The 143,167-nt window shown below is 43.1% G+C and overlaps 8 protein-coding genes and 1 long non-coding RNA gene across 22 annotated transcripts in view; 5 read left to right on the top strand and 4 right to left on the bottom strand.

The window, feature by feature from the left end:
• The window catches only part of map3k1 (mitogen-activated protein kinase kinase kinase 1, E3 ubiquitin protein ligase), a 38,224-nt gene extending 20,993 nt beyond the window's left edge, over positions 1-17,231 (bottom strand). For 2 of the 3 annotated variants that reach the window (XM_013137254.4, XM_013137255.4), the window contains exon 1: positions 16,712-17,231. In XM_013137254.4, the coding sequence (XP_012992708.3) occupies positions 16,712-17,205 (494 nt within the window). In that variant the 5' untranslated portion in view covers positions 17,206-17,231. Of the gene's footprint in view, positions 1-15,669; positions 15,819-16,711 lie in introns of those variants that run through there. The other variant, XM_013137257.4, reaches the window with a different exon arrangement.
• A 29,944-nt stretch (positions 17,232-47,175) lies between these two features.
• ankrd55 (ankyrin repeat domain 55) lies at positions 47,176-58,265 on the top strand. Its single transcript, XM_010889579.4, has 11 exons — positions 47,176-47,267; positions 48,831-48,950; positions 49,713-49,843; positions 50,422-50,531; positions 52,063-52,123; positions 52,581-52,709; positions 55,350-55,534; positions 55,893-56,060; positions 56,257-56,936; positions 57,406-57,507; positions 57,612-58,265. The coding sequence occupies exons 1-11, from the start codon at positions 47,228-47,230 to the stop codon at positions 57,896-57,898; spliced, it is 2,013 nt and encodes a 670-aa protein (XP_010887881.2). The 5' UTR covers positions 47,176-47,227; the 3' UTR covers positions 57,899-58,265.
• Positions 58,266-59,026: 761 nt separating this feature from the next.
• LOC105021723 (interleukin-6 receptor subunit beta) lies at positions 59,027-71,975 on the top strand. Of its 2 annotated transcripts, none has more exons than XM_010889582.5 (16): positions 59,027-59,291; positions 60,421-60,495; positions 60,843-61,133; positions 61,504-61,639; positions 63,621-63,784; positions 63,871-64,025; positions 64,752-64,911; positions 65,066-65,148; positions 66,115-66,340; positions 66,657-66,848; positions 67,057-67,158; positions 67,725-67,868; positions 68,104-68,244; positions 68,523-68,619; positions 69,316-69,397; positions 69,803-71,975. In XM_010889582.5, the coding sequence occupies exons 2-16, from the start codon at positions 60,426-60,428 to the stop codon at positions 70,457-70,459; spliced, it is 2,700 nt and encodes an 899-aa protein (XP_010887884.2). In that variant the 5' UTR covers positions 59,027-59,291; positions 60,421-60,425; the 3' UTR covers positions 70,460-71,975. The 2 variants fall into 2 exon arrangements, with proteins under 2 accessions (XP_010887884.2, XP_010887883.2); XM_010889581.5 differs by having other exon boundaries at positions 59,028-59,291; positions 63,618-63,784.
• A 2,459-nt stretch (positions 71,976-74,434) lies between these two features.
• Positions 74,435-84,907, bottom strand: LOC105021725 (interleukin-6 receptor subunit beta-like). 3 transcript variants are annotated; one of them, XM_020053514.3, is made up of 15 exons: positions 84,702-84,907; positions 83,293-83,574; positions 83,073-83,187; positions 82,456-82,613; positions 82,018-82,145; positions 81,749-81,911; positions 80,660-80,742; positions 79,941-80,133; positions 79,577-79,744; positions 77,192-77,290; positions 76,900-77,043; positions 76,666-76,806; positions 76,138-76,222; positions 75,679-75,760; positions 74,435-75,482 (listed from the first exon to the last, which is right to left on the bottom strand). In XM_020053514.3, the coding sequence occupies exons 1-15, from the start codon at positions 84,751-84,753 to the stop codon at positions 74,964-74,966; spliced, it is 2,412 nt and encodes an 803-aa protein (XP_019909073.2). In that variant the 5' UTR covers positions 84,754-84,907; the 3' UTR covers positions 74,435-74,963. The 3 variants fall into 3 exon arrangements, with proteins under 3 accessions (XP_019909073.2, XP_010887887.2, XP_019909072.2); XM_010889585.4 differs by lacking the exon at positions 84,702-84,907 and adding an exon at positions 84,597-84,691; XM_020053513.3 differs by lacking the exon at positions 84,702-84,907 and adding an exon at positions 84,597-84,675 and having other exon boundaries at positions 83,293-83,640.
• Positions 84,908-85,007: 100 nt separating this feature from the next.
• Positions 85,008-94,228, bottom strand: ddx4 (DEAD (Asp-Glu-Ala-Asp) box polypeptide 4). Of its 8 annotated transcripts, none has more exons than XM_034297019.1 (23): positions 93,889-94,228; positions 92,714-92,752; positions 92,456-92,483; positions 91,825-91,878; positions 91,618-91,662; positions 91,450-91,476; positions 91,157-91,216; positions 91,009-91,047; positions 90,894-90,926; positions 90,639-90,689; positions 90,441-90,476; positions 90,299-90,334; positions 90,177-90,215; positions 89,845-89,987; positions 89,299-89,451; positions 89,020-89,174; positions 88,750-88,879; positions 88,262-88,428; positions 87,926-88,071; positions 87,738-87,837; positions 86,286-86,556; positions 85,875-85,982; positions 85,008-85,739 (listed from the first exon to the last, which is right to left on the bottom strand). In XM_034297019.1, exons 2-23 carry the CDS (start codon positions 92,729-92,731, stop codon positions 85,656-85,658), a joined length of 1,923 nt encoding a protein of 640 aa, XP_034152910.1. In that variant the 5' UTR covers positions 92,732-92,752; positions 93,889-94,228; the 3' UTR covers positions 85,008-85,655. The 8 variants fall into 8 exon arrangements, with proteins under 8 accessions (XP_034152910.1, XP_019909076.1, XP_019909084.1 ...); XM_020053517.2 differs by lacking the exon at positions 93,889-94,228 and adding an exon at positions 93,814-93,837; XM_020053525.2 differs by lacking the exon at positions 93,889-94,228 and adding an exon at positions 93,814-93,837 and having other exon boundaries at positions 91,450-91,473.
• Positions 94,229-94,544: 316 nt separating this feature from the next.
• On the top strand, positions 94,545-112,533 carry slc38a9 (solute carrier family 38 member 9). 2 transcript variants are annotated; one of them, XM_034297121.1, is made up of 15 exons: positions 94,545-94,563; positions 99,290-99,423; positions 101,109-101,238; positions 102,093-102,211; positions 102,391-102,454; positions 103,180-103,273; positions 104,520-104,690; positions 106,012-106,071; positions 106,370-106,603; positions 106,800-106,907; positions 108,536-108,642; positions 109,905-110,018; positions 110,312-110,460; positions 110,572-110,661; positions 110,829-112,533. In XM_034297121.1, exons 2-15 carry the CDS (start codon positions 99,329-99,331, stop codon positions 110,992-110,994), a joined length of 1,701 nt encoding a protein of 566 aa, XP_034153012.1. In that variant the 5' UTR covers positions 94,545-94,563; positions 99,290-99,328; the 3' UTR covers positions 110,995-112,533. The 2 variants fall into 2 exon arrangements, with proteins under 2 accessions (XP_034153012.1, XP_028981006.2); XM_029125173.2 differs by lacking the exon at positions 94,545-94,563 and adding an exon at positions 96,624-96,717.
• A 1,269-nt stretch (positions 112,534-113,802) lies between these two features.
• On the bottom strand, positions 113,803-123,941 carry sh2d4a (SH2 domain containing 4A). The gene is made up of 9 exons (XM_010889586.3): positions 123,478-123,941; positions 122,371-122,685; positions 121,718-121,877; positions 119,450-119,624; positions 118,031-118,163; positions 116,790-116,985; positions 115,676-115,806; positions 114,740-114,957; positions 113,803-114,426 (listed from the first exon to the last, which is right to left on the bottom strand). Exons 2-9 carry the CDS (start codon positions 122,543-122,545, stop codon positions 114,334-114,336), a joined length of 1,281 nt encoding a protein of 426 aa, XP_010887888.2. The 5' UTR covers positions 122,546-122,685; positions 123,478-123,941; the 3' UTR covers positions 113,803-114,333.
• LOC117595530 lies at positions 122,615-123,358 on the top strand. Its single transcript, XR_004576758.1, has 2 exons — positions 122,615-122,715; positions 122,870-123,358. It is a non-coding gene; the product is annotated as an uncharacterized LOC117595530 (long non-coding RNA).
• Positions 123,942-142,220: 18,279 nt separating the features above from the next.
• Positions 142,221-143,167, top strand: part of psd3l (pleckstrin and Sec7 domain containing 3, like) — a 107,585-nt gene continuing 106,638 nt past the window's right edge. The window contains exon 1 of the mRNA XM_029125023.2: positions 142,221-142,500. The gene's annotated coding sequence lies outside the window, so the exon portion shown is untranslated. The remainder of the gene's footprint in view (positions 142,501-143,167) is intronic.

Below are 143,167 nucleotides of genomic sequence, written 5' to 3'. Positions count from 1 at the left end.
CCAGTGAGTGGGGACAATGAGACCAGTCAGTTCACCAGTCCCAGTGAGTGGGGACAATGAGACCAGTCAGTTCACCAGTCCCAGTGAGTGGGGACAATGAGACCAGTCAGTTCACCAGTCCCAGTGAGTGGGGACAATGAGACCAGTCAGTTCACCAGTCCCAGTGAGTGGGGACAATGAGACCAGATAGCAGTAGTTCACCATCCTTCCTCTGAATGAAGAGTCAGTGGTGTAGCCATCCCCTCGCCTCTCAAATAACAGCTATCCCACAGTGCCATGGGCCTGGAACAAAAGGGGCATTGTGGGTCTGTGCAGGTGGGACGTGGAAGGGCCGGCGGGCTGGGAGTCTATTTCAAACCTCCAAGTAAGCAGAGACTGTGTCACACACACACACACACACACACACACACACACACACCTTTCCTCATGCCCCCCCCCCCCCCATCCTAAACTCAGGTTACCGATTCACACAATCAATTCCTCTGCTGGAGGGGACAGAAGAGGCATGGCTGCTCTGAGGATAATGGCAGACAAGCTTGTTTTTCTGCTCTAAAAACAAGACTGAGGAGGCTCAACAACAACGTTGCCAGTAAACAACAACAGTAAACAACTTCAGACGTGCAGCATACCTTCAAGGCAAAACTAAAGAAAACAAGCGAAAACAGGGAGAGACCACAAGACCAACCGACGCAGCAAAAAGTCAACTGCTCTGACTAATGCAAAAAGAAAAATGGCCTGACAAATATATGCATTTGCATAACTGTAAATGTATCAATGACATGAGATTCCCAGCATTCACGCACATTGAGTTATTGGCATTAACGCTGTGAAGATCACAGCGGCAGTGTAACTCCAGCCTCACCATAAGGCGGCCCTGCACCACGACCGTGAGACAGGCGATTCAATGACTGTGCACCCAGTGGTCACCTTACAGGGCCCAGAAGATCTGCTTGACACCGTGATGAACATTGACCCGGGGGAAGGTTTCTGCAGTCGTGAAATGGGAACCAACAGAAGAAGTGAAACGGTTGCACACCAGAAAAAGGAACTGAAAACTGGCAATGCAAACCATACAGCATCCATGCCAAGTCACGAGTCCAAGCAACCTGACAAAAGTAGATTTTTTTAAGCCTCCAAAATTAAATCGGTGTGACTTGAGCCATTTGACTGACTAACTCAGCAGCTATTTATTAGTTATTCACACTGACTGACAGCACATCCACATTGTTGGATTGTGGATAGTCTGGGAAACCTAATCCAACTCTAGCAGAGCATCTAGAGAACCACGCCAAGTTCTTTGCCGTTCCCAGCAGAACGAGCATGGGCCTGAGAGTGCAGACCAAGCAGGGATACAGGGAATAGACTCCTGCACTAAACGTCATCTTCTGCATTGGTAGCAAGCACACACTCTTCTCATCTAAGAGTGCGGGGGAAGGGAAACTGGACACATCACAATCCGCTCTGTATCTACGGACAAAAGTCTGGGGAACAACCTCAGTGACATATTTATTGAAAAGAAAATGTAGGGAAAAAGGAGGCCCCATCAGTCTTATTCATTCCAACCGAAGCAAAGCCTGTCTGACCGAAGACCGGAGAGGGGAAATTAGTCAAGGCCAAGCGTATCCAACAAACCAGATCTGGTCAACCTGAACCACGAGGAGCAGACACCCGCATGGACAGGAGGGGAAAGACAACTGCAAGACGCATTTGGCAGGTTGGCGGTTTGAAACTATACACCACCCGACCCCAGGCAGTTTGGATAAAGGGTTGGTAAGGTAATTAGAGGACAGATGATGGAGGATCTCAATAGCAGCCTGATTGAAAGAAAGGAAATCAGGTTTTCCCAGCCTTAGAGGGTTTTTTTGTGGTGGTGGGTTACCTCAAACAGTAATGGTGTCATTGGGCGGAAATACAGCTGGTAGTCAGGGGTGTTGATTTAATTTCTAACAAAAACACAGCCACAACAAAGACCATACGGTATGATCTCCAACAGAAATCCCAAACCGCACTTGCCACGGCAACGTTAGCCATTAAGGCTCATGGAGTGTAACCCACCATGACACTGGGCAGCGGCAAACACAAGGGGGCGGGGTTAAACACAGGGGTCTTTCAAGTATGACTTGCAAACATCCCCTGTAGTCTTTGATGTTGCCCCACTGGGTTTAAAACCTCACTTATTATTTAGACTTTTACCATTAGGAACCTATGTGGTAGAATATACGCACACTCTCGTTTCGTCCCTCACAACTTAAGCTGCCATGTCGCTGGCGTGACTGAGGAGTTTTAGGTCAAGACGCCACTCCTGATGTGAGAGTTAAACTGGGTCAACCATGTCAGAGGAGTTTGTGTCAAATCTTATGCGACACAGAAAACAGGATTATGGTGTAGCCATCAGGGTGGACTTCTGGGTTTTGCCGAATCAAAACCAGAGACCTCTGGAACCATTTACAGTCTGCTCACATTACCAGAAGAGTATCTTGACAACAATATCTTTATCTTTTACCGCTTTGAAATCCTCTGAAAATAATACCTAATCCAATTTGCCCTTAAGTTATATATCAGTACGTTTCTCCTTGATCCCATAAAACACACAGTACAGAAGTTATATAATATTTACACATTTCTCACAAAACCCCCAAATCCTTTATAGGTGAATGATGTAAATTCTGTATCATATTACTCATGGTGTAGGGAGGTGTGCCTTTTTCTATCCATTCATGTCATTTATAGCCAGGGCTGTGACGTACTGTAAGTTTTTACTCCTTTTGTGCTACTGCTGCTCCTAATCTAGCGATTAGCCTTGCAACACAAATAACATTTTTGAAAATGAAATAATGGTTTCCATTTTATGGTTGTTGCTGCTAAAAAGCGAGGGAACTCAAATATAATGCAGGCATAGATGTTGTAGCTATTACAATAGGCTGTATGAGTCAGTAAACACAGTTGCAAAAACATGCTGATACGTACCAACACTGGTAGCAACCTGCAAAATTGTTAACCATGTCCTACCTAGCGCAAGCTAAAGGACCGTTAATCTGCCAGCGAGTTAGTTAACTATTAGCAATCAGCGTTATTTTAGTTATACATGTACAAACTTCCTTTGAGTGGTCCCATCCTGAATCGACCCGAAGCCTGTCGCCCTACACACGCAAGGGCAGCTGAGAAGGTTGGACACGCGTCAAGCACTACAATGTCATTTACACCAATCCAACCCCTATAGAGGTGCCTTGGGGGCATTTAGAAAACGGGCCGGTAAGTTTTGATTGGACACACCAACATTCTATTTCACATTTAGAGTGTGTATGTCTGGGTGGGGGGGTGGGGGGGGGGGGGGTAACCTGAGGTAATATTTTGCATTATCTAGGTTACCGGATGGAACACAAATAGTAGAACTTGGGAGTTGGATAAAGGTTCAGGATGCCCTGACAACTGTTTTTGTTGAATGATAATCGAATATAGCCCCCAAACAGACTTAACATTTATTCTCACACACACACACACACACACACACACACACACACACACACACACACACACACACACACACACACACACACACACACACACACACACACACACACACACACACACACACACAACAGGAAAGCTCTTGACCTCTGGCGGCACGCTTCTTGTGTCTTGGTTGAACAGATACTGTCCAGAACAGGACATGCAGTGTGAATATACATTGTATTTTCGGAGGTATAGCAGACGGGCGGGCTACATTAGTCTGAAAAACATCACATAAACATTTCAAAGGTAATTACACAATCAGCTCGTCTGTACAGCTCCATAACAGCAGATTCAGATGGCGAGTGGGAGCTCGGAGTGCATGCGCAAATGCACGTCCCTTCGCTCTGTGCCCACCGCTTTGCTCTGGAATGTGGCTGGAATGCAGAGAAATTCCTCCCACCCGGAGCTGTTCACAGCGATTGGCCCCCACTTCGGAGAGAGAGGGGGTGGGGGGGGGGTCAGGAGTGTCAGGACCCCCCCCCCCCCCCCCCCCCCCTCAGTAGGGGAAGCCCTACTAACCTCTCATGGTAACACTTGTAAGTTGAAGAGAGGCCCAAGTCCAACAGGCCTGCTTCTTTCATAGGCAACTCTATCTAGTGGCTATAGAATAGAAGAAAAAAAAGAAAAACTTTATTTCCCTGAGGGGGGAAAAAAACAAACCAAAAAAGAAAAACACCTGACTTCTGCGTTACGAAGAGGCACTGAGCTGATGGGCTCGGTCAGTTGGCGAGAGTTGACGTCGATGACGTGTTCAACCTAGCATACATCCCCACCTCCTCCTCCTCCTCCTCCTCCTCCTCCTCCTCCTCCTCCTCCCCGAGGACCTGTCCCCACCAGCGTGTCAGGGCGATTGCGAGCGGTGCCCTGACGAGCAGACACTCCATTAACGCCCAACTAGTCAGTACGCTGGAAGTGGAGCACGGCCTCCGGAGTGGAGGGAGGGCAACGGGGCGCACCAGGCAGTACCAATCCTGGTCCTAGAGGGAGGGGTGCTCACCCTTACCCAGACCCCACACCCCCCTCTGCTGCCGCTGCCGCACATTTTCAAATGGGGCTCGGGCAATGCCGACGCACGTTACAAAGGCATGCAGAAGATAGCATTAGATGACAGAACATACACCAACCAGACAACTGTGGGATAGAGGAACAGCAGTGCTCTCAACCAATGTTATTTCTAGAATTCCACACTTTCAAGAATGCTAAAAGGCTTCTATCACAAGGTCTTTAGAACATTCTAGAATATAAATGAGGATAAAGCATAGACAACCACCAAACTAACCTTGGGTGTGTGTATAAGGAAAAATAAATTCTAGTAAGACTTCCTGGTTTCTTTGTTCAGTGAGGCAGTGTACTCAAAAGTTTCACATTAATTCCCTGGCCTTCAAATACATCTTGGTTTCAGGAGGAGTTCTGTGTTTGTGTTAAGTCATACCACAGCCTAGGTAGACAGGTGACCTTATCAATCTGTCCTGACAACAAAGCAGAGGTTACATATTCACTATATGCAGTGTTTGACATAGTTCAGAACATCAGGCCATAAAAGGGCAAACTGCTAGAGCCATTTCTCAGTTAATAAATACTTTCAGGAGATGCCTAAGTGGTAAAACATTCAGAGCACCCCACACAGTGGTGTGAATATCAAAGGCTTTTGATTTATTGCAGTTTTGTGGACTTGTTGTAACTCTTCAGACTGGACAGACAGGAAACGGTCTTCTGCAAACAAACCACAATAAAAATACATTCTTTGTACCGTATAGCCCGTCCATTAGGACATCACACGATCCATGGGGGGGGGGGGGGGGGGCTTCAAAATATAGCAGCTCAACTGCGATTCTTTGCTCAAAACAGTTGGCAGAACAGTTGGAGGCAAAGGGAGATGCAGAATGGTTGTTTTTTGGAACTATGTTTTGACTGTTATTTGACCTAACAAAACAGCATACAGTCTGTTAGTGAGTGTAAAACCTATAGAATGTGTTCAGTGACATGGAAGCAGCCTTGGTATGTATGGGAAGCAGCTGCAAGAGAAAAAAAAAAGAAAAAGTTTAAACTCATGTGACACGGCGGAGAGATTGGAAAATGCTATGTGTTGTGGTGATGTGAATAAAGCACCCTTCAATACTGCCATTTTCATTGGGGTTTTCGAACACCGTGTCGCTCTCAGCCTGCGTCCCTCATTTAAAATGTTGACCGCCATGCGTGGTTCTCCTAACACACCTTCCCGAAACAGTTGAGAAACAACCAAGCAGTTGCCATCTGCAGTGCTGGCACTGTTCCCCGAGGACACGGTTGAAACACTCAGGCTGGGGGTGGAATAACTCCGTACAGCAGGGTAGCTAGCACCGGATCTTTGACGGTCATGAAACTGTCAATTGCAGTGGCAGCTCAAACGTGCGCGCGCAAAATGCAGCTTCTCCGAACGTCAAGATGAACCTCGTCGGTAAAGCTAAGCGAACACAAGGAAGACATATTGGAGTACACACGGCATGTGCATTTCCCCTCCAACCACGTGAATACAGCCTCCAAACATAAACCTACAAGAGTGCCTCACAGGGCAGGGGAGGCTTGTGTGTGGGGCAATAGATCAAACCTCCCCTCTAACCACCCCTCCTTCACTTCACGGCGCCACCGCTCGTCTCCTCCACCGCCGTAGAGAACACAGAGGCAACAGGGCCAGGGCGTTTTTTACATGGTATCAGCAGGCCCTCCACTTTCACATTGTCAGAGAGAGCGAGTCGATTCATGAGAGAATCTGGGCCAGATCTGCCCAGAAAGATCACATGCACTACCTCTCCTGCAGCACGGCTGACAGGGAGGAAGAGACAGAGACAGACAGAGAGATAGAGAAGGAAAGAGATCAACGTGTAAACTTGGCACTTGTGTAGATCGGCCGAGCTGTCTTTCCCCATTCCAGGACTCAAATGCTTCTGGCTATTCCTGCCTCAGATGTTTTCATCCAATCACATTTAGCCCACGCTTTTATAGATGCATATCCCTGCACTGTAGTATTTCTGTTCAGTGGTCAAACAGCTCTTACCAAACTGAGAACATCGTTCCAAAATATCAGTGGGATGTAGCTTTTGGAGTCTGTATTTTCACAGCTGGGCAATTCCACAGAAACATCCTTTAATATCTATGCCACATAGAAATATACACTAGGATGACGAAAAACGACCGCCATGGAATACACTTCAGCATTCCCTACAAGACTTTCCTCAAGTGCAAGCGTTTGTGTAAAATATGCAGTAGAAATTCCATAAAAGGCTTTGTTATGGTGAGAACAATAATCTGAAACATTGGACAGCCACACAGAACAAAAAAACTCAACAAATAAGTGAGGTAAAAGAAGCATTTCAAGTGCTAGTTTGTGGGAATATCGTAAGCATTCACACTGTTACAAAGCAGGAGCCACCCCTTTCTCTGTTCCCCATACATACAATATCTGTAAGGCCCCTTAGTTAAGCATAGCATTTCTAGAAGATCCGACTACAAAGACAAGCCAGTTTCGCGAAAACCTCAGAGGCAGTGATTGATGACTAACAGAAACCAATCAGACCACACACACATTGATCTGGGGCTTGATAGGGCTCAAACTGAAGAAGTATGAACATAAAATTCATATCCATGGTAGTGATAACAAGCAAACTGCGAGCACACCACATTCAATTAGAGCAGAGGAACAGTTCAACGTGAACAAAAACCAGGAGAGTTCTACGAGATCCACTTTGACCAACCATCTTTGAGATGCTGCTGAAACCTGTTCCGGTCTGCTCACAGGTTAGCAGGACAGGAATTCACATTTCAGCAGCACGACAACCGACAAAACAAGGCCAGACCTACTGGAGTTCACCATGAGGACAGTGGGATGTTGCCATGTGGCTAAGTGAACCAGTGACCTCAAGTAATTTGTTTTCAAATCTATGGCAGGGCTTGATGTTTTTATGTGATCCCGAACACCTTGACCTTTTTTGAAGAATCACCTGACAATAACATTTGAAGGATTTCCAGTCACTGTATGGGAGGCTAACTAGCTAGGTCTATCAGAGGCTGTATTTGGCTTGTCCCATGGGAACAACAGGCAGTGCCTTAAAAACAGCCTTAAACAACAAGCACAACCTCTTCCAAGACTCATTCAAAACTGCTCGCAGATAATAAAAAAAAAAAGAATGGTTTTATATAAGTGATTACTTTAACTGTTTAAAAATAAAACTAAAAAAGGCAGGGATACTTCAGTGTGGGCAAAAAAAACACTTGAGGAAACATGGCTTGAAATGAAACAGCCTGACCTGAAAAACAGAAAGTAAGACAAAGGGGAAAACCACTGCGGATCCCTGGGAGAGCGTGTTGAGGTCAAGGCAGCCCAGATCTACGAACTGTGGAAGGAGGGCGTGGTTAAGTAAACATTTCCAAGCCCTTCCGAAAACAGCTCGGACTGTAGCTAGTGGGAGGGCTGCCCAGGCCGGACTGACATTGAGAGCCCGGTATCCCACGAGTAAGATCGCCCCGCCCCGCTCCAGGGGTGAACTGCAGTAGGGGGGGGACAAGGCAGCGATAATGTGACAGCGACCAGAGGCCACTCGAGTCCCAAGCAAGGGGGCTCAGCATCAGAAGAGCGGGTCCCACAGCACGGTGCTTGGTCCATCATTGATCAGCATACGCGGAGCATGTGTCCCGGGGGAAACCCTGTGCTTCGAAATCTTATTTACTCGTATAAATAAACCCCACAAATTGAAACCACGTCAGCCCTAGCTGAGCGACCCGAGACTCCATCGGAAGGAGCAGAGTTGGCACAACCTGCTTGTTTTCTATTCCCACCATACATTAGGAAGGTTCCAGGAAAAGGAGTGGCGCAACACATTAACAAAACGCCGTTAAGGGTCTTGGCAGTTAGAGGCACCTGTCAATATTTACATGTCCTTGACTCCGTCTTGTGAGGAAAATATTTAACAGAAACTACAAGTCTTTCGTCACCGTTCAAGACAGGTTCTCTCACTTCCCCTGCGTTTCCTTAAACTGTTCCTCACTGACCGCTTTCGGCGTCAGCACTGCGACAGTCATTCACCCATGATATTATAAGGCCAGTTTGCGAAACACATCCCATGTGAAAGCATGTGTGTGTGTGTGTGTTTGAGCGCGTCTGAGGGCCTGCAGGAGACCTCGTTGTTTTAAGTAGTAATCTGGCCCTGATTAAGCAGGGACCGATGTGTTTGCTTTTCACATGTAATCTCCAGCTTGGCCCCGTCCTGCTGCTAACTCAACAGCATCGGGGGGTGGGGGGGGGGGGGACCCCTTGGTCCGCCGACACGCCCTAATGGGGACGGAAATATCCGGGCCTTTTGTTGGTGGCCTCCAGCTTTGAGCGTTAAACTAACCCCCGGCTTTAAACAGCCGGTTCTGGTGGCCGTGGGGAGGCCCAGGCAGGCTGGGTAGACAAAACAGTGAAACCCCACCTCCTACCCCCAAGAGTCCAGAGCTACCACAGCTCACCGGGACGGGGCCACGGAAACAGGTCCTATAACCAGGCTTCGTGCTCTCCCATTCCCTCTCTCATCGACACATGACCAAAGGATCCCCAAAGGCTGTTAGATAAGGTCTTGGTTAAAGATAAACCATTAACACTAAGATATGTGTTGCGACCCGAACACAAAATATGATTCAAAAAAAGATTTCTGTGGATTATCACATACTCATGGAGTTCTGCGAACACGGATTCTTCTACAAACCACGGAAACCATCGGGCAATCGTCCTTCACGCTGATGACGTGAAGGACGTCATCAAAAAACATATTTTTTTTTTATGTGTTTCAATTATTTACCCTGAGAAGGTATTATATCAAAACGCGAACTGACTCTCCTCACAAGTGCATCGCCACACACAGAACAGACAATTCCGGCACGCATGCATTTTCTGTGGACACAACGATATGGGCTTCACCTCTTCAATCATATACCAATTACCAGAAATAGCATCAGGCTTTTTCAGAACAAGTTGGAGAGTGGTGAAGGACAAAAGGGTGGCTTCTGACCCCCATGTAAAGAATTCAATTTGAGAGCATTCCAACCTCCATCTGCCTAGCAACTGTGCATTTCAGAATCCTTCACGGCTTCAAGCAACCTAAGCAACCGCTCGTTATACACATTGCCGGGTTTCCTCTATAAAAGCTTTACATTTACCCAGGCAAGTCTCAGACATAGGCCAGGAGAATTTATGGTATGGGGGGGGGCATGACTGAGGACCACTTTACAACAAAACCGTCTGAAGCAATGTTTGCTTGGTAGAATGTCATCTCTGTCACTATAAATGTAAAGGTTAGTCCGACACCTGAAAATCGAGGACGTTCCATTATGAGGACACAAACCATGTACGCTGTCAATAAAACATAAAAACTTGTTTCAAAAACTCTAAGAGATATAACAACGTGTCATACTCAAGACTGGAAAATCCCATTCGCCGGATTCAATGTATGAGTGACTGAAGACAAAATGTTGAAAGACACGCTGAGTCATTGAAAACCACATCAGTCTGCAGCCATCTTTGCCACGCAACACAAAACCTTTAAACATACCAGTAAGTTACACGTGGGGCAGTGGAAACGGGCACAGCGGACAACAGCATCAACGGATCAAAGCGCTCTCCAGCTCCACCCGCAACCACAAGGCACTCCCCCAGGGAAGGTGACGATCACATGACTCGGTGGGTGGGGGGGGGGGGGCTCCACAGCTCACCTTGACTACAGAAAAGGGAGCCGTGTGTCACGTTTCACACTCAAACACCACGTTTTTGAGCCCGCGCTGCACACTTAACAGCAAGCGTATGCAGATGAGATCCTCTGGACGGGTTCACAAAAGGCCTCTCTTCCACAAAACGGGGCCTGAAGTGAAAAACATGGCATTACAAGCAAATGGAGCCGGTCACCCTTTATAAAAGGGTCACTGTTTTAGACGTAACTGTATCTAATGTTTGGCAGAAATGACATGTAGGTCTACCCTCTAGAATAGGGGTGTTCAGATCAGGCCTGAAGCCAGAGCCACTCCATTTTTTCATTGCAATCCCTTAATCAGGGTCTTATTTAAACCAGGGACACCAGATGGGTGCAATAAATGAGGTAGAAGAGAAAACCAGCGGGCAGCAGCCCTCGTAGGGCTAGAGTTGGATACCCCTGGTCTAGAACATATCAACTTTGGTGGATGATCATTGGTCCATCTCCATTTTGCAAAAGTTAACATTCGGAGGTAACCTCTGGTGCCACTTTAAATCAAACTAAATTCAGTGAACAACTCTCCCATCATTAACAATCAGCTATTCTTTAAAGACAAATGTCACTACAGTCCTATTAAGCGATGTATGTCCATTAATATGGTATTAACATATGACATGCCACTAAAACTTGGAATTTCCTCACCCGACACATAAGTGTTTCTGGATTTCAAGGGTTGAAAGGGGCCATCAACTTTTCTTGGTAGTAATCCAACCACATCACCCAGAATTCATAGCAATGTCCAGCTCTTCTAGCAATGACAAATCATCAAAAGCAGCAATTGTTTTGAAATCCCAAAAAGACTAGCTTTAGTAATGCCCCTGTTTTGAGAAGTCTAGCTTTGAGGGTAGGAACAGGGCTCATGTCGGGCTACAGTCTTTACAAAGCCAGAGAAAATCTGTCCACCTGGCTATCCTGCAATGTCATGGATTACAGAAGCATTGCTGAGACCGGTCCAGTGGCACTACTGGACATGGACAGTCCTATCTACCCGCCACTAGTGTGATCAAGCAATGGTCAAAACACAAAGGCCACAATAATTGCTTGAAAACATGACTCTACTCGTGTTTAAGTCAGACAGAAGGCTCAACCAAACAATGACGTCCGTGGATTTTCAAGAATACTGGTGCACAATTATGTCTGAATCACCTCCAGTCAGTCATTATTGAGCATGGAGACAAAAAAACAAAAAATTAAATACTTCCAATAGTGATATACACTGGATTTTCCCTTTAAGAGTTGCGATGTGAAGTAATATTCTTTGAAGGGCAATGGGGTTTGCTGTGCACCAGCTTTTCTCTTTGTCTTCGGGCATCCAGATGTTAGCCAGCTACTAATTTGAAGCTGACTCCAAAACAGCCGCTCCCCCCAGCTGTCCGCGATGACTCATTCACCATGATGACAGGATAACACAAGAAGTGAAATAAATAATGCTGCCCCCCCCCCCCCCGACTGAAACGATCCAAGCGCAAACACTGCTTCCAATCTTCAACATCTCCATCTCGAGAGGAGTAAAGCGGTTTCAAGCCTACGCCCGGAGGACCATCATAAAACGTAATGCGAGATTACATTTCTTCAGGAAACTCTCAATTATGAATCCTAACCGATGTGCACATGCAGGGAATTTTACAGCTCTCCTCCTGAAACCACAAATGTAAAGTTTGCGATTGCTGGGAGGGGCACAGCCCAAAGGAAGTCTGCTTCACAAATTACCGCTGATGTGATGAGACTGTAGATAATAGCAAAGCTTACGTAAAATGGCATGACAACCTCAGGAGCTATATGCGGCTGGAGGGGGAAGAGCATGACAATTCATCCGAAGAATCCCACCTTGCAAACAAACAAATCATTGGTTTTATAGAAAACAAGCGTGAGAACCTACTCCAGCCTATAGAAAAACTTTAACAAATGTGACCTTCCTCAGCCAATGAGGAAACCATGAAAATATTTCCACGGCTGTAGGTATTGGTTCGAACAGCTTAGTCCACCGACCAATCATTACTCATCCCTCATTCCTTTGTTCACCCAAGCACCAATTGCTGCATTGTAACATTGCTGTGGGAAAGCTAAACTGTGTCGTGGCATAACTGGAGTTCTTGCTTCATTGAAACATGTCATTTAAGATTAATTTTTTTAAAGGATCAAATGTGCTGTGTGTAAAAGCATGAGGTGAATAAATACTACACAGCTGCCAAAAAACAAGGATTTTATGATAGGGCTGCATATCGGCACAGATCGCTCGATTCAATTTCGATTCACAAAGTCCCATTTTGATTCAGATTCTATTTTAATTTGGTTCGTATTAACTTGTGGTGTATCCCCCCACCCCCAGAGAAAAATAAAAATGATGCACTTAACTTTGATTTCTCTTGCTAACTATTGGCTTCAATGAAGGAAAGTGAACTTCTTATGATTGTCAGATGTGGGTTGTAACATTTGAGGAATGCCTTTATTGTAAATCGCTCTGGAAAAGAGCGTCTGCTGAATTACTAAAACGTGAACGTAAAGTGGATATAATGTCAATTACAATACAAACATGGCTTCTGAGATTCACTGAGAATGAAGGCTATGAACTGCACAGGGAACCCTCCAGCTTGTATAACATCATGGACCACTAAAGATTTATGTAAAAAAATTTATTGATGACCAGGATGAAAATATTACATTGAATTGCTTTTTATTCAACAAATATAAATACTAATATTTATCATTTAACAAAATGTCAATAATAATAAAAGACAAAAGTATCTTATTTATAAACTACCATGAAATAATAGCAAATTAGCTAAATATCAAACCTTTCTTGCAAAATAGATCATATGGACATCAGTGTTTCCCCTACTTCCCCCCCCCCCCCAACTGTGTTGGGGAGGGGATGTGGGACAACATGCCGGCATCAACGACACGAAAGGCTTGATGCTAATGAGCAACGTCATATTATAATTCAGAATACGTTAATCACCAAAAAGAAGAGCCCTAAAAGATGGCTGACAGTCTACACATTTCCACACAGAATATCTTATCGTGCATCGTGCTCCCGGTCAACTGTACACTAGAACATCAGAACTCCTGCCACATCCGGTGCAATCACAAAACACAAATTAACTGTGACCCTGTGAGTGGGGAACACCCATTGATTGGCCACGTCCCAGCGTCGTCTTTTCCAAAGGAAGCCTATGTCCTTCAAAAGCAAAAAAGCACAATAGTCAGGTTCCACTACTATCAGCCGTTTAAGTGCCAAATGGTCGGTCGAGGTTAAGGTCCCAGTGAATTGTGTCCACTTTCAATGTGAACACACCACAGAGCCAAGCAAGTAAAAATGGCTGAACGGAGGAAAATATGGATGAAAAGCCAATGGAGGTGCAGCTTCTCGTCGGAGTGCTCGTCTGATCGCGTCTTTTCTGGAATGTAATGGCTCATGGAAAAGCGACTTTCAGCTTGACCACTCTGGTAACCCTCAAAATGGAAGAGGGCATGTTGGATGAAACCAGGAACAATAATGTAACATACACAAAACTCAGACCCATCCATCATACTGGCACCACACTAATGTGTAGCTTAATATTATCGTACCTTCAGTTGACCAGTTACGTCTGGCGAAGTAAAGGGGCTTACTTTCAGCTCTGACCTCAGAACTGCCATGATCATGGAGAGAACTACAGTTTTGGGATTCGACCTGGCAACCTTTTGGTCACTGGTCAGAGATGAACCACTAGGCACTCAAGTTACGGCTCGGTAAAAATGTAATAAAGACCTAGTGAGAAGTGTCACATTCAGTGTGCCCCAGTCCTCCGGCTGGTCGGTGCGAAGCATACAAACCGAGTCTGACAGAATGTCTGACCTTAACATGCAGCCACCACCAAGGATGGTGAGGAGATGTCTTCAGAAAGGAAGTAAGGGAAATTCAGGCCGTTGAATAATTGAACCCTTAAGATGCCAGACAGAGGAGATGGAGCGGAGTGCTTTTAAAGGCATTTTTCTGATCCTTCATCATTTTTAGTAGATATGGTTCAACAGCGTAAAACAGCCCTTACGCTGAGTAACAGACCTTTTTTGAAACACTGTCAACACCTGCTGTGAGTGCTCATGACAACACCTACCTGCAAGCTTTGTTTAGGGAGAGAAAAAAAAACAGCTATGAATAACTCCACAAAAACGAGAGACGGTCTTTGATATTCCGGAGACAACCTGACAGCGAGTGATTCATGTACTGACGCAAAGCCAATGCCTTTTTCTTTGTCAGACCAGATGCTTTTTCTACAAACCGGGGGAAATTGTATCAACAACACACCAGCCTCCCTTTAAAAGCACGCAACATGTCCAATGTCAGAGCATTTCAAAGGGACACAGGAGCCTGAAGGCATTAGCCTGAAGGCCAAAGACAACAAGGTAAGCCAACGTGACACCTGAGCAACTACCTACTTGCTACTAACCAGAGGCGCTGCAATGATCAAAATACATTCGAGGCTAAGGGCCCCCCCCCCCATGCTTTTTTGTAGCCTACACGCTGGAGGAACATTTCGATGTACATGCTAGCGGTCTACATTGTCATAAAGTGCGATCAGAATTATAAACGAATAGATCAGGAGCTGTTTTTATTATTGGTCAATTTGAGATCCGGGGCTTTTCATAAATGCTCCGGGGCTATAGCCCGGACGCCCAGGCCTAACGACGCCACTGCTAATAAAATCAAAACTACTCACGTAAACTCGGACGAACCCACAGCCAGGAGACCAGACACAACCTCCGCAGCGTTCCTCACAGCTGTTAATGCTTCTGTAAACTTACCAGAGATTAACTGCAATCGTTTATCACAAACAATCGCATGTTGTGTACAGTTTATGTACTGCAAGTCACTGCAAGCCATTGACATGGCAATGACGCCTGCCTCAATAAAAACATACCAGTTTTGGGATAGGCTTTCAATGTTTTGCTCCAGTAACTGTGAAAGGACGTAATATCCTTGAGACATTTTAACCAGCTAAATAAATCACTGTGACCATTGATAGTAGTGCGGTTCTTCACCTGACTCGTCACATGCACTCTCGGCGCAAATTTAGCTTCAAACGTGAAGGGAGTCATTTCATCTTAACAGTTATTTCAAGCGAAAAACGTCTAAAAGAGGCATCACAGAACAATCCCAATGGGGAGAAAAATACTACGCATGACATGAGTAACAGTTCTGTTTGTCGTTCAGAACTACGAATGATGTTCCGAACATTATAAAACCAAAACAAAATCATAATTTTCTTTGTATGTGTTATTGATGGCCTAAAGGCGGAGAGAGAGAGTGGACTGAAGTTAATCCAGGAATCTATTGTTTGCAGGAAAGGGCTTGGGCCTCTGAGGTCCAACACTGGGTATTTGGTGAATGGGGTTCAGTTGTTAGTTGGAATTCTACCTTTGTGCGGTGTGGGGACTCTGCTGGTTTGCCTTAGCCCATTATGCTGGACAAGAAACGCCACAATGCACTCCAGCTCTCTTTCCATCCATTGCTTTGGCTTTCAACATCCTATTCATCTTTCGTTATCTGTACAGTCCCAAAAGCCAACGTCTCATGTTGCAACAAATTCTCCTCTCTCTTCATCATTCTTTTCTACAAACAAAAAACGAAAAAACCTGTCACTCATCTCAGGTGACTTTCCACTTTCTCACATGATTATGTTAACTGATCTTTGCACTGTTTGTCACTCATTAACCGGGGCACTTTGTTTAACAGCAAAAAAGGTACACAGAATCAATGTTCTGAAGGAGGTAAAGACTAAGCACCTGCGTGCCTTGAATGATGCGAAATGATAGATAACGGACATTGATACCGATTGTTAAAACATATAATAGTTTAATGTTTATTCATTTAAAATCACAACAGTTATAAAGTGTGTGTCTGTGTGTGCGGTGTATACCAAAAACAAAGCATACAGTCGAATCGTAGAAAACTGCATAGCAAAGGATGCAAAAACAGCAGAATTTGGCATTCCTGCTTGAAGAACTTGACCTACAGTAAATCTTAGTGTAAAGTGATGACATTCAAATCCCTTACTCACGGGAAACCCATTCCTAGATAAACTCAGTGTTGCGGACTGTGAAGCACGTCAGTATCACTTGAGCTTCTACTTCCAAATTTCACATAGCCTGACACAAATGGCAATACGAATGAAGATAAGAGTTTTAACGGATCAGACCTTGACTTCTGTGGCGTCCGTAAAGAGAAATGTTTTTCGAATAACGATCATTCATAATTCCACAATAATCATATTTACCAGGATTTATTAACTAATAAAATAGTTTACGAGAACTGATTGAAACGTATGTCAATATTACTAATCCTACGAAGTTCAGCAACAAAATAAGAATGTCAGTTGGAGACAATCTAAGCAAAAACATACAAAGTATCCATGATCATTCAAAATACATGCACTTGGAGACAATCTTTTATATCTTACCTATTTTGTGTAGCGCTCAGTTCTATGGAAGTTCCGGTAGCACCATTATCCGGACTGAGATGGTCGCTGCTGTTTTTTAAAGAAATGTTCAACAATTCCTGAGCGGCTGGAGAAAAATTATTACTCGCTTTATCTGAGAGAGGGTGGTCAGTTAGTGAGTTACTCTGCTGAATGTGGTGAGTTTGCTGTAATAAAGTTGCCTGGACTGCACCCGGCGAGGAAATAGACAAGAAGTGCAGCTGCGCTGATATCGGAGCCGTTCCAGTCTCTGGAGACAGGAGCAGCGACTCAGGTTTATCCAGATCCACGCTTCGGACTTTCCGTAGCTCTTTACGTCTCCATTGTGCGTTTTCCCCGGTACTACTCTTTGCCTTACCCGGACTGCTAGGGAGACTAGGGGTGCTTGAGTTTCCCTGAGGACCACTTCCAATATTTGTGCCGTTATTCGACTCATATATTCCCGACGACGAGGTCCGGCTCCCCGCCGTCGCCATTTTCTGTCCGGGAGTTTATCGCTTAATAGGTTCTATGGAAGAGAGGGAGTGGAGGGAATTGGGGGAGGGTCAGGAGGGCGGAGCGAGGGAACCGGGATGTTTACATACGACCTTAAAATGCGCATAAGTTGGTGTATTTTGCTTAACTTTATGCAGTGTCCGGATGTCTATAGAACTTTCAAAGAAAACTGACTATAAATTGGATGTGAATCCTTTCAGTCTGCTTTTGCGCAAATAACCCAATTCGGATATAATGTTCTACATGTTGTTAACCAATCTGATAAAGTCTGATAAAGCTCGAAATAAAATCTAATGAGATTGGTCAATTCGTTTGAAAAAATCTTACTCAGCTGTTTAAATGCTGCCATATAATGCGTTTGTGACCAAGTGCATCTTGGAATTTGGCACAAAAATCAAGAAATTGAAAAATCCACTAGGAGACTTGTTTCCCTCATCCCATTAGCGTTTCTCAACAAATTCACCTCGTATTTATGCCTACACAACAAACAGGACTTATCACCATATAGTTACAGAACTCTAGATGGATTGAACTGGTATGTACGACTTATTGGTTAGGAGTGCAGCGGTGTTATAAGGAGTGGGTCAGTTTTTGTAATGCTACATTCATAACGAAATGAGATGTGAGCATTTACCAGTTAATACCAGCTGGATGCATTTGTGTGCAATGAACCTTCGGAGTCAACACCGAATTGTCTTATGGCCAATTAACTTTTTCAAACTAAAAGCACGACTATAAGACATTTAATGAATTTTAGGGTTAAGAAATGTTTGAGGTGGCAGAGGTGGAACAGGTGATCTAGGCCACTGCGTGTCCAGTACACATATACTGCTTCAGCAAGAGCTTTCCTACTGCAATTCAACAGTCTCTCCTCTGTCTTGCTCAGATGTGTTTATATATATATATATATATATATATATATATATATATATATATATATACATATATAAGAGAGAGACATTAATGTAATAATTGTTTTATCAGGAAGAACAATCTGACCAGTAACCAAAAGGATGCTAAATCCAAACCCTGAGCCAGCCAATAAAAAAAAAAAGAAGCTTTTCATCCCTATGTAAGGCAGAATAATCACATCAACCCTAACCAGTAAGAGGCTGTTCACACTACACAAGCGTACTCTCTCTGCTCTCTTTTATCGTCCTGGATCTCACTGTTGCCTTGGACATTATCATTTCCTCCATGTTTCTCCATCCTTCTCAAGGACAGGTGTCTAAGGATCTGTACGCCGTTGGATTGCGTTCTACCTGGCTGGGTGCTCCTGACACATGTCTGCTCCCTGCCTTATCCTCTCTGGCGTTCCCCAGGGCTCAGCACTAGGCCCCCTCTTCTGTACACCAAGTCCCTTGACTCAGTCATGTCCTCACATGGTATGTGGATGACACTTGACTACTGCTCTTTTTCCACATAGGTGGTGACGCACATTTCTGTCTCATCTCATGGTCAACTTCAACGAAAAAGAGCTGCTCCTCCTTTTGGGATCCTTCTCCTGTCCGATCCATAACCTCTGCATACAGCTGATAACTGCACAGTGTCAACCTCCCAGAGCGGAAATAACCCTGGGAGTCATCCTAGACAAAGCCCTGTCCTTTTCTGCTGACACCAAATGGCGCTGAGCTGCTTCTGCGAGTTCATGAGTACAACTTACCAGCTCACGTCAAATCCCGACACTTGTCATCTCACATTTGGACCGCTGCAACTTAATGTTGGTAAAGCTCCTACGTGTGCCATCAAGCCACTTAAACCTGTACCTAAGGCTGCGGACCGCCAGGGGCTGAATGTTCTTGACTGGCAGAGGCAATCACCTGACCTGAAAACACCTGAGGATACCTTTCACTTGCTGAACACAAGACTGCAGACATACAGCACAGGCCTGACAGAGTGTGACCTGGGAAGATGCCCAATGTTGGTTGATGTTTGTGAGTTGTAGGCTTCAGGCTGTCATATAGAATGCAAAGAATTTGCAACCAAGTAGTAAATATGAGAGCTTTACTTAAGATTAGGTACATTTGTAACTTTTGAGTAAATTCATATAATTTTTTTGTCTTCTTGTGATATTAGCGTATCAGTATTAACTGCAGAGATTGTCCCAAAGTACCAGGAAGGTATGTGGCAAAGACAAGTTGTTCCACTTTTCCTAGGGCAGCCATTAGTCTGGGCGGTGTCAGCTTGGTGAACCTGCAAATGACATGCCCCCCTTGATCCTTTGTCATTCAAGTTGTGTAATGGCTTGTAATTATTGTTCTATAAACAAGGGCAGAACGGCACTCAACACAGGCCCCATCCTGTTGAGTACGTTCATATTTGGATTCAAAGTTCCTTGTCCCTATAAAGTATTAAGTTCATGAACATTTGGAACTGGTGATAAGGTTTGTATGGAATTGCATAACATTATCCCTTTGATCACATTACATGTAAGCTCCTAATGTTATATATATATATATATATATATATATATATATGTGTACATTCATAGATACATACATACATATATACATACATACCAGTGGGAACCACCAGGGCCCTCTCTACGCCCTAACAAAAGGCCTAAGAATAGATACAAACCCCTCTATATTTTTATATATTATAATTTGCATTTTGTTTTCATTTATTTCCTATTTTTTGTCTTAATTGTAATGATCTTCCTATTGAATTTCTTCAGTTTGTGTTGGAAACAGAAGGGTTCATTTCCAGGATAAATAAAATATCCTTAGAGGGTGTAGAGGGCCCTGGTGGTTACCCACTGGTAAAATATTATACATTGTTGAGCACTGGTTGTGTGGTAAAAACAAAGGTAATGACTTTGCTATAGGACGTACTGGGTCCATGACATTTCTCGTGGTGCATTTTGTTTTTATTGTTGCATGCTGGACATCGAATACAGCGCAACTTTTAAGAGAATTAAGAGACCTCTGCACCTTTTTTTTGCCTTTCCAAAAAAGTTGAAAAGGAAGGTTTTGAGTGAGGAACAGAAGGGTTAAAATTATGAGACCACTGCAAACTGAACGCTTCTGTTCATCACTGAAAACCTTCCTTTTCAAATGAAAGAAAAAGGTGCAGTGGTCTCTTAACGTTTTCCGGAGCTGTATATATATATATATATACACATATATACACATTTACAATTGTGTTCATAAGTTTGCATACCCTGGCAGAAATTGTGATATTTTGGCACTGATTTAGAAAATATGACTGATCACGCAAGAAAACTGTCTTTTATTTACATAGTTGTTTGGTTCTTTTTTAAATCATAATGATAACAGAAATCACCCGAATGGCCCTGATCAAAAGTTATCATACCCTTGAATGTTTGGCATGACAATTACCCTAAGCACAAGGCCAAGTTGACCCTCCAGTGGTTACAGCAGAAAAAGGAGAAGGTTTCTGGAGTGGCCATCACAGCCTCCTGACCTTAATATCACTGAGCCACTCTGGGGAGATCTGAAACTTGCGGTTCATGCAAGACGACCAAAGACTTTGCATGACCTGGAGGCATTTTGCCAGGACGAATGTGCAAGATTTCGGGGCCTCACAGACAACTGTTACAAAAGACTGAACGCTGTCGTTGACGCTAAAGGTAACAGTAGACAGTATTAATGTATGCAGACTTTTGAACAGGGGTCAGTTCATTTCTTCCTTTGTTGCCATATTTCATTCTATGATTGTGCCATTCTGTTAGGGCCTATAGTTGAATGTGAATCCAATAAGAAATAAAAGACATGATGTGTTTTGCCTGCTCACTCATGTTTTTTTATATTACCAATTCTCCAAGGGTATGCAAACTTTTAAGCACAACTGTATATAGTTACCTAGTGGAATACAGCATAGAGTCCTGGGCAGCCAGAGAACCCAATTTCCTGTCAATGTAGGTTCAATCCATCACTAAGCACTATTCATAGCCACTCAGACTTCCTGATGCTTCTACGCTTCCTGCTCAGCACAGCCTGAACCCATGCAAAACAGATCTTCACTAACATAATCGTCATCTACACCAGCCATGACTCGCTCGACAAGGCTCAATTGATCATAATTGATCATTTACAGTGTTGGAGCATTTGTGAAGCATAATTTACCCTGATTTTCATTTAACAGGTTTTTTGCCTTGACTGTCAGTATCATAAGAACTTCCTGTTTATAGTGTTAGCAGACAAAAATAACCTGACTGTTTAAATTGTGTTTATGAGAAACCTAACAATGACAATTGAACATCAGCTTTTTTATTTTTAAATCGCCCACAGCCAATTATAACCAGACTACATCCCTCAATGGACAAAAGCTTTTCTTGTCTGAACTGTAAACTCAAGAGTGTGATTACTCACCCAAATACATCCATTACTAGAGGTCATTGTAAGGCATTTCACAGGTTTTACAGTCCAGGAATGCACCCGGATCCTCAACTGCAATTGTCCTTCGTCGGGCGTAGTCAACACAATACTGTGACAGACAAAAAGCGAATTATGCCGTTAGTGGGAATGATAGTTGAGAATTCCCAAAAGTGTGCGTGTTGTCTTATTGGACTCCAAATGGCCTCAGTTTCAGAACGTTTCACAGTACAGAACTACATTTGTTCAGTTAGGGTAAAAACATTTTTTTTAACTCTTATTTGGTGTCCTTCAGTTAGAACAGGAACCCGGCACTTTTCTTTCCTGTGATAAAAATATATTTTCAATCAACCGCTAAGGTCTGAGGACACAGTCACGACTGATCCATTGCACAACAGTCAAACAACATAATATTTTTAATATAACATAGTGTTTGACTGAAGCAATTTTGACCAAAGTTGTCAATCAAGAGCCAATGGAAATATGTTCTCTTTAAAGGGACAGGTAACCCAGTTTACGAAATTACTTGTTTTCTTTGTTTGAAAATAGTTAAAAATGGAGAGGTTGGAGATCCTGCTTTGGTTTAGTGCAACTAGCCAGCCACCATCAGCTATTGGTATTTTCTTGCCCCCTCCCACCCCCAAAGAAGAAATTAAACCCCTGAATGTCTACTAACTGCTTAAAACTAATATTATTACATTGGCAAGTTACTTTGTTTTGGTAATTTCTCTACAAATTGTTTCTGTATGAATTGGAATGCAAGCCAGAGTTTCACATATAAAAGACTAAATAGATATTTCCCCCACCGTTTATTTGGAGACAGGTCTATCGGTTTATTTTTAGGTTCAGAAAGCAATTTCTGGCGCAACAGACGACAACCCGTCGTTGGCGTTCCCTGGGACACACAAAAACTGTGCCAATGTCCCAAGTATGTTGCGCCATTTTCATTGTGTTTAGCAACGGCCTGCCTCCAAAGACATGCCACTCATTCCATGTGATTTGGCATTGATTTCACTCCAGTGCGCTGGTGTGGCAACCACGCAAATGTGTTTAACTCCTGCGTGTCAAATGCCCTCAGTTTTCCATGATGGCCTCTTTAAGACTGCTCCATGGTCATGTTTGACCAAGCAGTGATTCCCCATAACATCCAAATACCAATTCTTCTGTCCCAAGGAACAACTCACGCTGGGCGCATTAAGCCCTTGCATGTGGATGCAGCATCTGTCCGACCGGGTTTGGGACCCCGGCCCAGAATGTGTCAGATTCAGTTGGGGTGGGGGCCGAGTAGCTTTTTGTTCATGGGACCCTTCCCTCAAATCCCTCAACCAAACCCCACCCCTTTCCCCTTCAGTTGCCCTGTAGGCCCATACCTACTTCAACAGTGGCATTCCAATGCCCAAGGTTTCATGTCCTCAAGAATTTGTAATTTCCACCGAAGCACTGAAGTGCTGCAGTGGGATACGAAGCTCAGCAAATGCATTTGGAAACCTCAAGAACTGCTGTCCACGTGGCACAGGTGAACAGTGCGATATGAATGAGATTGAAACAAGGCCCTTAACTCATCTGGCCATATAAGTTGTATTTATTTGAGGGGGAGGACGTGTCATCCAGATCATGACATTGTGGTAGTGTACTTTGTGGTAAGCCTCGTGACAAACCCAAAAAAACCACCAACCACGATGGGCCTTTAATCGCTAAATCTAATCGGTGGTAAAGGTACACTTAGGCTGAAAGAGTTGGTCAGTGACTCGGTCACAAGAGCCTTGGCTTTCTGTCCCCCCCCCCAGGCTATCTGCAGAGTCGTCCTCCACCACTCTCTTCCACTGAATACATGGCCAGCACTATGCCATATGGGGCCAGGTACTGTTGGCATGGCAACGGGATTAGATTCTAATTCATGAGCTATTATGTGTAATTCCTGTATGTAATCCAATGACAAGTCTAGATATTAGGGTATGGTAATCAGCTGCAGTTAATGACTAAAGAAGCGCTCAGGTCTCAGCGAGGGCTTTCCTGGCCAGGAAGTCTTTCCCCAGTGTAATGGAGCCAATGGAATAGCTCCAAAATACCACCAGAATGGCACTTCAGGCAGGCTCAAGCAAACATCTAAACGTTTATAAAATCCAGACCTGGGGAAACCACAGTCTGCCCTGGTATAAGGCTTGTCAGACACCCCCCCCCCCCCCCCCACCTCACAGACACACACACTCAAACAAATTTATGACATCACAAACACCCATGGCGGTGTTTCATTCTGGCGCGTCTTTGTCTGCCTGGGCACACAGAGGCATGCAGTGGCATCGGTCCCCTTCAAGTGCCGATACTCCACAGAGGGTTTGGCAGTCCCAAGCATTTCAACGGAGGTTGTCTTTCATCTGTCAGGCCAATTTCCAAATGTAAACCCTGCCGAGAAGACTCAGATATCAGATCACATTACTCTCGCAGGCAACTTAACTACCAGGAGGGCTTCCCTACAGGTCAATGAGAGAAATGGACCACTTGGTAAATTTTGTATACTCTCAAAGCTCTTTCCTTTTATGTCAAGCCATTAAAATCACACAAAGTGAATATTAAAAAGCCCATTTTTTATTATTTGTATTGTATTGATAGTTGCACAGTAGCATTAGTATTTTTTTACTGTTGACCTACATTTATTTGAAATATCTAGTTGCAATTTCCACCTTACAAATGCATTTCAAAGCTTGTGAAATAATTGTATTTTCATTACGAATACAAATATGCTGCTGGACGCTAGCTTTTATATTTAACTGTAAACACACTGCAAATAATACACACACACACACACACACACTGTCCAATTATGTACAGTTGAAAGATCCAATCTTTCCGACCAAAAGCATTTCAAATTCACCATTGTATCTTGGTATTTGTATTTGACACAGAGGGAAACTGGAACAGGCTAAGAAAGCCTATGAGAGACAAAGAGTATCAAAATGTACAGTGTATGGATTTGCATTCTTAACCCAGAGGTTGATTTACTGTCAACCGATAGAAGTTGGCTATAAAATGTGTTATGTCACCTAACTAAATTGTTCAGAATATGTAATTACAAAAAGCGAAGAGAAGGAAACTTGCCACTGAAGTAAAAAATATTAACTGAAGGGGAAAAACAAAGGGGTTAATGGTGACTCATGTGAGCCACTTTATAGATGAACAACCTGCATTTACCTTTTGGTTAAAAGTTGATAGTTATTGGTTCTTAACCCATAAAACCCTCTGCAATGATAAGACACCCACAGAATGGCGTCCTATGACTAATCAGAGGGAAACGACCAATGAGTGGTGTCATGGTCACTAGGAAAATATTTTAGGATTTTGTAAAAACAGGATGAAAATGTTATACAGTGTCTTGGAAAACGTAGAGCGTGCACGTGTGTGTGTGTGTTTTTTTAATAAATTAGGAAAATGTAGAGCCCAATCCTCCAGAGACAGCTAAATACAACTAGAGATACTGACAAAAATACAGACAAGGACTCAGGTAGATGCATGGACACGCGCGCTCACACACACACACACACACACAACTGATAGATCTATCAGCCTCACAGTCTTCCAAAGATATTTTCCCTCAGTCTTCCCACTTGCAATTGGACACTAAAGGGGAACCCATCGAGGCCGTGAATGTACCTCTCCTGCTGCCCTGCACGAGTACAATACCGTCCATTTAATCCAATGAGAGATTAAATCGCAGTTCTCCTCTTCAGACTTTTCCTTTCATTGAGAGGGAACAATGAAATCTCTCCACCAAGCTGTTTCCTGTCCTTACCTAAACATGGCATTGGGCCTCCTCTCTGTATCAGCATGAAAAAAGCAAAAACATGTATTTAAAAATAAATAAATAATTGTCTCTTCCTCAGGTGTGTTTACCTACCAGTCAGGCACATGTCCTGCAGCAGTGTAGCCTACTTTCCAACACTAGAAAAGAGATGTGTTGGAAAGGAACCTTTTTTCAGAGAAATGGCTAAGTGTTACTTTACGCGATTGGTTAGTTTTTGTTTAAAAAACATAATGAATGTAATTAAACATTTGCCAATTGGTTTGCGATTTGAATTCACACTTTTCTCAGATTGAGCTATACACACAGAATTGATAGCTATTTAGCTGCTTAGATGAGTACATAGCTATTCATATAGCACACAGTACATGGAAACTGAGGGGATGTTCTGATAATAGTGTGTTTTATCAACTGCACAGACAGAGGAAGATAGAACCAAAGAGATGTTGTAATTTGTGTCCACTCCACATTCAATGGCTCCAGCTTCCCTTCTGTTTCTGTGAAGAGCTGCTTGGACAGTTGCTTCCTGTTTTAGCTTTCCCAAGGTCAGAGGTGAGACTGATGGCCTACAGAGCCCTGGAGCTTCTGTCTGTCTCCACACAATATCCTCTTTATCCAGGCCATTCTGCTTTCCCTCACAGAGCAAAAGCCCAAATACAGCTACATCAGCACAACAGCAGAACATGTGAAATTATTTTGGGGGGGTTTTGTACTGTATTTGAGAGTGAGCAACTAGAAACATTTTCTAGTGTAGTAAAATGTTTTCTTCAAGATAGTGGCAAATTGGTTTGTTGTTAGTTAAAAGAAATACTTTTTGGGGACATTTTGGACTTTATATGAGACAACAAAGGTAAAACTGACACATGTGTGAACACCTCATAACTCACATGATTGTGTGATTAGAGATGAACTCAAATACAAAGGTGAGGAGTTGGTTTTTACAGATACGTTGTGAATTGGGAATGTATTCAAATACCATTGATTATTATTATTAGCATTTGTTTTCCAATATAAATAGTATAACTACTTTTACATAGTTTAAAAGTGTTTATCACAAAGAGTAACTTAAGAGAGCAACTGGACTGTAGTACAGACAAAGCTTCTTGTTTAGCTTCACTTTCATGAAGAGATTTTTAAATACAGGAAGGTCACACCCATTTCTCTGGAGAAGAGAGTCTCTCTGTGCAGTTAAAACAATGTTATACAACACATCAGGAGCCAGTGACCTTTCAAAAAGGTTGATAGCCCATATCATCTATCTCATTTGAGTTTCTTTTCATACAGAGTATCTACTCTGACATAAAAACAATCCTACAATACAATGTGGACCTACATAGAATAGAAGGTAAAAACATCCACACAAAGGCTGAAATGTTTTCCAATACCTGGGTATAGCTAAACTTACAACCACTTGGATTTTCACCCCCAATTCATTTCTCCGAGTCACCCATTCAGTTGACGCGACATGTTTTCTTAAATATCCCCAAAAAATGTCAAACGATTTGCGATGAAGTCACTACTAGCGCATGTTGACACTATGGCATATTTTCACTGAAAACCGCTGTCACTTTTGCAAGAGGATTTTGTACATTAAACATAGTTCTCGTCAGGGACGGGCTCTTCTTTTCACATACTGAGGACAGTGAAGTACTAATAATGTACTTGCACACGTTCAGTAAATGGGATACTTTTTTTTGTTCTTCCTGGCTGCTAGTAAAGGCAGGTACAATGCCTCTCATATTAGCCTGTTTACCTTCTTTGTCAAACTGGTGCAAGCTTTGGCTTGTCTGTTGGTTTTCCAACACACCCAAAACGTCAAATGGATGTTCCACTGGCATTTAAAAACATACATGAGTCACTGTGCGAAAAAAGATGGCACACGAGATTAATATTAATCTTTCCTTTTGAGATAGAAGAGCTTCTCACTTAACACAAGCAATTTGTGCCGAAGCTCTGAGCTTCTCGTCAACTGACTGCTGCTCACACCCTCCGTAAGATGAGAGTCGGGGCCCGGTCTGTGAGCTCACCACCTCATGTTGAAGTCGCAGAGGGGTGCGACCGCAAAAATCTTGCATTTAACTCATCGACCGCGGTGCTTGTGTGGTCCACCACCAACCCCATCCAGGACACTGCATTAGCCCTGGTAACCACATAACCAAGAGGGGGGAAACACCTGGACCACCAACACTACACAGCATCATGCCCAAACATAAACACCGGCAGCCCGAACACAGAGCGGGCGATCACCACAGACATGTCCACTGGGAACTGAAACTCTCTAAAGACAAGTCCTGGTGCTTCTCATTTCCCAGCAGAGTAAGTGGACACGAAGTGAATACATTATCGTGGCTCTGTGGGCTTTTGAAACAAGGCCATGATGAGAGATAAGAGAAAAAGGCCCGAAAGAGGGGGTGAGGGTTTAGGCCAGTGGCGGGTGTGTGTGTGTGTGTGTGTGGGGGGGGGGGGGGGGGGGGGGTCAGGAAGATACAGCTGCTCTCCTTCATCAGGATAAGTGGACAGGGTTGCCAACAGATGAAAAACAATCCCCCTCCTTGATTTCAGCCCAAGAAAAATGCTTGGAGGGAAAGACTATTATCGACGCAATCATTAGGTTAATAACCGCGTTAGTGTATCTAGGTTGGATAAAATCGTTGCCAACATATGGCTTATTAACTGGTTATTTAATTACTGTTGGGATTATGGTTCGTGTGTATTAGTGGCTAATTAAAAACAATCTGCTGATCGGAGGTTCACAATGTGAACGTCACCAAGGAAACTTGGATTAATAAAAAAAAAAAAAAATGTTTTACCTTAGAAGCCAATTGAAAATGCTGTTTACCAAGATGAATACAGATTTGACCTCCACATCCATTTCTTCCTATGTAAAACACTATGGGCAGCATGCATGAGATGTACAATGTACACAGCTTACTGTACTTTTTTTTTGTCATGCTTAAAATGTCCAGGTCAAATTCAGTCAGGCATGTTGAACTGTCGAGGCATGCTCTTGACCAAGTACTCCCGGAGCCACAGCGGCAGTGCTAATCGGCGCTAGCTTGATAAGGCAGGAGTGTTACTCCCAGTCAAGGTGGGTGGACATAGGAAAGTGCTGAGTTGCAAGGAGACAGGGGAGGCTAGTGCCAGGGGGACTGGCTTGTGTCTCCTCCCACCTGGAGGTTTTTTGGGGGTGCCGTTCGGTGCCTGGTGCAACATGGTCCCCTTCACTCCTCAAAGCAATGACTAATCCAGCCTAGTGCTCCCCCCCACACCGTACACTCCGCCCCCACACCGTACACTCTGAGGTCTGAACGACCCGGTCGACACTCAACAACCGTGGGCGAAATTGGAGATACCGGCGGAGAAACTATAATTACTGTGAACTGTCACTGTTGACTTAGCTGTTTGGCTGTAACAATGATCAGTGGGTTTGCTCTTCATGACGACCGACTGTTTCTCGCCTGAATACCAGCAGGGTTGTTAAGACAGACTATGCTGCAACAACCAGCTGACCTGGACCTCTGTGCAAGGCCAGTGATATGAAGAACGTTGTTTCGGTATCTACATTTGACTGTCTGACATAGGCTGCATTTCTTGTAATTAATTCATTTTCTGACCAATCGGATAATAACAGTACTGACCCGTATGATTCCATTACGTAAGAGTGTGTGTTGTTAGCATTTAATCGAAGAATACTCACATGAAGGCTAACTGGCCTTAATGCTAACATCTTGAGTTATACCTTAAAGAATATTTTATTATGGCAAAGAGGAATAAGAAGTAAAGCCTAAAAATCACATCTTTCAGGTTTCCAGCGAATTCCGATTCCAATCACAAGTTTTTTTTATATAAAGTGTAACCAAATCATTTTGACACAGTTTGTACTTTGGATTAATTATGGGTTATGAATATAATGTAGTCATGGTTAAAATTAAATATAAATTCTAGTAAATCTCTCTATTGGGGGATAAAGAAATGAACAAAATCCTGTCTGAAAAGTGACTAAACTTGCAACCCCACAGACGGAAACAGGATTAGCAGGACAGCAACAGACTAATTAATGGAGTAGTTGGTCTTGTTCTGCAAAAAAAAAAAAGAAGCTGTTTCTCTACCACATTACTATGTGAGTTTTCTCAGCCGTGGACAAAGCTAATACCCCATTCCCAGCAGAACAATTAATAGGATTTAAACCCAGCAGTCAGGTCCTCTTCCATCCTGAGGTTAAATCCCTAAACGCACACTACCCCCTACATGGTGCCCTGCCTCTGACCAAAGAGTTATGGGACTTGTTCAAAGGGAGTGGACTAAACAGGGAGTAGTGTGCCGTCTGGGAGGAGGAACCAGACTCCTTCACTCAGACAGGCACAGACTCTATATTGTTTTGGCTGCGGGGGCTCTGAACGGCGATTAGTCTGCCAAACTAATCTTCAGCCGAACCAGAATCCTTTGCCTGGATTTTCTCCCGAACAACAGCTTGACGTTGTGCCACAAGTAGCACTAAGCGGTGTACACCACACAGCTTTGAGGAAAAAACGCGTTTAGTGAAGAGGTGCGCTACGGGGGAAACGTGGCGCCGCCTGGGACCGAGAAGCCGTGACATGGTCCTCGTTTTCAGAGATGAGAGGTGACGTCTTCGGTGCGTGACATCACTTCCTGGTCCTGCGGTGGCGTGTCCACCGGGTGCAGCTAATGCCGCAGAGATTTTGGTTTTGACTTTGAGGTCGATGTAATCCACGGCGAGGGCCATAAACTGTGGTGGTAAATATCCCGGTGTGGCCTCAGGCCGTGGCGCAATTAGAGACACAGGTCGTAAAACTATCATTACTGTGGATTGTCAGTGTTGAATCAGCTGCACAGCTATAACAATGATCACCAGGTTTGCTGTTTATGATGACTGACAGTTAGTTGACTGCATACCTAGAGAGCTGACTTGGACCATGTAAGGCCAGTGATGTGAAGAACATTGATTTGGTATCTACATGTTGTTGTCTGTAAACGGGTAATCTTTATTACCCATTTGAGCAATCCAATCATTTAAACAGAAAAAATTTTAGATATAAAAAGATGGGATCCAAATGATTCCCTCCAATAAGAATTGCTCTAAAACATGGTTTACCTCATAGACTGAAGCAGCTATTTCCTGCCCTAAAAGGACTCCCATTAAAATGACCCATCCTGCAATATTTCCTGTGTTTTACCAGATGAAGAAACAAACATTTCAGTCTTTCCATGGACTAAGTAGAAAAATTGGAAAGTTGTGGTTTAAGAATGTTCACAGCTCCGAAGCCCTGGGAATCCAGGAAGTCCGTTGACTCCAAAAAGTGAGATAACAGATATTTGGCACCCTATCAAATGGAAACCTACTCTCCATACGGAGCACTACTTTTGACCACAGGCCCAGGCCCGGACCACAGAATGGAAGGCTGTTTGTATCCAGACCTGCGTGTATTTTCTTGGTAGTTTATCAAACAGTTCCTTCACAGATTTGAACAGTAGGCCATTCTACTTGTTCCATCCTGATTCATTTTAACATTTCAAATGGAAACTGAGGATCCATCGTCCAGCCACAGCAATTTGTTGGAGCTTACATCACTAGTGTGCCTTCATGCAAATGCTTCATATAAGGAAGGAGCTGGTGGCCAGATATCCATGTGTTTTGCCTTGGCTGCCCAGGTGGTGATGAGATATTGTGTTAGTTAACTGTGAGTGTCAGTTAGTTAGTTACTGTCTTTGTCTGTCTGTCTCACTCTGCCTGTCCGTCTCTCTGGGTCTGTCTGTCTCTCTGGGTCTGTCTGTCTCTCTGGGTCTGTCTCTGTCCAGCTGTCTCTCTCTGTCTGTCTTTATGTAGGTCTGTCTCACTCTGTCTGTCTCTCTGTCTTTATGTAGGTCTGTCTGTCTCTTTCTCTCTGTGTCTCTCTCAATATTCAATTCAATAGACTACAAGGACATGGAAAGTTAGGTAACTTACATTGTCAATGTATACCTGAAACAACTGTAGTCAGACCAATGGCAGATAGGCAATGATAATATGAAACCATTTCCTCCACTAACAGCTGCTACAGCAACAATATCATTCAATCCCATTCATTTATAAAGCCCTTTTTACATCAGCATTTGTTACAAAGACAAAGTGCACATCAGTATTGGAACCAGCAGTACAATAAATACAGATTTAACGCAAAAATATCTCTATCAGTCTCTCTCCCTATGGCATCTAACCTTAATCCTAACCCCTAACCTGTGGTATATTATTAGATTAGATTAAACTTTTTCTAACTGAACAGTACCAATATAGTACAACGAAATGCAGTTAGCATGTAACCAGAAGTGAGAATATAGGAGGGCAGAAAATGTACAAGTATTTGCAAGTATTAAGTATATGTATATTACCAGTGGAATGTGTAGATGTGCAATACTAGAAAAAATGGCAATACTAAATGTGCAATAAGACAAATAGAAGAGGGCAGAAAGTGATGGGTCAAGAGTTCTCTGGGTCACAGAGTATAGCAGGGTTACAGTAGATGCGAAGAAACCAGTTCCTGAGCCTGCTGGTGTGAGACCGAAGAGACCTGTAACGCCTCCCTGATGGGAGGACGGCAAACAGTTTGTGGGATGGGTCCCTGATGATCCTGCACGCCCTGTGCAGACACCTCCTCCCCTGGATGTCTACGATGGCAGGAAGCTGGGCACCAGTGATGTGCTGGGCGGTTTTCACCACCCGTTGCAGGGCCTTCTGGTTGGCTATGGAGCAGCTGCTAAACCACACTGTGGCGCAGTCAGTCAGAATGCTCTCGATTGTGCAGCGGTAGAAGTTCACAAGGATCTTGGTGGACAGGCGACCCTTCTTCAGCCTCCTCCAAAAATACAGGCGCTGCTGCACCCTTTTTGCAAGGGCTGAGGTGTTGAGGGTCCAGGGGAGGTCCTTGGAGATGTGGACACCCAGGAATTTGAAACCCTCTCTAACCTTAATCCTAACCCCTAACCCTAGTATATGGTCTCTAACCTTAATCCTGACCCCTAACCCCTGGTATATTGTCTCTAACCTTAATCCTGACCCCTGGTATATTATATAACCCCTGGTCTCTAACCTTATCAAGGAGTTTCTCATAGCCACTGAAATTCAACACTGTTGTTGTTTGCTCCTTGGGGTTTCAGGCTGGGTGTTTTGTAAAAGCACTTTGTAAAAACTGCTGATGTAAAAAGGGCTTTACTGTATAAATACCTTTGATTGATTGATTGAATCCTAACCCCTAACCCGTAGTAAATGGGCTCTAACCTTAATCCTAACACCTAACCCGTGGTATATGGTCTCTAACCCTAATCCTAAAGCCAGAAAGTACAGGCTTTTGTCTTTCAACTGACGAAACTGATTAATATTGAATAAATAATCGTAACTTAGAAAATGTCTGAGGGGAGAATAGTAAGAGACTTGGCTTAACAAATGATCTTGTTAGCTGCCTGGGCATGCATTTGGCAGGGATTTTCAATGTTAACTCAGGCATGATAACTGGTAGCCTATAGCCAAATATGTCGATGCTATCATGTGATCTCCTTATCACACACAACTGTCATGCTGGCACAGATCTAGGTGGGTAACTCATGAGATTATCACAGTTCTGCACAATATTCAGGAAGTAGTTTCCAGATCAAGGACATTACGCATTCCTCACCACTGAATATGTCGACTTAATGCGCGGATCGTAATGCTGCCCACGGCGATCAAGAGAATTTGATCTGCCATAAGAGAGACGTTCAGAGGATAGAGGAAAGATTGTGGGTTCACGCACACTTTAAAAGCAACGAACCTCACTTCTCAGGTAACGTGTGCAGTATACCATCTATGCTTTGATAGGTTTGTTTTGAGAGTACTTATTTCTGAATGTCTCATATTTTGGAAATGCAGCCATAGATTTGGAAATCCAAGCCCCCCCCCCCCCCCCCCCCCGAGCAAAAAGTGCTGACAAAGTGGTTTCGGATGCAAAATGTTGACCAGCGCTGCTTGGCTTAGCTAGCCTAACTTCAAAAGCTCATTAAGTTGTTCCATTCCAAGCAGCAACTATTCCAGTAAACATACATCCGCCCCATACATAAACAGACATTGTTTTGTAACGTGATTAAAGATACATCTCAAGAGACGTCCACGGTCCAAGTGACTTCCCCCCCAAAAAAGATGTTGAGATTAGTGCGATTGTGTCTCACATGTCCTTTTCCGTAGGAAAGGAGAAAGGTCTTCACAAGTGAGGATGTCAGATGCCCCGCGCCGTCTGAACTTGCTATGTGGCCTTCCCAGATGTCCGGCAACAGCCGTCACACTAATGAGACCTCAAGGCTTCGTTCAACAGGGTGTGAAGAGGCGTGAGTGACACGTGCACTTTGACACAGGAAACGGATAGAGGCAGACGCGACAAAGGTTCCTCCTGTATCAGGAATCCTGCAAAGAAATAGTGTCTATCTGTTAGTTTCTTATAAAATCCCGAGGTTACAATGCAAAATGATTTTTTTGACGTGATCATGATAATCCTCTATAGGTGGTTTTTAATGTGAATGGACAATAACCTTAATTGTCTTTCCCTGAAATATAACAATTGTAATATCGTTACACTAACTGGAGATTTGTACTGAAATTCTTTTTGGTGGTGCTGGTTGATTTCAGGAAACGCCTCATGCCTCTCCCTCTTGAGATTGCAGTAGGCAGTTAGTTTGACTAAGTTCTTTATACATTTCTAGAGACAATTATCTCCCACAATCTCAACTAGGATGACAACATACAGGATCACCAGTAAGGATAACCACTGGATGCTGCAAAGAGACATTCTACCAGTCAGTCATAGAGTATATTCTCACCTCCTCCATCATCACCTCATCTGTCCTCTCTTCCTCCGTCCTCACCTCCTCCCCTCATCCATCCTCACCTCCTCCCGTCCATCCTCACCTACTCCGCCCTCACCTCCTCCCATCTTCGCTTCATCCATCCTCACCTCCTCCGTCCTCACCTCCTCCGCCCTAACCTCCTCCCATCCTCCCCACCATCATCATCACCATCCTTCTTAACATGGAGAAAACCAGTTCACAGTTACGATATGCCGTGGCAAACTATGCCCACTGGGATTTATTCAGACAGCGTCAAAAAAAAGATATAGTCTCTGTACACACACGGGGCGTTGCCACAAACCATTAAAGATATTTGTTGGAGCGTTTGAGTATGAATTTATTCTGTTTGTGTCATGACATTGAGTGTAGAAAATGGGAAGATTCATGGCTACAGTGAAAGTGGATTCAGGACTTAATGTTCCATCGTGACCACAGAAACAACCACGTTTTTCATTTTGTGTTTGTGTGTGTGTGTGTGTGTGTGTGTGTGTAAGAGCAGGAACACTGCCTCTTCGTTTCTGTCCCAGCAACAGACTTTAAAACCAGTGTCTGCGTCCTGTTCATTACACACAGTGGATTAAAATGGTCCAGAATAAAGCAAGCAGGTTTACTTATATTGCACAATTCATACATAGAAGAAATTCAATGTGGTTTACAATGAAAAGGAAAATGTAAAAATGCAATAGAATAAAAAACTGTCAGATTCTCTAACCACCCTCCAGGGGGACTCTCCATCCCGGTATCTCAATCCTTGGACTCCAGTGCTTGGATGAACCCGTCAGTCCCTTCGTGAGATCATCTCTGCATCAATGTCTTATCCGACTCTCTCCAGGGGGACGTTTATGCCATGTCTGTTCATGCATTTTATATTCATCCTTGATTAATTAAAGTTCCCACAACTGTTTACTAAACCACCCCGGTATCTCAATCCTCGCTCTCCAGCGCTTGGATAAACTCGTCAGTCCTTTTGCGAGGTAATACCCTACATCGATGTCTAAACAGCAGCACAAGAACTTGTATTATCCATCATCAGCAGATTGTTACATTTACACAGAGGTTATTCCTCTGATAGCACCAGAACTTGCATTACAGAAAGATCATTTATTGGTAAAACATAGAAAAATAGAAATAGAATAAAAATGAAATAAAAACATAACTGAATAAAACATAGAATAAAATGTGCTTCACAAAAAGAGTACTATAAAAATATAATAAAACATAATAATAAAACAACATTGTGGTTAGGTTTAAGCACTCAGTCATAGGCACGTGAAAAGAGAAATGTTTTTAACCTGGATTTAAAAATGTATATGTTTGGGGTACGTCTAAGATCTTCTGGTAGATTATTCCAGGGCCGTCGCAAACAGCAATGAGCTCAACACCACTGAAGGCCACAACGAAGCGTAAAAGCCAACTTTTTAGGGACCAACACTATCCTCCTCCCATGCTATCCTTCGCCTTGAAACTAGCGTCGACGCACGTCCCCTGAGCCAGGCTACTCATTTAGCGTACCACAGAAAATAGAGACCAACCTCCATTTTAATTACTACGATTGGAGTGTTGGTCCGAGTGACTCGTAAAAACCTGTTATCACCTCCTCATTCAGTCTCCATTTACACACGGGCCCATGCCTCACCGTAATGAGTTATGGCGTGGTCCAAATGGCACACTTTCCCTGAAGTGCCCTGTTTTTGACCAGATCCCATGGACCCATGGTCAAGAGCCACACTGCGAATAGGGTGTCATTTGGGATGAAACCACGGTATTGCTTTTGCAAGATTGACATGTTCTCCCCACTCTGCTTCTACAGGAAAAAATGTAAGTTGCCCGTCGGCCTGAAACAAAACACCTGCCCTGGTTTTATGGGATGTTGATGAATAAATGCGTACGCCAGGTTCCCAACGAACACAAAAAGGGCTATTATTTGTCCAGCTGTGAAGCAAGCCATTGCCGCCGAAGCATATCAACAAGAGGAAAACAACAAGATTGTTTTTCTTCATATTTTCTGGCATCTGGTTTCACAGTGAAGTAGGTTGAGAGAAGCCAGAGAGAAAGGTCAGAGCTTCGCAGTGGGTTTTAATTAAGGCCAATCTGCGATGCTAAAAGGCCTTTTTAATCTTAGAGTCTGAGAGCACAAGGCAACAAACAATGACACCAACCACAACGCAGCAAAATAATGTCAAAGTAAAAGCTGGATATACCATAATCCAGTTAACCTAAAATCAGTTTGGGAATCTTCATTGTTTTTTTCAAATGTTTTTTCTATTTTATCATATAATATAAAAAAAAGTATTATTGAAAATGCTAAAATAACACCACTTCCGTTTTTTTTCTTCTTATTTTTATCACTGACTTCATTTTGAAAAATGCACTTACTGGGTGACGTTAATGTAATTTCATACAGTGGTAATATCGTGTTCATACCCTGTTCTTACCATGTTCATACAGTGTTCATACCGTGGTCATACTGGGTTCATGCCGTGTGACAACTGTGTGCATACTGTGTTCATACTGTGTTCATACAGTGTTCATACCATGTGCAGACTGTGTTCATACAGTGTTCATACCGTGTGCAGACTGTGTTCGTACGGTGTTCATACTGTGTTCATACAGTGTTCATACCGTGTGCAGACTGTGTTCGTACCAGGTTCCTACGGTGTTCATACTGTGTTCATACAGTGTTGATACCATGTGCAGACTGTGTTCATACAGTGTTCATACCGTGTGCAGACTGTGTTCGTACCAGGTTCCTACGGTGTTCATACAGTGTTCATACCATGTGCAGCCTGTGTTCATACAGTGTTCATACTCTTACCCATTTTTTTAAATTAACATCTTCATTTTTGTGAAAAGACAATCAGAGGTTAATATTTCAGATTTCTTCTGAAATCAGAGGTTAATATTTTCTGTGTGGTCATCTCCACAATGTCTTGTCCATGTCTACCGGACCACATGATTTGCTTCCAGACCAACACCATAAGACTGAAACTCAGACAAAGGACCGAATTATAATGCATGATAGTTATTTTGGCTAATATATTGTGTTAATATTCATAAAAGATCACAGTGGACCTTGCAGAGTCTGCATTGTGCGTGTAAATAGTCCTTGACATTTTAGAATCAGTGAAATGTTGTCAGTCAGTCAAGCTTTCACTGTGAATACATATTTCTGTGACTCACCTGGTAAAATAATGGTTAATTTAAAATAAAATATAATCAGTCAATCAAAAAAAGATTATTACATGTAATTACATAATTACATAATAAAAGGTTTGCCATCACAAAAATGTTTCTTCAAATAGTGAGGTAATGAATTTACTTGAAACAGGCATTTGCATTACAGGGAGCTTTTCTACGCCACATAGTTGGAGTCAATGTGTGGTAACTGAAGAAGGTAAAGTAGTTCGTCCTATAAGACATTGGACTGGCCACTGAATGTACGCCCTCTAGTGTCAGCCTGGTCTATCTTCCTCTCACACTCTCTGTCTTGCTCTCTTTCTTTTACTCTCAATTTCCCCTCCTCTTCTCAGTGTGTTTCTCTCTGCGTGTCTGGCACTCTTTGTCTGTTTCTGTCTCTCTCTTCCTTGTTCTCATGTATGCAGTCTTAGTTTATTACATTTGTATATTTTTTTGCAGTACTTTTGTATGTGCATGCACAAAGAACCGCTGTCATTTCAAATGTACATTTAATCATAGTGTAAACAGGTGAACGTGTCAATTGAATCCCCCCGGGGTTCACTCCCTGTGGCTGCCGAGGTCTAAAGATGATGTCTCAATGTGCGTCGGAGTGGAGTGAGGTGTGACGTACACATTCTGCATCCGTAGGTCCTCCCAGATCCATAAACGGAATCAGAAAAAAAAATGACGATTTTGTTGGGAAGCAACAAAAACAACAAAAACATTAGAGGGGGAGTGCCGTGGAAGATACCAGGTAAACTACATTGTCAGTGAGTTTGAACTCCTTCCAGGTCCGTGGTCTGGACAAAGCACCGCTTGTGTCTGTGTTAAACCTTATGGCGCAGGGGGAGTTTCACACTACTAAAGGGAATAGACAGTTGTACGTACTTATTATGTACATTTTGTTTGAATTAAATTGTTTTCGCGACAATTGTTATCGTCTAAATAGACTCTTTGTCCAGCCCTCATGCCTGCAAATCATCTCGTGGCTGGCAAAGTTTACTGCATGGGAAGAAAGGGCCCCCGTTCAAAGCCCCCTTTTGTATTTTCTTTCTCCTCCATGCTTCGTCCGTCCTCCCTCCCCCTCTTTTTTTCTCCTGGCTTTTCTCTGGCCTCACAAATCACAAAAAATGGCTACTTTGGGTCAGGTCATGTAAAACAAGCATACATAAGTTTCCTCTTTGTGTTGGTGGGGAGAAAAGGAAAAAGCTGTGTTTGTGGGATGATTGCCCTCAAAATGGCCCTGTTTTCGGCCATGACACCTTGTTCATTAAATCATTGTTGGTGGCATGGTTTGACTAGGTATGGACCTGAACATTATTGGTGAGTATTTTTTATTTTATTTCAGATGTTGAATGACTACATGGCATCAGTGTTACAATTTTTCAATTTCAATATGTGCACTGAAAATATTTTTGAAAAATTAGATAATTGACCTGATGCTTTCTCTCAGAGCCGTTTTACAATTCCAGCATAGATTAAGAAGTAGAGGTAAAAACTCTGACGTCATAAAGGATTTTGCCAAAACGTGAGTTTTGGCAAAATAAAAAGAGACCTCGGAGGACAGTAATCACGTGTCCCCATGTGTCTGGAAGGGCATGTCTCCATCTGAGTGATCTGACACTGACATGTCCTGTTATACAGCTCCTGTGGCATCTGCCCTGAGGTTGGCTGTGTCCCACCCAGCCCAAGACATTTTAAGGGAAAAATACCCACCTTTGGCCAAAGACTGCAGTGGGCGAGAAAACCAAATCAGCACGGGCACCAGTGCTCTCTTTGCATGGCACATTGAAAAGGAACAAGAGCCCAGGTGATAGAAAGAGATAAAAGGGTTCAGGGAGGAGGGGACATTCAGGGGACAAAAGAAAAATAAGAAACTCTCCCCTTGTTCCTTTGCCAAGTGGAGTACTTGGGTTCAGCCAAATCCTCTGTAATTCCATTAACTTGAACCCCAGCTTGTCTGCAACCAAAATTAACAACGTGGAGGAAGAGAAAGGCTGCCAACAGCCCCACAGAGTACAGACACTTGGGGGAGGTCCTGGTGTCGAGGGGAATGGCTTAATGGGAGATGCTGATGGGAAATGGGGGTTGGGTTACGGGTAAGGTCTCCGCCTAGTTCATTTACATTTTTATATTCAATTTGGTGAAATGTAAATATTTAAAAGATTCACACAGCATTGATCAAGAGGCTATTTAAAGTAACATATTTCATAATTTGCAGAAAATAACTTTTTTTAAACGCGAGCTCCTCCTCCCCCTTAGTTCAGTTCATTTGGCTCAGTGTGAAAGCTCATTCTGCACCCATGGGGGCATTAAACAACTTGTTGTGGTTCGCCTACCCAGTCTTCTTCCTCACACACTTCCTGAAAAGCAGCGTGCCATTCCTCTCAACAGGTTCCAGTTGGCCTGTGAAGGCTATCCAAAAACCCCCCACTGATTTTGGAATGCTTCTTGGGGATATTTCTAAAGATTTTTTAAACATTTGCCATATTGTTTTTTTTATGAGGTTATCTGTTCTCAAGGCTGTCTGTGAATCCCAGAACCACCCCTCACCCCTGCCCGCCCTGAGTGCCCGCTATTTTCACAGGTCGCTGACGTTACTCAGCGCGTGACATCCAGAGACTGGTGGATCAATAAACCCAACAAACTTTGGGGCCCACTTGAATGATGCAATTAATGTTTCACTTTAAAACAATGATTTTTTTTTGTGCACATTTCTCCCGTTGTTTTTGAATAAATGAATCTCTGCAACAACTGCACATTTAGTTCTTAAGTCAATGGGGAGGAACTAAAACCGTTACAGAAGCAACACATGGAATAATATTTAAAGTGACCACATGGGGGCACTATAGCAGGCCTATACTTGCAGAACATCAATTCATTGATAATCATTTAAAGGCCAAAACTGAGAATAGTTTGACAAAGCACTTATGCAACACTCACCAGGACACTTGGGGCCTTTTAGGCCATTTCATCCCAGATCTCCAAAGGACCCTGACAAGAGTTATACAGGGGCTGTTTAGTTTACAGAGAATGGTGAGCGGCAGTTCTGTGGGCAAAAAAGCCTTGTTAACAAGAGAGCTCAGAGGTGAATGGCCAGACTCCTTCAAGTTGACAGAAAGGCTGCAAATACTCAAATAACCAGTAAATAAAATGTACATTTAAATATTACTGAAACATCACAAAAGCAATTGTGCGAGCGACACTAGAGGATAATTTAGTCTCCACACACCCGTGACCGCTAACACGCAGCAGCAACGTGCTAGTATACACACACACACACACACAGACACACACATAGACACACACACACCCTGCTTGTCTGGGCCTGGTTGAGGGCAGACGTCTCCCACACTACTGATTCCCTAATTCAAAATTCCAAAGGAACAAAAGAGTCTACCCTAGGGCACAGACAAACAAGCGGGCTACAGTGTCTCGGTGGGCCCAGGGTCCTTTGGCGGAAAGCCACTTACTGTAAAGTAAAAAAAAAATTAAATGAAAAAGAAATTGCTCAGTTTTAGTCCCTTTTTTAAACTCTCAAACAGGCAGCGGGGCCATGGGTCAGTTTTTACCCCCACCTCTTCAGTGGAATGTGTTAATAAATCACTCCATAGAAGATGAAAAGGGCTTTTCATTAAAAAAGAAATCTCATAAATATGTCTCTACATCTCAAATATCTCTGTTCTGACAGCACTGACTCCTTCCTGTTCATCAAGTGGAGGACAAAGACATATATCAAGATGCCTGCAACCACTACTACTACAACGAGCACACTGCACAGAAACGTGGTACAGTTCCCACAAAATTGTCTTCACACTTGCAAAACTCTGGTAGTAGTAGTTGTAATAGTAGTAGTGGTGATAGTAGTAGTGGTGAGAGTATTAGTGGTTATAGTAGTAGTGGTGATATTAGTAGTGGTGATATTAGTAGTGGTGATAGTAGTAGTGGTGATAGTAGTAGTGGTGATAGTAGTAGTGGTGATAGTAGTAGTGGTGATATTAGTAGTGGTGATATTAGTAGTGGTGACATTAGTAGTGGTGATAGTAGTAGTGGTAATAGTAGTAGTGGTGATAGTAGTAGTGATGATATTAGTAGCGGTTATAGTAGTAGTGGTGATAGTATTAGTGGTGATAGTAGTAGTGGTGATAGTAGCAGTGGTAATAGTAGTAGTGGTGATAGTAGTCATAGTAACTGTAGTTGTAGTAGCAGTAGCTGTCTACTACTACTACTACTACTACTACTACTACTACTGCTACTATTTCTACTACTAAGCCTTCTGTGAGATCTTGCCTGAGATTTTGATACAAACCCATAGGAGAGGATCCATAAATCAATACAGAACAAGTAGTACATTATTTTGCATCGCTTTGGAAATGTATGGTATGTATGATGTTGTCAGGGTTCATAAGTATTATTATCATGAAAACATTTGATTTCATTTTATTTCAACAGGGAGTAATTTGAGACCAGAGTGTCTCAAAATTACAAATTAAACACTGCAAAGTTAACATATCACACAGCAAGTCAGAAAAACAATTACATTCCTCCACAAGGACATCCACAAGAATGATCTTGAATTACCTCAGCATTACCAGACCGACGATGAAATATGCTGTATGTTTTTATTTGGTCCAGCAATGTAGTGCTTTAAAACTAGATGCGGATTTACTTAACTCAGAAGCAAATCAAGAAACCCCTATAGCTCCAGTATACAAACAGATTCAATGAAATTGCCTAACACGTTATTTAGTCGCGACACAAGACAGTCTCTTACTGCCCTAATGCCCTGGCTCAAATGTGCCACATATATCAAACACCCAGTGCACCTATTAATCCCATTTACATTTAGTCACTAAGCAGAAGCTCTGGTCCAGTGATGCTCATGTTCCCACCGTGTATTGGAATGGTGGGGCTGATCTAGGATCAGGTATTTCCTGTCTATGACGTTGTCTTTCATTGTGGTCTGAAAGGCACCACTGATCCTAGCTCAGCACTTCATTCACTTATGTGAGTACAGCGCCCTAAGATCCATCCATGAATATCTACCCAGGCCTTAGAACACCAATCATCTTCCGGTTTACATAATACATGCACAGCTGTATTCTGGCCTGAAGTGCTACAGATAGCGATGGTAACGTGACTCCACCTGTGGTAATGTTTTCTGGAGCGAGCCGGCTCGATGTCAATGCAGAGTACAACTGAAAGCAGTGTCCTTTTCCACTGCTTTACTGCTGAATGTTAAGTTCTGACTGTCAATGATCCCAGATGTCCTGGGAGCACTGTCAAGGTTGCGTCAGGTTTTTTACGGCCCTTCGCGATGGCGCTGAGGTAAAACGTTTAATCAAATCAATAAACTGTCAACTTCGCGCAAGCATGTGACCAACAATCACAGAGTAATGATCAGATTTAAGTGAACATCAAGCTCGAGAAAACGCATCGGAGAGGATCTGTAAGATTTACTCCGGTAGAAAGGGCGTGTTATGACAATGTGTTATAACAATGTGTTATGACAATGTGTTATGACAATGTGTTAATGTTGTGATACATCTATGAAGATAGTTTCTCTGCCTTGCCCCACATTTGACCTGTTAAAAGCATGCCCAGACTCTGAAGAAACGTTTACTTTAAAATGAATATTACTGTCTCTTTAAGAACTCGGGCGTTGCAGCTGATAGCTCTGACCACTACAGCTGCTGTTTTTGTCTCCGGTCACTTCAATGCGTTTCCACACTGCACTGTGGGATACCAAGACCTGTCTTCCTTTTCACGGCCTTCATACCACTGTTCTCTACAAAGATACTTTTCTTCTTGATTTTGCTAAACCTCTTTGTAAAAAATCAGACTGGAACTTTAATATGGTCCAACACTCGTGTCTGATCATATTCCAGATAAAACGGCTGAATATTTGCGGTAGATATTTTCACTTTCCCACACTATGAAGCGATTGCTGGAATTACCTTATGTTCCTTCAACAACTAGCATACTCTTCTGTATTGCTAGAGATAAATCTGCAGTCACACATTTTTCAGGGAATTAAAATCTACTAAGAACAAATAATACCATGTTAATTGAGCATGCCGTAAAATTGTCATGGGTGATTTTGGTTTCTGCTTTCAGTCTTAACATTCTTCTTTGCTCTGCCCACAATTGAGGACAGAAAATGGAGCCCAAACTCAGCCCAAGGATGTCCTATGTTTATGGGTACTGTTTCTCTTGTCTTTTTGCCCAGCACTTGTTTATCCCACATCATTATACACAATCCGTCTCTGTCTAGACAATATTAGTCTAGTCAATATTGACTTCTTGACAAGGACTATATTTCTACATTCAAACAAAGAGCAGTTTGTCAACAGTGCTTTTATGTCAAAGATTGTTTCCCATGGTATTTGATTTTAGAGATGTACTCTCAGTGACACATGCAGAATGGCATGTCTACACTGTTCATGGCCTGGTATTTCCCCTGTCAACAGGGTTGAGAGTGCGGTTGTAGATTAAGAAAAGGTGTGTGTGATTCAGGGGTTAACACACATGGTCTCCAGACGTCCTCACAAAGACAGTAAAGTTCTCTTTCTGCTGTCACGCCTTTCTGTTGTCATGTCTCCACCCCCCATCAGGTGGTGCCAGTTCCCCATTAGCCCTGTGTATTTAACCCCTGCTTTCTGTTCTGACAGGTGCCAAATCGTCTTGTCACGTACAGTTGTTTCCAGCGTTTCTTGTTACTAGTGATTTCCCATTACCCATTCCCAATACTATTTCTGATTTAGGGGTTTTAGGTGAAATGTACTATTGGGGTTAGTGTTAAAATTAAGGATACTTTTTGCTGTATGCACTAGGGGTTAGGTGTAGGGTTAGGCATTAGGGTTAGGTTTAGGGTTAGGTTTAGGGTTAGGCATTAGGGTCAGGTTAAGTTTAAGTATAAAGGTTTGGTTTTTAAAGGGTTTAGTTTGATGCTGGTTTTAAAACCTTCAATTGCACTCACCCATCGTCTGCTCCTTTGTAATAGATCTTGAACGTGGAGGTGAATGTGTGTGTTTGTGGATCTGTGTTTAAAGAGTCAGTGGTCAGCAGAATACAGAGGACCATGCAGCAGTTCTTCACCTGGAAGAGCTGAGATCACAGGGGGTCAAACCCATTATATTTCAACAGGATGAAGCCAAACCCATTATATTTCAACAGGATGAAGCCAAACCCATCACGTTTCAACAGGATGAAGCCAAACCCACCACGTTTCAACAGGATGAAGCCAAACCAACCACGTTTTATCAGGATAAACCAAACCCACCACGTTTTAACAGGATAAACCAAACCAACCACGTTTTAACAGGATAAAGGCATGGTAAAAAGGTTAGGTTATTGAGGTTAAGTTTAGGTTTAGGGTTATAAATAGGTTAAGGTTTAGAGTTAGGGTTATACATGTGTGGTTGTGTGTGTGTGTGTTAGTGTGTGTCTGTTTGTGTGTGTGTTTTAGGTCTTACTAAACGTATTGGGACCTTTTACTTATCGGTCCCCGTGAGGCAAAAGTCAATTTCCGGCTCAGGGTTTAGGGTCAAATTTATTTTATAATTAGAATTGGGGTTTCTTTAAGGTCCAGGCATTGTTGGGTGAGTTTAGGGTTAAGGTTAGGCATTACATCTAAGTAAAGTTTAGGCATAAATCTTACTTTATTGAGGTTAAGTTTAGGTTTAGGTTTAGGGTTAGATTAGGGTTAGGTTAAGGTTAGGGTTAAGATTAGGGCAAGGGAGCATGGAATTTCTATTTTCTGGTCCCCATGAGGGTAGCTGTACAAATGTGTGTGTGGGTGTGCGTGTGCGTGTGTGTGTGTGTGTGTGTGTGTGTGTGTGTGTGGGTGTGTGTGGGTGGGTGGGTGTGTGTGTGTGGGTGGGTGTGTGTGTGTGTGGGGAGAGAAAGAAAGAGAGAGTGCGAGAGCAAGACCTCACCTAAGACAATTCTGACATCTGGTGGAAAAACATAAGAACTACTGTCATGTAAATATTACATCAATAAACACACAAAGCAAGTCTTGCCTTGTCATCAAACAAACCTTAAACAAAACACACTAACTGTAAATCTTTGTTGCAAATGTTAGTCAGTGATTAGGTCAAATATAATTACTCAGGTAAATACGTGCTGTATTAACTCAGCATCAAGTTGATGAAAACTGACTGTCTGTCCTGAACCACTGAGTAACTTTTATTTTCCAGTCTATTGATTGTCTATTGATTGACTGGCCAAGGACTGGCCTTCACCTCAAGGGCTGTGTTTGAATCAAAATATTGAGTATGCCAGATTCAGGGGAATTCATTTTTACATTTACCATACTTCTTGTTGGTGTTGAATGGCTTTCCTTTTATTTGTTGCCTTTGAGCTGATGAATGGGCTGTGAACGCTCACCGACACAGCTGTTCAGTATAGCTACAATATTTGTCAGCCTACCACTGACAGTTGCTTGCCATAGGGCATTTCAACAAACGTGAGATGGGCTTATTAGTGATCTTAGTGCAAAATAAACGCTATATAATAAAAAATAGTAAGTGTATTGGACATTCTTGGGAAACAAATGGGTCTCTAGCCTACACATTGTATTTATTAATGCATCAACACATTATATCAATTATGGACATGTTATATTTTCCAAATTGAATATAATTTGCATGGTTAAAAGAGGACACGACAAGGAGAATTCTTTTAAGTATTTTCTTTTCACACGTCAGACTGGAAAGCAGCCACAGCCTGGCAATCTTCCCCCTGCAAAAATGTAACGACAATTTTTTTTATAATCAATTGGCTGTCCTCCCTGGTTACCATGGTGACTGGCAGCGCAAAACTATGAATGGAATGAAAATGGCTCCCGTGAGAGTATTAGGCCTGTTGTTTTTTTTGTTTTTTTTTACCAAGAACAAATTCATTGATTTACAGCCGTGTCTCAACACACGCCTATATAACAATGACTGTACACGTTAAAACATAGTAATCATGTTACAGTAATCATGAATGCTTCCCCAAAAACAATGTTTCAGTCTGTGTATTCACTGAGAAAATCTTTATAAGCGAAATGTTCTCTTGTCTCGTCTCTTTACTTCATACCCTTTTTATTTTGTCAACATGTTTGTTTTATAAATCCAGCCAGTGGCTGTTATCCTCTCAAGCGCACACAACATTATCAAATGACACTTCCTGTTGCCTGGTGTCTGGCAGGCTGCATGAGGGAAAGGCCCCTTACTGACCGCATGTTCTATATCCCTGGATGGATGTCCGGTGCTTAAAATAGCCTCTCAAAGGCCCGGAGTGTTTCTGGTGCATACCAATGTGGCCTGGCCTGTGTGACTGGCCGGTTGCCTGTGTTTCACTTGCCCAGTCGGCCAGCAGCTTCACAATGACTGCATCGTGTGGCCATCTGCCTTCGCACATGCTCAGTGAGGCTCTTCGCTCTCTTCATTCATACATCTCTCTCTCTCCCCTAGACCGGGCAGGCGGTGTGTTTCTTGTCACCACCTCTCCTCGCTCACTCTGCTCTGTGCCGTCTGTGAGAGTAGATGCTCCCCCCCCTCTCCTGCCGCTCCTCCCGCCGTCCTCCGTTTTCGCGGTTCTGTGGGTGTCGCGCTCCCTTGGTCCGCTCGCCCTTCTTCTCTGTGACGGGCGGATGAGGAGCCCTCTTGGTCATGTGACCCTCTTCAAGGCAGAAGAAGAGGTGGACGAAGAGGGGGAGGAGGAGGCGGGTAAACAGATCTGTCTCTTCAGTGTGAGGGAGGGATTCACTCAAGCCTTTCCTGGTCTCAGGTCATCTCTGTGGGGACTTTGGACAGATGAGCATGCGTTAGGTCCACCATGGAGTTCAGCGCGTCATCCTTGTTTGACCAGCAGAAAGGTAAGACAGCAGCCAGTGGTGGATGCAGGCAGGAAGACAGACAGGCAGGCAGACGCACACAGCGATGAGCGGGGGTGCAGGCAGAGAGACAGACAGACAGAGAGACAGATAGAGAGATAGACAGGGAGACAGGGAGAGGGAGACAGGGAGAGAAAAACCCGGAGATTGACAGAGAGAGGGAGACAGGGAGGGATGGAGCTGCTGGTGTTGCCATAGATACGGCGTGTTCTCTCCCTTTGGCATCATGCTGGGTAGATGCTGGATTAACTGCTGCATGTGGGAGGACTAGGTAACAAGATCTAGTGTGTAGGGACATGATGTGTAGGATCTAGTATGTCCAGATTTAGTGTTTAAGGACCTAGTAGGGATGCTGGGCGTAGGATCTAGTTTATAGGGATCTAGTTTATAGGAATCTAGTGTATAGTGATCCAATGTGTTGGGCTATAGTGTATATGGATCTAGTTTAAAGGGACCCAGTGTGTAGGGATCTAGTTTAAAGGGACCCAGTGTGTCTAGTTTAAAGGGACCCAGTGTATAGGGATCTAGTTTAAAGGGACCCAGTGTGTAGGGATCTAGTTTAAAGGGACCCAGTGTGTAGGGATCTAGTTTAAAGGGACCCAGTGTGTAGGGATCTAGTTTAAAGGGACCCAGTGTATAGGGATCTAGTTTAAAGGGACCCAGTGTATAGGGATCTAGTTTAAAGGGACCCAGTGTGTAGGGGGTTAGTGTAAAGGGACCCAGTGTGTAGGGGGTTAGTTTAAAGGGACCCAGTGTTTAGGGGGTAGATGTACACTGTGTAAACCGTTAACCTTTCCAAATTCAGCAGTCTTCAAAAGGGTGTCGAGGGGTTTCATCACAGTAGGGGTGGTAGTGGTAGTACTATTGGTAGTGGTACTACTACCATTTAAAATTTTACAGACAGATAATTTATATGAAACAATGCTGTAACTATCCACAGACTTCTGCATAACGTGATTGGATCATTAGAAAGCCCTCATTTGTGTTTCGAAAACAAAGACCGGATAGTGTTCCAGGGTTCCTCCGAGAACATTGACAAGTTCACCGCGCCAAACCCCGGCCGAAGATGTACAAGGGACGGTGTTCCACAGGTGCCCCCGCTGAGAGCGTCTCAACGGACTGCATCACAGCTTTATCTGGCAACCGCACTGCCCTCGACGCAAAAAAAAAAGCAGTTCATCACCAGAGCCAGAATCCCTGTCGTGGGTCAATTACCTCAGGCACCCAAGCCTTTCCTCTGTGGTGGTGCAGGGCAGGCACAGCCTGGGATACCAGTTGCTTGTCATCAGGACGGTCCTTCCACACTTCTGGCCATAACGATGTCAGAGGATTGTCAAATTGTCAAACACACAGTAGACAACACACAAACACAGTTGTTCATGCGGAACGAAGCCACACACACACACACACACATGCAACTACACAGTCGACACGTTAGCCTCTTCTTGGTGGATATACAGTGAAACATCATCCATAATGACTGAAAATAAGACATCGATGTGTATATTTCTGAACGAACTGTATTTGTATCTGGGGCTCCTTTAGATTCAGCTGAAGAAGTGGATCTCAACGTGGTTTACCAAGCAGCGGCTAATGGGGACGTCAACACTTTAACAACCGCCATACGAGAGGATCCGTCCATTCTGGAGTACTGCGACGGCGAAGGTATTGCTAGCGGGGCAGAGCTCTGGTATATTTCCCAAAGTTCTCTGGTTTTCCTGGAAAACCCGGTTGGATGATTCCTGAGGGTTAGGGTGGAATGAGTCGAAACACCGGTGAATCCTCCAACTGACATTTGTGGGAGGGGTTTCATGTGCCTTTGTTTAGGGTCAAGGGTAAGTTCACTTGGGTGAAGAATAGGGAAGGGTGCCCGTGACACACTTTCAATGGCCTTTGCAAGGTGCTGACAGACAATCTTATCAATCAGGGAATAAATCATTGGCTCCAGGTACAACATTTATCTATCAGTAATAAGAGTCTATAGCTGTCTTATAGAGAGAGCTACATCACGGCTTCCCGGGCTTTGTTCTAGGTCTTGATCGTTCTGTTCATTTTCCTTCGACTCCAGTCTGTAGTTGGCAGTTGGCACTGATGCAAAAAGAACAGCACAGATTGAAGCAGTGTCAGTTCGAAAGAGCGTCACGGTTCTTCTCGGAGTTACAACCCTCCACCCTTTTGAAAGGGGGGTGCCCTTCCAAACTCCTTGTCATCATGTTAAAAAGCAATCTTTTGCTATAGGTTGTGAGATCCAAAGATTATTGGCTGAATTGAAATCCGCCTTGCCTGTGGCTAAATGTGCACCACCCGGAGAGAGGCGTAGACTTGGGACACAGCTCACATCACTGAAGACAGAGGGAAGGAGACAAGGAGAGGAAGTGACATTTGAGACCCCACCCATGTTGATGTTCCCATCTTCCCTGGTGGTAGGCTCCACCCCTTTGATGCATGCAGTGTCGGGAAGGCAGGTGGACACTGTGAAGCTGCTGTTGAAGATGGGCGCCTCCATCAACACCCAGGACGCCTGTGGAAGGACTGCGCTGTCCCTGGCAACGTACCTGGTAACACAGAAATAAAACACATGTTCTGTTTAGTTCTGTATCCAGTAACGACCGACCTGTGATCACAACTGGGGCCCCAAATATTTCAGGCTGTCCTGAACCTGACATTAATGATTAAAACACGGAATACTTTATCACAATGCTATGTCACAAGGACGTAATTCAAAACATTTTCAGCGGAATGACGGTCAATGGTCACACTATTTATATATTCAAATAGCCAGGTTATTTATGAACACAATGTCCTTTAAAAGGAAGTGACAACTTATACCTTGTAATAAACCAATGAAGGTGGAATATCTGCCTCTAATCTAATCCTAATTCAAAACAATGGTGCCAACAATTTTGTATATGTGTGTTTTTAATGCAAATATGCACAATTTCAATTGGGTTATTTTTGTCTTAACACCGGTGACACAAATCAAAGAAAAGCCTGTTCCTTTATTATTATTATATGAATTATTGAAAATAAGTGCAAGTGTGACAATTTTTTGCAGTAGTTGTAGTTAAATAGTGAAGGGAATTTAGTCAGCAACGTATAGGAAATGACCATGCAAACCATGTCTGTTTTTGTCAAGGGATGGCTGGAAGGGTGTGTGTGCCTGCTGAGAAATGGGGCCAAGCAGAACATCCCAGATAAAAATGGCCGCCTGCCGCTTCACGCAGCCACAGCGGAGAACGACGTCAAGTAAGAGCATTAGAGTATAATGAATGAATCGCATGTTCAGTGTACAGCCATTATGATGCATTCAAAACACAGCTGTTGAAACAATATGAGCCACCGACTTGAAGCGTGAAATAGGCTGAAAAACAGGGGCATCTGAAAGCCTCCGCTTCAAGAGAAGTCTGTCCGTTTCTGTGACGCTCTGTATCTGTCAGGCTCTATGGTCTGCGCAGTATGTGTGAAGAAAGAAAGCCACTGGCTCAGTGGAAGGCTGCAAGTTTAGTAGTTTATTTACCCTGACAGGAAATCACGGTTCACTGTGTGTGTTTAGTCCCCATAGCGACCACAGACATTAGCTCAATGTGCCATAAGACAGCAGCTGCTCCAGTGTTTAGACACCCACCTTCTGTAACTTACCTCTATCTAGCTCTATTATCCCTTTCACCCACCTAACTTACCTCTATCTACCTCTATTAACCCATTCACCCACCTTACTTACCTCCATCTACCTCTAATATCCCATTCACCCACCTAACTTATCTCCATCTACCTCTATTAACCCATTCACCCACCTAACTTACCTCTATCTACCTCTATTAACCCATTCACCCACCTAACTTACCTCCATCTACCTCTAATATCCCATTCACCCACCTAACTTATCTCCATCTACCTCTATTAACCCATTCACCCACCTAACTTACCTCCATCTACCTCTAATATCCCATTCACCCACCTAACTTACCTCCATCTACCTCTAATATCCCATTCACCCACCTAACTTATCTCCATCTACCTCTAATATCCCATTCACCCACCTAACTTATCTCCATCTACCTCTAATATCCCATTCACCCACCTAACTTATCTCCATCTACCTCTAATATCCCATTCACCCAACTAACTTACCTCCATCTACCACTATTGTCCCATTCACCCACCTAACTTAACTCTGTCTACCTCTATTAACCCATTCACCCACCTACATTTTCTCAGAAATTGCAGCTCTGTTTGAAGTTTGGCAGTGTGCAGTTCATGTGTGCAAGTCTTGTCTCTACAGGGAGACCATTGTTTCTTTTTTTTTTTATCTTGTTGACAGCCACAATAGAAGCACTTATTCTCTGAGCTATGCTTCCTGTCTCACCCAGGCCATCTGACTAAGCCATCTTCTAGTAGCTGCAACACTTAGTTAGAGTAAAGAGAGTGGTGTTTTGCTGAAATACAGTAGTGTCACTTTGTACCCTAACTGCCATAGCCAAGACTGAATAACAAAACAGCAGTATATGGACACATCGACTGGCAGGGCACCATGTTTCCAAATCCACTAATCTAAGCCAATTCCTAACGCAGGGAATATCATCCTCATTCAGGGACACTGCAAAGGAGAGACACACCATCAATATTCGGAAAATGCATGATGAGTACTAATGTGGGATGTTGTGATGTTGACCCTGTGTAGTCCAACCGCCGCGTAGTCGATCTCTAGCAAGCACTCTGAACGCTGACGCGCCGGTCATGCGGGACAGAACAATGCAACCTCTGGTTTGACCCACAGGCTCATGGCTGTGCTGCTGCAGCAGTCCACTGCGTGTGAAATCAACCACCAAGACAATGAGGTACGACACCCGAACCATGGTAGCGCGCTAGCCTGACAATACACAGGAAGTGCTAGCGCAAGACGCGGGGCGCGATTTGGGAGAAGAAAAAAGACTTACATACCTATTTATTTCTTTTTTGCTCTCAGAGCAGTCTACTAGCTCTGAGAGAGAGAGAGAGAGAGGGGGAGGGATGGAGCATGGTCAATAACCTAAATATTGGAGAATCAATTATTTAAATAGGAGTTTAATTATTAAATAGGGGTTTAAATTGTAAAAATGCATAAGTAAATTTTCCTTAATCTTAATGTGTGGACACACGTCTTGAACTTCGACCCCTTACGCACCTGATCTTGATATGACAGAGTACAAATTGGATATTGCAAAATCGTGAGTTGAGAAAGAAGTGCATTTATTTTTATTACCAAAGACATGCCTCTGGTTTGCGATCTGACTGGTTGTCATTGGTCCTCCGTAGGGCATGACTGCTCTCCACTGGGCGTCTTTCCACAACCGTCCTGAGCACGTGCAAGCTCTTCTGCAGAAAGGGGCAGATCCCACGCTGGTGGACAAGGACTTCAAGACAGCCCTCCATTGGGCGGTACAGGTAACACCTTGGAGCAGGAAAGAGGACACATCCCTGTGTTTTTCCCATTACGAAGTGTCTGAGGACATCGCCATTGAAGGCATTAGCCATTAGAATATAGTGAAGTGGGTGTGGCTTACGAATTTTGACAAATGACCCATGAGTAATTATAATTTCAATTAAAATAAATAAATTGTAATATCTCTTAAAATGTATTCTAAATGTATTGTTATTTAACAGTCAGCTTTTCCAAAAGCCTTAGCATATTGTCCTATACAATAATCTTTACTCTTATTATAATTACTATCCCTTAACTCAACCTGTACTTTTTCTTGAAAAACATTTTGTTGATTGGTGCCGACCCTGCAGTTCTCTCCTAACCACAACTTTGAATATTGATGGTGTGAGCCAGGGGAGAGTCCCTTCAAGGCTTATTCACCAGGTGCTGAGGTTATCTATTTTAACCATGTTCACTTCTTATCTCTCTTAACTATGCTTAACGTCTCACTGACAGACCTGGCACTGCCTTTCAACTTGCTTATTTTTTACTTATTATTATTATGGAGAGATTTTATATAAAGAATCTTTTCATCTTTTGTGTTGCCATTTGAAAATAAAGGCATGGCCTGAAAACCAATTATTTACTGTAATTTTGAAATGATTTCCCACTATGACTAAGGTGATCTCATTTAAATCTCATTTTGTGATCAAAAGATATCATGACATAATTGTTTTCGTAATGAATATTTATTTAAAGGTCAGCAGGAGGCATGTTACTTTAGGAATACATCATTACAGGTAGCCTGAAAGGTTTTCATTGTACATATAAAAATGTATCTTCAAGTGTAAACACAAATAGAAGATGTTCTAATCAAAATAGAAGATGTTAGTAATCAACTTATTTTTTGCATTTCCTCATCGCATTCCAGTGACTCCTCGTGTTGGCTTGGGCATCTGGGAGCTCAGTTTAGGTTGAAGTCCTTCCTTCTGGCAGGAAAGTATTTTGGTCCTCCAGGTTGAGCGAGTGGCGTGATAATACCCACAACGGCATCAGATGCGTTTTGGAAGATATATACCTCAACATCGACAGTCCCAAGTCCGCTGGCACTGGCAGCGGAGAACCATAAGAAAAAAAACATCCGCTTCAGTTAAAATCTAAACAACAACATACCAGAACAAGCACCCAAAACGCACTGATTGCGTTTCTGAAACTACAACTTTGCATATTAGTATCACATCCATCAGTAGTGCCTAGAGATTTAAGATATCCCTTGCAAGGTGAGTGCTGAAGAAAACAGAACAAAGTTACCCTGCCTATTAAATCAGCCTTTACTATATGTCAACGTACAACTTCAGTTTGGTCTTTTCTGATTCCTCAACTTGTCATCACGATTTAGTACCAAGGTGTTCATTTTGAGATGAATCATTACATTAATTGGATGCTCAGGTTGACCTTTGGGTGGAGCCATCCATTACCTTTTTAAATTAAGGTACTGGTCATGAAATGTTGATGTTTGATGCAAATATAGTTTTATTCCAATTCAGCTTCCTATTATTTTGTTTTAGTTCCATTGCCATTTGGAAATTATTGCTGGCTTCATTCAGTTTAACTTACCATAAAACCAGCTACAGATTGTTTCTAAGCAAAATTTTGTAGAGCTAATGCTTCTACATTTGAACATTGAAAAGGTTGCAACTAAATGTACAGTACATAACTGTTTTGTACAGAAATCCACACATTTGCTGTTTTATTTAGGGTACCACCAAGCCCATTGTCTGTCATGTGACATCCCTAAATAGTCTGCATAGAGGAAGTGTTATGGTGTAGCACGGTCTAATGTGTGATCAGAGTTATCGTAGTCAGCTAGTTCACTCAACTACATAATCAGCTTTAAATGGTTTGTCATAGCCAGTGTTCAGTACATACAGTTCCGTGACGAATTAAGAGACCTCTGCACCTTTTTCTTTCCTTTCCAAAAAGGTCAAAAAGGAAGGTTTTGAGTGAGGAACAGAAGGTTTAAAATTAGAAGACCACTGCAAATTGAATGCTTCTGTTCCTCACTCAAAACCTTCCTTTTCAACTTTTTTGGAAATGAAAGAAAAAGGTGCTGTGGTCTCTTAATTTTTTTCTGGAGCTGTGTGTATTAAATGCAATTAAACAAAATGAATAGAACAGACAAATAATTTCCCTAAATTAAGGACTTCCATTCCATTTCTTTTTATGAAAATGTCTTTCCAAGAGGCAAAACAAATTATCTATATGTTTCTGTCTTCTCCATCTCTCTGTCTGTCTCTCTGTTTGTCACTATGTCTGCACCTCTTTATCTCTGTGTTGGTCTGTCTGTGTCTCTCTGTCCATCCCTCTTTTGTCTGTCTCTGCCTCTCTGTCTGTCTCTGCCTCTTTATCTCTGTGTTGGTCTGTCTGTGTCTCTCTGTCCATCCCTCTTTTGTCTGTCTCTGCCTCTCTGTCTGTCTCTGCCTCTCATTCTCCATTGTGGTCTGTCTGTGTCTCTCTGTCTGTCCCTCTTTCGTCTGTATCTGCCTCTCTGTCTGTCTCTGCCCCTCTGTCTCCGTTTTGATCTGTCTGTGTCTCTCTGTCTGTCTCTTTGTCTCTGTTTCGGTGTGTCTATCTCTGTCTCTCTGTTTCGGTCTGTCTTTTAGAGTGGCAGCAGATTAATGTGCTCTCTTATCCTGGAACACCAACTGGGTTCTTCGGTCATCAACTATGACGATGAAAATGGGAAGACCTGCGTGCACATCGCTGCTGCCGCAGGTTACAGTGACATCCTCCACGAATTGTCCCGTTTTGCTGAGACCAACTTGCAGGCCTTGGATGTGGATGAGCGGTAAAAAAAAAAAAAAAAAAAACATTGTTTGATTTAAAACTGCAAATTGGTCACCTACACCAAGGAAGGACATCAGATTTGCCTCAGAATTTTCTGATACATAGCTCACGTGCCATGGGTTTCTCTATAACAGAGCGACGGATAGCGACGAATATTAACAGGACGCAGCATTCCATTTATCTTTATGTGTTAATCATTTCGAATATGGGTTTGAAAATTTATTTTTCGTCGAAGGGGGATCCACTTGTTGTAGTCATTCAACGGACACTTACCTACAGTGAATTATGGGAGTGCAGGATATAACCAGAGATTTCGTATTTTTATCCAGCGTATAGATTAAGATCTGTTCAACCCCCAGGAGCCCTCTACATTGGGCGGCAGCAGCAGGGAAAGACGAATGCGTCCAGGCCTTACTGCAGCTAGGCGTGGAGATGGGGCCAAGGGACATCAACGAGAATACACCTCTCACATATGCAATGTACTGCGGCCACACTGCCTGCATTAAACTCCTCTCCGTCGACAACAGGTTGGATAATTCCTGGATTTACGTGTTTCGTGTCTGTTTGTGTGGCTGAACCCGCGTGTGCGTATGCTTCTCTATTAACTTCAAGTGGAAAAAGCAGTTTAGTTGTTCTGTTTTGCAATTAGACATGTTGATAATTTGTGGACTAATGAAGCCAGAGGATGCATAACACAAAGTCTCATTGATTGCTTCTCCACAGATCCGACTCAGCCAGACAGACGCCTTCCCAGGGAAGCGACCCGGCCCAGAAAAAGGAGGGCAAGTTCCGCATGCTCAACCAGATCTTCTCCTGCAAAAGGAAGAAGGAGCACCACGCCGCCCGCCAGAGAGAGCCAGGCCACGGCGGAAAAATGAGCGAGGAGACCTCCGAGGTGGACGACATCATCACCATGTTCGACTGCCTGGCAGACCCCTCCTCAGCCAAGGAAGCTGGAGACGAGGGCACCAAAGTCGGGAAACGGCCTTTGGACGACACAACACGAAAGCTCAGTCCACTTGACATTCGGACAGCGAAGGATTACAAGAGCCTGCCTCCTATACGGACACAGAGTCTCCCTCCCATCACTCTGAGCACGTCTCTGTTGGCCAGCTGCCAGAGCGCTGTGCAGCAGAGTCACGCGACAGAGCCGATGGTCAGCCACTTCGCCCACCGCTCTCAGAAAAGCAAGAGCGAGCACGACTTGTTTGACAGAAGGCCAAAAGGACAGCCGTCGATCGGTCACGCCTGGAGGACCGAATCCAACAAGTCCATTTTGACCCACAAGTCCTGGATTTCACCTCCAACAGAAAGGCTGCGGGACAAGCTGTGCCGAGAGACTTCCGAACCTATGGATATCCTCTGCCCACACCAAGCCTTGCACACACAGAAGAATGAGCAAGGTAGTGGAGCAATTTTAGATCTGAAAAACAAGAGTTTGTGGGCAGGGCTGGCTCCAGGCATTAGCGACATAAGCGGTCGCTTAGGGCCCCCAGCCACTAGGGGGCCTCCGACCAATAGGGGAGACATTTTGCTTAGGGCCCCCAAGAGCTAGAGCCGCCACTGTGTGTTGGGCATAATCACAAGATATCAACTGAATAAACTTCCAGTCCTTTCACCACAGACAAACACCAGTTAGCCATAAAGCCACATCCTGCTATTATTATAGGATGCAGGTAGATTACAAGTCACACTAAACTTCACAGTTCACGCTATGGCCTTCACGTCTCACAGTTCTCATGGCCTATGTGTGAAATGCAAAAGAGTTTCAATAGTTCTTTGCACTACAAGGGAGCGACAGGTCTAGTGTACCACAACAGAGGAGTGTGAATGCAAGCTAATCATGTCATGTACCATCTCTTTTCAACGCAGGTCCAAATACCCAACTGGTACCGCTGGAAAGGTTAAAAATGAGGGAGACTGTCCTGACCCGAAACTGCTTGGCCCCAATCCGCGACCACTGCACCCAGCGGTGTAAGTACCTCTCCCTGTGTAGCTTAGAAAACGTCAGAGCTCTGCGAGCATGCACGATTCCGGTTCACGATGCAACACCACAACAAGCTTGCTTCCTCTTGCAGTCTCCTTGCCACCGGATCAGGTCTCGAAGGGGGTGAAGAAGTCCAAGTCTCTGCCCCTAAGCACCATGGGACGAGGACAAGGTGTTCTTCCGCCTCCAGTGACCTCCAAGTCCCAAAGGCCAGGGATCCCCCAGAGCCACTCACTGAGCTCTTTTCTGCCCATGCTGAACGGAGACCCTCTGCGGAGTGTACAGGTGCTCCCCGCCATCCCGTCCCAGAGGAAACACAGTCCCACCTTGGGCAAACCCAAAACAGACGCCCATAGCAATCTGGAAAACAGAACGTGATGCAATGTATGTGTTGGAGTAAAATTTACTGAGACCTAGTCTTTAGCTAGCAGCAAGCTAAGCGACAGGTGGCTCTTATTGTAAAATGAAATATTGGAGTGATATTACTGTATAAAATGTCATGGTACTGGAAACAAATGTTTAACGGTAATACAATGACTAAGTACATCTGAAGGAAATGTATGCTACAGTAAATTGCTCCAAACTTGGCCAACATTTGTTAATAAACAACATCTTATTTTTACACGTTTATACTGTACCTTGAAGGCATGCACTGTGTACCTATTGGTTTTCTTGCACATTGAAATCAAGAATTTATGTTGTCATGTGAATGTTTTGCAAAAATAATAAAATATTACGTACGTATTGTTTGTCTGTACTAAGATATTTTTCCGGCGAGTCAGTAAAGCGTAGACGCATTTGCCGGTACATGAATAGTTAATTTATTCTGCTAATAATATTTTTTCACATTCACATTTTAATAATTCATCTGAAACTCTCATTCAGTGCAGGATCACTGCTTTAGCTTCAAATATAAGCCAGCAGTGCGTTTCAGTGTGGAATTCATGTCTATGATTCAGCGTTATTACTATTCTGACTGAACCTCCTAATGTGTTTCCATTTATTTCCACTTTAATTTGTCTTACTTCCAAGTCGTCCTGGCAGAGATCTACAGAACATGACTATAATTAACCGCCAAGAGAATCTATATGAGAAGTAAAAGTGAAAGAGGCTATTTGTGAGTGGGCAAACGGAGAAGTGGTACTTCAATAATGACCATAAGCATTCACTCCCTGGGCAGTGGGCAGCTATAATTTCTGCAGTAGCAGTTCATGTTTCAAAGGCACATAGGTTTCTTTAAACAATCAAAGCGACTTTCAAAGGAAATTATTTGTATAAATGCCACATGTTTCAGCTGCCGCAGAACAGCGAGTCAAGCCATGTTCCACTACGCCTGGGACACAGAGGTCTTGAAACGTTTCGGGCAAGTGGGTGGAGACTACCCGGAAAACAGTAACGCAAACCTTCCAAATTGCGTTTGGATTGGTTAGTAGTTGAGTGACAAACAAAGCTCCTGGCGAATTACAAGAGCAACAGTTCAGCGCAGTTGCTCCTTAGCAGATCTCTGAACATGTCGTTGACAGGCTGGGTGTACTGGTCACGTAGATAGATCAATCATTATGTTTGCTTATCTGTCGGAATATTCGATATTCTGCTTGAAGTGTAGAAACACGTGATTGTGAGGAGTACTGGAAGTGTAATGATCGAGGTGGGATGCTAGTGACTAGATTAGTTTAAGCCAAAAAAAGACAACACCTAACAGGAACCTGTGGTTTAAGAAGAGGCTCCATGTGATTAAAAAACGAGGAACTCATCAAGTGAAAGCTTAACGGTGAGTCTTTATATGATCCCTATCGCGTTATGTTCACCTGCGAATCTATGTTGTTTGGTCAATTTTTTTCTAGCTCTCTAGCTATGCTAGCTAAGGTCCTGTAGCTAACTTGCGATGCCAGATAGCTTTTTGGCAGTGGCGCGGCACTAGTACGGACAGACAGCTACTGTGTTCACACGGCTGGTTAGCCGTTACCCATGTACTGTAACTTAATCGTTTTCTATGTTATTACCTGATTCTTTGTAATGCCAGGCCCCTAAATAATTTACTTTTAGCTTGCTTACTGGTACTGTAGTTAGCTGCAGTCTGGCGTTAACTGGCTTGATGAAGTGACCAGCCAGCCAGGTATAAAAAAAAATAGAAACCATGTTAATCGAGATGTTTATTTATAGTGAACAGTAATTTCAATATTATAATCAACATTTGGGCCGTTCTAGTTCAGCTAATGTTAAATTAGCTTAACGTTATCTAAATTATCAAGTTCATATAACTTAATTTGCCACTCTATTGCTAGTAGCTAATGGACTTAATCTAGCTACGTGTAAGTGATCTTTCTCGGAAAGTGCAATATTATTTTACTGTACTCCCGAAACCCAAGTGCTAGCATCAAAATACGTTTGCTTTTCTTTACTACTTGGTTATCATTCTTTTGTTTCTTTAAAAAAAAAAAATAGCTCTCATCTTTTTATTACGAGAAAACGTCACCTCTATAGCTACCGTGAGCTGGGATAATTGTAATTATCATTCCGAATTCAGGACAGTACAGTACAAAGTAAGATATGAATCAAAACAATTTCTACTTTATTAGTAAAGTAGTTGAATACAAAGGAACATTTGCTGATCTCAACATTGACACTTGGATGCACATATCACCAATCGAATACACAACTCGAGGTCAGGTGTTGGTTATGTTTTTCTGTAGCTTGATTGGTGTGACTTTATTTTTCTGTGCTTCAAGAGAAACTAAGATCCATAATGTGTTGTGGTAATATAACAAGGTTACCTGACACCTTGTTAATAGAAAATCTTAAACCTTGTGAAAAAAAGAACGAAGCTGTCAAAAGCTGGAAGGGTAGATGCCTTGTGGTAAAATTCAGTTGCAATGTTGTTAATTTGAATTTTCCTTTAGGCATCATGGGCATTTCAACCTACTGCATGCATCAGCTTCTGTTCTTGGCGTGTCTGGTCTGTTGTCTCACATCTGGTAGGTTGATTTCTATGCATTAAACTAAAGTTAGTGAAAATGTAAATTGGTTTTTATTTGACTTATAACTTGTTAAATAACAGTAAAATAAAATGCATACATTTTAGTTAGTAAGCACTGCTTAACAGAGTGAAAGTGCCTGCTTGAGCCTAGCCAGTCTTGTTCCTTTTAAAGTGCAATGCTTGACTGATAGTGAGCTCTACTGAACATGGTATGTTTTTATTTAATAAAATGTTTTAAATACGATTAAAACAAAATAGGAAATATGTCATTTTCGCTCTCAGTGAAATCCACCATACATTTCGTGGGTGTGTTGTCATTTGTGCGGTTTTCTTCCTCCCTTCTAGGTTTATTCACCACCTATGGAACAATAACCCCACAATCCCCACAAGTGGAAATTGGGAAGAATTTCACTGCCACCTGTGTGCTCTACGAAACTGCTGAAAGCACCGCAGACGATATCTTCTGGACGTGTAATGGCAAAGTGCCTGAAGAGCTGTACACCAAGATAAACGACTCCGCTGTTAGCGTGACCATAAAAATCACACCAGATACATGCAAATGGTTAATTTGTAATAAACAACCCCGCTACGTGAACCAAACTCCAGCAATCCATGGGATTATGTTGACCAAGGGATGTAAGTTTTCCAAATTCAATTGAGTATGTAGGGTTATTTTTGACGTAATTGATCAGACGTACCAATGTAGGGTATTTTGCTGTATTCTCTGCTTGGATCTAGGTTTCAATTGAATCAATTTCTCCTTCATTTTAATTTTGGAGAAACTCGAGTCTTTAGCGCAGAACATACTTTCATGTGTAGTTTTCTTTCACATTTGTTCTGAATGATCCTGAAGCTTTCTCTTAATGTCGGTGTTGGGGTCGTGTTAGCTTTCAACTCCGGAGGTCCGTTTAAATTGACCCCCACCCCGCTCAGCGTAGTAGGTTGGTGGCTGTCCGTTGGTTTTTCTGACATGAAATGATGGCGTCTGTTTTGTTTTCTTGGTCAGATCCCCCTGAGAAGCCTAACAATCTGTCCTGCATGGCTGTTCAGTCTGGCCAGAAGATCTCCCCCATTTTGAACTGCTCGTGGGAACCTGGAACCAGAGACGAGTTGCTGAAAACCAATTACACCCTTCATACCAGGTCTGTAGAAGTACTTTACATTATAACCTGTTTGACAGGTCTGTAGAAGTACTTTTTTTTACAGCCTGTTTGACAGGTCTGGTCTTAGATATAGAAGCAATGCTTATAAAGTTCCTTGATGTTTAAAAAACTCAAATGATGTACGCGCTGCCAATAAATACATGGGCACATTTACATAGGCTGAGACAGGAGACTCTTCCAGCCAACAGCGTTCAGATTCCCTTTGTGGTAGATTACAAAGCTTTGTGTAGCTAGTTTGCGGTCTGTGTCCATGCGATCATTTCTTTTTATGTTTTCAAAAGGATTTTGCTTTTAGTGTTCATTAAGTACCGTGTCTAAAAAGCCAATACCTGTGATTGGCCCTGTTTGAGAGTTGACAAGTGTTCCTCTACTGGTGAGACTGAGACCAAACTTGAAAATAAAAACTTTAGATTAGATTCAACTTGATTGTAATTGATAAGGACAAGTACAGTACAATGAAATTCAGTTAGCATCTAACCAGAAGTGCAAATAGAAGGGGGAAGAAAGTATTAAGTATAATGTACGTACAAGTGGGATGTGTAGATGTGCAATGAAGGTAAATGCAAGTGCAAATGGCAGTTCTGAACCCCAATTTGCTGCACTCGTTTGGTACTTTAGAAAGTTGGACCGGTTTGTCACGTCTGCTGTGCCATCAGTACAACATTTATTTATTTATTCATTCATGTTGTACCAGTCCAATATGACTGTCCAGTTAAATTAACTCTTGTGTTGTAAGAACTTGTTTTCATATGTTATTAATCTCTTTTTGATGGGTTTTCCCATAACATTTGTGTTTTTACACAAATGAATATCGATATTGCAGTATTCATGATCAATATCACATTGTGTCAATATCTTACAACCCTGTTTGACAGGTATGTGTCCCTAGACCCTTTTTGTAGTATTAAATACCAGAGTACTTTTTTGTATTTATTTTACAAGGTCAGTCTCTTTATTAAAGTACATTTTCAATTGGCTACAGATTTTTATGCCCATATTGTTAAAGTGCATACTAACTTCACAAACTAATTTGTAGCTGATAATAGTATGTTATAGCTGTGTGTATTTGAAATGCATTGTTTGCATCGCATTTTCAGCTGTAATCACTAGTTTGGTTATGAAACTGTTATGCTAAATAGGAAATGTGCCAACTATGGTCTTGGCACCTGTGCTCCTGCCAACATTTATGATGGACCAGTGAGATTATAATGGATATTTTTGTCAACAGAATTAGACCTCACTGTTTTTCTTGGACAGGACCATTGAGCTTGTAACCACGCACTCATTACCTTGTGGAGATCCTAGACACATTAATTCCTTACCTTCCAAAGTTGTTGTAGGAGGATCACAGAATGTCAGACGTCATGACTCTCGACAAGCTTTTTTTTAGTTTTACTGGTGTAGGCGGGCTGGGGCAGCACCTTATGAAATAAAGAATGGATTTCACAAGACACCGCAGTTTGACTCTGAATTGGAGACAGCAGTTTGTTTGTTCAAATTCCTGAACTGAAAATAAAAACCTAGATTAAGACTCTTAAGTCATAAAACTGTATTACTGAAATGAATGCGCACTTTGTATAGATGTGTCCACTTGAAGACACCAGTTATTCCTCTCACTAAAACCCTTTAATACAAATTGTCAGGAAATACTCTTGTTATTGAATGCATCCAGAGTATTTTTCTGATTTTGTTATTAACAAATGCTGCAAAAAGTACAGTAAGTGTAAAATGTACATAGAACCAAACAGTGAAACAGTTAAATTGTGTGTTGTCCTCACAGTTTTTGTCCAATTACCACTGCATAATAATCTTTGTGCATTTTGGATGCATATCCTTTTTTAAATTTCTTTCTTCAAAAGCAAAAACATTTAAATTCCCATCCCTATACACCAAATCCCATGTGTGTGTGGGGTAAACATTGTTAATCAAAATGGTGTTGTTGTTTTTTTTTTATTAGCAGTGACTGTTTCAAGACACTTAGCAACAGTTCTCAGAAAAGCATTGGATACATCAACATGGAAACCTTTCCAAGCTATTGTGAGCTGAAAATCTGGGTGGAGGTAGCTAACAGTTTGGGGAAGGTTCAGTCAGAAACTCTGACAGTTGGTGATGCTAATTATTTGGGTAAGTGGAATCAGTTCAATCTTCTAAATGCCCTTTGAGTTACATTATCATCCCACCTGAGTTTAATACAGTTTCCTATTTTGCAGTGAAAACAAATCCGCCATTGAACGTCCATATCTATTCAGAAAATAACTTCCCGAGGAGTCTCTTAGTGAAATGGAGGCGCCCTATCGAAAAACATTTTTTCAGACTGAAATACAACATCCGTTTCTGCGCAGTGGGTTCTGAAGACTGGTCTGAGGTAAATGGACAATATCACCACCGGCTAAAGAGTTATTCCTCTCCAAAAAAAGTTTTTCAGTCCTTTTAGGTTGACTCATATAGAGAACACCTTGAATTATATTTTACAGCCTTGATTGAAAATGAATTGATAGGCCCTGTTGACTTGTGGTTTGGTACTTACCATTTTGACTGATTTGATGAAAATAGTTATAGTACAATCTACTCAACTGGCACTCCGGTCTTCGTAAGGTCCAACACTTCACAAATTGCTAAAACACTGTCAGTTACCAGGAACACTACCGTTAAGATCCGGAAACGAAAAAGGTGCAATTGCTAGGTTGCTGAAAGTCTCTCTCTGGTTTTCCTACATTTAGCTTATGACAAAACCACCAGTGTATCAATTGTGATATAATTAACACCGCTGAGTTTTACACAGGTGCCCCAAATTAAAATGACACAAATGCTGAACTTGAGGACAGAAAGGATAATCATTTGGTGATCTACAATGGACCTGTCGACTTTTGGTTAGAATGACAGATCCAGTGACGCGTAAAGTCAGTCTGGTCAGGTCGCCTGCAAAACTGCTGCCCTGAACGTTAGGCGAAATGTATGTTTTGTAGTATTATTGTATGCAGGGGTTATCAGCCATGAATCAAACATGCCACAGCCCTGTACCGGACCGCAAACATTTTGTTGCCCTCTACTGTCCCCCAGACATATCCCCTTTGTATGTGCTGTCTTGTAGGTACCCCCAAACGACACGGAAAGCGACGTGGACTCATTTCGTCTCCAGCACCTCAAGCCGTATACAGAGTATGTAGTGCAGGTGCGATGCATGCATTCCATTGGCCTAGGCTATTGGAGTGACTGGAGTGCCAACGCCACGTGGTGGACACCCGAGGACAGTGAGTTGACGTTTATCCTTTTCCCCATTGTGGGCGACCGGGGGAACTGATGTAGCGTGCGCCGGACAGGTGTCGCTTTTGAAGGCGGCCCAGGCTGTCCGTTAGGTGTCGGGTGTCTCCTGAATGTTGCATTCCTGCTCTTTTCTTCAACCAGAACCTTCAAGTCAGCCAGATCTGTGGAGAGTTGTCATTCCCAGCCAAGGCAAAAGTGAGCGCAGAGTGCAAGTGATGTGCAAGGTAATGACAGCCGTACGCTTCACTGCTGATTTGAAATGTTTTTAGATTTTTAACTTTACATTGACCAGTTCTCACCAGTACCAGATGTGTTCAACACATTTGTAGGTTACTGCAATTTGGTATCCACTCTACTTATGTCATTTTTTTTGTCAGTTAGATTTTTACTTTTCGAGTAATGTTACTGCGTCTGGCTTTAAACTGTTCAAACAAACAGAATTCTTCTGTCTTTACAAATTAACATACATATGAGTAAAATATGTTTGGAGCAAAACCAAATGCTGCCTTTGAACAGAAGAACCAACAGTAAAACATGGAGGCGGTGGCAATATGGTTTGGGGCTTCTTTGCTGCCTCAGGGCCTAGCCAACTTGCCATCATTGAATTAACCATGATTTCCATGCATCTGAGAATTGTTGAGGGGATTGTGAGGCAATCTGTCAAAAAAGCTGAAGCATAAATGAACATTGACCTTGCAACAGGACAAAGGTCCGAAAGGCACAAGCAGAGCTAGGGTCATAGCCCTATCAAAATGCTGTTAGGGACATTGACAAGCCGTGCATGCAAGAAAGCCCTCTAACGTGACCGTTCAAGCAGTACTAAAAAGAGAAGTGCGTGCAAAGTTTCTTGTTAACATAAGAGACTGATCTGCAATTTCAAGAAAGGCTACATGAAGTTATTTCAGCCAAAAGTGGCTGTAGTTATTTTAGCCGTGGTATTAAATTGCCAAGTATAATCTTTTTGTGTAAGCTTTTTTTAATTAAGTTACCTTTATTATTATTAATATTATTTTACATAGGAGGACATAATGTCCAAGGTGTGTACTTAATTTTTCATGACTATATACATTATTCTCATGCCTTAGTCTAAGTGTGAAAATAGTAAACGGGTTTGGCTTGGTAGAAAATGAAGTCTATGTATATAAGTTGAAGTAAAGCACTTTGACCGTTGTTGGTTCTTCCCACACCAGGATCCCGTGGAGTCTAATGGGAGGATAAGGAACTACAGCATAAAGATCCAGGATGGAGGCCGGAAAACCGTGCTGGTCAACCGCTCCGAGACAGAATCTCGGAAAATAATCCCCCTGTACCAGTTTGTCCTGCCTGACGATGGAGAGGCCCTCATTGAGCTGGATGCCTGTAACTCTCGTGGCATGTCTCCCCGAGCTTCTTTGACCATTCCAAAATTCACTCATGGTACGTTCACATGGTCAAACCCTTATACTCGCTTCTGAAATGGTTACACACTATTAAAAACAAAAACAGTGTTGATACATTTTCTTGTGTTCTATGGTATGATAAAACGTCATTTCTGTAATGATATCGTCATGGTGATAACCAAATCTGGTCCTGGCTAGCGTGTTACGGCTTGGGAATGGCGGTCAGGAGGGGCTCCGGATGCTCCTGATGTGCTGACGCCGCGTGTCCTGCAGGCTTAAGGGACTGGCGCTGTGGGGTGCTTCTGAAGTGCTGACGTCATGGAGCTTGTGTTTGTGCGCCCCGTGTCTTTCAGAGCCCCCTTCGGTGAAGTCCCTCAGCTGGTTTACCAAGGAGGGGAGGTTGTGGGTGGAGTGGGTGCCCCACAGAGGGAAGGCCAGGGACGTGACGGAGTACATCCTGGAGTGGGTGTCGGTCAGTGACGGCGCGCTGGACTGGCAGAGGGAGCGCAAGAACGGCACAAACAAAAGCCTGGCATACATTCGAGGTAGCTGAGAATTTGGCTGCCGCCGGGATTTATTCCCGTGTTTTCAAAGTCTGTGCAGTTGAGTAGTGATGAGTAATGCAAATGTTGAAACGTTTACTAATGGCCGTTGTGCCTTGAGGTGCTTCCCGGACAGGCCTTGCAAACGGCCACCATGTGACACAACACTGAACACGCGTTGTACTGTTTCGTGTCTGACTTCCTGATCCAGGTAACCTTGAGAAGTTCAAGCGCTACAGTATTTCCGTGTATCCCATGTACTCTGGAAAGACTGGGAAACCGTGGACCGAGCCGGCCTTTTTGGACCAAAAAGGTGAGACAAGTGGAGCGGGTCTCTAGGTTACTGAACTTGGAAACGGTGTTTCATCTGTTGTGTGCTGATTGGCAGTGGGTCGTCACCGGTATTACAATAATGTTCCCGTGGCAACTAAGGAAACCAGAAAACAGCTCTATGGTCCTTTAAGAAATACATGCTGCATGTTAGCTCTTGTACTCCACACAGCTTAATTGTGACTCGTAATTTGTTTCCAGCATTAGGGCTGTTTTAGCTAATGAATTTAAGTTGGCTTCCTTCCCACATCACTAAGAGGTACTATTATCCCGGCCTTAGTGCTTGTTGGGCTGCTTTCCAGGACACAGACCAAGCCTAATCCTGGATCAAACACAATTCTCTGAGGATCTCCTCCGAAACATCTCTTCAGTCCATCATAAATGTTGGTCAAATGTCCCCATACGGTTCTGACGGTCCTGACATTGACCTGCCTGGGTTGTGATTTTTGGCCCAGTAGTTGCCGGCTAAATCGAATCGTCTCAACGTAGAAGCTGTGACGCGTCTAAACATGAAGCTACTAACAAATGTTCTCACTGTGCTTGGTGCAGCTCCAATGGTGGGTCCCGTCGTGAATGTGAGTCGCTGTGGGAAGAATGACGCTGAACTGCGGTGGATGGAGATTCCCCTGGACAAACAGCAAGGATTCATCACCAACTACACCATCTTCTACACCATGGGGAAACAGGAACAATGTGAGCAACCACTGCTCAACCCATTACAACGTAACAGCACCTCTTCAGCGAGGCCTGGCTCTGGGGACTCGTGGATGTCCTTTAATGTCATATGAAATACCTGTGTGAATATGGAAGTGCTGGTATTTCTTAGCGTGGTGTTTTGAAGTTTCGGCAAGCGCCCAGCGTTTGTACGAAAATGTAAAGCGGCCTCGGGGGAAATGCAACGTGAATGTGTTTGTTCTTTTTTTCCCAGCAATCACCGTCTCCGCCGATACGTACTCCTACACCCTGAAGCACTTGACCAGCGGAAGCAAGTACGTGGTGAGGGTCATGGCGTCTACGGTGGCAGGCGATACGTTTGGCCCCGAGTACACCTTCAACACTCTGGAGTACGGTGAGCGGGGCATTGTGGGCACGTTCCATCTCAGGGCCTTTCAACACGTCTGTATTTAGTTCTTCAGTGACACACTATGGTCCATTTCCTGTACTCTGAGGGCCGACTGGGCGCGATGGTTAGTGTTTGACTGTTCCGCGTGCCCTCGTTTAGTTTCTCTCACGTTGCGTCTGTTGTCCTGTAGTGTTTTCATGTGTCTCTGATCTGGGCTTGGCCACGGTTTCTTGTTGCCGACCTTGACGGGGGCTTGCTGACTGGTCTTTGTGTTTCCCCCTCAGCTCCTGGAGAGATAGAAGGCATTGTGGTGTTGGTGTGCCTGGCCTTCCTGTTCCTCGTCGTGTCTCTGGTGGTCACCTGCATATTAAAAATGGAGAGGTAGGCCACGCCCCCACACCCTGTTGAATGCTGGGAAACGGCACACGTGACACAGCCGGTTATAAGAGCATTGACTTAGGTTGCGTGAGCCCACAGATCTTAACCTTTTGTCCTTATTTTTCCCTGTTTCCACCGAGTAAACATGATGTTTTTTACACCAAAACGCTTTAAACTTTTTTTGTTGTTGATTGGAAGTGCAGATATGCAATACGGTCTGTTGCTGATTTGCCACTGCTTGGCAGAAGGCTGATTAATGTCTGAATAAAGGGAGATGAGAGAGGGCAGGAAATGAAACGGAATGTGTGTGAAAAAACCATATCCATTGGATAAGAGCCTTAATAGGCATGAAAACAAACGAAACTTTTGTGTGTGTGACTCGAAACTGTCCCAAAGGCTACCCTGTTCACTGCATGGAGCACTGCTTTTGAACAGGGCCAATATGTAATATTGTGCTGATTGGAACTTATCCCATATACGATCTGTTTGTCTGTTTTATTTATTTACATACAGTTATTGTATTCTTTTAGTCCTGTTCTATGCTTCATTGGACATGAAAGTGGAGGATGGAGCAGGTTTTTGCTGAATGCACAGTGGGCCATGCGGCTACAGGACGTGTTTGTCCGAGGCAGAGACCGTTGGAGCACCCTGGACCTCCATGTATGACACATTAATGAAGCGCTGTTCTTTTCTTTGCAGGATAAAGAAGAAGATCTGGCCTCCCGTTCCAGACCCTTCCAACAGCACCATCGCCAACTGGTCTCCAGACTTCCCATCGAAAGTCAGTTTACCGGTCACCTCAGACGGGGCTGGGTTTTACCGGTCACCTCAGACGGGGCTGGGTTTTACCGGTCACCTCAGACGGGGCTGGGTTTTACCGGTCACCTCAGACGGGGCTGGGTTTTACCGGTCACCTCAGACGGGGCTGGGTTTTACCGGTCACCTCAGACGGGGCTGGGTTTTACCGGTCACCTAAAGTCAGTTTACCCAAAACTATTTTCAGTTTTTGCCCTGTGCCCACACATTGTGAAAAGTGAATGCATGCTTGAGGTCCCCTGGTAGTAGAAGTGCCTTTTATACAGGAAACTGAAACCAGTCCGAGTCAATGGGACTGTTGTATTGACAGCCGCCGTCTGAACACCACACGGGTTTGACTGAGCCCGGACATGCTTTTTTCCCCCTTCAGGCTGACCCGGTCTCCAAGGAGAATGCGCTTGGCGACGTGAGCGTGGTAGAGGTGGACGTGTTCGACGGTAGGTCACTGTGCGAGGAGGACAAGGCGGGCCTGCCGCTGAAGAAGGACAAGTACCTGTCGGAGGAGCACAGCAGCGGCATCGGCGGCTCGTCCTGCATGTCGTCGCCGCGCCAGAGCGTCTCGGACAGCGATGAGGGCGGAGACTCCGGCCAGACGACGGCCAGCACCGTCCAGTACTCCTCGGTGGTGGCGTCCAGCGGCTACAAGGGCCAGACTCCCCAGCCCTGCTCCTCCCAGGCCCAGACGCCCAGCTTCGCCCGCTCCGAGTCCACCCAGCCCCTCCTGGAGAGCGAGGAGCAACCAGAGGGTCAGGAGGGCAGTGGGCAGCCCCACCTGCGACACCCGCGGAATGCTTACTTCAGACGCTTGCCTGGCGGGAGCAGCGACGACGATGACAACAACAGCGGAGACCCGGGGGACTTGAACCAGCTTGAGATGGAGGACCAAGGGTTGACCCTGCTCCAGTTCTCCCCACTGGAGGAGGGGTCTCAGCAGACCACGCCCACGGAGGAGGGCCAGACACCTGATGGACAGCTAGACCCGATCCCCAGTTACCTGCCTCAGCTGAGAGGCTACAGGCCTCAGTGAGAGGGGGGGGGGGGTGTATGGTGGCCTGAGTTTCAGGTTTCACGCTTTGTTTGCCGTGATTCCTCCTTTTGTGCCTTTGTTCATATGAAACGTTCATTGTAAGCTTTCAGACAATGAATTCAGTCTTGCGTATAATTTTTGCACTTAACCGAATGGCAGTGATATTTTTACTACCTGAGATGTCCTTACATCTCTTCAGGTTGGTGACATTGGTTTGGCTCAAAGCTCTACCTTGTACGTCAGAGTTTTACTGATTTAATATCTTAAAAAGCAAACAGTTGCCAGTATGGTTTTCCATTCATGTAGTTACTGACCTAGTTAGAACAACGACACACTCGCAGTGAAAAACAAACGCTGTATGTCAATAAAAGGAGACCTCAGTCTGTGGCAAACAGCCATTTCACAAGGTCGGAGTTCACTGGGCACCAAACAGAGGGAGAACTGGGAAGCTGTCCAAGAAATTAACAAAATGACCAATTCTGGCTATAGTTTTTATAGTTTGCCCTGAAGATCTGTGTTGCCGGGAGGGTATTTACCATGGTAACGCAAGCTCTGTGTCCTCTTCCCCTCGTTTTATGAACCACTGCTGTGGACCTATACGTCCTAGACTGACATCTTGTTGAAAAAGGCTTGTCAGTGCTGCTGACTTTAGTGCAGCAGAGGTTTGTACTTTGCTTTGTTATTTCAGCGTTACTGGTTGCCGTAAAAAAAAAAGAAAAGAAAAGCGCATTACCTCACGTGGCCACTGTACTCCACATGTTGGCTCGTTTTGACGATTTGTTTTCTGACAAGGAGGACTTGAAGGGAGCAATGCTAACATATACAACAGTGTATCATGTCAGTAAGCTGAGGAAGGTTTATAGGACATGCTTGCAGACAGGGAGACACTGTTTGACATACTGACATCAGCCTTGCTAAAGTGGCTTATTTTAATTAAAGTCTGGTTATGTTCATGTTGTGAATTATGCTGAAAAGTCATCATCAGACCAGTTCTCCAAGATCACAATGCCCAGGAGTTATACTTTTTTTTTTTTATGTTATTGCAAATTGTATAAATAATTTTTTATGTTTTATTTGATTGTTTTGTGGTAAGATTTACTGAGAAGATTGGAAACAGTTCCAGGTCAGAAAGAGACATTGATGCAGTATTACATTAGTAGATTTCTGTTACTGCTATATATTTTTTTATATAAATGTTTGTCATTATCAGATTTCTGAAGATTGGGAAGAATGCAGTATATTTTGTTCATTAGTTTTAGGTTTGTTAGGAACATATGTACAGATCAGCAGAATCCAGATGTGTTCCTATGGGGGAGAAATGAATGTAAAATTTACTGACATCTGAATATTGCTAATATTTGAGGGTTTTTGAAATGTACCATCCCTCAGTTAACACTACATATAGAAGAAGTATAACATTACCTAGTATTTCACTGCATGCCACAGGTATACATATTTCCTTTTTTGGGAGCATGGTTTTAGAAAGTGTAATAATAATAAAACCTAATTAAATGCCTGATGTCTGTCATTTCACAAAATGATATTAACATTATCATGAATCTTGTAAAGCAGTCTATTTTTTTGTGCTTTATTTTCAATAAGAACATGTTGCTAGTAGGAAAAAAAACTAATCCCAGTCGTCCCCCCCTCCCCATGACTTTTGAATTATTTTAGTGTCACAGTCTGGAACTAAGATGTATTTACCTGGGATTTTCAGTCGCTTTTTTCCCCCATCCTTCTGGGGTAATTGTTAAATAGGTAGATGTTTAGGAACCAAATGAACCAGTTATTTCAGGTGAACAGAGCCACAAGATACGGCTCAGTAAAAACACACAAGGCAACGGTGGAGATGTGAGTCAAATATGTGTTTCCTGTATAACCAATTACTTAAAAGAGTATATATACTCACCTAAGGGATTATTAGGAACACCATACTAATACTGTGTTTGACCCCCTTTTGCCTTCAGAACTGCCTTAATTCTACGTGGCATTGATTCAACAAGGTGCTGAAAGCATTCTTAAGAAATGTTGGCCCATATTGATAGGATAGCATCTTGCAGTTGATGGAGATTTGTGGGATGCACATCCAGGGCACGAAGCTCTCGTTCCACCACATCCCAAAGATGCTCTATTGGGTTGAGATCTGGTGACTGTGGGGGCCATTTCAGTACAGTGAACTCATTGTCATGTTCAAGAAACCAATTTGAAATGATTCGAGCTTTGTGTCATGGTGCATGTTCAAGAAACCAATTTGAAATGATTCGAGCTTTGTGTCATGGTGCATTATCCTGCTGGAAGTAGCCATCAGAGGATGGGTACATGGTGGTCATAAAGGGATGGACATCCAGTCTTCAACTGTCCAATTTTGGTGAGCTCATGCAAATTGTAGCCTCTTTTTCCTATTTGTAGTGGAGATGAGTGGTACCCGGTGGGGTCTTCTGCTGTTGTAGCCCATCCGCCTCAAGGTTGTGCGTGTGGTGGCTTCACAAATTATTTGCTGCCTACCTTGGTTGTAACGAGTGGTTATTTCAGTCAAAGTTGCTCTTCTATCAGCTTGAATCAGTCAGCCCATTCTCCTCTGACCTCTAACAAGGCATTTTCGCCCAAAGGACTACCGCATACTGGATGTTTTTCCCTTTTCACACCATGCTTTGTAAACCCTAGAAATGGTTGTGTGTGAAAATCCCAGTAACTGAGCAGATAGTGAAATACTCAGACCGGCCCGTCTGGCACCAGCAACCATGTCATGCTCAAAATTGCTTAAATCACCTTTCTTTCCCATTCTGACATTCAGTTCGGAATTCAGGAGATTGTCTTGACCAGGACCACACCCCTAAATGCATTGAAGCAACTGCCATGTGATTGGTTGATTAGATAATTGCATTAATGAGAAATTGAACAGGTGTTCCTAATAATCCTTTAGGTGAGTGTATAAACACAAAATTATTTTAGTTGCAGAAAATGCAGCTGGAAAAAGCACATGTTTAGCTGTATTTAGTTGAGAGTATGATACAGCCCGGCATTTCCTACTTTAAAAAAGTAATGTGGAAATGGGAACAGTACCAAAATGCATGAAAGGAACAGCAGCTGCAAGTCCAAGGTCACCAACAAAAAAAGTCTGGATCAGTTAAAACCGGATTAATTCAAAGGGTGTTAACAATTGTCTTCAGACATATCTAGTATTGAGTCACCTTAATATGGGTTTGCATGGATTTTCTTGAACAGGATATATTGTGTTTGGATGTTGTATTTACATTTACAGGCTTGATGAGATGCTTTCCATTTTCTGACAAGCATGGATGGGTCTAGGCAGATTCTCAGACAATCAGGGACCAAAAGAGCTTAATATGGAAACAATACTCTTTAAACATCTCCAGAAAAACATACAAATCTAATTGCAGATGCAGCTAATATACGCTAGCTGAATGTTAACTTAACCTGAAACTCTAAATATGGGCTTTTGTTTCCTGAATTAATAAATATAAATAAGTGCATCATAAGGAGTTTCAGTTTAGACAAACTATTTTTCTTTCTGTCTCACCCCTTCGTCTGCTACCCTCATTGGCTATTAGGGTAAGTGAAAATACGTAATAAAAATATTTGTAAATATATATGAATATGTTTAAGAGTTTTTGCAAATGCAGTAAACTAGTGATTATCAAACAGGATGCTTTTTGCCATAAAAAAAAAATACATAAACACAAATTGGTATTTGACCCAAGTTTGGAAAAGTAGAAACAGTTTACCCAAAAAGGGCCCAAAGGCCAGACCTTAATCCAGTTGGGAAACTGGCAAGATTTGAAAGCAGTGGTTAACTGGCAGGACCCAATCAACTTCAGACAGCTTGAGCAACCTTGCCAAAAAAAGAGCAGGCAAAAAGCTCAGGAAACAAATGAACAAAACTTGTGGAGCATTACACAAAAGGCCTCTTCCAATTGCTTTGAAAGGTGGTTCTACCAAGTATTGACTCACACATTTCATGTGTAATTACCTTTTATTCCAAAGTGAAACAATATTTACAGTCAAAGTGCTGTGTATGTAGCATTAATCGAAGGTAAGGAATCCTTGTTGAATTCCTTACCATTATCAAGTCCTGAATGTAATACATTAATAATAAGGTGTAAAGGTTCATTAAACCCTATTGTTTTTGGAGGGATACACCTTTGACCTGATCACTGTTTGGTGTATGAAATAGGGTGTGGTTTTGGGTATTTTTAGTAAAGACGGAATCACAGACATTGTCTCAGACGGTGGTAAATAATTCCAGTCACACACAGCGTTTTCCCCGTAAGTCAGGCAGACGTTTCCCGTCTGTTCTCAGGAACCCGTGTCGCAACAACAACGGCTGTCTTTTCAACTGTCTATCCAGCTTAGCAAGCTACCTTTATACAACAGATGCAGGCACAATTAAACCCAACGGCTAATGAGCCATTGTACCTGGGTAAAGACGTGGCGAAGACGACCACAAGAGCCCTCTGGATTCTGGAGTGTGTTTTACACCCACCTACGTTTCCCCATTGGACTTCCTGTGTTGTAACATGCCCAGAGTAACATACGCGGGGCTAGAGTCAGTGTGGCTGTGATACCTCGTCTCTAGCAGGCTCCTGCCTAACTCCTCCTCGTGTCCCGCCGGAGGCACTGGGCTTTCGACCGGAGTCTGCCCCCTGTATGGGTTGATGGGACAACGCTCAGGGAGCTGTGAGTCCAAAGAGTCCAATGGTGAGTCTTGGGAGGAGACGGACTCCACCGGATTGAGTCCTTTGTCTGGTTGAGACCGCGATGGGAGCTCGGCTGGTGCCGGAATCAGTCTAATGCTCTCCTCTACAGACTGGCTGTCACAGGAGCTGCTGCTCCCAAAGCCAGAGCTTCTTCGGTCCATCTGGCGGCTGCCTGTCTCTTCTCCGTCCAGTGTGTCCTCATCCTCTGGGTGGGTCGGCCCTGACGCGTTGTCCGTTTTGGTGTCCACCTCACAGGGGTAAATGTTTTCACAGATGGTCTCAGTTTCCAGTGGGTTGTTATATGGCTGGATATGTGGAGTGACATAATTCCCAAAAAAAATGGTGAGGACTGGAGGAATGGCAGAAACTACAAGCGTGGACATTTATATCCATAAGAAATGGTCTAACACTTGTTTTAAAACCTTAAATGTATTTATCCACAGCCAAACATTATAAATGGAATGCATTTGAACATGATTCTGATAAAATGTTTATATTTACCGTCTGGTATTCCTGGGACGACCAGAAAGCCAAAGAACTAAGACCCGGGTTAGGAACCATCTTCCTCAGGATCCTCTTCCACCTAGGGACCCATTAACAGACACATGACTCTGCAGATCCTCTCATTCAATGTATATTAGTGTGACATTAAAACTGAATTATTTGACATTGTTTGAGTTAAAGTTGTAGCGTTTGCTAGACGGAGAGGCAGCACACAAACACAGGGAGACAGTGGGGACGTTTGATTAATGAACACAAAAGGGACAGGAACAAAACCGAACGCTGGATAACTGAACTAGGACAGAAACCAAATGAAACATGGAACAAGACAATGTTACATATGGGGTAAACCAAAACAAAGACAGACTGGATGAAATGGGGAAGCAGGAACTTAAATAGGATATCCAGGGTGGAGTTTTTATAGCTTTAAAACATTCTGAGATCTATGGCAAGACTTACTGAATGACACAGTACAGTCCAGTTACTAGGACAACGAGGAAGCTGACACCACAGATGAAGCCGGTTGTTATGACAAAGGTCCTGCCTGAGGGGAGACACAGAGACATTCATTTACTAGAAGAACCTACTGTTTACCTCCATAGGTTACTACACCTTTGCCATGGAACAATGACAATAAGAATCCAAACGCCCTACAGTCTTTGGACAGTTGGCAGTAGTTGGAGCAACACAAATGTTTCAGAGAAACGTAAAATTAGAACTGTCGTAACAGAGGAGCAGAATTAAAAGGGCTACAAGTCCTTTCTACAGTTGACGTCAACGTCCGTTTTAGTAATGACATGGTTAGAACCAAAATAAGGATCATATCAAACTAAATATCATAATTCCTAATCCTACGGATGGAACATTTGTTGCTACCACCCGCTGCTTACAATTAGACACATTAAATAAACGTGATTCACCACTGGGGGTCTTTTGATGTTTGAATCTGTTGCCATGAGAACCAATCAGTAGTGGATGTGACCTTACCGTATCTCTTCGTTTTGAAGTGGGAGACACTGCTGTTGGTTTTCCCAGTGACAGCGCTAGCCATGACATGGACACTATACTCAGTGTCTGATTGGAGAGACACCAAAGTCACTTTCTGTATCCCGCTATTAACTGTTACACCTGAGGAGTGGGGGGCGGAAAACAACAATTGAGCCTGGGTATGGGCTGGAATACTGTCATAACCGTTTTTAAACAGCGTTCCAGGAGACTCACTCATCTCTGGCTGCGTTCGTGTCTTGTAGAACACAGTGTAGTTGACGATGGCACCGGTGCATGGGCTCTGAGGTACAGTTGTCCAAATGACCTGAGCACTTTTTTCGTGGTCGCTTACATTAATTGTCCATATGTAATCGGGAGCTGGTTTCGTGAAGTAATTAATACGTAATAAAATTAAATTTACAGATACAATTAAAACACGGATACATTAAATAATATACATTTTTAAGAAACAAAGATGCACAAGCTCCAAAAAAGGGCAACAAAAAAGAGGAAATTTCAGTGGTACCTTTTTCTTTTGAGCAGATCGTGAGTACCGTTCCTAGTCCTGTATTGGTATCATAGAGTGGAGTTACTGTGATGGTATATGGAGTAAAATTCAGCAGGCCTGGGAGAAGGGGAGGGAAAAAAGCATTAAAAGAAATAGAAATTGAATCCCTGTTTAAATCCTACTCTTTGTAGGTTGGTTGGGCAAGTGAATTATGTTCTCCTCCAAGCGCGTAAGGACTTCCTAGCTGAGGAGGCAGTTTGAGGCTAGGAGAAGCAGAAAGGCTAGGAGAAATGTGCTTCAGAGGACCCGTCTTGATAGTTTGTTTCTCGTCTAGACAGGCGCGTGTGTGTGTAACATCCATGGTCTCTACTTACCATCCAGGGGTTTGAATTTGTTCCTTGCTATGAATACATTTGTTGAAAACCTTTTCCCCAAGAAGTGCCAAAGAAAACTATGGAGGACCAAAGGAGTCAAAATTAAGTATATAATTAATTCAATAAACACATCTATTATTTTAAACGGCGCATTATTACAACACATTTTGTTTATAATGCCCCTTTGCAAAACAATGGTATATTATTTAATAATAATATATTTCCCAATGTTTTTCTTTCATCACAAGATGTATTTTATAGAACCATGGCCTTTTTCATAATATTGTGACCTATTTCATAATATCATAGCGTATTTCATAATTTCATGGTGTGTTTCATAATTTCATGGCGTTTTTCCAACATTTAATGGCCATTCAAATATTAAACACACCATGAAATTATGAAATAAGCTATGATATTATGAAATAGGTCACAATATTATGAAAAGGGCCATCATTTTTGTGATGAAAAAAGAAAACACTAGGAAATACAATGAAATGTCATACCTTTATTTTAAAAAGGCATTACACAACGTTTTCTTAATAATGTGGCACTTAAAATAATATATTTATTTAATAATATTTTTTTATATTTAATTTTGGCTTCTGGGTCCTACATAGAAAACAGTTTTTCCATGTTTTTTCTAACTCGATGGGCGCCGATCAAGGTTTAGACTCGACTGACGTTCGTGTCATGGAGAAACGATCACTCGCCGCCCACAGCCACACGTCTTCTTCAGTCGATTGACGGATGGCCGTCAGCTCGACTAACCTACGTTGACACGTTCTAAATAATTCTTGGGGGTCTTCAACCCTTCTTGGCCCGGCCTGACGCCACCAAAACTGTGGAATGATAATAACTTTCCAGTGTACATTTCAATGCACAATAGCTGATTGGAATCACATTAACACTTTCATGTGGTCTGTATACACACATTATCACTCAGTTTATAATCAGTCTGAAAGCTTTCTGTTCCTCTTTCAGCTAAACACAGCTAAATGGAGCTTTAATGCACAGTGTATTGTTGTAGCTGATGGACAGCTGTGTGTGTCTGTGTAGAAATGGAATTATTCCCCTGGCTTACTGGAAGGGAGAGCGGTCTCCCATCTGGTAGTGATATAGTTCCTCGTGGCCAGCGGATAAAACCAATAAATGGGGGTATTACGTCAGACCCTGGAGCTAGAAAGAAAAGGCCCCTGTCACCACGACGGTCTGGATGTAAAGTCAGGAAATGTAACAGTATGCATTCACAAGCTTATTAAAACCTATTGTTTGATCACAACCGAGTTATTAAAACCACTCCTGGGGTCCCTTGGAGGCCAGCGCAAATGGGCTCAACTCCGTCCGGGGTGGATGGGTAGTGGGAGAGAGTGGCCTTGTCTTGTTATGCCCTAGCGACCCCCTTTTCTTGTGTCGGACGCCCGTAGCCGCAATCGCAGGTATTCGCCAAAGGATACGCTCTATCCGTCCATCCATCCACTGATCCAGTCATCATCCATCCATCCATCCATTGATCCAGTCATCATCCATCCACTGATCCAGTCATCATCCATCCATCATCCATCCATCCACTGATCCAGTCATCCCTCCATCCATCCACTGATCCAGTCATCATCCATCCATCCATCCACTGATCCAGTCATCCTCCGTCCATCCATCCATCCACTGATCCAGTCATCATCCCTCCATCCACTGATCCACTCATCATCCATCCATCCATCCATCCAATGATCCCGTCATCATCCATCCACTGATCCAGTCATCATCCCTCCATCCACTGATCCACTCATCATCCATCCATCCAATGATCCAGACATCATCCACCCATCCAGTCATCATCCATCCTTCCACTGATCCACTCATCATCCCTCCATCCATCCACTGATCCAGTCATCATCCATCCACTGATCCAGTCATCATCCATCCACTGATCCACTCATCATCCCTCCATCCATCCATCCATCCATCCATCCACTTATCCAGTCATTGATCCATCCAACCCAGCCACCCATTAAAATTCCAAGCTCACCGGTCAATTTGAGGTCAGTGTCTTGGATCCGAAGCCAGTTGTAAGTCTCTCCGTCTGCAGTCCAGTCTATCATGTAGCCGTTGACAGGACGGGCCGGGGGAACTGCCCAGCTCACATAGATCACGCCATCCTTGGCTGTGGTCTGGGGTGCCGTGACCTGGTAGAGACCTGACAGAGATGAATTTGTATGAACGTGAGAATGTGGTCAACAACACAGAAATGCTCATTTAAAACAAAAAATCTGCCAAGAACAACAAAAAACACATTATTAGAAAAACATTAGTTATTCTGAAGAAAGACTTTTTTAAGCGGTCATAAAACAGAAATAAAATAAGGCGGCAGACAATCTTCCGCAGTGACCTACTCTCCCCAATGGCCGGTAGATAAACAGAATCTTCGGGAAATGTGGTGTTGCCGCGAAAGGCTGCCAGAGTCACCCTGCAAGCCCACTGGTCCACAGTGATAGAGGCTCTGTCCACTGAAGAGGAAACCACCATCTCTGCCTCCCTCCATGTCAGTTTGTATCCATCTATGGCGTTGCAGGCAGGGGATATGCCCTGTACAAAGAGTTAGGAAGATATTTTCTAGGAACAGGCCAGGTTTAGCCATAATATTGCCTTCATACATATGGAAGCTATCATTATTTCAGAATATCCTCTTTTTTTTTAATGTAAACCGTAAAATCCGGAAGACATTTCCTAGGAATACTGTAGGCAGGGTTTAGCCATCATGTTGACTTACACATTTGGAATCTTAGAGGACGTGTTCCTTTAAAAATACTGTTAGCGAAGTCTAGTACAAATGTCATAGGGTTGTTATAGGAACCAGATTATATCTGAAAAGCTAAAAAATAACCCTAAAGGATTAGATAATATAATAACAAGAACTCCAAAATGAAAACTCCAATAAGATATCTATTGGATGGTTCGAAATCAGGACAGAACATCCTCATGTTTTTTTTTGGACAAGGATCACTTAAGAGTCCCAGGACTGGAGTTCGACAGTCCTGCTACATAAAGGACAGTGTTACAATGTTCAGTTTAAAGTCATTGTCTTCTTTCCCTGTACTCTGTCACACTTTACCTTCCACATTAGGTGCACTCCTCGTGTCCCACGATTATCTGGTGGATCTATCTTCCTCCACAGGTTCAATTGCCACCCCCTCACTATTTTCATAGAAATCAGAGTTTAGCCTACTCATAACAATGTCACCCAAACCACCATTTTATAGTTACTTTCCATAAGCCTTGCAGACATGTCAATTACATAGATTAATGTAATTATATTTAATAGTTAGAATGAAACCAAAAGCCTTAAGTAGCTGCTTGATTAAGCTCACAAAAAAATGTGCTGTCTTATACTAAAACAGAAAGTTGGCTGACCAATATATGGTCCAGGAAACATTATCAGTTCACAACAGCTCAGTTAACACAGGCTCTTTCACATTTGACCGATAAAATCAGCTCTGTAAGAAAAACAAATCGGATTTGAAAATGTCTGATGGGGTTTTAATCGAAAGACCAATGTGTGAAAACAAACCGTAGAACGCCTGTGTAAAGCCCAGCCCACCCCTCTGACCACAACCCATTTCACAAGCCCTGGGCCCCAACTGAAGACTGGGCTCTGTTCAAATCATTTCAAGACACCTACTTTCATCATGATTACTCATTCAATGAACCAACGAGGTTGGTTTCAACCGCATTGTTAATCTCTATCAAACCATCACAGACGGTTATGTGCCGGAGTTTGACATTTGATCATATTTCTCAAGTGGGCCAGGCCGACGCGCAGACCGTTTGGGTAAATATTTAAATTCTTCAAGCGAAGGGGAGTATGTGCATACAGCGTCCCAACAAAGTGTTAACAATTAAGAATAATCAGAAACTATCAGGGATGGTTCTAGGCACAAATGTTGATTTCTTTGCACTGAAGCAGGGCCATACATAGAACTGGAAATTAAATGCTGTTCAGCCTTCTAAAGAATAATGAATAGGATTACACATAAGGTCCGAGGGCAGCTGATCCTAGATCAGTCCTTTGAGATTCTCTCTGAATATATGTCATCACTTAAACCTGTCACCTCAAATGTGACAGGTTTGTACTTAACTTGAGCTCTCCTGGGGACCTGTACAGCCACCGCGATTGTCAGAATAGGTCTCTGTGTTCCCTTACCATTTAAATCTGAGAGGACTGTCACCGGCCTGCTCCAGTTACTCCAAAGGGCCTTGTCTAAAGAACATCGGACTGACGTTGTGTGGTTGGTGCATTCCTCCACTTCAGCGGTGGTCATAGTAGCGGTCTCGACCATCTCACCCATGGACATATACATGACATGCTGGTCACGCCCACAGAAAGACAAAACACAAAGAATGCACATTGCATTTCATAGAGCGACATACAAAACACAAGCAGGCACAATGAATAATGGAGGATATGTGTACCTGGGCGTATCTCACTTGACAGTGTATGACCTGGGAAAGAAACATTTGTCCCCCGGGTCTTTCCCAATCCACCTTCAGGCAAGCACGGAGAGCGACCACCCGGACATGCTTTGGAGGGTCAATTTTAACTTGGGGAACAAGTTAGGTGGTCAGGTTTACTTGTTTTAGGATTTTGTTAGGAACCCAACACATAAAATAAATCTAATGAAAGAAGGCTTTGGAGCTTGACAATAGATTGTGATCAAATGTTTCTCTTGGAACGATTACATATAACAAAATATAAACAATAACAGATTATACTTTCAGAACAAAATGGCAGCTTTTTAAAAAAAAGAAGTTATTCACAAAAAGTCTGGAATGCATTTGTAATAGTGGCAACAAGCCACAATTTGATTGCAGACTGCTTTAGAGCAATCCATTTGCATTTTGATTACATACCTGTATTCCAAGGATCCAATTCCAGTGTATACGAGTTGATCTTCCAAAACGTGCTTTCTGCTTGCACAGTAATGTAATTTTGATACGAAAATATCGGGCAGCTCTTAAAAGAGCATGACGTGTGGTTAGAGCTACACGTCTCCCTTGGCCCTTCCTGGCTACACAAAACGAGGCAGTAAAAACATAAACTTTTCAACAATTATTGATTTACATCAATTCTAACTGTCTCTTATTCTCAAGCAAATTTAAGCCAGAACATTTAGAAGTATTTCTTTGTGAAAAATGTAGAGTTGTTTAGATCAATAGGATGTTTTATTTTTTGGTTTCAAATCATTTTTAAGTTTACAAAAAGTGGCAACATACAATGGGTGCAGGGTAGGTTCTAGGCAAAAGCAACATAAACGGTTGCTTCGGGCCCCTTACCGACATGAGACAAGGGGTTTTGCAAAGCAAATTTTGCTTAGGGCCTACAAAAAGCTAGAGCCGGCACTGAAAATGTGTGGAGACTTACAATGGGGACTGCACTTTAGGGAAAAACACCAGTGTTTGGCACCAGTGGAAACAAGGCATAAGAGTAAGGTGAGGTAAATAAGGAAGACGTATTGTTCAAAACTTACCTTTGCCGAATGACTTTATAGTTTATTTTTTCTGTGGGTTGGATGTCATGCTTCCAGTGACATACAAAATCGCATGGTGACATAAATGTCACACATGATATGTTACGGGGTCTCTCTGTTAAAAAAATTAATAAATTAAAGGACCAAATTTATTTTTCATCCATATTTCATTGTAATGTTGAATTAATGAAGACATCAGGCACAAAAAGTAGGTATTTACGGTATGTTCGTATGATGGTGCCACTCATGATTTGCTCGTATTCTTGCACGTAGCTGTGAAATCGTACTGTTACTTTTGGGAGGGTTATGTTGCTGATAGTCAAAATAGAGAATGTGGAGTTGCTTTCATAGAGACTCTCGTCAATCCTCTTGTTTTCCAACGTCCAAAAGTTTTTGCTGTGGCTGTTAAGCTTCCACGTGTTGCATGTCTTCTTGAACATAACCTTGATACTGGAGCCATGTTCCACATATGGGTCTTTGGGGATGACTTCACAGGGGACTCCTATTGGCGGGAGAATTCTGTTGCGTTGGTTATTTTGTTGTGACTCAAATACATGTACTTGTGTGCCTGTTAGATAATAGTAATTAATGCATGTTTAAAATAGGGAAAAGTTGGAATAATATGACCACCCCAATATTACAGACATGTCCATGTGACCCCCCAATCTACAGTACAAACCTACATCATTGGTTGACTATTCCTTTTCCTTAATGAAAGCTGATAATCTGCACTTCAGCCCAAAGTCATTTCAAATGCAAAGTGATTAATTTAGAGTCTTTCAAGTTGCTCAGGCGGACTAGTTTTTTCCCAAGTAATTTAGAGCCTTTCAGGCCAAACGATCATGAACCTGGAATACCCTTGAGAAGACGAGTAATAACTGATTCTAGCCTGTTGAAAGAGACATAGCGCCTTTCAACCCCATAACAACCTTCACACCTAAACCTAATCTTTTCTGCAACTACTGGCCATTATTGGAAGACAATGTATGGTACCTTAGGTCACATTCACAACTTAACTTTTTGGAGTGTGGCAATTGAAATAATATGGCGACAGCTACGACATGGGTCTATGAGTATACATTTCCTGCCTCCTAGTACTAACTTATGTATTAGGCCCACATCCCTACCGGGGGACAGTAGTATATGAACTTCGGTGGGGGGGGGGGGGGGGGGGGGGTGAAGAATAAAGAACGGGTATTTGAAATGAAGAAATACATGGGAAAATTACAGTAGGCTTTACAAAATTGTTATTTGGTCTCAATTTAGGCTACACAACGAATAAGAGTCTGAGAAGTTACTATGCTTCTCACAGTAAAACCAGAATATATCTTTTAAAAAGCATTCAGAATTTGCAATGAAACAAACCTCTATTCCATCCCAAAACTGATCGCCCGTCCTTAAAACTACTTTACTCGACTTTTTATATATATAAACATACACAATGTCCAAACAAAGCGCCAAATAATATTTACTCCCACTGGCACTACATAAAAAAAAATCTGTTTGACAGTACGCATGTATTACCGTTCATGGTTTGAGTTGAATACCCGTGGTAGGAATCCGGGAAAACTGAGGACAAGTTGTGTCAAGTGCTCGTCACGTACAACTCAAATTGAAAGAACGACTCACCTTCACAAATTGCCGTGAGCACAAAACCGAGCCAAATAAGGTAAATATCCATTTTTCTGATCCTTGCCCTTCTCACGTCACGTTAACTTAGCCATATTATAAGAAGCCCACTCCATCTTAAGTATAAAGCGATTTGCTGATTATAAACTGAAGTTGACAAATTGTCTAAGTCACAACCACCACGAACCTAAGGGTGTAGCAGCCCCTTGCACAACACACTTTATCGTTAACAGGAAATGAGGAAACTGGACAGAGGCCACAAGTGAAACTAAACTGATATGATTAATTTCCAAGTAGTTTTCAAAAAAAAATTAAGGTTTTTACTCAAAACGTGCTTTTAGACCACATCAAATGTCTTCATGAATTTGAACACAAACAATGTTAAGTAAATACATTTACTAATTTCGTCTGGCACAAAATGTGAATTTTTTTTTTACTACAAAAATAAGCAATCTTGCGAATCTGTTACAACACTCGACCTTAAACTTGGTCACCTGAGATTGGTTAACAGAACCACAACTCGCCTGGTCCAACTGATTAATCCTTTCTGAAAAAACAAATGTTTAACAGGTATTGTCTAGGGATGGTCACGCATGCATTATCATACCAGTCTATTTCTAAACATGTACATTTTTCATTCTCAGTGAGGTAAAACATTTGAATGGAAAAAGGAAATGGGTGCAAGTGAAGCTTCACAAATCAAACCACAACACACCATAGCAGTTACAATACCCATAACATTAAAATTTGAGAGGTTTCATCAAGGCCACAGATTTTAGCCAGACGGTAATGAGTCACAATTACCAGTGTGCACAATTTCAGCTAGGACAAGCAAAAGTGCAAAATTACTCTTCAAACAAACAGAATGAAAGGCTAAAAAGAAAACAAAACAACAAAAAAACTACGAACTAAACGACTCTGCGCCGAAAACAAAAACAGAAATAACTTGTTATATCACTCCCACTCATCATCGTCCCCGGCAACGCCCAGGGCAGCAGCTGGCTGACTGGTGGTCCGGTCATTCTGGAAGGATCCGCCCTGAAGACAAGAGGGCAACCAGTGTCAACAAGCCGACAAACACTCCGGTCCTTAGTTACACCCCCCCCCCCCCCCCTTCTGTAATAGTCAGACAACCAGGGTTAAAGATTAACGGCCCTTGTCCCAGGTACCCACCTTTCTGCTGTCAGTGGAGGCGAATACTCTACCCCCTGGATTGAATCCGATGGTGCCGTGAGCATTGAAGGCCACTTCCTCTAGCCATTTCGGGACCTCTTGCTGTGCCTGGGAACAGAGAACAGCAATTTCTTCCATTCAGAAGGCTGCTTAATCTTGCCACACGTCCTTCAAAAACCTCTGTCAGTAGATTCCAAACATCGGAGTTCGTAAGCCTCTCGGAGTCCCTGTCGGAATTGCGTTTAAGCACGCGGCCACCCCAAGGGTTACAAGTCACTCCCACTCCACTACAACGTTGTGACAAAATATACATGTCCCCGACAGGGTCTTCTGAAGATGGCTGGGGGGGGTGGCCCTTTACAGTGCACGTGGGCACCATCACATCACACCATAACCAGGAGAGGCACTGACCCCAGACAGGACCTTGACCAGGGAGCGTGCCAGGTTGCCGTCGGCCTCCGGGTCAAAGAAACACACCGCCTTCCCGGTGTTGCCACAGCGGCCCGTCCTGCCGATGCGGTGGACGTATTCGTCGATGTTGTTGGGGAGGTCGAAGTTGACGACGTGTTGCACGTCCTTGATGTCCAGCCCACGCGCGGCAACGGAGGTGGCCACCAGGACAGGACACTTGCCGGAGCGGAAGTCGCCGAGCGCCTGCTCTCGCTCCCGCTGCTCGCGGTCACTGGGAACAGAATAACCAGGTGACAATCACATCCTACGGACCAACTATCACCCGACTGGACCAAAGGCAGAAGTTGGCCCCCGCCCACCCAATGCAAAAATTCAGCAAAATAGGCTTTGTTTGTGCAGATAACATTTTAAGAATAAAGCCAATGCGCTATCCAGTAGAAAATAAGGTGAATTTGAAGTATGTCGGGGGGTTAGGGAGTGATCTCAGAATGACGGGTGAAATATTCTTCAATGTCTAAAAAATTATTTGAACATGACAAACCAGCACAAATAGACCCTAAACGATTGAGCCTATTTTGAGTCAGTTTGGAGTTGGGTGGCTGGTGAAGTCGTCACCTCTTATCAAACGTCTAATAAAAAATATTAAAAACATCGAAGCAGCACAAAGGAAACTTGTAATGGCACAAGGGGCTGAGTGACCTCTTATCTAGAAAATATTTTCTAGGACTAATATTTAAAAAATTACAGCAGCACAACTGGAGCAGAAGTATTTAACCTGTGTGAAGATGGTCCCCTACCCAGCGCAAAACTACAGCAAAATAGGCTTAATCATTCGTGCTGGTTTGTGCTGTAAAAGCGTTTGTGCTGCTATCATTTTTTAGATCGGTCAAATTCACTCAAAATAGGCTCAATCATTTGTTCTCCTTTTGTGTCATTAAATGTTTGTTTTTGCGACTGCTTTCTTACCGATAGTGAAAGAGTTATAGTGGAAAGAGTGTAAAGCCAGTGTGCTATCCAGTGGGAATGTAGCTGTGTACCTAAAACTGTAGCAGCACAAAAACCTTTCAGTGGGACAGAGCATAAATGATTGAGCTTATTTTGAATACATTTGGAGCCTGTTGGGGGGGGGGCTGAGTGACCTCAGAATGACCTGTAAAATATTACTTAATATGTATAAAATGATTGCAGCAAACAAAACCTTTAACGGAACAAAACCGCACAAGCGATTGAGCCTATTTTGCCAACATTTTGTGTTGGGGGGGGGGGGGGGGGGGGCAACTTCAGGCAGGTCAATCCATCACATGAATCAGACTTGTTCCCGGGATAGCACGACTGATTAGACCGGTCAGGTAATCATTAAAATCAGTGATTCAGGTGTGTACAGTCTTCTGACAGGGTTGAGTATCTGACCTTGGGGGCATCTGCATTATGACGAAGACCTGCCCCTCTTACCCATGAATACTAGTAGTAGGAACTTTCTCCTGACACAAGAACGTTGCGATGAAGTCAGCCTGTCGCTTGGTCTCCACGAACACCATCGTGCGTTCGGTCCCTGTAAACGCAGAGTGAAAAAATAAACAGCGATACTCAGAGCGTCTCAGCGGTTTGGACAGGACGTTTAACCAGGAGGCTGATGGTACCTGTAGTCTTAAGAACCTCCAGGAGCTGGTCCCTTTTGGAAAACTTGGTCACCTGAACCACAACCTGCTCCACATCGCTACAGGCCCCGCCCACTACACCCACGGCCAGGAAGAGGTAGTCCGTCTTCAGGAAGTCCGCAGCCAGTCTAAACACCACAGAACAAGAGGCCCACACCCACCTCATTGAAACACGATCACACAAAATCACAACATATTTCGCAGGCATTACCCTCGACTGAACACTGCTGCCAAAAACGAAACCACTCGGTTGGGGCAACGTGCGCGACGGTGAAATGAGTGTTGAGCGTGCTGGCTGTGTCAGTGTTGCCCACGGACCTCTGGATGTCCTCGGGGTACGTGGCGCTGAACATGAGGGTCTGGCGGTCCTCTTTAGGCGGCATCCCCGGGGAGGACACGAGCTTCCGCATGTCTGGCTCAAAGCCCATGTCCAGCATCCGGTCAGCCTCATCCAGCACCAAGTAGCGGACCTTGCTCAGGCCAATCTGAGGACAGCACACAGACAGGGGCCTACCATTCAGCCAAGAGGATTAGGCTGGACAGGCGCCTGCAGTCCCAGCTGGCACCTTTGGCACTCACGTGATCACCAAGTGTGGGTTCAAATAAACCCACTTCTGGTTGGCAAAAACACGACATACTTGGACGGTAAAGGGATAATGTATGCATAAAACGGCTGAAATAGATTTAGAAGAAAATGCATATAGGCTGTTACCAGGTTAATAGGAGATCGCCATGGCTGTATGCCGATTTCAACTAGCGATGAAAACTGCTTTGCTACTGAAGAAGTGGCCCGAGGCAACCGTTACCTTTCCTCTTCCAATGATGTCCAGAAGTCTTCCCGGAGTGCCACACAACACATTGCAGCCCTTCAGTACTTCCCGGATGGTGTAACCGGTGCTGATACCTCCATAAACCACCACAGGACGTACACACGTTCTACACAGAAACGAGAGGCCGCGATAAATCAGAACCCTGTCCGGTGTCACGCCCACACGGCACGGCGCAACCTTTTGTCGAAACACAAAAACACGGACCAGCCGCGGATCTCAGACACGGTCAACACGGGCACTCCTTACCCGTGGGCAAACTTCCTGGCTTCCATGTATATCTGGTTGATGAGCTCCCGGGTCGGCGCCACTACGATGACCTCTGGCTCCTGCACCTCACTGAACTGACTGGCCGCCACGCCATCCGCCATCAGCCTCTGTAGGATCGGGAGCAGGAACGCAGCCTGGGGGGGGGGGGGTTGTCAAGGTTAGAAGGCCTCCGTCACATGACTCTCAAACCACTACGGCTCGGGACACATCACAGCGCAATAAGGGCCTTTAGCCAGAAGCAGATGGGGGACGACTCACCGTTTTCCCAGACCCTGTCTGGGCACAGGCCATGAGGTCCCGGCCAGCCGAGATTATGGGAATGCCGTGCTTCTGTACCGGTGTGGGCTTCTTGTAGCCGGACTTGCTGACATTCCTGTTCAGAGACTCGCACAGCGCGGCCTCCTCAAAGGTCTAGAGAGGGAGACGGCACACAGAAGCACGCTGCCTTTAGGCGGCTCATTGAACTGCAGGACTACATGTTGGTGAAAGCCTGAAAGACTACATGTCCATCCGCCCCGTAATGAAAACGGTGCGTCGTTCTCCAAGTGTAGGGCTCACTACAGGCCAATCCCCTGGACACTGGTTCTTCCTCAATGACAAATTGGATGCGGTGAGAGAAATGGAGACCTGAATTAGAGTCACGAAGGTAGATATGATTTGCAGCAGCGACAGGCAAGTAAAATTGATACCGTTTCGGTTGTGATATCGCTGCACCAATAACATAGGATTATTTTTCAGGCACTTAAACTACTTTGGAATTTCCGCACTGTGGAAGGAACGGTTGAACCAACTCAAGACACTCACCATGATGGCCTTCGGGGGGTCGTGGCCGCTGACGTCGACCAGGATGTCGTCGTACTTATCGAAGTTGATGCCCGACTCATAGTGGGCAAAAATGGAGGACTCGTCCTCACTGAGAGCCGGGGGAACGTAGGTCACTTTTGGACCTGTGGGGTGTAGTTGGGGTATTGATTAAAGTGTCTGACCCAGGGGCCACTTCCAGCTAAATAATTGGAGGGCAGAGCGGCTGCCTTGTCCATAGCACACTGCTACAGCAGGAGGTTAAGTCTGCGAGAAACCAAATAATCGGATGAGATGGGTTCCTTAGAAATAAAGATTTGGCAAAACTTACAAACCTGCATTTTCATGGTCACCCTCACCACACTCGTTTGAACCTGGAAGTGGAAACAAATCCTGAACTGCAAAAGCGCTCAATATTACCTCAAACTAATTTATCAAGTAGGAATAAAGGGGGCACCTCTAGAGAACACTTCCTCATCTTTTCCACGATAACCTGGGAAGATTGGACATAGGTGGTCTTACCATGCAGGCTTTAACTCAATCACACACACACACACACACACACACACACAGAGAGAGAGACAGACAGACAGACACACCTCCGCCGCCGCCTTCTCTTCCACCATCACCGCCACCTGAAACCAACCAAAATTGGACATGCTCTCAGAGCTTGTGATGCATGGTGACAACCTGAGCTTTGCCACAACTTCCACATGAACCACGCTTCATTAAACAGCGGTTGGGATACCTCGACTGAGAATGGGGCTATTCGGAGACTGAGCCGAGTGCCGACTTACCTGGTCGGAAGCCTCCCCTGCCGCCACGGCCGCCCAGACCCCCTACAAACCCTGACCGGTTGAAGAACTTTAGTGAACGTCCCACAGTACTGCATTCACACATTTGCCAACATTTCAATTTTGGCAGAGAGACTGGTCAGTAATCAAACACTAACCTCAATCGCTACTAGCAGAAAATAAACTTCTGAAATCCTACCATTTCAATAAGTACATAAAATAACTGTCTTGCAAGTAAAGCAGAAACAATCTACCTACCACCACCATCACCATCACCATCTCTGCCTCCCTCTGTAAAAAGAGTAACTCATTATTCAAAGCCTCTAAACATTTGCTGATCAGTAAACAAATTAGCACAGAGATGCTGAATTACCATTTCGGAAGCCTCTTCCCCCAAATCCTCTACCACCCCCTGTTGGAAAAGCAATGTGTTGCATTTCAGGAGGAAAAATGAACCATGCAAATGGATTTCAGTTTCAGGAAGTGAGGCCAAGAAGTATTCTAGTTCAGAAACGTCTCACCTCTGCCTCTTCCCCTTCCCCTGAAGCCACCTTCATCACTGTTCCAGGAGCTTCCTTTATCTGAAGAGAAATGTACAGGATCAATGTTAACACACTGTGTCGAACCGTAACGTCACCAGCATATTTGGAACACTGACATTTAGACAGACTCACATGATGCCACCATTTTGTTTCAGTGCCACCAACATGACAACTTGTGTTGTATGCAATGCTTTTTGACAACAGGTGGCACTGAATAATGTAACAACTGGATCTACTGCAAGTCTCAAGGTTTCAATCAGCAAGCCACCTACCCTCATTCCCATTCTCATCAATTCCTGCTAAGGACACAAAAAGGTATTCATCAGATGTGTTAAAATTTGGACTACATACACATTACAAACTCCCATAGTTTGTTGAATATATTGAAATTGCACTAATTACAAAGCATTTTTAAACATTCAATATTTGCATAGAGGCACCTGAAGAGAAACTCTTGAAGCCCCCACCACTTCGGAACCCTCTGCCTGTTCAAGAAAATATGTTTTTTTTTTAAATGAGTACAAACTGACTTTTACCAGCCCCCTTTAACCGCAAACTAATAAAGACATGGGTCACATCCGGGACAGGCATCGAACAGCCCTAGAATATGGTAACTGGGCTTTGTTGCCCTGAAAACTTGCACTTGCCTCTGCCAGCACGGTCACCTCCAAAGCTGCCCTCCCCACTGGCCCACAAGCTACCTTGAGTTGAAAACAAGCCTGATTAACAAGGTTTTAACAGCTGCATTTTTACACACAGACACACCTTACAATTCCAGGTCACATAACGAACACTGGCCACAGCGGTGCCCCAGGAGTATTTGATTTAAACCGCTTAAATCATCCATTGATTACAGTAACAAATGTCCAGCATGTTCAGGTTTTTAGGATATATGACCTGTATTTAAGACGTTAGGGACGCTTCTCTAGTCGAGTGGTAGGGACGTATGCAATTTATCAGTAGTAATGGAGAAAACGGCATACTGGGCAGCCTAATTCTACGACAAAATGTCAAGTATTTTCTTGGGTGCACTTGAGCTAAACGTGTTTGAAACAACACCCATCTAGTCCATGCTTAGGTCATGAGTAGGGGTGTATGACGAGTCAACATTTAGTCACGAATTTATAGAATATGAACGTTTTGGCAAGACTGGAGAGTTACTTTATAACATTTACCAACACCCATGAATAAGCCAGATGCCTCTGAGTGACAGGATGTAACCGAAGGCAAACCACATTTCAAAGGACATTCTGCTAGTCCCAAGTTCCATTAACCTACCATTATTTGAGGTTGTTGTTGTTGTACCCTGCAAAGTAAAATAAAACAAACTGGTTTTAACAAATATTAAACCACCTCACTGCAGGTAGGCATTTCAGTTAGTCTTTCTCTAGTTAGATGGCCAATCAATTACTGCCCTCTGCAAAATACTGCTGTAAAAGAGCTCAGACTATCTGACCCAAAAATCCACGACATCCTGATTTATCCATGGTTTTTCTAACAAGAAAATCAACCTTAGACTTAGCTTGAGTACATTACCTCTTCCCACTCGTCCATGGTGATCTTCAGGATGGTAATCTGAAAAAGACACCAAAGATATTTGAAACATTTCATTAACTAGTTAACACATTCAGATGTTAATGTTTCAGAAATGTCACCACTACAGTATATTGGTCCTTTTAAATTAGAGATCTCTAGCTGTCTGATACACACATTTACATAAAATACCCACTGACTACCTACTTGTTTTAGTCAAAGAAAAAGACAATTCAACTACTTAATTCTGCAAATAGATATTAACAACAGTTACTGACTTAAGTGAACACCTGTAACGTCACATTCATGTAAAAACTGTAAAAGTACTTGAAAGCCATGGAACTCAAAATAAACGGTGGTCGATGTAACTCAACTACTATCCCACGAGCTACCTGCAGTACTTTTATTCAGGTATAGCAGTAGAATTCTAGCAGAAACTTATTGAAACACTATGGTTCGCCATTACTGTAATTGGCACTTGAATTATATTAAACTAAGGTAAAAGGTCGCGGAGGGTAGGAACTGCACAAGATTTTCAATGTCTACCTGCCAACTTCAAACACCCGACACCGCCTCGCTATTTTACTTATACGGTCTTAAAGGCTTAATGACTTACAATTACAATAGCAAATAGTTAAAATAATTATTCTGCATTCTGACACTCAATGAACTACAGTAATCCACCTAAAATTTCAATAGCGAGCAAGTTAAAGATATCACAATTCAACTGTCTAACGGATGTAAATTCGTTTCTTAACAATATGGCTAACCACTAACGTCACTGTACGAAGTTAGCAAGCAGATCGCTAGCGAAGTCCACAGCAATCTCAGAAAATAGTTAACAAAACAGAACCCTCGCCAATATTAGTAATTTACAAAGCACCTGTACGGTTAGTTTATCAACCTCAAACAATTGCAACGTATGACTGAATTCAGTAAATATAGTTAACCAAGTGAAGCTTTTTTTAACCACTAAAATTGCTAGACTTAGCTACTTACAACGCTAATGGCGTGGTAGCATTGCTAACAGAAGTTGGCTAGCGAAGTACCACGGTCAATAACCCATAAACTAAACAGTTAACTAAGCAACCATATGCCGATACCTTTTGCATTAAATCATTAGAAATATCAAACCATTAAGATAATCTGAACAACTAGTAATATTTAAAAAGACGTACACTGTAGAACACTTAACCAGGTGTCTTAACAGTTTCACACGTGCCAGAAGGTGGCCGGCTGATCGCGGAAAAGAGAGAGAACAAGTAGAGCAGGGGATAAAAACCCAGCGTGCACGTGGACGGCGGGAAGGGTGCAAAGGAGGTGAAAGTTCAGACAATGCTGAATTTTAAATATTCTCTTTTAACTGTAACAATTTATATGGACGACTGAGTGCCTTTCCATTAACCGTATTTCTTGCGTGGCATTTAAGTTAAAATAAATCTGCCAACTATGTTTTATTTGTTATTGAAAATAACACTGAACATTGAAACGGAGATTTAAACTGTTTAAAGGTTTTTTCAAGGATTCGGCCAAGTCGCCGTTGTGTGATTGGTAATTGGCAGAATTGCTCGCCTGCACACTAGTTGGGTGCTTTATTTTGCTGAAATCAACTGGGTTGCATTCTGCAGGATGCAGCGTTTTGCCACGTTCAGAGTGGCAATGTGAATGCTACACAGGTAGACATATTCAAATATCGTTCCAGATCTGCGAATGCAACCCAGTTGATTTCTTATTTAACAACAAAGACGGATATCATTGTCAATTTCTAGATTATCTATCGGTCAGTGGAATTGCTTGAAAATGGCTTTGTAACCCCTCCGCATGGGCATCAATATTCTTTCTGAGGGCCTCAGGTAGGTATTTTGATCTTGGCATGATGTGTTACCACACACCCATAATGTTAAGACCAATCAATCAAATCAATCAATCAATCAATCAATCAAAATTTATTTATAAAGCGCTTTTTACAACAGCAGTTGTCACAAAGTGCTTTACAGAGACACCCGGCCTGAAACCCCAAGGAGCAAACAACAGTAGTGTTGATTTTCAGTGGCTAGGAAAAACCCCCTAAGAAGGTCGAATTTTAGGAAGAAACCTAGAGAGGACCCAGGCTCAGAGGGGTGACCAGTCCTCTTCTGGCTGTGCCGGGTGAGATATTAAGAGTCCAATTGGAATAATAAATAAATTTCTCTTGGCTAAATCCAGAGTATATTTGATTTTAGACTAGGTCAGAAGTATGACCAGGTGGACAAGGACAGGAACAGCAACGGTCCCCCCAAACCAGGTAATCCGCAGGTGTGGACCAGGACCTCATCTCCTTCTAAAATTTAAAATTGGAGGAAACTGAGAAAAGTTAGTAGTACATCCCTCATGTCCCCCAGCACAATAATATAGCAGCGTAACACCTTGGAAACTGAGACGGGGGGGTCCGGTGACACTGTGGCCCTACCCGGGGGAGGCCCCGGACAGGGCCCAATAGGCAGGAAATCAATCCAACCACATTGCCAGGCATCAACCAAAGGGACACCCACCAACCGCAACCCCCCTGAATGAGGGCCGAGTATTGCTAGTAGCGTACAGCCCAACTGCACAAGACGAACCAAGTTTCTTATTTTTATGGAAGGATTGACCTCCAAAGTTACTCCAATAATGTTCAAATGACTTGCACCTATTTAGAGACACGTTACTCTAATTGTAGCCCTTTTATGTAATGGTAAAGGTAGAGGTGTAATAACTTTTTCCACATAAGGAAATTACATTTTTGTTTATTTTAATAAAATTCATGTTTCCAAGTATTTTTTGTTTGATTTGTTAAATCAAATTACCCTTTACAATGAATGTGTTTGGAATTTATACCAGATATCCATGTTTCCACATATAGCCAAGAAAATATAACTTTTCAGGTTGATGTACCTACTTTCTCACGTGACTGTAGCGGACTAGTGATGGGTCGTTATCAAACGATTTGTTCTTTTTGAATCGATTCTTGGTGAATAGTGATTCATGATTAATCTCAGTAGGATCCTCGAATCTCATTCACCGAAAGGAACGATGAACGAAATTAACGACGAACCACAGATCTTCGAATCTCGTTCACCGGAAGGAACAATTTACATAATGAACGGTGATCCATAGGTCTTTGAATCTCGTCAAGTGATTCTGTTATAGTATGTACATGTCTATTATAGCCTACTGTAACTGTCAGAATACGATTAAACTGATCAGATTTATTAATAAAAATTTTCTCATGGTCCTTTTCATCCCGCGAATGAGTATTTTGGATCACAGAGGAACGAAAATGAATAAGGAGAAGATTTTAATCTTTTAATCTTTTGGAGTCGCTGGCCTAGTACACAGAATTAATGCAAAAAAATATATTTGGTTTATCATCTATTATATTAAAATAGTACTATTAGTACATTTTAAAAGTTGTAATGCTAGGATAAACTTCATTAAGTTTCATTAAGTATTTTTAATGATTTATTTTGATCTAAATTGAACCTTAAATTTTGCCTCTGGACAATGAGTTGCGCAATTTTTTTTTGTACACTAATCATTTTTTAAATCTTGTAATGAACGGTTTTGGTGATGGCTGTAAAGCATGATATGGTGTAGCATTACTCTTAGTTCGCATCTAACAGTGGGACTACGGTTCCTTCCTACAGGAAGCCCGAGTAATTGTGATTAGGCGGTGATTTGAGGCAGTGCTAGACGTCTTTGAGGGAGAACTGACTCAAATGAACGAAATTAGTGGAAAGATGTGTTCTTTTTACTGAACGATTCGAAAAGATCCGGATCAGCAAAGTGAGTCAAACGGAGAATATTTGCTGAACAGATGGTACCCCGTTTATGATTATGCACTACATGTCCCATAACCCCTTGCTTCTACAACGAAAGAGCCGTTCACCTTTGTGTTGTTTCCTTTTTCAAACTGTTCTCGACTCTACATAGAATCTTAGTTGTGTAGTTCGGAAGTGCAGTCTTCTTGACAGGAGCAGCCTCCGGTGGTGAGTAGAGTATCAGACATTTCAGTAATTTGTGTTTGCAAAGTTGAATGATAGAACAACCGCGAACTAAGACGATTTATTTACGAACGCATTGTTTTACTGTTTCGTGATCAGACGCCTGGCTAGCTACTGTTACTGTAGTTAGCAGGTGACAGTGTCAATGTTAGCTGCTGTAGCTAGTTAGCTTATTTAGTTTGTCATAAGATCGTAGCTAGTTAAATGGTCAGTGCCGTCTATGCGTTATACATATATATTTACTAAAACAGCAAGTTGTACCTTTTGCAATATTTTGGTGGTAGACGAATTTAATCTAAGTCTTATTTTCAGTAAAATGGTTAATTAACATTTCCCTATGATTAGATGTTTGCTAGAAGTTGATGTACATTAATAGTGGGTTAGAGCGATAATTATAGTCACTAGCCGTCTACATTAAAGTCCCACGACTGTCTTTGCAAAAATAAAAAATATATACATTTCAGTTTTTGATATCAGACCTGCTTAAAACATGCATTCTGTGTTAAAAGTCTAAATTCCAAGTGTTGTTTACAGGAGATTCCAGAGAGTGATTTACTCATAGTCAGACTAACAGTGCTGAATAGAACTTTGAACTGAACTACGTTTTCAAAGGAAGAACCGTTAGTTAAACAGTACTTTATTAAAGGTAGTTTTTTGTGTCGTTTTACTGCTTACCGTGTAAAGTTTTACTACTTACAATATAATTGGCGTCTTGGTAAAAATATGCTATATCTTAGAGAGTGGCTACATTTCGGTATAGTAGCTGTAGGACATCGCAAGTACATGTTTAAGTATGAAATCAAGATACAAAGTCATTATTTCTTCTAAACCTGTCAATTTTAATCAGTAGCTGGTTATATTTACATGTATGCTTTAATCTTTTCTATCTGGCCATTGTGACAACATGAGAGTGCTCTGTCATGTGATAGAATGACATATTGGCTACGATATGTTATATGTAAGTGTGACTGCCAAGCCAGTATGTGCATCTCCCTGGCTAGGTAGAGATGTGAATGAATTCTTCCTGGAAGTAGCATGTGTTATTTAAGTATGTCTACATGATGCTTCTTATTTTTGGTTGGAGAGGAATTTATAACATACATAGTAGTACGCGCTCTTAAGCAGGTACAGTTAAGTCCAAAAGTATTCATACCCATGCCAAATTTTGAGCCGTAGTGAATCTTTATTTCACCAATAGGTTTATTCTGCCTGGAAATTACATAAACAAGTGACAAAACATGGTAAGACACGGAGATACAAATGAATAACATACCTATTTCTGTTTTTAGCCATGATTTGCAGTTGACTAGAGAACTGACTAGAGAACCACTGCTGTTCAGCTTCACGAAAAATGCCATGTCCGACATAATTCATACCCCTTTAAATTGTTGCAAATCTTTGAGAAAATGCAAGTTCCTATACCATTTAAAATAGTCTTGTAATTTCCACCATGAGAGAGCATTCTAATCACCTATAAATTGAGAACAGCTGAACAGCAGTAGTTCTCTTGTCAGTTCCCAGTCAACTGCAAGTCATGGCTAAAAACAGAAATAGGTATGTTAAGCACACTGTCCTACCGTGTTTTGTCACTTGTTTATGTTTCTAGCCAGAAGAAACCTATTGGTCAAATAAATATTGGCTATGGCTCAAGATTTGGCATGGGTATGAATACTTTTGGGCTTAACTGTATGTTATAACAACTGTTTTCCTGTTGAATTATTTATGACTATCCCCTCCATGTAATTGTAGCCTAGGAAAGTGGTTTGCCAACTCTCCATATTTTGGGACTACCAAAATCACTGTTCATGCATTTTGTTGCAAAATCTTCTACGTATATTCAATTTACAGTAAATCTGATGATTGGATGTAGGAGATGACTGTTCGAGTTATTATAATTCCAGTGCATTCAAAGTCAAAATGTAGATACATTGCGATACATTACGATTGATTCTCCCAAATAGGGCAAGGCCTCACCTAAAACAATGTACTTTACTATGTTTTTTTCATGTTATTTCTGTAGTTTCTGTTTTAATCGCACCGCTTGCTTGGTATTTCTCAACACATCCTAACTTAATTAACTGTCATCGTTGTTGTTGATTGGTCTGTTTTCTTTTTTTTCTTCTGTACCTTAGACAATGGCCAATCAGTGTGATTCATGTAAATGAAATCATTTACCATTGGGGCAAAAAAGTAATGATGAGGCTTTGTCTACTGCTTTTATTAAACAATGAAGGTAATCAATGATTGGCCAATAAATGATATTATCACTAGTATTTACAAAAGGGCGCCATGTGCTGTTGTTGGATTGTCCTCTAGAGGTTATGGCGTTTTAACCTCTGACCCCATGAATCATTCAGTAAAAAGCAGGCAGGTCAGTAAAGGATAGTCCAGAAGTGTGCATGATGGGAGTGGTGTTTTCCAAATTAAACCAAGCTGCGTAATCAGAAAAGCTTTTCAGGTTGTGTAAACGTCCCAGTCTTGGGATGTTGGTGAAGGGCATTATTTTAAAAGAAATCCACAGTGATTGATAATCACTTTTTTGTTCACCTCGACTCAGGTAACGAATGTCAGGCCTTGACCTGAAACAACAGAGAACATGGAGGAGGACTGTAAACCTCTATTAAGCCCAGTGCGTAAAGGGAGTTACACAGACACTGGGTCGACAGATTCACTGGACCGTGCAGCCAGAAGGTAGGTCATTTCAGTCTCTTTCAGGCCAGCCGCACAGGGAGTACCTCAAGGCGGAAAATTGGACTGAATACGCTGGCAGCGCAGTTTTTTGTATTAACACTGATGAAGCTTACTATAATACTAGTATTTTATTTTTCTGCTACCGATAATTTCAGTTCACGTATGGTTTAATGTACTTCACGTTGGATTTGGCTGTTTTGTAGAAGGAACGGTTCAGTGATGGTGATTTTTTTAAAAATTAATTTACATTTTTGTTCATAACTTCCAATAATACATCTGATTTAAGTCTCTTGTTTTTCCTCTGCGTCTTGAAAACGTGACGTGCTGTTAGTCACCTCCGGCTTTGATCTGTAAATTCAAGTGAGCTGTGTGTGTCTGATGGCTGTCACATGACACGCTGGGCCTCGTGTGTTTTTATAATGCCATAAAGTGTATGGTTATGACCGCCGGTGAGTCTGCCGTCCACCCCGTAACCCGTCCTCCCCCCAGCCCGTCCAGCACCAGCAGTTCATTGCTGAGTTGAGCCAAGCCGGACCGAGCTGATCCGGTTACATCATCCACCATAGTTGTTGGAATCATGCTAGAAAAAAGTCAGAGCCGGGGGCTGTTTTGATCAGAGGAGATGTGTGTTACGGGGGTACATCCTCACTCTGCACTTCCTCAGAAAACTAATTATAATTTTGACCGGGAGTGTTTGAACACCACTGTGGTCTCACTCCACCCTGAGATTGTTTCAGGACAGATCCCCACCCAGGCAACAAGCAGATTAATCCACTTTGGCATTTCACAGATACTAACAAGGTACTAAGTTGGCTAGATTTATTAGGAAGAGCCGGCTTTGCTTTGCTGAGCCTCCATCCCCGAAACATGCCCATACACCATGAACAATCACACATACCCTGTTCCGTTTCACTGGGTGGAAATTGGAGGTGTGGCCTGTTTTAAGCTCCTGTTCAATGTTCAGACAAGGAGACATCTTCTCAGAAGTACGCTGGGGCAACATCTTCTCACACCGTAGCGCAAACATGCACCTGTTTCATGACGTCAACATTTCTCGTGTCTTTTATGAGCAATTTAACAGTCAAGCTTTGGACAATTCACTCGTGTTTTGTGGAGTGACAAAGTACACATTGAATGTCTTTTCATCACGTTTACATTTGAATTATCTAGCAGATGCTCTTCTCCAAAGCGACTTAGTCTATCAACAATGAATAAATCAGACCAGCACTGTCTGGTTTGTGCCCGTGTCTATGCTCTCATTTATGGGTTGACCATATAAATATTTTACTTAAATTATTATTTTACTTAAATTATTATCAATGAGACTAAGCAATGAGGTTAGTCTCATTGATAATAAAGATCCCTTTCCATCGAGACACCTGGCCAAAGTAACTGCACAAATATTCTCATACTTACTTTGCTATAGGAATATAATTATCACAAAATGATGACCAATGCTTTAGGAAATCATCATAATTTACAATACACTTTACATTTTAGTCAGTGTCTGCTCAATATTTCCATTGTTAAAGTAGTTAGTTCACAAATGTTCTTCATAAAAAGAAGCAAGCGTACAACTTTGCAGACGATTTCCAGGACACCAGTAAGTCATTTCTGAAGAGCCAGCGTGGAGCTTCAGACTAATGTGTCTTGGTGTTGTGTGTGTGTGTGTGTGCGCTCTCCAGGCCCTTCCACGTGGAACCTCGAAACATAGTGGAGGACACCCCCTCAGAGAGGGTGACCGCAGAGGCTGCCGTCCTCAGCAGCAGAGTTCACTACTATGGCCGACTCACCGCTTCGGCAGACAGACTGCTGGTACAAACACACACACACACACACCTGTTGATATATATAATAGTATTCCTTTTGATTGCTGTCCATGAAGTTCATTGAACATCATAGACAGACCACACACCTACAGCTGTTGTTTGCACGAACAAAGCCGTTTTAATGTCGCTTGCACAGTGTTGAGGATGGCTTTGTTTCCCCCGGCGCTGATTGCGGTTTAAGTGGGCCGTAACACAGTTCTCTGACCAATGAAGGGCTTGTTTTTGCTCTCTCGTAACTCTGACTGTGTCAATAACCGTACACTTTTCTCTGTCCAATTGACCCCTTTCAGACAACGAGTAAATCGGGGGTATTCAATCAAGGGTTTGGGGCCCCCTGGGGTTCCGCCGAGCAAATTTATTTAAATGAAAACAAAAACAAATATTGTGGAAATGTATGGATAGCGATTTGTGCTGAAATAGCTGTTCATGAATGGTCAGAATATGACTGAAAATGCCAAATATAAAAGGGAGGTTCAGAAATACTGATAGTTAGGGGATGAAGAGAAAGAGGTTGAAATTAAAATGTAAATAATGTACTGATATGATATTTATAACAGATTGTGAACATTTTGACTTTAAAATGTGCTGTGGCTGCCAAACCAGTGTGCCCTGCCCTGGGTATACATTACCCTCCTCAGTCCGTTGATTTTGGCCAAGGCTCAGCTCCTACTAAGCCAAACGGTGGCAGGTTGAGTTCTGGGTCCTGTTCATTAGGCTCCAAATGCTAGACAACCGACTGAAAAAGGAAAGGATAACGTTTCGTTTTCCGATGCGAACGGTTTTAGGACATGAAACTAATGAACACGCCCTGATTTAAACCCCCCCCAACCCCCCCATCAGAGCCCCCCGGACCATGTGATCCCCTGTCCAGAGGAGATCTATGTGTACAGTCCGCTGGGAACAGCCTTCAAAGTGACCGGAGGCGATGGAGTGTCCAAAAACCCCAGCATCATCACCATGTAAGCACCCAAACGTAGCCAATAGAAATGAGTTGTATGGCGTCAGTACCTGGCGGGAGAGAGAAGGTCCACTCCAAATATGTGAACCTGGTTTGCGTCCAGTTTCCGGTTTATCTGGTTACACGTGCTGTGTCTCTTGAAGTTGACTCTCAATGACCGTGTGGAATTCCTCCTTTCAGTTTCGCAATATGGAATACAATGATGGGGACGTCTATACTGAGCATACCGTGGGGCATAAAGCAGGTAACTGTGATCAAGTTTTCCAGGCTAAGCGACTGAATGGCCGTTCTGTTAATTCTGGATTAGTAGCCCAAGTCAAGTTAATGCCTCCTTGTTTGATGTTTATTAGCCTGGTCGCTGATCAGTTTGTGTTGTCTTGGCAACTACTATTGTTGCTTTCATGCTGAACGTGGTAGTATACTCTTAAAGGTTCTAGTACCAGGCTAATGTCACATTGGTTCTTCCCCACAGACCCAGATTATCTCTGATTTTTCTAGACTTTTTTTGAGATTTAATTCAATCAAAAAATCAATCAAAATTTATTTATAAAGCGCTTTTTACAACAGCAGTTGTCACAAAGTGCTTTACAGAGACACCCGGCCTGAAACCCCAAGGAGCAAACAACAGTAGTGTTGATTTTCAGTGGCTAGGAAAAACTCCCTAAGAAGGTCGAATTTTAGGAAGAAACCTAGAGAGGACCCAGGCTCAGAGGGGTGACCAGTCCTCTTCTGGCTGTGCCGGGTGAGATATTAAGAGTCCAATTGGAATAATAAATACATTTCTCTGGGCTAAATCCAGAGTATATTTGATTTTAGACTAATTAAATCCAGCCGACACCCTATAGCTGTTTTGTGGAATTGGCGACCGAAGCATTTTTCAGCACCGCCTGCGACGTCCTATAAGATACCTGCCTCACGGCGTGTGGGACCAGTGAATGTGGACTGTAATTGTGTTTCTTGTTGTTACAGTCTGGGTTCACGTTGGGCATCATTATCCTGATCCTCATGGGACTGCTGACCCTCTACTGCTGCCTCAGGGTGCTCAAATCACCCAAGTCAATACGTAAGAGCACAGTTCTCCTTCCGTGGACCAACTAGACTCCGTTTCTTCACATACCTTTCAGTCTGAGCTTGTTTGGCTCGCATGGGCCGTGGTGGTGACGGTGGTGGTGACGGTGGTGGTGACGGTGGTCGTGGTGACGGTGGTCGTGGTGACGGTGGTGGTGGTGGTGGTGGTGGTCGTGGTGGTCGTGGTCGGACTTGCGTCAATATAGAAACATGTGGCTATTTCCACTATTACAAACGATCGTGTATATTTTAGGCTGAGTACTTCCTTGTTTTGGTTTAGTTGAGTTGCACAGGTGAAAGGGCATCTACTGCAAATAATGATGACTAGTCCTGTGTGATTCAAGGCTCTTTGTGGATCAGCTGGCAGTCGCTTGTACTCTCTGCTGTGTGCCGTCGAACAAACGTGCTGCGTGGCGCTGCCGTTGTCTGCACATGCTCAGTGAGCGTGAGGCCGCTGTCACACCAGTCTGCAACTGTTAGCACCTCATGACATGACCAAGTGATGCCAAAGCCCGGGCAGTTCACTCCAGGTCCCGTGTGAAAAGTGCTTTGCTGTTTTACGTGTCCGCCGTACCTGTTCTGCTGAATCTGATTGTTATGTTGGCGTTATGGTGTGCATGCCGATCAGTTTGCTTCAGCAGTTTGCTGTGGCAGTCATGTGGTGTGGCAGTCGTGTGGTGTGTTCTTCCTAGCTTCTCGTAATAGCCTTACCTCTTTTTTTCGATGTTGACATTCTGTGTTTTTGATATTCACTGCCCAAGTGCTCCCACGTATGTTGAGATCGAGGCTCAAAGGTGGACAATCTAATTTGTGTTTGCTAAAGGACTAGAGTGTAATTGTAATGTGAATTAACATAGTGGCTGTCTAGTACTGTCTGGGCCTCTGCTCCAAGTTACAGAACATGTTCGGCCAATCAGTCAAAGATGGCTCTTGTATGGCTTCTCACAGTCACAGGAATCAGGGCCCTGAGCAAGCACTTCACAGGATGTCTTTCTGTCCCTCAAGGAAGCCACCTTTAACACCCACTGACTTTTTTTGGTTTGACCTCAACTTGCCCATCTTCTTCCCAATTCTTTTTGGAATTTCTTCTTTAAGCCATCTCGCAACATATCAATTACATTCAGGACAACACGTTTAATGTTTATTTGTATTTGCTGCTACTTCAGTTTGTGTTTTAGGGTTTAAGAATTCTGCACAGTAGTGTACATTCTTTGACAATGAACCATCTCTGCTTTTTACAGCGTACATTGACACATCTGACTGGGAGTTCCCTGATGTGTGTAAATATTACTTTGGGACCTTTGGCCAGTGGTCCAGTCTGCTGTTCTCCATGGTGTCACTCATAGGCGCCATGGTGGTCTACTGGGTTCTTATGTCCAACTTTCTCTTCAACACCGGAAAGTTCATCTACAGTAAGTCATACTTCGTATTGATAACCTTCATCAATTCGTCTGAAGAGCTTTACCTCTGTTTGTTTTTTTTGCTCGGACCCCAGTACTAACGCAACAAAGTTTTGCTTCATTTCCACCAGTGTTCGTGATATTTCTAAAATATTCAAAGATACACCCCCCCCCCCCAAAAAAAATATATATCTATAAAAGGAATAATTCCTTTTATGTTTTAAAATGTGCTTGGATGGCTATTGATTCATGTTGCTGATGTAGTGTTCCTCAAAATGACCACTCAACTTCACATTATTTGAATGATGCAGTTCCACTTTTTAATAATATACAAATGTGACATTTTAATCAGAAAATCCCTATTGTCCTTCTCAGACAAACAAATGCGTTTCTTATACGTTCACCTCGAAAAAGTACTGTATTGTTACTCTCGATAAATTGGTCAGGAGGCATCAGCCAATTAATTTGACAGAAATGTACTTTAACATGGAGACGGCCTCTGGTTCGGATGCAGTAATGATCCAAAGCTGAGAACTTTTTCCACATCCGTGGGCTTGACGAGACGTATGACAGCATTCTGATAACCCTCCCTGGTTTTCAACAGCTCATTCAGAACAGTGCTGTTTTGTTCAAGATAACGTTCCAAAACTGAACATTAACCGGCTAATTATTCAAATCAGATGCGCTAGGTTGGATTTTGAGTGGCAACGGTAGCTCTCCTGGAACTGGGTTGTAGAGCTCTAGTCATAGCAGAGGAATTCATCTCTTACGCTCCAATGTACCCTGCTCTTACCCGAAACCTGTTGGTTTTCTGTTCTACCTCGTCATTAACCGAACTGACATCGTGGCCCAGCGTTCAGTCCCTCACTGGCTTCTCTATAACATATCGGGTGCAGTACGAATCCAAAGTAATTTCCGACAGAACGTTTCATGAAATTCACAAATTGCTAATTCTTTGAGTTTCAAAAGTAGATTGGAAACCAATTAGTGTTAGCTCCAAACCGGTGGCGTCGTTAGACCTGGGCATCCGGGCCTATAGCCCCGGATCTTTTATGAATAGCTCCGGAACTCAAATTGACCAAAAAATTATAATAATACAAAAATATCCCATGATCTATTCATCTATAAATCAGATTGCGCATTATGACAATGTAGACGTGTAGCCCGCTAGCGTGTACATCGACATTTTACTTTCTGTCCGGGGCGGGTGGGTGGGCTAAGCCCCCAATGTATTGTGACCCTAGCAATGCCTCTACTCCAAACTTCAGCTGTCTTTACCTGCCTAGACTAATGTTGTTTTCACTCCACATAATGTCCGTCTTTTCCTCTGCAGACTACGCATACAACGTCAGCATATCTGATACAGATTTCGGGACCAATGGATCAAACCGAGGTAAGCGCGCTTCTCATGTTGTAATGCATGTTTAAGAGAAGGATTCCTGCACAGATCACACTGCGTAGACACTTTCATTTCTGTTTTTTAGAATCATTTGAGTAATCAGTGTGGCTTCTACGTCTCAGCAAGTCGCAGTGTGCAAATGTGTCTGGTTCTGCAAGGACTTTCTTCTGGCACGGTCCCAGATCCGTTTGTGCTTTTACATATTTCCGTTTGTTAATTCCATAAGGAGTTGGCAGATTGGCACCCAGGCCGTCCCTTCCCTAAACCACTGCACCCATCTTCCCCCCCCCAGTGATCTGCCCTTTCCCTGGTACGGGAGGCGACGGGCGAAATGGCAGCGGCATCAGTGCCCCATGCCAGCTGAGTGACGGTTACAGTGGCTACTATGGCAACAACACCACAGACACAGACCTGTTTGACCGCTGGTGGAGCAAGACCAACACCATCCCCTTCTACCTCATCATTCTTCTGCTGCCACTGCTCAACTTCCGCTCGGCCTCTTTCTTCGCCCGCTTCACCTTCCTGGGTAAGGGCTTATCCCAGGCTGTCTCAGTGCTGGTTCTGGGGACCTGAAGAGGTTTCACACAATGAAATCATCTTTAGTTTCCATTATTTTAGTACATAAAAAGGAAGTATAAGTGATTTTTTTTTTGTTTTTGTTAGTAGTGTTATTGTCTTGTTTGACAGCTAATGCCTCTATGCCCCCCCCTCACCCCCCCCAGGGACCATATCCGTGGTCTATCTAATCATCCTGGTCACAATGAAGGCTGTCCGTCTGGGTTTTCACCTTGAGTTTCACTGGTTTGACTCCAGTGAGTTCTTCGTCCCAGGTAAACGATGATTACGTTGACTGACCTCTCGTATCTCTGTGCTGTATTTATTTCTGGGCCTCATTAAGTTTTCTAGAAAGAGGTGAGTATTACTGTGTTTAATTATTTGCATGGATATGATGTCACTGTTTACAACCCAAAGATGTTGGGACGCAGCATAAAATGTCAGTAAAAACAGAAGGCAATGGCAACAGGTCAGCAACAATTTAAGAATAACGCAAAATTGCAGGGTTTGGGGATCTCATTTACAGTACATAATATCATTAAAAGATTCAGAGAATCCTGAGAAATCTCTGTATGCAAGGGACAAGGCTGAAAACCAATATTGGATGGCTGTGATCTTCGGGCCCTCAGGCGGCACTGCATTAAAAACAGACACGATTCTGTAGTGGAAATCACTACATGGGCTCAGGAACACTTCATAAAACCATTGTCTGTGAACACAGTATGAAGCTACATCCACAAATGCAACTCTATGCGAAGAAGAAACCATACATAAACAAGATCCAGAACCGCCGCCTTCTCTGGGTCTAAGGTCATTTAAGATGGACTGAGGCAAAGTGGAAAACTGTCCTGTGGTCTGACTAATCATCAACATTTTAAATTATTTTGTGGAATCATGGACACCATATCCCCCTGAGTGAGGAGAGGGACCATCCAACGTCTTATCAGTGCACAGTTCAAAAGCCAGCATCCGTGATGGTATGGGGGTGCATTTGTGCACATGACATGGGTGACTTGAATATCTGTGAAGGCACCATTAATGCTGAACAATATATACAGGTTTTGGAGTAACATATGCTGCCATCCAGATTGTATATTTTTCAGGGAAGCCCTTGATTATTTCAGCAAGACAATGCCAAACTACATTCTACACATATTACTCTGAACAGCATGGCTTCGTAGTAAGAGTCTGGATGCTAAACTGGCCTGCCTGCAGTCCAGACCTGTCACCCATTGAAAACATTTGGCGCATTATGAAATGAAAAATATGACAAAGGAGACCCCGATCTGTTGAGCAGCTGAAATCCTATACCATGCACGAATGGGAATACATCTCACTTTCAAAACCACAGCAATTTGGTCTCTTCTGTCCCCAAACGCTTACAGAGTTTTGCTAAACATGCCCCTGTCTCAACTTTATGGAAATGTGTTGCTGGCATAAAACTCAGTTTCACAATGATATGTTGTCTTTGTAATATTCTCAATTAAATATAGGTATAAATGATTTGCACATCATTGCATTGTGTGTTTTTATTTGCCTTTTACGCAGGGTCTCAACCTTTTGGGAACAGGGTTGTACAAAGAGGATGATGAGTCACTGTTGTAGTTGATTGTGAGGTGGCCTAGTGATATTCCAGTAACTTTCACATTTCTGTGATAAGTCCACCAAACGACAATGCTGTTTTAATCAGTTTTAACTGACAGTTGACTGCCATTTCCTGAGGAAATCAGGCCCTTTGTTTGGGGTCACTCAGGATTTTACCAATCACTAATATATTCAACGTAAATCAAATTAATCTACAAATAAAACAAATTCAGAATATCCTTCTGATGGAGGTCTAGCTCTCCAATTTAATCCTTGCTTGAGGATTAAGTAAGATGTGTTTTTATGTCCGTCTACCCAGAGTTCAGGCTGCTCTGCCCTCAGCTGACCGGCGTTCTCACCCTGGCCTTCTTCATTCACAACTGCGTCATCACTCTGATGAAGAGCAACAAGCACCAGGAGAATAACGTGAGTGTGCCAATAATAATGGTTGCTTCCTTCAAACCTGGTTAGGGTCCAGACTGGGTCGGACCCGTTACCCTAGACACATTCTGTTGCAGCTGTGACTAGTTGGAGCTGGTCTGGCCGTACTGTATCATATTGGCTGACATCAGAAGTTGTGCATGCTGTTGGTAAGGTTAAACCAGGCTGTCTGCTTCTTCTCCTTGACTGCCTGACCGCATAGCCTCCAGTAGAGTGTAGGTTGACGTGAGTCACATCGAACAAAACGATCAGAATGTGGTGACACTGCTTCTTTATTTTTTTTTGCTGAGGAGCACACATTTGTACATTAGTCACAGTGTGCTGTTTTTGAAAACTATCTTGGAGACAGGAAGGAAAAGTCTTGTCACCCATACTGAGCAATGTTCCTCCCAACCCCCCCTTTAGAGAGAACTGTGCATGCAAGGTTGTAGTCAGACTGAAGAATACTATTGACAGAATAACAGATTTCTTATCACCCACCCCCAACCCAGAGCCAAAAACAAAAACCAACATCAGCAGAAGATCTCAAAATAGAAAAAGCAAAACCGTAAATAGATGGATCCTCACTTAGAAAATAGTGAATACAGTAGATCAAGCATTACGCAAACTGGGGCACTGGGTGTTACTACAGGAGGAAAAAAATTATAATTTAAGAACAAAAAATGATTTTAAATAAAGAAATTCCTACAAGGGACAAGGAAATAAACCTATATTGGATGCCTGTGATCTTCGGGCCCTCAAGTGGCACTGCATTGAAAACAGCCACGATTTTGTAGTGGAAATCCCTCCTGAGATGTGTGCAAACCTGGTGGCCAACTACAAGAAACGTCTGACCTCTGTGATTGCCAACAGTGGTTTTGTCACCAAGTACTAAGTCATGTTTTGCAGAGGGATCAAATACTTATTTCCCTCATTAAAATGCAAATCAATTCCTAACATTTTTGACATGCGTTTCTCTGGATTTTATTTGTTGTTATTCTGTCTCTCACTGTTCAAATAAACCTACCATTAAAATTATAGACTGACAATTTCTTTCTTCAGCAGCGGATCAAATAATATTTTATTTAATTGTACTAAGGAAAAACTTCCACTTACAGTTTTTCTCCTACCCTGTTGAATGTTGTCAACAAAGGTATAGCTTTAGAGTACAGCGTTGGACATCTGTTTTAATCAATGAACACTGGATTATTTCATGTTGCCATGTGTTGTTTTCATGAACTGAATGTGTTTCTTTGTCGTGGTTTCAGGTGCGGGACTTGTCTTTGGCCTACCTGCTGGTGGGACTCACCTACCTTTACGTGGGAGTGTTGATCTTCGCCACGTTCCCCTCCCCTCCACTGTCAAAAGACTGCATTGAACCAGTAAGACATCCAAAATAAATGCAGCCGGACAAAAATGTTATCCGTTACATCGAAAAGGGAGCGGACACTTGCCACCAAACTCCAATCAGTGATGTCCAATGCTGTACTCTATAACTATACATGATACAGATCTGGAATCAGTTCCCCTCCCCAGTCCTTAAGGTCAAACATTATGAGGGGAAAAAAATAAAACAGGCTGGCATCCAGGGGCAACTTTGTTGGCGCTCCTCTGAGATTGGGGGGGTGTGAAACAAAAACTGCAACACTGACATCCTGTCTTCTGCTTCCTGCAGAACTTCCTGGATAACTTCCCCAGCAGTGACATTCTGGTGTTCGTGGCACGGACCTGCCTGCTCTTCCAGATGACCACTGTCTACCCCCTGCTGGGCTACCTGGTGCGCGTCCAGATGATGAGCCAGATCTTCGGCAAACATTACCCCGGGTAACCGCAGCGTAATGATGGCCCGGGAAGATTTATACGCCGGAGGTTGGGTCGACAGCGACGTCTATGAGATTTTAAAGTTTTCTCTCTCTCTCTCTCTCTACCTTCTAGTTTCTTCCACGTTCTCACTCTGAATATTATTATCGTTGCCGCTGGTGTCTGCATGGCAAGGTTTTACCCAAATATTGGCTCCATTATCAGGTAAGGCTACTGCTAACTTAACGGAGAAGGTATGTTGGTTTAAGAGAAGGTATTCCTCTGTGGGACCAAATCCAACTGAGCGAGTTCCACCCCCCACCCCCCCGCTGTCATTAATGCGCGTTTGACACCGACAGATAACCGATCCTCCCTACCGCTTATCCTCCCAGGTACTCGGGGGCGACGTGTGGCCTGGCCCTGGTCTTCGTCTTCCCTTCCCTGATACACATGATGTCCCTGAAGCGAAGAGGGGAACTCGGCTGGCCCTCGGGCCTCTTCCACAGCCTCCTCATCGTCCTGGGCGTGGCCAACGTGGCAGGACAGTTCTTCATGTAGTCAGCCCTGGTTGGTGGGTTTTTTTCCGTCGCCCACCGGGGTTGCGTTCGACAGGGAGCCAACGGAGCAACGAAGGTTAACCGGGACAGCCTGGACTTCCAATGAGAAACACTAATTCACGTTTTTCCGTTTTAAAAGGTTTTCTACTTTGTGTCCGGATTAACGTAACAGAGGACAAGCCTGTTTGTCTGTTCCGGAGAGAATCTGCGTCCGGGTACTCCGCTGGTATGATTGTCACAAGGCAACACACACTGGGGAATTCAACAGTGTCTGTTTATCTACCATCATTTCACATTGTCTTCTTAAGGGGGTGTTTTTGTTCATTTAAATAGGGCTTGCCTTTCTTCACTTAACTCAGGCAAATTTACACCGGTTTATGGACTTTCACGAACCTTTTAACACATTTAATTTGAAATAGTTTTTCAGTTGGTCCTTCAGTTGGGGTGTGGTCAGAGGGGTGAATGGAGACTGAACAGATGGTGAGCTTTTTTTTTATTAGCTAAAATATTCAACATCCAGTGGAAAGTTTTCCTCGCTTTAAGTTTTAGACTGTGGAAGTAGTTGTGGAAAGGTTGTGTGGATCTGATTGGCTGGTGTAAGGGTTCTCTAGGTTCATAGGTGCTGATGAGTACTTTCTGGCTGAGTGTTGAAAGCCGAATGACGTCTCAATCTTCCACTCTTCAGAGCCCGCCAGGCGTTAAGGTGTAACTGGACTACTCAAAATTGATAAAGGAGTAAAAATAAGTTTAAAAAAATCAGAACAAATGTATGTCTGTGTTCAGATCCGCTGTCTGTCAATTTGCAACTCCCATCAAAAAAGCGCCACGAAGCACGGATCAAATGATCGAGCAGCGCTTGTCCTCATCCCACTCCTACATGGTTTTTATTCTTCATTTGGTCGATAGTTGAAGCCACGCAAATATTTTTGAGAAAAGTTCCACTGCCAAATGTCTGTGGGAGTTGTGAACGGATATCGGTGATCACTGAAATGAAGCAGCATAATTCCCAAGAGCGAAGTGCTTCCCTGCATGGTTATAACATGAACACCTTCCTCCTGTTTTCAACCCTCTGTTTCAACAAACATATTTATTCTGAGGAAATGCACAAATCATGTCCTGTATTCATTGCTTTTTTTAAAAGAAAACATACAGACTTTGACATGAAAGCAGAAATAACATTTTGTGGTTTCCATTCTAGGCCTTTTGGACTTTCCAGCCCTTTCGGTGGGGATAGATGGTTCAAATGTTTCCTGGATCTTAATGTTTGAAACCACTGTAATTGTAAGGTGAATTTGTTCTTGCCGTCGGTCTGTTTTGTAACTTATTTAATATCTTCTATGTTTAACTGAATGATGCCATAGGCTTTTACGAGCACTGACAGCATACCTGTATACTTATGGAAGCCATTCTCTAAGTAACTGTATTTTAAGTAATTTTCTGTATGTTATTCCAGCTGCTGCATAGTTGTTTAAATACTTCTTAATGTTACCATTGAATAAAGGGATTGTATAGGTGTTTGTGTGCAGGCTCCTAAAACTTACATTTTACTTAGCTGTGTATTAAGAATGCTAGGTGTTTTTTTTCCATTCCATGCCAGTGTGAACGCGTCCCTTTATTCTGTTCCGTCGGGACTTAGTGCACATTTCTGGACGTTTCTTCACGAAAGCCAAATGTCCCGAGGCTTTGGCGCATGTATAAGGTTATCTACTACGCACAGTCTCTGCTCTACTTTAACCTTACTAACAGCAAGCACAACTTCTGATGTCAGCCAATATGATACAGTACGGCCAGACCAGCTCCAACTAGTCGCAGCTGCAACAGAATGTGTCTAGGGTAACGGGTCCGACCCAGTCTGGACCCTAACCAGGTTTGAAGGAAGCAACCGTTATTATACAGGTCTCTCTGTTAAATGGTGCTTGTTTAACTCCAGAAGGTCCCAACGCCTCACGAAACACAGTTGGGCCCCTGACGAGTTGCAGTCTGAAATGGAAACTGGGCCGTCTGTGCTAAAGCAGCCAAGTCAAAGCTGAGTCTGTTTTAGAGCACTGTAAATATTCTGTTGCTCTGCAGGAAATGTTACATGCAAAATTGTCTCACAGGAAGCTGCTAAAGCAAAATTAAACTTTTGCCAGACTCTTATGGGCTTATTATGAATTGGCCAGACAGCTTTGATGAATGATCAGGAATAACTTTTTTCCAGTTAGTTTAGAAAGTTTAACCTGTCTTTGGTTGATTCAATGAAACAATACATATTTTAACCATCTCCAGCTGAAGTTGGCCAACTCCTTGATTGTACTTTGTAGTATTGTTACTTAAGTCAATGGAAATTAACTACACGGTCTCAATACAGTGCAGAATGTAGGACTTGGCCCAAAACAAGCAAGTGTTGCTGCTGTACATTGAGCCATTACAATATTGTTCTCAGGTAATGTCTATTTGTACATTACCTAAAATTATATTAAAAGCCTATTCCTATAGTTAATGGGAATAAAACCTGTCCAAAAAGTTATGGCCAAACAAGGCTTCATTACCATAAAGCCATCATTGAAATTTACAAGGCAATATAGTTAATCTAGTCTAAAAAAAGATCAGACAAGAACAACATTGGAACGGACATTAAAATGTACAGACTAAATATATTACCTTATAGATTTCAATTATGGCTTTTATTCTGAAAAAGAAAATCGGTTAGAGCTGCAAGCATAATGGTAATGAAGCCGAGTAGCCATCACTATGTCAAAACACAGTGAAAGGTATTGCTTAAGTTTACAGTGTTGTGGGATCAGTGTCAACATGTATGTACAACTTCAACTACTAGTCATTTTTTATTCTACATGATAGAAATATAGTGAGAATAAAGTGATTGTCTGAAAATCAGTCCCCTGATTCTCTAAGCCTAAGATTCATTCACACCCATAGCAATCTTTATGCAGTGTCTTTATTTAAATATTAATCCTGTGGCCCAGTTTCTCAACCTATAAAGTGAAATCACACCACTGGCAGTAGTCAATGGTTTTATAATTGTACTGAACCCATGGGGAGTCTCCTATCTCAACATGTTGTTCCACAGAGATCAGTCCCCTGTCATCGTCTCAATACTCTGAATCAGCTTCATTCGCTGTCTCTCTCCCACCCTGACCACTAAACATTGGCTATTGGAAAGCTACCGACAGGTGAAATTACTGTCTCAATCATTCTCCTTTTGAGTCCTTTCTGACCAGTTGTCATGATGAAGAGTAGAAGAGGAGGCCGTTTAGGACTATTGGGGACCGCCCTGGCTGGCCTTCAGATGATTTGGAGGAGGCTGTTTAGGACCATTGGGGACCGCCCTGGCTGGGTTTCAGGTGAAGAGTTCTGCATAGTCCACAGAACCAGGTCTCTGGCCACATGGCTGGAGAAGCAGCTCCCCTCCTGACATGGTGATTGGCTCCCCCTAGTGAGAGAAGAATGAAAATGCATGTTATTTTTGCTCCACTTCATGTAGAAACAAGACTACCTGACTGGGTCCAGTGGGACCAATTCAATTCTGTATTATTCACATTTGAGTAATTTAGCGTGTTCCTGCCCTAAGCGATTTAAACAAATCAAAGAACATGGATCCATCCTAAACCTTCAGCAGACAGTTATCCAGAGCAACGTGCAGTGACGACTACAACCCCGGTGTGTGGCAGGCACCGTGCTCCACCAACCGGGCCACAAACTACCACCAAACCACCCCAGAATAAGAGCCCCGCGTGTGCCACAACCTCATGGTACTCCACCAGCTCTGCCAGCGAGCCGAATCTGATCTGATGTCCCAGCAGCATGTAGCAGCCCCCCGTAGCGTCGACAAGGAAGTGTCTGAACGAGTCTTCGGATCGATACGACAGGACGTATCCCAGAATTCTCTCGCTGACACGCATTAAGAAGTGCCCCGGTGCCTCTTCACGGAGTAGGTCCTCGGCTTCCTGGCGTGAGATGATGCCTTGGTGGGATAAGAAACAAGTACATTTTTATTTTATTCTGTTTTAGTGAGAATCAAATCCTATCTTGAAAGTTAAATGATGGCTTTAGGATGGTTGTGGCTTGAGACCACATCTGGGTATGAGATTCCACTCAGGCATTCAAGAAACAACCAGCAGCGCTGAGGTAAGTGTGAATATCGGACAGGATTTGATAAGTTAAAGTAATGTAAATAGCTCAAATATAGACTAGGTGTATTCATTAAAAATAATTAAAACTGAGTAAATGGTTTCTGTTGTAAAAATTTTAAATGACCCAATACACTAGTTGTTTCTGGAAAGGACTGTTGCTTCTGTTCAACATGAGACATGTCTGAGATGTATTTATTAGTTGCATATTTTATCAAATGTTTTGCTTTGGAAACATTTCACAATTAGAATTTTTTTCTGTTGGACACATTTAGGTAAATCCCTGAAGTTTTTGTCCCAGTGAATTCACCCCAACCCTGATCATACTTTAGGACAACCAATGCAGAATGATGTTTAAAACAACATATACAGCTAAACATATTTACCGTAGCAGAGTATGCTAAGGCGTCTAACGATTGGTTACACATCGTTCAGCAATTGGATCAAGCATGTGCTACTGTGGAATTCATTTTCGATATTCATCACACATATTCCTAACCAGCTGCACCCAATTCAGCAGCCTCTATTACCGGCCCATTGACCAACACTTACCATGGAACCAAGGGGCTATGCGACTCTGGTCCTTTTCAAAACCCGCCCTGACAGGCAGCTGTTCCTCCTGGAACCATCGAATGATGTGCTCTCTGCCGGAGGTGGACATTGTACGTCGCACCCCTTGCTTCCTGTCAGGCAGCAATACAGAGATAACAAGTGAGCCACGCAGTCAGACAGACCACGAGGAGCGCTCGGAGAAGCTTGAGCGTTTTCCTGTATGGCTTTGTCTGAATGGGGAATTCCTAGATACCAGCTTTTAGTAAATGAGAACCCATACAAGCAGGGGCCAGGTGAGGTACCCTCTCAAACACCCACCTCTGCATCAGGCTGGTGAAAGGTTTTGGTTCACCAAAGTGATTAGACAGTGGATTCCCTTTTACTGTATTTAAAAAATATCCTAAGCGTAGATCATTAGAGCCACCAGATTAAAATCTTTATAGATTCTCACACTTTCCCTCCATGAAGTTAAACCTTGAGAAAATCAGTTGTTAATAAGTTATTTTCTGAAATGCACCCGGCATTTTCTCCTTTCCCTTGATGTTGAATTTGCACTTATGGCCTCGCCTCATTGCAACAACTACCAGCAGGCTGGGGAGATCATTATTAAGACATGTCCTCTGAAGCAAATCTTGCCAAGCCACTCTGCTTCTTTTTAAACTAGTGGGAAGGTTGTAGGACTGTCTTGGTTAATGACTCAATGCACCTCCAGGGGTATTTCTAGAATGTTAGTTGTTCTAGAATGTTAGTTGTTCTAGGACAGGGGTGTCAAACCGGTTCCACGGAGGGCCGTGAGTCTGCAGGTTTTTGCTCTCTCCTTGTACTTGATTGATTAATTAGGTCACTTACTGGTTAGTTTCTACCCTCACCTGGTTGTTTAGGTCTGTACTGGGAACCAATTTATGGGGAAAAACCCAAAAACCTGCAGACACTCGGCCCCTCCGTGGAACCAGTTTGACACCTCTGTTTTCGAATGTTAGTCCCTCAACCTCCTGAACAGCAGAGTCGGGCTCAACTCCTCGTCCAATCAAATGGACTTGACTGTCGACTGTGGAAAAGACAGGTGGGGCAACACCCGTTGAACAGGGCCGTCTGAAGGAAGGGGCGGACTCACCGTTTCAGGGTGTCGCTGGTCACAGTAAGGCTCCTGGGTTTGGGTAGTGGGACCGGCTTGTCATCCCCGCCGAAGACCCTGGCCACAGCAGCGACGCGACCCTGCTCCAGAGCCTTGACGGAACGGCGTCGGTGGTCCTCTCTGGTCTGCTTAGCAATGGACCGTCGCCGTAGGTCAGCTGCTTTGGACTTCCGCACTGCGAGAGAAATGCCAAAGAAATGTATTTAATACAGAAGAAACCAGGCTGTGCTTTCACACTCACACAAACCTTGGCGTGAAATGGAAATGTGTCGTGTGTGTCGTTGTCCCCCCCCCCCCCCCCCCCCCCCCCCCCCACCAAGTGTGACTCATGCAAATGCCTTTCAAGGTCGTGCTCCTAAAGTCCTGTTTCCACGGTGATGTCATACACAGCCGCCATTTTTGCGGTGGCCATGTTGAATGTAAACAACCGGCAAGTGGCACAAAGTCTATGAACGGTCACCTGAGAAACGATTAACTCTCGTGCCAACACGCAAGTTTAATTCCCTAAAGAGGCCACAGATTCTCAATCTAACTTGTCCATTTATTACGGAGTACCATAGCACACATTTTGGCATGGCCACAGAACACCCATTATACCTGCACTAGCTCATAGACCACTTTTGTGCATTTTGTACAGAGCCCCAGACTGAGTGACAACACACCTGGCCAGACACATTAAAGCAGCCTGAGTGCTGTTAGTCAGTGCAGCTGAAGGTCATTTCATAAACTTGGTCAAACACTAGGGTTAAAAATTAACTTATTTTCTTTTGAACAATATATTAACTATTCTGGGACCATGCCATAGAGGAAATGGCAGAATCGTTTCATTTGCTGTAGTAGGAGTCCAATTTAATAGTACTAAAATACATTTAAATGTAAACACTAGATTCAAATGTAAAATAAAATATACCTTAGTGGGTTTCCCAAATGTTTCCCTAAAATCAAAACCCTTTTTCCATTAATCAAACCCTTTGCCAGTGAGGTAATCTCTTACAGAATTATAAGACTACCATTTGGTACTTGCTCCAACCAAGCCACATCTGTCAGGTTTAAGGAACTGTCAAGTTTCAGATAATTTTTTTTGCAGGGGTGCTACACCGATGAGTCACTTGTTTTTAATAAATCTTCAGAAATGAGATGCTTGACTGCAAAAAAGACGACATGTTTCATGATTTTCTTGTCATCATCGAGCATAAGTAGGCTTCAGTGACTGTATTTACATGAATCTTGCCAGTGTTGGTCATCTCTCTCCTCCTTGATCTCCTTCAAGTCCATGTAGATCTCCTGCTTTCTCTTCTGCTCCAGCCTCCGCACCTCATCTTCAGCCTTCCTTCTCTCCTCCTCCTCCTTTTTCTGAGCAAAACAGGGGGAAGAGAGAAAAACGTCAAATCCTTACAAAAACGTGCAAAGCCAAGCGCCAAACAAAGACAACAGTCCCTTCAGAAAGCTGATCGTGGGACCGAGTTCAAAAACCCGTTCTTCAAAAATGCTAGAGCCGCCGGCCCAGAACAACCGACAAATCATAATAAACCAGATCACAAAGTCAAAATGTTAAACTATTTTTTGGGAAACAAACAAGCAGTGTTATACAGCACAAAATTGACCACCATGGAAAACTATTTGACCATGGTTACTCATCTAAACCCTAGAAAAACACTGAGAAACTGGCACAGGATGAGTGAAAACAGCCTTGACATTGAGAAGGGCCGACACAGGAAACACGGCTCCCGGCAGGGGAAACCCTGCAACGCTGGTTACTATGAAAGTACCAGGTACACAGGTGCATGTCAATACAAAACATGACAGTCACACCTTTTCCAAACGCTCTACGATACTAAAAAGCAGAGTACCATTAAGAGAGAACAAAGAACAGCCTGCCACAAGACGAGGGTTCTCGTTTTTGAACATTCAAGCCTGTTACTTCCTACTTTATATAGTTTTTTTGTGTGATCATTTTCCATTGTTAATATTATAAAATCGTGCTTCGGCAATATTGTTTGGATCGTCATGCCAATACAGCACACTGATCCTGGTGTCTAAGCCACTGCCTTTGGGGACGCGGGCATGTTGGGGGACACGGGCATGTTGGGGGACACGGGCCTGTTGGGGGACACGGGCCTGTTGGGGGACACGGGCCTGTTGGGGGACGCGGGCCTGTTGGGGGACGCGGGCCTGTTGGGGGACGCGGGCATGTTGGGGGACGCGGGCATGTTGGGGGACGCGGGCATGTTGGGGGACGCGGGCATGTTGGGGACGCGGGCATGTTGGGGACGCGGGCATGTGGGGGGACACTAGGATGGGGCTGTTAGACTCACGTTGGGATAAGAAGTTCCTTAATGCTTAAAACATCCACCGCAATGGAAATGTCATTGTTTCACTGACTTCCCTGTTTACATAGCTTAAGCACTTGGATTAATATTGCCTCAGTAAACGATTACACATTATTTGAATCAGTGGGCTGATAGGGAGACTTAAAAATCAAACAGTTGGTGTCCTACAGTTACTTATTTCATGACTGCAAAGACCTTATTTTATACATTGTCCTATACTCACTCCACCAATCAGACTTTGTTACCATGCACCTGTCAGAGAGTCAGGCCGTGACAATGCATGTCCTTTTCTAAATGATGATTGGATACCTTAAGCTCCTCCTCCAGCCGGCTCTGCTCCTCTGCTGCAGCCTGACGAGCCTGCTCCTGTTTTACCACCTCCTGTCGCTCCCTTTCCTGACGCTCCTCCTCTTCTCGCAACTGCAGCTCGGGGTCCATCAACACACAGGAGAACCTTTTGACCAGCTCCACCTCTTTCTTCGCCCTAAACACACACACACACACACACACACACACACACACACACACACACACACACACACACATGCAGTATAGACAGTGATAACACATACCTTGTACCCTGTCTGAATCAGAACCACATCGATTCGCTGGCTAAGTATGTCAGCACACAGTTTTCCTTGGTGTAATGGTAAACACCATACAGGAACAGAATTCTTAATATACAGAGCGGACAATGGGGGGGGGGGGGGGGTTCTGGTCCTGCTTGACCTGTACTGCCAGAGTACACATGTTGAAACAGCGGGTAACTGGCATGGAAGTGGTCAGTGACGATCTCGCCAGCGCACTTCATTGCCCTCGATGGGAGGCCAGTGGCGGCTTATAACCCATTCTGCACACCGTACAACGAGCTACAGTTGACCCCTGTAGAGGGCAGATCCAGACCCAAACCAGGATGGATTCAACCCAAAAGCACATCGGGACTGAGTGGAAGATGGAGCCTTTTCAGCCTGCTCAAGTGGTCCATCTGCTTTTTTTCGTTCTCGGTGATGGATGTGATGATGTCCTGTTGCATGTGATTGTGAGAGACCATCTGCCGGGCATCATTTTCAGAAGACTGCTTTCCTTTTTCTGTCATTTCGGCAGTTTGGGATTGGATCTAGCAACCTTTCTGTCCTGGCCCCAATGTCCTTGTGGCTGTTCCAATCCCCTACCCCCAAAAGTTGATAGGACAGATTGAGACCTTCAATGTCTTTCTATCCATACAGGCATACTGCTCCTCCTATGAGTACACAGAGAGTGGAATCCACAAGACTGGAATGTTGAGGCCCAGTCCAGATGAGAATGTCAACAGAACAGCACCAGGCATGCAGGACATGCAGAGGTTATTCACCGTTCTCAGTCAACAGTCAGACACTATCCACTAGGGCCAAGTCATAACTAAGACATTCTTTAAAATGTGGAATGTGGATGTTGGATAATTCAAAAGGAGTTAGTTTAGATTCATATTTTGAAATAGAGAACCTGGTCAGTGACACATCATTGTCCTCATAACAGACTGTTCTTAACTGAAATGCAATAGTCATGCTTGTGTGGGATGTTAAAAATGTTGTCTACAGTTCCATCTGAATGGAGGAATTTGAAATGTCACAATGAGGGGAAAGACAAAACTTCAACAACACCACATGGTGGATGAAGAACTCAGAAATGGGCGCATTGTAAATGTTGGGATTCCAAAAAACTTTAAGACACACAGCTCCGTTCATTTCAGTTCAGCCTTAAATTACGAGGTCATATTTAATTACAAGGAGGTCATATTTAATAACAACGAGTTCATCCACCAATTTTCAGTGACTGCAGCCTCCACCTAGTCACCAAATTACCACGTAATTTACTGAGCAGCGTTGGAGACAACGTTGTTTTTGGCTCACGCTAGAAAGCTTTGATGTCTTCATAGCGGCTGAATTTGGGACAAGCCGGTCCTTCAGCTCAACCAAACCAGTGCATCAGCTACTACGGTAGTAATGGGAAACAGGCCACAGGCAAGCCTATCACAATCAGGTAGCCCAGGGAGTGCCTGAGATAATAACACAAGGTGAGGCGAACAAATCTTTAACCATGGCTGATGTCTAGATTAGGCGTAGACTCACTATAGGCATGTGAGATACAATCATCAGTTCAGAACCCACCTTACAGGTTCTTTTGTATTGGATGTGGTGACAAGCCAGAAATAGACCACAGACAAGCACTACACATTACCTGGTCTGATTGGCATGCGGCACATCCCATGTAGCATGAACAAGGCACAGCCAGCTAACGTGTTCATGTTGGAATGTGGTTTATTTTTCCATTACTTAAAATATTCAAGAGGAAATTCGGTTCATTTCATTTCCTGAATTCACGCGGCACGAATGTCTATGTCACTCAGCTGGTTCAGGGTGGCAGAGAGCCGCTTAACGCTTCTCTCTTCTGGTACACCCATTTCCCCTCTCAACTGGACACCTAGTACACCATTTCCACTGTAGTTCCAAACACATTTCAGTGTTTTGGTCGAATAACCACATAGGAGAGAGCTTGAAGCACAAATACAGATAAAAGAAAATGATTATTTGTCCCCACCTGAGCTCTTCCGCCTCTTTCTGGGCCTGCATGGCCGCCCTCTGGGCGAAGATTTCATCACAGATCTGCTCGTAGGACTTGTCATTAGTGTGGTCTCCCATCACCCACACCCACACGTCCTTATCCAGCCCTGTCAGCCACTGTACACTCTTCGCAGGGTCTGGGGAACACAACACAGGCAGGCACGTGAACAAACAAACACAAACAGAAGGTACACTCCAGCACAGAGACAGAACGAGAAACAGACAGAAAAAAAAGTGAGAAACAGACAGACACAGTACTCATTCATCATCATAGCATAACATTACATTTTGCACGGTAACAGATTACATAAACAGGAGTGATTCAAACTCTCCATCATTACATCTGAATGTACCATTTCATTGGGGATGCCTAAAAGGCTTCGGTTTTGCCTTTTTTTCAAACTCATGAATATGGTTTTGCCATCACCAACACACTGCCAAGTGAGCTACACAAGCAGGGGCTGGTATAAAAACAACAACTACAACAAAAACGAATATTCCCAGGAGACCGTCAATGAGAGAGAACAATAGAAAGGTCTCAAACACTCATAGGGCTTTGATCAAAGCAGAGCACTGAGTAAGAAACCATGTCGGGCCGTAGCTAACTAATGTTAAACCGCTACGCGATACCTTTCTTGGCCGTCTTCTGAGTGGCCCCCTCTTTCTCCAGTCGAGCCTCTCTCTCCTTCCAGCGCCGGACCTGTTCCTCCCGCATCTTAATGAACAACACCTGCTTTTGGTCCTCGTTAAGCTCAGCCAGAAGCTCAGGGTCTATAAACATGTCTGTCAAAATCTGCTGCAGCATCGTGGAGCTGAAACGTCTCACCAATCGTGTCCAGGGTAAACTGTTTTGGATGTTTGGAGTTGAAGGAAAACTTCTCAATTGAACCGGAAAACCGCTAGTGTTCCAGTGATGACTGACTGGTTTCCGGAACAGAATTTCAACTGACAGAAACAGAAATGTTCAATAAGCGGGTGAATGTGATTGACTAATAAATTGAATAAAACAACGTAATATGTGTATAGCCTACTTTTAACCTACACTTTGTACCTGAGAACCTGCTACCTTCTCCACATACTTGCAATGTATATTACCAGTAGTGCCTGATACAATCTTTTTTTTTCACAGGTCAAATGTTGTAACCGGCAATTCAAGTACAGATGATAGAAAATGTAAAGAAAGTCCTCTCAGAAGTTCTCAAATGCCTGTACTATCTCAAGCTCAAACAGACAACTACTCAACAAAATATAATCTGGGAGAGAGACAATAGCCTATTGTGAGATATAATGCATGTCAATGAAGTGTTCTCACCATGTTCTGGTTTAAAAATTGAACATAATCTAATGTGGTCGTTTTAGGTTTTCAATGTCTATGTCATTATATATAATTTGCCAGGGGAAAATGTGTAATATAATAATAATGTAATGTAAATAATGTAAAATAATTCAGGCTAGAGACATTAAATAGAATTTCGACAGGTGGCTCTTGATTTTCTGAAAGTAGTTATGCATTTTATACAGTGCTGTCACAGCCGAAGACGGCGATTATATCAGTGAATTATCACCGATTTTTTTTTTTTTTTACTGCATCACCAAAATGTTACTACTACAGCAACAGTTTGGTCGTAAGAATAAGAAATAGAAACCTCAGTTCATAAAAATCAACTGATAATTCGGGAGACTTCCAAAACTGATGACTATAATTGCGTGCAGTAGCGTAAACATAAATCCACTTACCTTTTGCAAAATGCGTGTCTCTGTGTGGACAAGTGGATGCCGAACTATTAAATTAAAACGCGTTCCACATATTTTATTCTTCAACCAATGTTACGAGCCTATGAACTAAACATGGAAAACACAGTACGCGGACGTCTCTAATTGTTTACAAAAACTCCCATGGGAATGTTCGGTGTGAGCCATACTAACCCGCAATGACTCACGACTGGAAATGTATGTCTCGATTTCCTTGTAGCTCAATGTTCCGCAATATCACAGGTTTAGGTAGAACGCAACAGCATAACGTTTAGGCGATATATCTTCGATGTAGGAAAAGTGCTGACTTTATCGAGAAGGCACTCCCTTATTCAAATGTAAATATAGTCCTTCCCACGCACATTGTCCCAGTTCTAGCTTTTTTTCAGCAATCAAAGCCACCGCCTGATTGTTACTAAAATTACATAACACCTACAACTATGTTAGCTTGAATGATTTGAAAGAATCCACGCATACTTTGTGCTGCATTCATACCTAGTGGGAGTTGGGAAATTACCAGCTGTGAAGTCGTAAATAACAGTTGGATGCTTTATGCTACATTTGAGATAACACATTCAATCAGTCATAACACTGAACAAAAACACACATCAATAATAATAACTATACAACTATACAACCGCAGTGCAATGTAAAAGTGACAGGTGTGCAAAGACTATGGATTGAAGGGAAGAGGGGTCCCTGATTTGAGCAGCCTTACAGCCTGTGGAAAGAAGCTGGAGGTTGTTTTTCTGACACCACAAAGTCAGTGACCTTACTTTGTCTCTGACTCGTCATTTGCAGATATCAGGCCTATGATGTTGGTGTCGTCTGCATACTTAATGATGGTGTTAGGAGACGTGAGTAGCCAGGCCGTCGTGGGTGAAGAGAGAGTACAGGAACGGGCTCAACACACAGCCCTGGGGGGAGCCAGTACTGAGAGTCAGTGAGGAGGAGGTGGTGTTCCCATCCGCACCACCTGGGGTCTGCCCATCAGGAAGTTCAGGATCCATCTGCACATAGTGGGGTCGAGACCCACATCCCTGAGCTTAACCGCCTGCTTGTGGGGCCCAATAGTGTTGGAGGCTGAGCTGTAGTCAATGAACAGCATTCTCTAATATGTGTTCCTCTTGTCCAGATGAGAGAGTGCAGATTGGAGGGTCAGAGCGATGGCGTCATCTGTTTTGTCTGTAGGCTAACTGTAACTGTAGCGGATCAAGTGTTGCAGGCATGGAGTCTGTGATGTGTGTTTTAACTAGCCGCTTAAAGCACTTCATGATGATGGGTGTGAGTGCTACAGGGCAGTAGTCATTCATGCAGAGGACTTTTTGCTTCTTTGGCACAGGAACAATGATGGATTTTTTGAAGCAGGTGAGGACCACTGACTGACGTAGCGATAGGTTGAAGATATCAGTAAAGACATCAGCCAGTTGGTCATCACAGACCTTGAGAAACGGCCTGAGATGTTATCTGGTCCAGGAGCCTTGTGGGTGTTAATCCTTTTTTAGGGCTTTACAGACGTCTGACCTGGTCATTTAGAAAGGGCAGCCATCCTGGTCCATTTGAGTATCCATGCCAGGGATGATGTTCTCAAAGCGAGCATAGAAAGAGTTCAGTTTCTCTGGGAGAGTGGCCACCACTTCCCCCACACTGCCTGTATTGCCTTTATAGTCAGTGATGATTGTCAGACCACTCCACATGTTCCTGGTATTGGAGCCCTGGTAGAGATATTATACTTTGACTCTATATTAACTTTTTGTAGTTTTTATTGCCTTCCTGAGATCATACCAGGATTTCTTATAATTGTCCATGCTGCCGGAGTTGAATGCTGCCATCCGTGCCTTTAGCATGGAAAGGATACCACTGTTGACCCACGGTTTTTGATGAGGAAATTATTTTGTAGTTGTACGTGGTACAACGTCGTCGATACATTTGCTAATAAAACCAGTCACAGACTCTGTGTATTCATTTACATTTCCCAGGAAACAGTCACGTAAATCGGCGTCCGATTCATCCGTCCATCATTGAATGGACCTCATCACTGGCTTCTCTTGTTTTATCCTCTGCCTGTAAGCAGGGAGCAACAGTATTGATATGTGGTCTGATTTTCCAAAAGCAGGACGGGGGAGGGGCTTATATCCGTACGTTCTACGTTTATCACAATTATCTGACTTATTGTTTGTTTCATTGCTAGTTGAAATTACACGTACGAAACGTATATATCATAGTTTTGTTGTTGTTGAGTTAGCTCTCAACCAATCAAGACACTCTAATTGATTAATGCCTTATGCTCATCAACCATAAACAGTTGTGCTTGTAAAACAATTACAGCGTTGAAATATTCAATTTATAAATACTGTTTGTTGTTGCATTTATCTTCCGAAAATGCTGTGATCAAGGTTAATTATTTTGTTGGTGATCCTAAAAACAGCAGGAGGGCCAATAAACTTGTTGTCCCACAATTTAAATTCCCACTTAGTTACGAACACATCATTTTTGGTTACCCCTTCAGCAGGGGCCTAAACTACAGACACCAATAAACAGTAGGCCAGATTTTATGAAAACTCCTGATAGTCTGTTGCCTACAGCAAAATGACAGGGTTAGTGACCATGTTCACATAACAAGTAAACCAGAACTGTGTTTATAAAATATGACGAGAGGACAATTTGGCAATGTCTTAAAATGCACACTAGATCTGGGCCCATTTCGACCACAAGACATGTTGTACATTAACATGTTTACAAGCTCTGCAAACGAAAGGAGTGCTCCGTTATGTAGTGTGATGTTTGCAGGCATTGAAGAGCTGCGTGTCTATCGTTTCCCGGGAACAGCTGTAGTTTTGTCATCAACACAGTCATCATGTTTTAAGCATTACGTTACTGTTGTCCGTACCGAGTGGAACAACCTGTTCTGCGTGTCGGTGGCCATTACTGTAACAGGCCTCAAATGAAGCTGCTGAGTCACTTCAGGTTCCTGTTGTTAGACCAGGCCTTGTACGAGGCATGGAGCCGGAGCACTCCACCCAAAAACAGTGAGACCAAACCTTGTCGTTTTGTTTGTCCACAAGAGGGTGCTCTTGTTACATCAGCCATGCATACATTTTAAGTCGAGGCCTCAAGGTCGGATAGCAGCTGTAGTAGTTGTCCTTTGTCGCACAGATACAAAGCGTACAGCCCAAGTGTGCAATCGGAAATGGACAAACCTTAAGATGTTTTTTCCACCATGCATCATTTTAGCCAGGTTTTGAATATTTCCGATGCGACGGGGGGATTATAATTGTTTTTTTAAATGGTGTTGAGAGTAGCCACACACCATTTCAAACCGACGTGTCACGGTTGACTCAATGCTCTGCAGTTGTGTTTCTGCTGAGCTGATTATAGGGTTTGGGTGCGGACAGAGTTTTGTGTTTTCTGTTGTTGCACGTGTTTCTAAAAGCATCACGAGTGGGTTTTTCAGTTAGTGGTCCTCAATACATGATCTGAGAACCTGTCCCAAATCAAAAGTGGCCTAAAAGACAAAATCCTATACCTGACGATTTCAGCTGCAACTCCCCCCGTGTTGTCCCTGTCCTTGTCCATCTGGTCATGCTACCGACCTGGACTAGACTCTGGACTCAGCCCACATGCATTTATTAATTATTACAACTTATACTCTTAATACAGCCAGAATAGGACTGGTCACCCCTCTGAGCCTGGTTCCTCTCCAGGTTTCTTCCTAAATTTTTGCTTTCTTAGGGAGTTTTTCCTAGCCACTGATATTCAACATTATTGTTGTTTGCTCCTTGGGGTTTAAGGCCGGGTGTTTTGTAAAAGCACTTTGTGACAACTGCCGATGTAAAAAGGGCTTTATAAATACATTTGATTGATTGATTGAAAACTACATATAAAAAAAAATGACACACCACACCTGCCATGTTTTAGACTGACCCAGTAATGGCATGGTGCCCAGTGCTGGTGCCAGGTCTGTCATTTTAGATGCAGTCTTTAGTACCCCCCCAGCTATCAAACATTAATGTAAATACACTCACCTGAAGGATTATTAGGAACACCTGTTCAATTTCTCATTAATGCAATTATCTAATCAACCAATCACATGGCAGTTGCTTCAATGCATTTAGGGGTGTGGTCCTGGTCAAGACAATCTCCTGAACTCCAAACTGAATGTCAGAATGGGAAAGAAAGGTGATTTAAGCAATTTTGAGCGTGGCATGGTTGCTGATGCCAGACGGGCCGGTCTGAGTATTTCACAATCTGCTCAGTTACTGGGATTTTCACGCACAACCATTTCTAGGGTTTACAAAGAATGGTGTGAAAAGGGAAAAACATCCAGTATGTGGCAGTCCTGTGGGCGAAAATGCCTTGTTGATGCTAGAGGTCAGAGGAGAATGGGCCGACTGATTCAAGCTGATAGAAGAGCAACTTTGACTGAAATAACCACTCGTTACAACCGAAGTATGCAGCAAAGCATTTGTGAAGCCACAACACGCACAACCTTGAGGCAGATGGGCTACAACAGCAGAAGACCCCACCGGGTACCACTCATCTCCACTACAAATAGGAAAAAGAGGCTACAATTTGCACGAGCTCACCAAAATTGGACATTTGAAGACTGGAAGAATGTTGCCTGGTCTGATGAGTCTCGATTTCTGTTGAGACATTCAGATGGTAGAGTCAGAATTTGGCTTAAACAGAATGAGAACATGGATCCATCATGCCTTGTTACCACTGTGCAGGCTGGTGGTGGTGGTGTAATGGTGTGGGGGATGTTTTCTTGGCACACCTTAGGCCCCTTAGTGCCAATTGGGCATCGTTTAAATGCCACGGCCTACCTGAGCATTGTTTCTGACCATGTCCATCCCTTTATGACCACCATGTACCCATCCTCTGATGGCTACTTCCAGCAGGATAATGCACCATGTCACAAAGCTGGAATCATTTCAAACTGGTTTCTTGAACATGACAATGAGTTCACTGTACTGAAATGGCCCCCACAGTCACCAGATCTCAACCCAATAGAGCGTCTTTGGGATGTGGTGGAACGGGAGCTTCATGCCCTGGATGTGCATCCCACAAATCTCCATCAACTGCAAGATGCTATCCTATCAATATGGGCCAACATCTCTACAGAATGCTTTCAGCACCTTGTTGAATCAATGCCACAGGCAGTTCTGAAGGCGAAAGGGGGTCAAACACAGTATTAGTATGGTGTTCCTAATAATCCTTTAGGTGAGTGTATCTACCATGCCTAAAGTTATATGAAATGTGCTAATTATTCCTTCATGTAATTTTCAAATTAACCCTTAATGCAATATGCAAACAGTTTCAAGAGGTCTGGATTTGAAAATGGCACTCAAGCCAGAATGGGTCCACATAAGCCACTTGTCTACTACATCACCCAGTATTTTACTACATCATCCATTTTGTATGTTGTGTTATGACCTATACATAAACTGGGGGGGGGGGCAGCTAAGTTAATATACCTCATGCCGCTTCCAAGGTAATTGCCCCCAGGTGTGAGTAATTAGGCTGTTACCCTACCCCCCCCCCCATCATGGAGATATAATCCACTTCACCGTCTCATACAAACTGGAGCCACATAAAACACTATACGACAAAAAGAGCCCAGGAATGACAGTTACAGTATATCCTACTAACATGAATGACCGGGTTAACATTGTAGGAGGCCAATGCAATGTTAACACCCACCTCTGTCTGTCTCCCTCTTTCTCTCTCTCTGTCTCTGTCTTCTCTCTCTTTGACTCCCTCTTTGTCTCTCTCTGTCTCCCTCTTTCTCTCTTTCTCTCTCTGTCTCCCTCTTTCCCTCTCTCTGTCAGTGTCGGTCTCTGGTCGGAGGATCAGTTCAGACACGTGTAGTCAGAGCTGAGGAGCAACCCGGTTCCCGTTCTCTCTGGACGCCGGGACCCGACCCTGCCCGGCAAGAGAGTTTGATGTGAGTCCAGGGAAATGACCCCTCGTGCTGGGCAACGCTGGGCCAGAGCTGTCCAGCCTGTCTGACCTATACCACCTACTAGCGTGGGAGTCACATCAGTCGGCGTCCCTCTATCACTCCAGCTGCTTAGAGACATGCCCTGGACAGGGTGATTGCAGGGACACTGTTCACTGTGGCAGCACTGGAAAAGCAGAGAACATCAAAGAGGTAATGTCACTGGAAAAGCAGAGAACATCAAAGAGGTAATGTCACTGGAAAAGCAGAGAACATCAAAGAGGTAATGTCACTGGAAAAGCAGAGAACATCAAAGAGGTAATGTCACTGGAAAAGCAGAGAACATCAAAGAGGTAATGTCACTGGAAATGATGCGCTGAGACCTTGAACACAAAAACACGAGTAATGGAACAACATACTGGTATGTACTCTATCACATTTTACAATCACAAGAGGAGCCAATGAAGTGTCAGATTAATTAATAGGTTATCTCTTCAGAATAAAAGACTAAGGAGGAGGAGTGTCAGAGAGGAACCTCTCTTCAGAATAAAAGACTAAGGCGAAGTGTCAGAGAGGAACCTCTCTTCAGAATAAAAACAGGAGACTGAGGAGGAGAGGTGTCGGAGGGGAACCTCTCTTCAGGATAAAAGCAGGAGACTGAGGAGGAGACGTGTAGAGTTAGGAACCTCTCTTCAGAATAAAAGTAGGCCGCTATGCAATACTGCCCCCTCAGTGGGGTAGTGGTAAAGAAATCACAACCTGGCAGATCGCTGTATAATGGACTAGGATAGAGCTCTGTATGCTTTCAGAGCAAACAAAAGTCGGGGTGACTATTCTGAAAAACAAATTATGTGAGTACTTTTACATTTACACCCCACTGTGATACCACTCGACCACCAACAGAGTAGGTCATCTGAAATGTTGTTTTGGGTTCCAAACTGGGTGAATGAACATCCTGTGTATCTGGAAATAACCACAAAATAATCTATTATCGAGTAAGATTGAAGGGAATTATAGTTATGTAAAAAAAAGTGATCTTGTCCTTCATCTAATCTTTTGCCTCAACTACCGCCAAAATCAAGTTGGTTGATCAGGTGATACAAAAGTTGGGAAACTTTGCTTTTACGGCAGGTTGGTTTGAACTATAATTTTGATATCATGGAGGGCGTTGCAACTGTAGCTCTGTCTATGAAATTCAGTGTTAAATTCCTCCCCGGCAAACAATCCATAATACTCGCTTATACCTCTTTTAAAGACCCCTGCGAACAAAAAATACTTATTCGAAAATGTCCAGAACATTTGTCTGTTAGAAAAAACTGGAACCAAATGGAATCTAATATTCTAATATTCTGTAAATGTGTAAACTGTGTAGACCCTTAGTCCTACATGGAGCATCTTTGCTGTCAAGGTCTTCTACAGTATATCCTAAATGTCACTGTTGAATATGTAGGGCGCTGTGTTTAAACTGGGCCCATGGTGGGCTGCAGTTCAAGGGCCTGTACATTTGTCTTCCATTGAAGAAGGACTTGAAACCAGACTCAATAATTATTTATTTGTGCTTTGCCTCCTGAACGATGAGGGTTGGTTTTGGTTTTAGTTGAAAGAGCAATGCATAATTAAGACCACATTCTGGAATATTATAGCGTGTAAATAGGGCTGTGTTGATTATAGGGAATCCAGCTAAAAAGGTAAATATACACATTGATAGAGTTTGTACTTCATTTGCCATTTTCCTTTGCATAGCAATGTTTTAGGACAGCATTATATGCCATGCTAGAAATTTACCTGTACATAATATCCTTTATGTGGCTTAGGAACCCATGTATGTCACCCTGTATGTCACCCTGAATGTCACCCTGAATGTCAACCTGTATGTCACCCTGAATGTCACCCTGAATGCCACTCTGAATGTCAACCTGTATGTCACCCTGAATGTCACCCTGAATGTCACCCTGTATGTCACCCTGAATGTCAACCTGTATGTCAAACTGTATGTCACCCTGTATGTCACCCTGAAAATCAACCTGTTTGTTACCCTGAATGTCACCCTGAATGTCACCCTGAATGTCAACCTGTATGTCACCCTGAATGTCACCCTGAATGTCACCCTGTATGTCAAACTGTATTTCACCCTGAATGTCACCCTGTATGTCACCCTGAATGTCACCCTGAATGTCAACCTGTATGTCACCCTGAATGTCACCCTGAATGTCAACCTGTAGGTCACCCTGAAGGTCACCCTGAATGTCAAACTGTATGTCACTCTGAATGTCACCCTGTATGTCACCCTGAATGTCACCCTGCATGTCACCCTGAATGTCACTCTGTATGCCATCCTTTATATCACACTGTGTCACACTGTATGCCATCGTTTATGTCACACTGAATGTCACCCTGTAAGTCATTCTTTATGTCACACTGAATGTCACCCTGTATGCCATCCTTTCTTTCACACTGAATGTCACCCTGTATGCCATCCTTTATGTCACACTATATGTCAGCCTTTTCAGACCCTAATGCAACATGAGAGGTTGGAATACACAGCCAATAACCCTTTAACAAATCACATGTTAATAACAAGATTGCAGTACTCCCATTACAGTGGTGCCAGTGAGAACCTTTTCACACCACTGAACAGCACCATTTGCTACACTCTGCGGTTAAGGTTAGTTTCATAATAAAGGACTTCAAATGTTGAACCTGGAAGAGTACTGTATTTATTTTTTGTAATAACATGATTTAATAATAGAACAAAGTCACGTTTGTTCATTTTCTTTTTGAGAAATATTTTCCATTTACGCTATTGAACTGTTGTTTTTAAAAGGGGAAATGTAAAATGTGCTGTAATGTTCTACACGCATCTGTGTTCAGTACAAATATTTGAGCAATGTGGCCTAAATATACCTGATAATAACGTTATTCTTTCAACCAGTTTGTTCTTTCAACATACCCTAATTTTCCATTTGTTTGAAATTCATCCATTCCATTGACTCCAAAATTATTCAATATTCCAGTGTGTAGTTATTTGCCAGAAACTTATCCTAAGCGACTTATATTTACAACATTCATCTTAAGACAGCTAGATAGGACCATCACACAACTCCACAAAAGTAAGTAAACCTTATTCAATGAAGTATTTGTTCTTTCTCAATGAAGTCAGCTAGAAGTAATGCATGCACGCATGTAAACCCACCAAAAGAAAGCAGGGTTTGTTACACTGTACACTGGAGACATTTACCGATTAGCCCACATCCTAATCCCTTATGAGTTTCAAATTATCCGAGACCACTAGTTCAAAGCATAAAACTTTTGTTTGATTTAGCTAATTGCCAATCAATGGAAGTCGTTGTGAAACAAACCCGTCTTAAAACAAGGTAATGTGTTCCCATATCTACACTGGCCTCTCTGTGTCCTCTCCCATGATACTGGGACACTCCCATGTTGCACTTTGACAAACAACATATTCATAAATGCCATGACATCAAAGCATGTAACTGCACTTGCTTTGACTTGGCATCAGCTGCAAATGATTGGGTGTAAGTGGTCCCATGCCATTGGTAGACAGAAGACGACTGGGCGTAAGTGGTCCCATGCCATTGGTAGACAGAAGACGACTGGGCGTAAGTGGTCCCATGCTATTGGTAGACAGAAAATGCCAAGCCACAGACATGGCCAAAATACTAGTTTCCTAACAGGAAGCACATGTGTCCCAGTTTCTCAGAGAGGCCCCAAAGTTAGGCTACATGCTGGCTTCAAATATGCTTCAGATAATTTGCCCCTCCAAGCCATGCCACATGAACAAAGATTCAGACTGCATCTGTCTGAGAGAGAGAGAAAGCAAGAGAGAGAGAGAGACTGAGAAAACTTGAAGGTTTTAATTAGCAGGTTGTTTACAAAACACATAATTGCACATAGCACTGGGCATTTGCTCAAAGGCAATAACTGTTTCCGGGACTACGTTCTAACGGACCTCTCTGTTGTCTGTGTTTATGCAATCGCCGATGCTATCATAAGTGATACGTGAGATTATTATGGACGTGATAACATAGGGCAATTACACACGACCCAGGACCGTGTGTGCCCCGGTGTTTGATGTCAACATTGTTGGGAGTTGTACAGACCTGGAGGGGAATGGGGGACATTCCTCGATTTTTCCCAAGAGGGGGACGATTTGGCTTCGAGAGATGGATGGGGAAGATGTATTCGGATGACAGGGAGGGCGAGGACCCATTTATCTCAAGTCAGGCCGTTGGTGGAGATTGTGTGTGGTAAGTTAGAGGGATGGAACGTGCCAGAGGACATCACGGCAGAGTCAGTGAGAGGGTCACTTCCATCAGCGAGTGGCGGAATGTCTCAATCCACATTCAGTATGTTCCTTAAAACCTGTCTGATGACCAAATTCATGGCCCTTGTCACCAGAGGCTTTGCCAGAGCCAAGTATTCCCGTTTTGAGGTACAGTATGTCGATGTTTGCTAACCAACACCAAAGTTTCAGCAGTTTTTAATTTGGAATGACATTTTCAGCAGTTTTTAATTCTGACAGATCAAGTGCAATACAATACCCAATGACTGCTCACGTCCACGAACACATAGTCGTCAGGGTGACCGGTGACCTCCAGGAACACATAGTCGTCAGGGTGACCGGTGACCTCCAGGAACACATTGTCGTCCGGGTGACCGGTGACCTCCAGGAACACAGTCGTCAGGGTGACCGGTGACCTCCAGGAACACACAGTCGTCAGGGTGACCGGTGACCTCCAGGAACACACAGTCGTCAGGGTGACCGGTGACCTCCAGGAACACACAGTCGTCAGGGTGAACTACAGTGGGGAGAACAAGTATTTGATACACTGCCGATTTTGCAGGTTTTCCTACTTACAAAGCATGTAGAAGTCTGTAAAAATCCAGAAAATCACAATGTATGATTTTCTTATTATTATTTAGCATTTTATTGCTTGACACAAGTATTTGATCACCTACCAACCAGTAAGAATTCCGTCTCTCACAGACCTGTTAGTTTCTCTTTAAGAAGACCTCCTGTTCTCCACTCATTACCAGTATTAACTTCACCTGTTTGAACTCGTTACCTGTATAAAAGACACCTGTCCAAACACTCAATCAAACAGAATCCAACCTCTCCACAATGGCCAAGACAAGAGAGCTGTGTAAGGACATCATGGATAAAATTGTAGACCTGCACAAGGCTGGGATGGGCTACAGGACAATAGGCAAGCAGCTTGGTGAGAAGGCAACAACTGTTGGCGCAATTATTAGAAAATGGAAGAAGTTCAAGATGACGGTCAATCTCCCTCGGTCTGGGGCTCCATGCAAGATCTCACCTTGTGGAGCATCAATGATCATGAGGAAGGTGAGGGATCAGCCCAGAACTACACGGCAGGACCTGGTCAATGACCTGAAGAGAGCTGGGACCACAGTCTCAAAGAAAACCATTAGTAACACAGGATTAAAATCCTGCAGCGCACGCAAGGTCCCCCTGCTCAAGCCAGCGCATGTCCAGGCCTGTCTGAAGTTTGCCAATGACCATCTGGATGATCCAGAGCAAGAATGGGAGAAGGTCATGTGGTCTGATGAGACAGAAATAGAGCTTTTTGGTCTAAACTCCACTCGCCGTGTTTGGAGGAAGAAGAAGGATAAATACAACCCCAAGAACACCATCCCAACTGTGAAGCATGGAGGTGGAAACATCATTCTAGTGGAAACGACCCGAAACACACAGTCAGGGCAACTAAGGAGTGGCTCCGTAAGAAGCATCTCAAGGTCCTGGAGTGGCCTACCCAGTCTCCAGACCTGAACCCAATAGAAAATCTATGGAGGGAGCTGAAAGCCCGTATTGCCCAGTGACAGACCCGAAGGACTGGAGAAGGTCTGGAGAAGGTCTGTCGGGCCAAAATCTCTGCTGCAGTGTGTGCAAACCTGGTCAAGAACTACGGGAAACGTATGATCTCTGTAATTGCAAACAAAGGTTTCTGTACCAAATATTAAGTTCTGCTTTTCTGATGTATCAAATACTTATGTCATGCAATAAAATGCCAATTAATTACTTAAAAATCATACAATTGGATACAAATCCATACATGGATTTTTGTTTTAAATTCCTAGGACACTTCCTCTAGCTCTTCCGGGGGGACACCGAGGCGTTCCCAGGCCAGCCGGGAGACATAGTCCCTCCAGCGTGTCCTAGGTCTTCCCCGGGGTCTCCTCCCTGTGGGACGGGCCCGGAACACCTTCCCGGGAAGGCGTTCCAGAGGCATCCGGAACAGATGCCCAAGCCACCTCAGCTGACCCCTCTCGATGTGGAGGAGCAGCGGCTCTACTCCGAGCTCCTCCCAGGTGACCGAGCTTTTCACCCTATCTCTAAGGGATCGCCCAGCCACCCTGCGGAGAAAACTCATTTCGGCCGCCTGTATCCGGGATCTTGTCCTTTCGGTCATGACCCAAAGCTCATGACCATATGTGAGAGTAGGAACATAGATTGACCGGTAAATCGAGAGCTTCGCCTTGCGAAGTTGAAGAGTACTTATGATAAAAATGACAGACTTCTACACGCCTTGTAAGTGGCCTGCAAAATCGGCAGTGTATCAAATACTTGTTCTCCCCACTGTACATTATGGTATCAGGAGGGTACAGCAGTTCGCAAACATTCTGTGACCCCATTTTGATATAAAATAAATGCTTGGGGCCTTGTAGTGTTTTCTTTTGTATATTCAATGTCCTATTTATTTTCTTAATTGCAGTTATAACAGTGACAGCCTATGAAAATAATTTGTGATATTATTTTAATCTGATGTAAGGAGTCCAGGAAAACATGAAAGATTATCTAGCTATAAGTATGTATGACCTCCTGTGTAGAAGAATTCATGATGTTTTTTCTCCTACAGTTTAAGCCAGTGCTGTCTCCTGTGTTGTAAGGTGTTCAGAAATACCAGGTCATCTGTCATTGCTGAGCCAACCAAGTCTGTTGGTCTTTGTTTTCACCCCTTGATCATTGCATCATTTCAAATCCAAAGCTCTGAAATACAGAGGACACACTTTAACACACTGGAAATACTTATAAAACATGATTGGAAATAGTGTTTTAGTAAACCTCTTAATACTCCTTTTTATTTCGAGTGTACTAAAAAGCTATTCCCAATGATGTGTTGTCAGTATACTGAAGTATAATAATAATAACAAAGCATTTTACTTTTCAAGGACCCAAAGACGCTTAACAAAATGAACATGGAACAGAAACAAGCAACAGATTCCATGAGAAAACAGAAAGAAAAACAGAGTGAGTGGGATTGGGCATGGCTAGTGGTAGGGGAATTTGAACAGATGAGTCTTGAGGCGTTGCTGGAAGATGGGGATAGTCTCAGAGTAACAGATGATTTTGGGAAGAGAGTTCCAGAGCCTGGGAGCAACCCTGGAGAATGCCCTGTCACCATTGAGCTTAGACGTGGGGATTATGAGGTGGCCCGCAGTACTGTAATGGAATGACTGTGTAGGCTGATATGGAAGAAGAAGGTCGGAGAGGGAGGCAGGAGCAGTATTGTTTAGGGCTTTATATGTCAATAGGAGGATCTTGTAGTCAATGCGTTGGAAGATAGGTAGCCAGTGTAACTTACAGAGGATAGGGGTGATATGCTTCCAGGACTTGGTGCGAGTGAATAGTCTGGCTACAGAGTTTTGAACAATTTGGTGCTTATGGAGGGATGCAGATTTGATGCCGGTAAGTAGAGAGTTGCAGTAGTCAAGACGGGAAGTTATGAAATAAGTGGCTCCATTGTAATGCACTGAAGTGTAATTGTCCATTTAAATATTCACAATATTTTATCACACCAAGTGGACATAAATTTCTCTCAACAAATATTTTTGGATATAACTTTTTTATTAAACTGTAGTTGGACTTGGGAAATATCACTGTCAAAGATGAACATCTGTGTCACCATTCTATATACTGAAGAGAGGGGATTATTTATTTTTATTTTTTAACATACAGTGGATATAAAAAGTCTACACAACCCTGTTAAAATGCCATGTTCTTTTGATGTAAAAGAATGAGACAAAGATAAATCATGTCGGAATTTTTTCCACCTTTAATGTGACCTATAACGTGAACAATTCAATTGAAAAACAAACTGAAAACTTTGAGGGGAAAAAGTGGAAAATGTTCTGACATCATTTATCTTTGTCTCATTCTTTTAAATCCCAAAAACCTGGCATTTTAACAGGGGTGTGTAGACTTTTTATATCCACTGGATATGTCTGAAATCTCTAAAACTTGCTCTAGACATTTTACTGGATTACTTGAGAAATACACTATAAAATGTTTATTGTACTGGAGATGATCCAAACAAAGCAGTGTCGTCTAAACCATAAAATGCTGAGTTTTTCCAAAATAGACAAATGTATGTATGTTGTGGACACATTGGATTGAAAACAAGCTGCGGCACATCAACCACTAATTTATACCCATACATATTCTTGAATTTTGATACTGTCGTCAGAAGACATGTTGGACAGGAACACTGGTCATTTCACCTAATTTAAAACAGAAGTAGTCACATTTAATGTATATTTACAACCCAAACATGAATACCGGGGGGATAGTGTAGTCTGTGTACACATGTTTATCTTGGATATGAATGGCTTTGCCAAGACATCAGTGAGCAGGTGGCTTTGGGTGTGTTATTATAGTCCTTCCAAGTCCCACGCCTCTACGGACCTCTGGTTTCTTGTTCAAGTCAAACAAAAAATATGGACTAAGAACGTGTGTTTTTCAAATTCTTTGATGAATGATTCCCAAAAGCTGATTCTGCAAATTAAGTGCAAGTATGAAATGACACTGCTCCTTGTGCGCTGCCGTGATTTCAGTACAAAAGTACAAAAATACTTTTTATCCGGTCAGAACATTGCCAGTACTCGTCAGGGACATTGCCAAGAAAGGCTCTGGTTATAATTATGTCCTAATCCAAGGTCAAGAGTCACAGGGCAGCATCCCAACATGGTTGCCTTAGCCCATGATGTCGGAGACAGTCATAGTCAATGAAGACGTTTGTAAAGTCTCGACAAACTGGCTCTCTGTTTCTGCCTGGTCATGGGGCGCGACCATTTATAGGGTCCCCTTTAAATATCACAAATAGAATGAATTCCCTCAATAATATCTCTGTATTTGGCCTTTTGACAATTTTTTGTTTAAAACAGTTTTAGTGAAGAAACTGAAACTCAAGGTTTGTTTTCTTTACAAAAACAGAGCCTGTCTATCTTTCGTTTGTAAAAAACACTTTTATGTCTGTTTTGATCGTAGGGGTATACTCTATATGCAATCTGCAGATTAAAACACTACATTCTGGGCCAGTCTGAATGTAAGATGAGAGAATCACTATTTTCTTGTGAGTTCTCATTGTCAAAGTCAAAACAAGTACCGTAACCTTAAGAGTTAAGCAGGGTTTAACCATGTCAAGATGTGCCATGCTAATAGAGTCCTACCCAAAAAGACCCGAGTCAGCAGAGCGGCAGCTGAAATCGCCAGGTATCGTATTGATCGGCAACACAACCAGGAGGACTTTGGACAGGGTGAAAAGAAACAAAAGGACATCAAGACACACTGTCCGCTGGATAACATGTAGAGCAAATATGAACCTTGTCATTGTGAGTGCACTGAAATCCGTCCATGAATCACCTCCCTGGATGAGTCCTCGGCGGGTAGTCTGTTTGGTGTTTAGGAGTAAGGTCACACACACGTGGACTCACCCACACACACTGCCTTTCATCCGTTTCTGTTGAAATCTGACTGCGGAGACAAAGGGGACGTTGCCTTTTCTTCACGTTAATTACTGCATTACATGTTGACACTCTCAGTTGGGGTCGCTCAAGCTAGAGGTCTGAGCGGCTCCCAGACAAACTGACATCTCTACTTGTGATCCAGGCACGGTAACTGGAACAATGGCCCTTTCAGACCTCCTTTGGTTTTCACTGTAACTCCTCCGCAAATGCACAGAGCCGCAATTAGTCCTACCTATGGGTTCCTGAGGTCACCGTCTGGGCCTCTCTCGCTCAGCGCCGGACCCCAGTGTAGCTGTCAGTCTGGGCCAACCAAAGTGATTGTTTTAATGAAACTCCCGTTTCACATACCATAAATCCTCAAACCCTCCATGGGACGAGACACGGGGCCTGCCCACTGGGATGACGGCGCTGATGAAACCGGTGACGGCGATGACAGGGTTGGTTGGTAATGACGGTGACGACTGTGATTAAGCTAAATTAAATAAACAATCAGACTGGTTGTTTATATTGTGCACAGCAGAAGCCGTTACAGTGGATCGCTCATTGTGCACCACACTATGTACTGGTTCGGTGCATTTCGTTACACACTTATCCTGTGGCACTCTATTTCCTATCTAGCGTAAGTTTTCATCCCAAAAGTTTTGCACTACATAGAGAGTAGGCTGCCATTTGAGGCACCACCCGGGTGGTTAAGGGTTCTTGCTGCTGTACGACCCATTTCTTTATTTTTGGAAGTGTGTCTCTAATTAGCACTTGATTGACCTTGAATCAAGAGGAAATTAATCTAAAAACTTTTGTCCTCATTTTAAAACCTTGCATGGATAGTCTGTGCTCTTTACAAACGCATTCTGTTTTAGGATTGAGAGTTTTCCTCTCCATAGGTAATGTATTTGGCTATTGTTGTTATAGATAATATGAAATGTATATACTTCATAAAATTGTTGTAATTTGTTCATTTGTATTCCATTTTTTCAGACCTGTTTATCGTGCATCATTTCTGTGTGTGATCCGTCTACATACATCCCGGTTTAAACTTACCGGCAAACACCCTCTCACACTACGCAGCATTAGTAACCTGCCCAGTACGCTTGTACCTGTGGTCAAGACCGTCTCATGATCGCTCGTTCAACTAAATATTGTAGATTACCCCCAGCGGGATGCATCACAGTGTCCTAGGCTTCACGAGCCATGGTGGTAGTCGTGGTTAGACTAACGTACTCAGTTTTGCATATCCTCCAAGACGTCCTCGCGGAGCGTCTTGAGAGTTTCAGTGTAGACCACAGCATGTCCATGGATGAACAACGATAACCAACGTGTGCGTCTGTAATCTGTCAGGCTCTACATAAAGTATTGGTATTTCCGGACTTTCCTTTGTCTGTTTCTTTTTAAGTGTGATCCATATAAACAATTTAAGACAAATTGGAGCAGTGTCTAAATGGCTGAAGATAAATTGTCCTCAGTGAGTGACAACATCCTGTATTAGCAGGATGTGGTTGTTACACAAAGAGTGGCAGTGGTTTCCAACAGGGCTGCCAGGATTAATGAATAGTTACTAGGGAAACTAACTAACGGCGGAAGAGAAGGCATCTAAATGAACCAAGATGTTGAACTTTTGTCAACAAGTGCAACCCAAAGGCTGAGAGTAACAAAGGCTTACTTGGCGACACAAACACATACAGTCTTACACAAACAAAAACACAAACACATACCTTGGCCACACACACTCCCGCCGCAAACGCTCGCACACAAACACATTTTTTTTTGCATTCCAAAAGCTGACTTCACTTATTTATGCAATGAGTCATTTTGATTTGCTGGCAAAAGTTATTTAAAAAATCCTTTTACATTATGTCAGCTTTTTGTGTTGAGGCTTTTTGCAAGGGTGTTGAATTTCCAATTAAAGAGGCGAGCATAAGATAATTTCCTCTGAGTATAATCGATGCATTGTGCCAAGGACATAACAGCCGAATATGTTCTTTGGATAAGAGGCTAGAATAAGACCACAATGAAAACACTTCTGCCTCTTCTCACCATTACTATTTCAGCATGTGTAGAGTATAGGCCTATAGTGTTAAACATGATGCTATTTAACTATTTCAGCATGTGTATATAGTGTTAAACATAATGCTATTTTACTATTTCAGCACCTGTATAAAGTGTTGTGCATGCTATTTTAATATTGGGCGTTGTACATAATGCTATTTTACTATTTCAGCATGTATACAACGCGTTGAACATAATGCTATTTTACTATTTCAGCATGTGTACAGTATAGTTGTGAACTATTTTACTATTTCAGCACGTATATAAAGTGTTGTGCATATGCTATTTTACTATTTCAGCATGTGTATGAAGTGTTGTACATAGTGCTTTTTTACTTTGCTATGTGTGTACTAGTCTTGCCCATACGGATACTACCAATTTCCTTTAAAGTCGCTTCATTTAATCCGGTCTGGCCGGCCGTATCTGTCTGCGTGCTTTTATCAGATCTGGATTGACGGATCAGTCAAGCTGCTCCCGTTATTTGTGAGTGTAACGCAACACTATATTTCCCAGAGCGACCAGCTGGAAACATGTCCTGTCCCTATCATCACAATCATCTGGTTCACTGGAGCAGGCATGGTTAAGTCAACATACTGCTATTTGACAATCACCATAGGAAGAGATAATATTAGACAGATTTGTGATATGTATGCAACAATGTAGTTGCTTCACAGACAAATACATGATTTCAACATACCTGTAACCCCCCCCATGTTTAGTATCATTATTGGGTCTATTCCGAGTTCACAATGCAATTCAAAGGAATGTACTGACACCCATAATCTCTACTGTGCTACACTCTGCTCGCGCCCATGGCACTTATGTTTAAGGGTTGACAGCGCTTTCCCCAGTTGACAAAGGGCACTTTTCAACCTGCGATTCTAAATTAGGTCTCTGTAAGTGTCCCCCGGCGCAAGGAAGCCAGAAATATCGGTTTGGCGCACATGGAGAGAGCGAACGAGGTACAGAAATGCAAAGAAGGGACCTCACTTTCCTACGCGCGTCTGTGGCAAATGATGGGAGCGATATTATTCTGGTTTTATTGATCTCTAGCATACACGTGGAAGTAAAACGCCGGATGACTGGACCGCTATTGGCTAGCTTTTGAACCACTTATTTTGATGATTTAGGACGAAATAAACTAATATCTCAGGGAGTGTATTGATTTATTCCAGAGACTTGTCTAAAGCAAACGACGAATACAATTAAAAAGTTGGTTTGGATAATGTACTGCCATGGTAAGTTGAAATTACCTGATTACTGAAGGATAACTGTTTCCATCAAATTTTATGGCTGATGTGTATGTAAATTAGTTGTGCGTTTTGGTAGTTCCAGAAGTTGGAACCAGTGGGTTAGATATTTGTGTGAAATCTACTAAAGCCTAGTTTCCTTGAGAGATGGATGTAGCTGCCATTTTTCCGAACTGAGAGTAAATTGATCTCTTTTATACATGTAAATGTATAGTCAGGTGCACATGTCTTGTTCTTGTTTCTTGTGGCACTTGAACATCTCCATCAGATAAATCCTGTATTAGTTCTTGCTGTATAATATACTCTGTGTATAGTTATGGTATGTGGTAGGCCTACTGTATCTTATATTATCCTAATACAATGACTACTCTAAGCCTGATGCAATGTGGTTGTTTTCCCTTCTAAATTAGCAATGTTTAGAATAGGCTGTTAAATCTCATATGTATCACTTTTTTCTTTGTGTATTCATGTTATCTTCAAAATTGCAAGTAAAGTAATTAGGGATCATTTGAAGTTAACACAGAGATGCCTCTGTAATCGTCAGAGATACTGTATCTCAAAATGTTTCTGAAAGGCTTCCTACAAAGAAAGGTTTGTTTCACAGACTGACTCCTCTCTGTTAGGTCTGGGCCACAAGCTGTAGGATGGGATTATG

This window comes from Esox lucius, chromosome 14 (genome assembly GCF_011004845.1).
Source record: "Esox lucius isolate fEsoLuc1 chromosome 14, fEsoLuc1.pri, whole genome shotgun sequence".
Lineage (NCBI taxonomy): Eukaryota > Metazoa > Chordata > Actinopteri > Esociformes > Esocidae > Esox > Esox lucius.
This window is presented reverse-complemented; position numbering and strand designations above follow the sequence as displayed.

Excerpts from the sequence above, each read along its gene's own strand:
- ankrd55 (XM_010889579.4), top strand. The coding sequence starts at position 47,228 with ATGGAGTTCAGCGCGTCATCCTTGTTTGACCAGCAGAAAG. Across the intron at positions 47,268-48,830 it reads CTTGTTTGACCAGCAGAAAG|ATTCAGCTGAAGAAGTGGAT; the intron begins GTAAGACAGCAG and ends GGGCTCCTTTAG. Across the intron at positions 56,937-57,405 it reads CACACAGAAGAATGAGCAAG|GTCCAAATACCCAACTGGTA; the intron begins GTAGTGGAGCAA and ends TTTTCAACGCAG.
- LOC105021723 (XM_010889581.5), top strand. The coding sequence starts at position 60,426 with ATGGGCATTTCAACCTACTGCATGCATCAGCTTCTGTTCTTGGCGTGT. Across the intron at positions 68,620-69,315 it reads TGCATATTAAAAATGGAGAG|GATAAAGAAGAAGATCTGGC; the intron begins GTAGGCCACGCC and ends TTTTCTTTGCAG. Across the intron at positions 69,398-69,802 it reads CTCCAGACTTCCCATCGAAA|GCTGACCCGGTCTCCAAGGA; the intron begins GTCAGTTTACCG and ends TTCCCCCTTCAG.
- LOC105021725 (XM_020053513.3), bottom strand. Across the intron at positions 80,134-80,659 it reads GAGTGCACCTAATGTGGAAG|GGCATATCCCCTGCCTGCAA; the intron begins GTAAAGTGTGAC and ends CTCTTTGTACAG. Across the intron at positions 77,044-77,191 it reads GATCTGCTCAAAAGAAAAAG|CTCCCGATTACATATGGACA; the intron begins GTACCACTGAAA and ends TCACGAAACCAG.
- ddx4 (XM_020053517.2), bottom strand. Across the intron at positions 90,477-90,638 it reads CAGGGGAGGCTTCCGACCAG|GTGGCGGTGATGGTGGAAGA; the intron begins GTAAGTCGGCAC and ends GGTTGGTTTCAG. Across the intron at positions 86,557-87,737 it reads CCTACTACTAGTATTCATGG|TGACCGCGAGCAGCGGGAGC; the intron begins GTAAGAGGGGCA and ends TTCTGTTCCCAG.
- slc38a9 (XM_034297121.1), top strand. The coding sequence starts at position 99,329 with ATGGAGGAGGACTGTAAACCTCTATTAAGCCCAGTGCGTAAAGGGAGT. Across the intron at positions 101,239-102,092 it reads CTTCGGCAGACAGACTGCTG|AGCCCCCCGGACCATGTGAT; the intron begins GTACAAACACAC and ends CCCCCCCATCAG. Across the intron at positions 103,274-104,519 it reads CAAATCACCCAAGTCAATAC|CGTACATTGACACATCTGAC; the intron begins GTAAGAGCACAG and ends TGCTTTTTACAG.
- sh2d4a (XM_010889586.3), bottom strand. The coding sequence starts at position 122,545 with ATGCTGCAGCAGATTTTGACAGACATGTTTATAGACCCTGAGCTTCTG. Across the intron at positions 118,164-119,449 it reads GGCTGGAGGAGGAGCTTAAG|AAAAAGGAGGAGGAGGAGAG; the intron begins GTATCCAATCAT and ends TGTTTTGCTCAG. Across the intron at positions 116,986-118,030 it reads CCAACACTGGCAAGATTCAT|TGCGGAAGTCCAAAGCAGCT; the intron begins GTAAATACAGTC and ends TTTCTCTCGCAG.